The following is a 121,896-nucleotide window of genomic DNA, read 5'->3' on the forward strand; positions in this document are numbered from 1 at the left end:
TGTATATATATATATATATATATATATAAAATTTAATATTATATGAAACATAAACCACCCATCTAAACACAGTAATTAGATTAGTTATACTTACCTTAATTACTTCCAATAACTGGTTTGTGCAGTGTCCTGCACCTTCAGTTGCAATTAAATTCTATCTTATTCTTTTTAATTGATTTATATTATTTTTTTTTTAAATTATAAATATTTTCACAATTACATTTATGTACATAATATTATTTAAAATTTTACAATAGATAACATTATAAATTATAAGAGAAATCATTAAAAAAAAAGTTTTAATGTAATAAAAATAGAATTTAATACAGACTAAAGATGCAGGGTACTGCAAAAAACAGTCAGTGGAAATTAATATGGCAAATTTAACTTATCTAATTACTGTGTTTTGGTAGTTTATTCTGTGTGTTTTGTACAATTTGTAACTCTATTCCTAAAAATGAAACCGAATTAGAAGATTGAATTAGGGAAATATATGAACTAACCAGAAGATTTTTGTTTTATAATTTCAACAGAAAAATGTTATGGATATGAAGATGTTTATCCAAGAAGAACAAAACTAGGGGGGTTTATTTATAGTTTGGTCATACAAAAAGTTTAATGTAGATTTAATTCTTTTCGATATTGAAAATAGAAGATTTTTCAAAGGAATAAATTACTCAGAGAGTTTTCAGTCATAATGAATTTACTTCTGTTTTCCATTTCTTTTTTCCCCTTTTGTACTTGTGCAGATGCATGCATTACTATCCAGACTTCTTAATTACCCCTTTTAAGATAATCTTAAGAATGCATTTTCACAGCATAATATGGCCAATCCAAATTGGAATTAAAACCAAAAAAAGCTCTATAAATTGTACTATTGAAACAAAGATAAAGAAAAGTATGGTTGATGAAAATGATTTAAAATTTTTAAATGGAAATTTTGTAAATTGCAAGTCATTGATGAATAGCAAATGGAATCAAGTTGTGATCGATGACAATCCAAGTGAAAATGGGATATTAAATAACACAAATACTAAATGTAATATATTTAAGTTATCTTTATTTATAGGATTATAGAAAAGAATTATATCTTATTCTGTAATCCATAAAGAGGCCCTTTTCCATTGATATGAAATATAATTAGAAAGAAATTACATATGTGAACAGTGGGAGGTGTAGAATGATTAATGGCAGGTGACAGTACCGATTAAATGTCAAATTCTAATCTAGTATAATGAAAGAGAAGGTGCTCAATTTTGGTTTTATATTAATTGGGAAAATGATTTACATAACATATACATTTATAGAAATAAACTAATAATTACAGTGGATAACCAGCAAGCAAGATAGAACATATATCCTAGAAGAACAAAACCGGGGTTTTATATCTATAGTTTGGTCATACAAAAAGTTTAATGTAGTATATTTTTAGGTTTAATATTCCTGTAAAAGTTATCAATGGTAATAGTGATGGGCCTTTTAAATAGAACCGAATAATTACTGACAGATATACTGTAATAGTTCCTTGATATTTCTGGGCAGAAGACCAGTATATGTTCAAATACTGTGTGATGGTGTCAAGAATAGATTTATGTAATGTTAGATGGTTTTAAAATACTTGGGGCCAGATAGAAGATCTTCTTAAATGAAAGCTAAAAAAATCTGATGATGTGTTGTATCCTTAAATTTGTTTATATGTAGATAATCAAAGGAACATTTTGGTTTTAATTTTGTTGTTAAATATGATTTAATTAAGAAATTACTTCATATAATTATAAAAATAAAAGCAAATCCACAAAGAAAAATAAGACGAGAGGCTATTTTACATAAACAGATCAAATATGATTGAAAAAAAGCCAATGTTATGAATTAACAAATCACAAATTTCTATTTATTTTTTAACAAATTTCAATAATAAACTTAAAGTAAAGTTATGAAATTGTATAGACAGCCTGTTAATTACGTTATACCCTCTTCCTTAAAATCAATTATATTTTAATTTAACCTCTTTGAAGACACATTTCTAATTTAATACTTGATAATAGATTTATATTACATTTAAATATAGATACTTAACTCAAATACAGCAGAATGAATGATATACATAAAATACCCATCAACTAAACTTGATTTAGTGTTAGCAAGTTAGTCAAAATTAGTATAAAAATTGTTTATGATAAATCAGTTATTTCTAAGCTACATGAAAAGATCATGCAGTTACAAGCTACATAAAAAGAACATGCAATTACAACTACAAAACAAGTACATGCAGTTAAAAGCTACCCAATTATTCTATGTATATTATTAAAATGACTGTATATGAGCCAACAAAAGCATGTAAATGTAATTTGTATATGAAATATACATAATAAAAAGGTTTATGTTTCTCCAAAGATGTTAAAGTTAAATATTTAATTAAAAGGTTAGGAAAATAATGCCTATTAATATTTTTTTAAATTGTATTATTCACATTACATAAAAAAAAGAGAATTACATAAAGACAAAAATTACAGTGTAGTACTCATGATCTCTATTATCCTTTGTTATTATGAAAATGAATAGAACCTTTACAATATATGGTCATTTGACTACTTGCTTAAAGCAATGAATATAAACTGGAATTGTATGTTTCTTCCTGTATGAAGTTTTACATATGGTTATACATAATGAAATAAGTTCAATAAAATAATTGTCACTGAAGAGACAAAGTGGAGTGAAAAATTGTAAATGATTTCAATGAAGAAATTATTTGAAATAATTGGCTAGCTTTTTGATATGAATCTAGCAACAAGGGAGATATAGGATATAAGCACTTTAACTACCAAAGTAATTAACCTAACAAAGTTAAGAATTACCTAAAAAATATATTAAAGCATAGACTAAAATTCATTTAGAAGAAAAATGAATAATTAAAAAAAATTATGTGCTTATTTTTTTCTTTCTACCTAGTCACCTGTACAATCAGAAATAAATAAAAAATTTGCACTTGCTTGAAAATAATTAAAAAATATGATTTTTTAATCATATTTTTTAAAAAATACTTTTAAAAAAACTTTTCTGATAGTATTACAGTATTCAGAAATTTGTGTGCCTGTTGGTAATTCACTAAACATGGTAATGGATTAAAACAAGTTTTATTTGGATTTGAATATTCTGTTAGTGTTTATTAGTGAACTGAACAACATTAAAATAAATTTGGGCGAAATATGAAAAACAGGATCGGTTGATTATGCGATAAAACAGTTTTACAAAAGATATCTTTATCAGGTTACAATTGAGAGACCCAGAAATGAATGCAGTTAACTACAACTGACGTCCAGGAAAGGTTTAGAAAAATAAGAATCAAAAATAAATTTTAAATTATCTTTAATTAAAGTAAAAGATAATTTCTTATTATTATAAACTCTTGAGAAATAAATGAAGAATACATCTACAATAATGGAAATTTTCCTTTATTACTAAGGCTGCTGGGAATCATTAAATGCAGAGATCGTCTGTATCTGTTACATGCCAAGATCTACAATCAAAAATCACCGTAAAATTGATTAACCATTCTGTAGAATAACAACTGTACCTAGCAGATAGAGAGGTTGAAATGGTTTACAGCTGCTGTGACGTAAATGAATGTTTTTGTAACAGTACTTCTACATACACTGAAATCCTGGATATGACAAATACCTGAAAAAAAAATCTGCATTTTTATTGTACTTTTAAAACAAATTTGTTAAAAATTCAACCAATTTTTAATCAAAATGAAAAAGATACTTATATTTTTTAACACTGACTTTTCCAGGGACTTCCTAAAGTTTTTTACATTACAGATGCTCATAATGACAGTTATTTTAGTAATGCGTAAATGTTTTCAGTATAGTTATTGCTAATTATCAATAACCTTGTAATTAATGACAAATTTAAGTAAAAGAAACTTATTGTTCGCCTAAATTTCAGTGTTTGCTTATTAGTATCAGTAAATTAGTGTAATTTCAATATATACCAATGAAGTTAACTGAAATAATATTTACTTTTGTATTCAAAATTAAACTAAATAATTTAATGAAAAAAGAGCTAGCAAAAGTAATAACTGTTTTTTATTCAACTTTTCTTTTTTTTTTGTCTTCAGTCATTTGACTGGTTTGATGCAGCTCTCCAAGATTCCCTATCTAGTGCTAGTCGTTTCATTTCAGTACACCCTCTACATCCTACATCCCTAACAATTTGTTTTACATATTCCAAACGTGGCCTGCCTACACAATTTTTTCCTTCTACCTGTCCTTCCAATATTAAAGCTATTCCAGGATGCCTTAGTATGTGGCCTATAAGTCTGTCTCTTTTTTTAACTATGTTTTTCCAAATGCTTCTTTCTTCATCTATTTGCCGCAATACCTCTTCATTTGTCACTTTATCCACCCATCTGATTTTTAACATTCTTCTATAGCACCGCATTTCAAAAGCTTCTAATGTTTTCTTCTCAGATACTCCGATTGTCCAAGTTTCACTTCCATATAAAGCGACACTCCAAACATATACTTTCAAAAATCTTTTAAATTAATTTTTGATGTAAACAAATTATATTTCTTACTGAAGGCTCGTTTAGCTTGTGCTATTCGGCATTTTATATCGCTCCTGCTTCGTCCATCTTCAGTAATTCTACTTCCCAAATAACAAAATTCTTCTACCTCCATAATCTTTTCTCCTCCTATTTTCACATTCAGCGGTCCATCTTTGTTATTTCTACTACATTTCATTACTTTTGTTTTGTTCTTGTTTATTTTCATGCGATAGTTCTTGCGTAGGACTTCATCTATGCCGTTCATTGTTTCTTCTAAATCCTTTTTACTCTCGGCTAGAATTACTATATCATCAGCAAATCGTAGCATCTTTATCTTTTCACCTTGTACTGTTACTCCGAATCTAAATTGTTCTTTAACATCATTAACTGCTAGTTCCATGTAAAGATTAAAAAGTAACGGAGATAGGGAACATCCTTGTCGGACTCCCTTTCTTATTACGGCTTCTTTCTTATGTTCTTCAATTATTACTGTTGCTGTTTGGTTCCTGTACATGTTAGCAATTGTTCTTCTATCTCTGTATTTGAACCCTAATTTTTTTAAAATGCTGAACATTTTATTCCAGTCTACGTTATCGAATGCCTTTTCTAGGTCTATAATTTACGTTCTCTGCTCTTATTTCATTTCTATCTTCCATTCTTTGTATTCATCCTCTTAATTATAAAAATAAAATAAAAAATCATGTGTAAAAAACTTATATTTATTAATACCTTTTTTAAATGCTGATCAAATTTTCTCAGAAATTGCTGTGTACCCAGATAAAAGTTAACCTTGTTTAACTTCAACCTAATCAATCCTAAGGGAATATTTTCATTAAATAGGAAATGAAAATTGATTTTTTCATTATTAAAGTGCAGCGTAATTATTTGTTAATTGCATATCTTTCATTTGGTTTTAAATGAAATATATCAGAAAGATGTTAATAAAGTATGGGCATGTTAAATAAAACAATTTTACAATTATTAAACATCGAAAAACTTTTTTTTGATATGAGTGTTTACTGCTACTACTTGTGGTGTACTGTGACCATTTTTGAAATTAGTGGTAAAAAATTTTTAAAAGCTGGAATAGCATTTTTTAAAGCTGTAAAAGTTAACATAATCTGAATTTTTTAATGAAAAAATTGTTGTTTTTCAATGACCTTTAAAATATTGTCGCACCTTATCCTGTACTTTGGTCCTTCTGATGTATAATCAAGGTTGTTACCGTAACTCGAGTCTGCTTTAGTGTTTATTTAAACCGGTGTCAAGTGTTTACCTTCCCTCGGTTTTGAATTCTTACCGACTAAGGCTTTACCAGCATCTGTATGAAAAGCGAGAAGCGTTCATGATTTGTCCGTTTTCGCCGAGTTCCTTCTTGGTATCTGGCGTTTGATTTATTTATGCATCTACTTCAGAGAGGGGCCTTGTAAAGAGAACGAGTTTTTGTTTTACAAGGCACATGGTGAAGAAGTGGTAACGACTGCAGGTGTAAATACCCTGCAACGAGAGATGGTTCGCCAAGGCGGCGAGTTCTACCTAGGCTTACCCTAGGACTATCTGGACTAATCGCCTTAGCAGGACTAAAGCGAATAGTCCTGCATACGCTCTTTTCAGAGCGGAAACGGAAATCAGTGTTTTCGTAATTGCTTGCACTTGCGTAACTATTCAGCAGCGGCTAAGAGGTGCGAAATGTGACATGAGGACAATCAGGCCTCCAGCTGCTCGTATCTCGCTGCGGACAGTTGTCACATTTGTGCCTTGCCCGACAAAGTAGTAGATGTCAGAGAGTAAGTAGATAAACTAGTTTAGCTTACTCTATTTACTTAGGGAAGTATTGGCGAAGAGGTCGGTTTGTAGCAGCCAGAAGTCATATTCATAAACAGGAAGGAAAGCTCCACAAAAACAACTAAGGAAATTAGAAAGGAATTTTTGGTTACTCTTTAGGACAATTTGAAAATTAGAAACAAAAAGTATAGTAGGAAAAGTCTGGTTGTCGTAGCGGATGACAGAGACAGAGTCATTTCAGAATCTGTCGTTAGTAAAACGCTGGACGACATCAGAAACGTAAAAGTATGCCTCCAGTCATTGTCTACGATGAGGGATTGACCTCGCTCCCGAAAGCGAATCAGAGCAAAGAGAGAAGGGTATGTTTTTATTAGAGGCCTATTAAATTTGTAAATCTGTTTCTTGATTTTTAAGTAAATCAAGGGGACTTTGAGTAAATTGAATTGTAGGGCAAAATAGTCGTTGTTGCTGTCAACACTTGTTTTGTTGGCAGGAGGATAATATTTTTGGCGATTAAAGACAGTCAAAAATGATTTGAGTGCATAGTCTAATTGAAGTTAGATATAGGGAGAATTTTTGTGTGAAACCTTCGGTATTAAAGAAGACGAGGACCTAATATACTCCCTTTAATAAAAAATATTATGTCTGAAAATTAATTTATGACCAAATTCATTTTACATTTACCAAATTTCATGGATAATTTATGGAATTTATATTTAACAATTTTAACTGATATTAATTAACAAGTTAATACATTCTTCTGCCTCAGAGAATATAATATTACCAAATTTTTATTCTTACTTTTCATAACTGAAAAAATAAATTCCGGTGCAAAAAGCAAAAGTTCTGTAAATTATTATTCAAAATAATTTCTGTTAATTTTCAACTAGATCGGCAATTCTGATTACGTAATTTGTTTTTAATAAATAATATTTTAATACAGGTTAAAGTAAAAAAATCATTTTAAAATTAGTTCCTTCTTTTTATTTTGAATTCAAATATATATTTTAAAGCTATTATATATTGAAGATTACTAAATTACGCCAGGAGGGATTCATTAGAACGATTAAACAACGGTAATACTATTGACCAATCGGAAACACAGAAAAGTAATTAACTTGTTTTTCAATTCTTATAACAAAGTTCTTTGTCTATTCTTTTAACGTTGGACGGATTAAGATACGTCACGAGGGAGTCACTCTAGTCTGTAACGAGTAAACATCCGATATGACTGACAAATCAGAAACACAGAAAAGCAATGTAGTTGTTTTTTAATCTTGTAACGTCATAAGAAGTAAAAGACATCTCTCAGTCTCGCCGAAACCGTTTACCTGTGTGCTTTCGATATGTCGAAATTTTCCGGAAGTCGAATCATGGTACCCGTTATAATAGGTAGCTTTCTTATGAAGTCTACCTTACAGTAGATAGACGCGTCTGATTGATGAAAAATAAAACTTAAATTTAATGAATTATGAAAATTGTGAATGGGAAAAAATTAACATTAAAAAAGTCAAAACTAGGATAGAATCCTGGACAGTGCTAGCAACCTTTGAAATTAAACTAATTAAGTAAAAAAAAAAAATTAATATTTAAACTGTAAAAAATAATTAGGGTGGACACCCACCGAGGGAAAAGAAAATTCTCAAGATTTCATTTGACCAAGATCCAGCAACGGGATTGGCTATCGATTCCGTATTTCTATCTACGTAAGTAGTGGAGTTATGCCGTTACTGGAACAAGACAGTTGCCAAACCTAACCTAAGGCAAGGTTGCCAAACCTAACCTACGTTGTCAACAGTGTGAAACCCAACCTAAGGGTGAGATACGGCAACACTGCAATAGATTTGGCAACGTCTCGATACACTTGTCAACGTAGCATTAGGCTACATTTGGCAACATCAAAAGGATTTCTAAAATCCCCCCTTTTAAGCTGGTTTTCCTGCTCACAAGGTAAAATAATAATAATACGTTGTTTATTTTATTATTTTTATTGTTTTCCTGTATAGCAGGAAAAAATAAAAAATAATTGTTCTAATTTTATTTTATTCTTTATTTTCCTGTTTAGCAGGAAAAAGCTAATAATTTTAATTTTAATCATATCTTATCTTTTGTAGTACATAAAAATTTCTGTAATTCCCCTTTTCGGTTTTCCTGTTTACCAGAAAAAATATTATTATTAAAAAAAGATAACAATAATTTTAATTTTAAATAATAATAATATTTATTTTAATTTTAAATAATATGTTTAATCATATCTTATCTTTTGTAGTACATAAAAATTTCTGTAATTCCCCTTTTCAGTTTTCCTGTTTACCAAGAAAAATATTACTATTAAAAAATAATAATTATAGACGTTGTCAAACCTACTGCGACGGTGTCAAACCTAATGCAACAATGTGAAACCTAACCTAACGGTGAGATATGGCAACACCGCAGTAGATTTGGCAACGTGGCATGTCGTCTCATTGTTTTCATTTTTTATATAAAAGCAGTCAGCAATGTCATACATTCATAGCGTGTTGTTAGTGCTTACCAGTTACCTCTGTGTTATGATAAATTTCGTACATAGGTGAGCAAAATCCTTAAATGTAATAAGATTTTAATACTAATTAGTAATTAGAAAAGTAATACTATGTTTTTTCTATTCTATCAATAACTATATATATTCCAGTAATAATTATTTGCAATTTTATTATTTGTTCAATTTAATTTATTTCCAGAAAAAAAATTCGTTTTAACAGATGTCGCAAGATATATTTTCTTCAGATGAAGAATTAAATGATGCAGTCGACGAGGCTGCCAGCCTGACGCCTGCTCCGAGCCGTGATACTAATAGTCACTCATCCTTACCAACGACGGGACCTGATACGTCAGGACTTTATTTTGGACAAGTTAACAATAGTCATACAAATACGAATACTTACCGACCACGCTCGCCACAATACAGCGAGCCTGTTAACAGATCAGTTAGTAGTGACAATGATGCTAGAACCAGGTCGGTAACGAATGTGTCTCTTTTTGAATCGAGCGATAATGCTGAAGACCACCGGTTAGCAGGGGAATGGGAAAGGTTGTTGTATGTTGCGTCACAAGTAACTGAACATGAGCTATTATTTGCACCTTCTGCGTTAGAAGAAGAGAAAACTGCACTGCTTCTACTGAATTAAATTTCTCCCTCCCCGTCTTCCTCACAGAGGAGCACTATTACAACTGAATTTAGAGTTGAGAGCAACGTTGATAATTCGGTAACTATTCTTTCAATACAGTTTTTAAGATTTTATTCACTAGTAAAGTTTATTGAGACTGTGAAGTTTTTTTTTCAGAATGGAGATGACTTTAATACGTTTGTGTCTGTCGCACGTGAGCTAAATAAGAAAGTGAGCAATATTAGGAATGTATCGATGGAGTTGAACCGTTTTCCTGTAGATGTAAAATAAATAACAAAAATATTTTTTTGGAAATTTACAAGGAAATCTTGCTACATCATTTATTGGATATTATCCTTTTGCGATGAAAAAATCGTCGTTTATAGATCGAGTGATAAGTACCGGTTTCAGAAGTGATATTAAACAAATATCAATATTAAAAGGGATAGATTTGATGAGGTGCTTATCTTGTAGGATTAATTGCACAAAATTTATAACCTGTATTGGCGGTCATCCAATTTGCATGTCACGCAAGAAAAAAATAAAACCGCCAACCAAATGTTCGTTATGCGGTGACGGCGCAGTTTTATTTTTTAGTAAATTTTTTTATAACAAATATATAAAATATGTATCTACCAGTTTTCTTCTCTGTTTCTTTTCAGCATGATTGTGGAGTATGTAATGGAATATATAATATATATCCCATAATAAAAAAAGATGAACAAATTATTTTTTTCGTTAAGAATGAAACAATGACAGTAGAAAACGAAGATGATGATGATGAAAGTTTTGTAAATCTTACAGAACAACCGGTTAAGAAAAGAATATTATGTAAAATTTGTTTTGAAGATGAAATTAACATAGTATTTATGCCATGCGGTCATAATTCATGTAGGAAATGTGTTGTAAAGTTATTTGGAGATTTACCAAAGAAAGCGGAGGAAAATGGTTGCCCATTCTGTAGACAGACTGTTGTTTTAACAGACTTCATGAATAAAGGTAAACATACATCTTTTATGCGTTTTTATATTTTAAATAATATCCGCTCATTTATTTTAATTTTAAAACGTGGTTGTTTTGTTTCAGTTGCAATCGTTGTCGCAAACTGAAAAGGATGATTTAGTTAATGAATATTGTGAGAGATTGGCATCGTTTAAAAAACGAAGAGGAACTGGAAGACGATTTAGAAATCTATCAAATTAATAATTGCATCAAAAGAATTAACTTGACAAATGTTTGTCCCGTTTGCGGTACTGAGTCATAGAAACCAAACCATATCGAAATCTGATTTGAAGAAATGTCGTATTTATCAATACGCAGAACAATATTTATGCGTTGAGTGCGGTTTTGTGTTCAAATCAAGAACTATATTTCTTCACAGTTGTTTATGGCACTACCAACTCAATCCTGATTGCAATACCGCCAAAGAAGCTTATGATTGCTACAAATTCTTTAAAGTGAGCGATGTATTTGATATACTATTACGTAACACATTCAGGCACTGGCCGATAAAATCGCTTAAAATTGATGATATGTAAGAGACAGGGTTCTATTTTACTGGTTTGTTACATACTGTGGCATTATAGAGTGCGGCGTTGAATTATTCTGAGTGGATGGATGATGATGTTCCATTTGAGGAACATAAACGTGCGTCTCCAAACTGCGTACTGGTCAACGTCAAAGGGCGAAGAGATGAGTTGATGTTCGTTATATTCATGCGCGAATTAAGTCGTTTGATATATAACCAAATCTCTAATACTTTTCATGTTATTTGTTCTAGGAGCAAGCTGTAGTCAACAAGAAACAATGAGTTCGTCCTCATCACCGTCTGAGAGCGAGAAATATTTTTCTGCAAAGGAAAATGCAGAATCTACTTCATCACTGAGCGAGGAAAATGCCGAATCTGCTACTGACGAAGAGATTCCCTGCGAATCCGAGTCCGACATTTCCAGCGATTCGTGGATTATCGGTTTTTGTTCCAGGAGGACAAATAATATCATTACACCACTTAATATGTATTCTAAAAAAACACTTCTCGAAATCAATAATTGAAATAATAAAAAAGGAAAATACTTTGGTAACAAAACTGATGTAGTAAAACTAAATATTTCAGATGTTATCGAATATGAAACTTTGCGATATTGTTAGAATGGAATTTCTCTCTTGTATACTATTTGTAAATATCTTGTATAAAAAAATAGTTCAATAAATAATTGTAGCAGTGATACAATAAGTTTTGTCATTTTTCCTTATGTTTCTTTTAGTATATAGTGATGGACGCAATGTAATGACAGTTAATTCAACGCTAAACTATCAGTGTTTCGCAAGGTAATGCAAAAGAGCTTCATAAGCAAGCTCGTAGAAAATTCCCAACAAGACACGTTAACGTAAAGGATATTTGATTTGTATCAAGCTGATTTAGTTGAAATGATTGATTATTCTAGAGTTACCAGAGGATATAAATATATTCTTAATTAATAAATTGTTTTTTCAAATACGCTTTTGCTTTTCCTTTGCAGAGTAAAAAAGCGGATGATGTAAAAGTTCTCGGACCGATATTTCAAAATTATAAAATGAAACACTTTCAAACCGATGATGGTAGGGAATGGTTTAATTCAAAATTGAAATCTTTATTATTAAAATTTAATATCAATCATTATTCAACTTATTCGGATAAAAAGGCATCAATAGTTGAGCGATTCAATAGAACTCTCAAATCTAATATGTGGCGTAAATTTACCGAACAAGGAAACTACCGTTGGGTATATTAGATGAATTAATCAATAATTATAACAATAGTGTACACAGGACTACCGGTTTTAAACCGAAAGATGTTTCTTATAAAAACGAACGCGAAGTGCTGCTAAATATATTACAAGCTGTACGAAAAAACCGTCGCCATACGATTGCAAGTAAATTTAATGTAGGTGATCAGGTAAGGATAAGTAAGTATAAAAAGACATTTGCAAAAGGATATCTTCTGAATTGGACGAATGAAGTTTTTACAATCTTTAAGGTAAAAATGACACAACCTATAACGTACATTCTTAAAGATAGAAAGGGGGAAGTAGTAAAGGGAAGTTTTTATACGGAAGAACTTAGTAAAACGAAATATGGTAAGAATTTCTTGCTGGAAAATATATTAAAAAAGAGGTAATAAACTATTTGTTCGTTGGTTGGGGTTCGATAAGATAGAAGATTCGTGGATAGAGAAGAAGGCACTTATAAAATAAATTATTTTGTTCCAAGTATGTTAGTAGCAGAGATGGACGCTGAAGAGCAAGATCAGAGGTTAACGGTAATTAACTTTGATCGTTTAATACATGATATAATCGATTTCAATGCAAAAAAAGAGATATAGCCCTCTTTTTCCGAGCAATATAAGATGTTTAGTTGTAGGTCCTTCGAATTCTGGTAAAACAAATGCGGTTTGATCCTAGCGGATTAAAGTTTAATAATATATATGTCTTTTCTAAATCATTGTATCAACCTAAGTATTTATTTTTAAAAAGTTTGTTGACCTATGTTGAAGGAATAGGTTATTATTCTTACAGCAACAACGATATCATTGTAGCACCAGAAGACACAGAGCCAAATTCGATAATGATATTCGACGATATAATATGCGAAAATCAAAATAATATAACAAAATATTTCACAATGGGTCGCCAAAATAATATTGATGTAATTTATATGAGTCAGACGTATAGTAAAATCCCTAAGCAATTGGTTCATGATAATGCTAATTTCCGTATGGTTTTTCGTCAAGACGAACGAAACCTAAGACATATATATCACAATCACGTTACACCTTATATGTCTTTTGAAAAGTTTAAGGAAATATGCAACGAGGCATGGATCCGTACACAAAACGGATTCATGGTAATAGATAAGGAAAGAGGTATAGATAAAGGCCGATACAGGTTTAATTTCGACACTTTCATTAAAAAGCCTGCTGAAAAAAGCATGAAACCCCTTGCATGCTAGCGTACAGGCCGGCATACAAGCCTTTAAAAGCCTGAAAAAGCTTGTACGCTAACGTGCAGGCTTTTCATAGTGTACTTAAAGTAAATCCTCATATGTTTACATTCAGTATAAGGCTGAATGACTAGCCTGATGGAACGTGAGCGGATTACCGCAGAAATTATAGAAATCCGCAAAAATATTAAAAGGAAACATGCTGAATTGACAACAGGGAAGTTTGAATCTGACCTGAAGTTACGGAAAGATTTTAAACCGCTTACAGAACCCTTGATTAAACTTGCTGAACAAATCGCTGATTCTGAAGAGGTTAAAATAAAGCAGCCGAAGAAAGAAATATACCTGAAGGTGCGTCCACCACCGCGCCAGTACGTCGAAGAGTAAAAAAGAAAGAGGAGCAGGATTATTGTGAATTTGAGAAGAAGTTGGATATGAGTGCTATGTTTGATCAGTTGATTGAAGAAGATAGAATGAAGTATGGCAAACGTTTCTACGATGATGATGGATCGCCGAGCATGCGTTCTTTCGGTGAGGTTCGACAAGGGGAAAAACGGTTGTTTAGCGAGTTACATAAAAAAATGGATAGTACTGGTTTGCTTCCACTGGAAGTGCTCCCGCCGCCTGACACGGGTGACGATGAGATGAGGGGTTTAAGACGAAAGCAAAAAGTTAAGAGGTTTAATTTGTACATGGTACGACGTCGGATCGAAACGCCAGCAGTCGAAGAAACCGAACCGGCAACAAAGGACGAACACGAAGAGACGTTCGAGACAGAACCGACTATCGAAGAAGAGCTGCTGCGTACGCCCGACGGGAAGATGAGAGCGAACATGACTGTCAAAACCAGCCTTCGAGAAGGATTGGCGAGTAATGCTCGACGCCATCAGGGACACGGAAAAAACTTGGACGGTGTGTATGGTGTCCACTTTGACGGGAACAGTCTGAAGATCGGTGATGCGATCGTAGACTTTGAACGAGAAAGTAATATTCTCATAAGAGCAGTGACATACCCTGCCAGTCGCGGTCTGTTCGAATTGCTCTTTAAGAAGCGACCCATGTTGTATAAGGAAGAATATTTGGAAGAGTATAAACAAATTCTGATCGCGACGAACGCGCATAGAAGACATCATTCCGCTCTGGGACGTGTGAAGACAAACCCGGGACGCAAGTACATGGATATAATAAGCAAGCTGTTTCCATCCGGCTCTTCTAAAAAACGAGGAGAAGGTCTGATACCTTCCGTGATGACGTTGAACGAAAACCGTAAAATAGAATACGTTTAATTTGACGATCCTAACGTAATCTGCGAAAGGTTAAAACTATTGATTCCGTCATAGAAAGCTGGTAATACAGCTCATGATAATGAAATTATATCGATAATCGAAGAATTAAAAGAACGAGGCCTGATAAAAGTGAAAAGCGTACTGTAGTCGAGTCATTTGAGAACAAGCCGATCAACAGTTTGGGTCAGTCTGAACTCAGCTCAAGGATTCCTTTCGGGATCACCGATGAAGGAAATATCGACGCCCGCGAAAAAAGAATCTGTAATTTAGCGTATGCAGAAAATTACGATTATGCCGTCAATATGAGCGATTGCTTGAATATCATCCAGCAGTACGCTACAAATCGCGGTATCTTAATGTGCGAGGAACAGAGCTATCTTAAAGCTGTCGATTTCAAAGGTGGTCGCGCAAAAAACGCTACTAATCCAGAAGATAAAACGATCTAATAACGTTGAGTTACGCGCGGTTCCTCATCCAGAAAAAAATTCGACGAGGTCGTCAATATGATGAGGAAAAATGGAGAAAGCTCTTACGAGATCTGCAACATGGAGAAGAAAAATGAAGAAATCTCTTTGACTCGTAAAATCGCGAACGACCCTGGGGGAAACATAGGAACTAAGACTGAAAACGAATCTGATCCAAAAACGGAGGAATCACTTGAAGAATTTTAGTCGACTATAAAATGAGGAGAGCGAATAAGCGAATAACCAGTAAGAAAAGAGGACGCGGTTTGGTAAGTTCGATCGCGAAAAGTATCGTAAGCGACGTTGCAGGAACAGTACTCAATCGAGCGGCAGACTTGCTTCCTTTTAAAGCTCACATACCAGGTTACCAATACTGCGATCCTGGAACCAAATTAGAAAAAAGATTTTGGAGAGGAGATCCAGGGATAAACCCTGTAAAGTGCACGATATAGCGTATAACACTTACAGTGATTGTCTGCGGAGAGCTCAAGCCGATAAGGAATTAGCAGAAAGAGCCTGGCAGAGGATGACAGCACCTTATTCTAGTATTGGTGAGAAAGCTGCCGCGTGAGCGGTAACAAACGCTATGAAATTAAAAAGCAAGTTCGGCGGAAAACTAAAGAGACCATCGAGCAGCGGTGTGCCGAGAAAAACAATAAGAAAAAAAAGGGAAGGGTGTTTATCTGGAGCCAAATGGTCCAAAGACCGGATGTGGTGTAAAAAAACGACGTCGTCGACATCGTGGCAGACGAAGGCGCTAAAATTACTGCGCAACTTTCCAAATAAACCTTTGACTGACATAGCGCTTCTACAATTTGCACGCAAAGTGAATGTACCATATTTCAGAGGGGTTTTCATGCGCGATACTCTACCGGATAGAATAAAGAAATACGAATCGGGGGTAGTGAATTTAGACAGCGTCAACAATTCGGGTCCGCATTGGGTGTGTTATAAAAAATGAGGTGTATACACGGTTTACTTACATAGTTACGGAAACCTACGCCCACCTAAATTGTTAACGCGTTATCTCAGATCCGGTGACGGCGGAAACGACATTAACATCAACTATAATTTAGATCGCATACAGGGATTTGATTGAGTCATCTGCGGACATCTGTGTTTGAAGTTTTTAATATGTTCTGTCTCAGCGGAAAATCGTCCGTGTTGCCTACGGATTTCTTCCCACCGATAGAACTCGACGATGCCGCGTGGGAAATCGGTCTTGTCGATTTCATGTCTTACAACAACATTGCCAACGTAGAAAAAGGAAAAAAACAACATGTTTTATTACGGCGACGGTAAAACTATAACGCTACCTCGGGGGATGTATGAGATCGAAGATTTGCGTATGAAACTGAAACATGGGATCGCTGGTTGCGAGGCTGATGAAAACATTGCGAACACGGAATCTAATGTGATTAACAATGGTGAAGACCAGAATAATTCACGTCAACACAGTATGGGAAACTATCTGTTGTGTTTAATAAATTCGTAGGGCGATTGTAAATATGAACCCCAACATCGCAGTAAGAAAATCTCTCGGAAATGTGTTTTGAACATCACGGTTGATCCTACAACGATGCATTCGTAACTGTTTTGCTCTGAAATAGTCGATTTTACAAAACCCTATTCTATCCGTAATCTTTTAGGATTTGACACGAAACTCCTGCCCTCTAACACGTTGCACATATCTCAGAGTCCGATCTGTATTTCAACTGTAAACGCGATACGTATAACATGTAACATCATCCGAGGATCATACGTAGACGGAGAAGAAAGTCATATAATTCACGAATTCTTTCTTAGCGTCGGGCGTGGATATAAGATAATTGAAGTACCTCACAGCGTCATTTACCTGCCGGTGAACACCAAGTCTATACGAAATATAACCGTACGGGTGTGCAACCAGAAATCAGAGCTAATAAATTTTGGTGACGAAGAGGTGACCGTGAGGCTGCATTTGAGACGAAGGAACGATGGGGTTGATTTTTCTCGATGATGTAGAATATAAATCTCCTCCTGCAACCGCAACAACAGACGTCGGACTGTAAAGCTTAAACGATTAACACGAGAGAACGTGCGTTTTCTCGAATCTTTAGGTTTCACAGTCTTACGGCAATGAGCGGGCAGAAAATTAATGTCGTTTCAGTAAATGCGGTGTTCGATGACACAATTACGGGTAAGAAGTATCATACCCACTATCCTTACGCAGCTACAACATTTAATAACAACGATGAGATACGAATCCCCGTTCAGCAACAAGATGTGTATACGCTTCCATGCGATAGTTACTTACACATCTACGGGTCGTACTGTGACGCTAATGGAGCGACAGACCCGACGCTAAAATTATGTAACAAATTCGGCGCGTTTCTTTTCGATGAACTCCAATACGAAATAGCCGGACAAGAAGTCGACAGGGTCAGAAACGTAGGCATATTTTCTACAATGAAAAACGCTATTTCGCTCAGGAATTCGGAAAAAGACGAAATTTTCACAGCGGGTTGGACATTGTCTGGAGTAGACGATATCCAATCAGATAACGGCGTTTATATCAGCAAGGAATCTGGTAAGTTTAGTATTATGTTACCCCTAAGGATGCTCTTAGGTTTTCTCGAGGACTACAACCGAATATTGTTGAACGTAAAACAAGAATTATTCTTGCTTCGGGCTTCCATCGATAATAACGCAGTAGTTGTTCCTGCTGGAAAAACGGTCGCATTAAGAATCGTAAAAATCGTATGGAAAATACCGTACTTGAACGTATCTGATGAAAGGAGGTTATCGCTTCTCAGACTCGTCGATAGAGATGAACCCATTTCTATAGCTTTCCGCAAATGGAATTTGTACGAGTATCCGTGTTGAATTGAATTGAAATGAATTGAAAACAATTCATTGAGTTCATCACCAAGTACCATGTTTATCCTAAAAACAAAATTTAACTGATGATTTTTTTGTTCATATTATTCTGAGTATGTTATGATTGTAATACTTAAAAAATAAAAATAACATTCATAACTACCAGTGTGTTTTATTTATTTACTTTTAATTTTTTACCCATAAAGTGAATAGCCCATCCAATATTTTTTTAGGAAAATAATTGAGAAAGGAAAAAAAGACATCATTTTAACAAAAATTTTATTTAATATTTATATTTATTTCATTATATATATGGTATTTAGTTTTATTTAAATACATTTTTTAAAAAAAGAAACCAATATAACAAAGCGAATACAGTTTTAACTTCATTTTAAAACAATAAAATACATTTATATTTTTATTAAATACATTTAAATATTCATATTTAAATAAATACATTTTTTTAAAAATAAACCAATATAACAAAGCGAATATAGTTTAAACTATATTCGCTTCCATAATTTATAACAAAGTAATTAGTTATTTAAATTAACAATCAGTATATAATATAAAAAAGTAAAATATGTATTTTTTGAATGATCACAATTATAATTTTTTGATTTACGTCATAGATGACATTATTAATCGTTTAATTTGATCTGTTTTTAAATATTTTTTTGCAATTTCATAAACAATATCATAACAAATGATACATCATCTTTTTTTGAGGAAACGAGTAATCTATTTAAAATGTTAATAAATTTCGATCTTTCAAAAAGTTTGTTATTAATATTTAACCGCGCCTCTATAAACCAATCTACGTTTGGAAACACAATTTGACTAATATTAACAATTGTATCTTTGTTTTCAATTTTGATAAATTTTCCTTTTTTACAACTACACACATCATACATTGTAACGTTTTCTTTAAGAAAAAATTCTTTCATTTGAAAAAATTAAAAAATGACAATTAAAATATACAGATCAACCAAACGATTGCAAGATGAAAATTCATCCCGTAAAATTTTAATGCTTGTACTTGTTAAAAATTTAGTTATAAAAAACCAGTAAGAAAATTCAGTACACTCTTAAACAAGTGATCTTAGTTGTTTTCTATCTAAGAATATGGAAGGATTATTAATGCAGTAGGTTTCTACCTCTTCCAACTTTTCGGTTTCTAGCATCTTTGATATTATTTCCATAACTACACACAATTTTATACAATATATTTTGTTACAAAATTAACAAAAAATTTAGTAACTTATACAGTATTAATTATAAATTATATAATTAGACACATTCTATATAATGCCCAGTTTACAGGGTAGGAACATTTTTATATAGGCTGCATAATGGAAGAGTTTATCACCCCTTTTACGACAGGCAGGAGTTACCGTAGACGTATTCTACATAATGCTCCAGTCATTATGTCATTATGTAGAATGCGCCAGTCAATTCAATTACGATAAAGGGTTTAGTCAGATTACTCCCGGTCACTGTAATCCACTTCCCCGTTTTTACTTATTATGAATTAAATCTTAACATTAAATTATAAGATATTATTTAAATCTAATTATTATTAAGAAAGTATTTTGCTCGCCTATATAATGGTTTTTACGTACAGGTTCGCAGTAAGAACACACTATGAATGCATGAAAATTCTGCCTGCTTTTATATAAAACTGTCGGACTTGTTGACGTAAAAACAGATAAACAGCACAAAATAAAATATGGGAATTACAGATATTTTATATGCTACAAAAGATAAGATATGATTAAACATATTGTTTTAAATTAAAACTATTATTATTGTTATTATTATAATTATTATTATTTAATAGTAATAGTATTTTCTTGGTAAACAGGAAACCCGAAAAGGGAAATTACAGAAACTTTATGTACTACAAAATATAAGATATGATTAAAATTATTATTATTTAAAATTAAAATTATTATCTTTATCCTGCTAAACAAGAAAATAAAGAATAAAATAAAATTAGAACAATTTTTTTCCTGCTATATAGGAAAACAATGAAAATAAACGTATTATTATTATTTTACCTTGTGAGCAGGAAAACCGACGTAAAAAGTGAATTACAGAGATTCTTTTGATGTTGCCAAATGTAACCTAATGCTACGTTGACAAGTATATCGCAACGTTGTGAAATGCGACTTTGACAAATGCGACGGTGCCAAATCTATCGCAAGTTTTCAAACATACTTCTACGCGACGTTGCCACGTTTGTCAAATGCGACATTGCTAAATCTATAGCGACGTTGTCAAATTCGATGCTGCCACATTGTCAAAATTCGACGTTGCCAAATCTATTGCGGTGTTGCCCTAACTTACCCTTAGGTTAGATTTCATACTGTTGCAATAGGTTTGACAACGTAGGTTAGGTTTGGCAACATCTCCTTAGGTTAGGTTTGGCAACGTTGCTTGTCCAAGTAACGGAATAACTATACTACTTACGTAATCTTTTTACTGTGTTTCTGTCAAAATACTAAAAACTTTGGGCTAGATCAGTATGCACAACTGAAATTATCAATTACTTCATATGGATACCAGTAAAATCTGTACACTATATATTAAAATAATAATTCAAAGTAAATAAAATTAAAATTAAAGTAACAATAAAATTATTATAAATCCTGTTTCATAGCTACAGTTCAAAAAGTGTGACTAAAATAAAATTCATAAAGCAGAACACAAGTAACGATGTACAGTACATCCTCATGGCTTGACAATGGGTGGTTTGTGCCATGGAACCATGGCACATCAATGGACGGCTGAGCACCAGCTGAGAGACTGGTGCTCAGCCACCAGTGGGTGAACACTGAAACATCCTGCTTGTCACCCAATGGCGGGTGATAAGCAGGATGTTTCCAGTTGGGCGCCCTGACAAGCTGTTGTTTGCCAGCGGGTGGCTAGCAAAAGATAGAAAACCGCAATTCAGATAAGATAATTCTTCGATCACAGCGTATCACCAGTCCAACGCCGAGACACAGATTTTTACCTTTCACCGGTCACCCAGAGGCAATAAATAGCTTGTCAGTAACTGGTAATGTGCTGCTTGTCAATGTGTGACAGGCCTAAGATAAAAATGATTGGCGACGTATATTGTATTAAGTAAGATAATATGTTTAAAATGATTGGCGAAAAAATATCCAACCCTTGTCAGGGATTAAAATTAAGACCGGCTGATCTAGAAGCTACTACAATAATTTTGTGTGAACATTTTTCCTTATTTCATGCTGTAGAATCAGTTCCTAAATTATTTTTCCTTCCTCCTGAATCACTCTTTATATATAATCTCAATTTATAACCACTATGTGCATTGTAATGGTAGGTCTGTAATGAAACTTAAGCTAATGACAATCAACAAAGAAATATCTTAATAAAAATAGCAAGAACGGAAGAGAAAATTAAAGACGTGAATTTAAGGTTCAGACTTTTATTTAATGGCTTTATTGCAGTATAAAATTTCGAATAAATTCAGTTATAAAATTTATATAGTCCTTTATTTTAATTTGTGCCCTCAATTATACGATTATATACAAAATAAATAGTGGTGGGAGGGTCGAATCATTTTATTATTATTATTTCTAGGGCATTAGAGTATATTTTTGATTTACTACAGTTTGTTTTGTTATTATTTTTGTACAGCGAAAAGTAAATGCCTTGTGATATGATAAAATAATTTGGAATTGCAGACAGAGGTTTTATTTAAATTTTCTCAAGAGTTATGCATTTTTGACACAATTATATTGAATTGCGTTAAATATAAAGTAAATTTTCGTCGTTAAGTCAAGTCTTTGACAAGTATCCTTCATAACTGCTCACTTATACACTAATGTATAAATATTATACGTTAAATGTTGTATTTCTATATATGTAATTTTTACGGTGTTGCCAGCTCGTTTTTGGCAAATAGCATTATTCAAATTTTGGAAATAATATTAAAAATTACTTTCCCATAAGTACATCAGTAAAGAAAACTTATTTTTATTAAGTGCTTTTCTTAAAATTCCAGTGGTTCAACCGAGTTCTCAAATTTTGCAACGTTAATTAATTAAACTCATTTCCCAATGTGACATCGGTGACATTTTACGCAGCGGCATAAGTCGGGTTACAATACAACATTCCATTGTTAATTTCATATATTTTATACTAGCATTCCCGTCGTCCTTCGCACGCAGTATACGGTTACATAGAATTAATTGTGTGTCGACCAATATTTTGTCGTTTTTGACAAATATGAGGCAAATCGGGGATTATAAATACAATTTTTCGAAACATCTCGACCCCAGCGCTACCTAGCGGGTCCAAAATAATTCAGAAACCTTCGCGGGCATGCGCACAACTCACCAAAGTTTCATCGCAAGCCAATGAATGATATAGGAGTGCATATGGGACAATCAAACAAACATTCATTTTAGACAGAGTGATTCAGGAGGATAGGGCAATACTTTGACAACTCATTCTAGAGGCTAAAAATAAGAAAAAAGTTCATATAAACATAGGTCCGAAAACGCTTCGTTAGCGAGTTATACAGGGTGAAAGATTTCGCCCGAGTTTCAGTACCTCCGGGTAAATTAAGGCTTTCTGAAATTCTGGAAAGGTCAATTAAGGGGTAAATTCAATTGTTTCTTATGGTTTTTGAGCTGAGAAATCGAAAAAAATAGATCCCAGAACTGTGTCTCTCTTAGTTTCTAAGATATCCCATGTAAAACGCCAAAAATAGGGTCAAAAAACACATTTTTTACGTTTGACGTACAATAACGTTGTTAAATTAAAACATACATGTATAATATAATATGTATAAAACATACATTTTTTAAACATAAATTGTAGAGAATTTAATTATAGGAAGATTGATGTAAATAATGTCAACAGAAAACAAACAAAATTTTAAACATGTCGACTTTTATTTCGGGCTTCTGTGGCACGAGTGGTAGCGTCTCGGTCTTTCATTCAGAGGTCCCGGGTTCGGATCCGGTCAGGCATGAGATTTCTTTACACGCTGCAAAAATCACATTTCATATTCATACCCAAAATAAGAGTTTCTGTAGTGAATTTCATCAAGCAAAAAAAAAATTAGTTCAAAAACTATTTCAAACAGCTCAGTTTTGTAGGTGAAATAAAAAACGGAATAACTTATATATTTTTCGCCGATGTACTTGAAATATTTCGTAAACCATTTTTTTTTTCATTTTACTTATTGTATATGCTTTCGGCTCAAAATTTCTGGTTACCTAGTTACTATTATTCTATCTTTCGTAATTTGGTTTCTTTTTCACGTTTCTATTAAGCCTGACTAATTGAATTATTATTTATCAATATTATTTTTACAACCATGAGAGTAATGTACAGTGCGGTGTCCAGGGGTAATATACAGTGGTGCCGTCTGGATAGATGGGAATGGCGAGCGAAGCGTGCTCTGCGGCCATAAGGTAGATCCCGAGGAACCCCTGAGTTGGCTTCGGGCTGACCTGAATCCCGAGGGTTCAAATTCTGACTAGACGGCCCAGCTAGTTTAAAATAATTTTAAATCGTGTAATCTGTCAGGAAATTTTATTAAAATTCTATAATGAGATAAAAAGCTCATTAAAGACAGGATAATTATATTGAACAATTTTTTGGAATTTTTATAAATGGATATTGTAATTTTTTGGACATCCCAATCCCGTAAGGGAAGACATTCCCTATGGGAAATTAAAAAAAAAAAAACTTTTTTTTTTCCGCCTTGTTACGCTTCCGGGGCAATTCTTAGCCCTGATGGGCTTTAATGGGAGCATTTTTTGGACAGTATAGTTGTGACGATTTATACAATCAGGATGTCATTTTTAACCCAACCTGATTTACGTGCGGGAAAAAGGGAAAATAGGGGAAAAGATAAAAAGGGAAAAAGTGAAAAGTTAAAGTTTGTGAAGTTCCGTAATGTTCATTTTGTTCATGTTTTATTAAACTTTTAATTGTGTTCATTTAATCACTATATGTACTCAAATCTAGCAACAGCGAAGCATTGCCGGGTCTGCAAATATATTTATAAAATATCAATCAAACATTTACTATACAAAGTAATGAAAGTAGTGAAGTTTTTATTTCATTTACTTAATTAACCATCACAATTTTTGACAAACTTTTTTTGAGGATTTATAAAAGATTTCTCATTCGATTCATCTCTGATAATCTTGCATTATTGCAAGGTTTCCTTCCTGTGTTAATTTGGAGTTTTCCAATTCTTCGATCCTAAGTCCATCGAGAGATCTAACTTGGCTAAGGCTGACATTTACTTGACCTTCAGCAAAGAACTTTAGACCCAGATAAACAACTGCGTAATCTACAGTGCTTCTTTCTTTTTCTTGTTTAGCCTCCGGTAATTACCTTTCAGATACTACTTCAGAGGATGAATGAGGATGATATGTATGAGTGTAAATGAAGTGTTAGTCTTGTACAGTTTCAGTTCGACCATTTCTGAAATGTGTGGTTAATTGAAACCCAACCACCAAAGAACACCGATATCCACGATCTAGTATTCGAATCCGTGTAAAAATAACTGACTTTACTAGGACTTGAACGCTGGAACTCTCGATTTCCAAATCAGCTGATTTGGGAAGACGCGTTCATCACTAGACCAACCCGGTGGGTTAATTAACAGTGCTACCTTCCATTTCATGCACAGTTGATTTCCGTGATAAAATTAATGGTAGAATTCGACGTTCAGCAGTTCCGTAGAAGTACAGGGCAGGAAGTTCAAGAGCTTTTGGTTGTATTACACGATAGTCGTCTCTGCCAGAGTCTGTTCTTACTGAAATGTACTATTATATATATATATATATATATATATATATATATACTCTCGTGTGTGTATATATATATACACGAGGGTAAGTTAATTATTATCTGCAATGTAGTTATAAATTTTATTGCAATACAAATAGGAAACTTACATGTACATCATTTTTCAACATAGTCCCCTTACATTTCAACGCACTTGGTCCATCGTTGCACAAGCTTCCTAATGCACTCATAAAAGAAGGTTTTCGGTTGAGCTGTGAGCCAGGAATGCATCGTTTCTTTCACTGTTTCGTCCGAGGTAAATCGACGTCCCCTTAATGCCTCTTTGAGTGGACCAAACAAGTGGTAATCAGAAGGGGCAAGATCAGGACTATATATATACTAACTTAAGACACGTGCCATAGGCACGCCCTCCGCAGCTAGGCCATATGCGTGGGGGGGGGGGGGGGTTGCACTGGAAGGTGACATTTCCAAATGAGATTATTAGGTGTCAAAAATTGAATACTTCTTGTGTAAAAATGTTTTTTTTTTTTGACTGGTGAAAATTGATATAACGAATGTCAAATTAAGTATTTAAATGTAGAAATTGATACTAACGAATCAAGTTTTTCCATTAGTGATTGGTATGTTCTGGTGTTAAGCCAAGGGGGATGAACAGTCAATGGGTATTTTTTCTGCTTATTTACAGTTGGTACAGCCCTAGATATGGAACGTAGATGGTATGTTTTGGATGTGGAGATTATCTACCTCACTACATTTTTGTTATTACTGTTGCAAGGTGAAACCCTAGACTGCTTATAAGGGTCTGTCACTTGTTTCAAGACGATCGATTCTTCATCTGTAAAAGAAAATAGTTAGGCCATTGCTTGAATACTGTGCCCCAGTATGGAATTACAATAGAAACTACATTTCTAATTTAATTGAACTGTTTACAGACATCTTTTTTCATTTTGAATTGTAGAGGTTTTGGTGAAGCGTCTTCTGATAATAAGGCCAGTGTAGTTTTGGGGTTCTTAGTTCACTGAGAGATCAGTCATTATTTTAGGATTTATATTTGCTTCTAGTGCTCAAAAGAAGCATTCTCAATGATAAAACCAATATTGGTTTATGAGTGCCTTTTATTGTTAGATTCAAAAAGAATTCTTGTTTTCTTTGGCTGCAGCAGCCAGCTTCACTGATTCCTTTGTCAAGGTATTTAGAAAAAATTAATGTTTATCTTCCTGATTCTGTAGATGTTGTTGCTGATGTTATTTTAATAAGTAAAGCCACCTATCAAAAATAAAGTAACCCGTATTAAACTTTTTTTTGTAATTATTATGTCTTGTTTCAATAATTTGACCAAAGTCTTAGCTATGCATTTTTATCTTTTTATTTTTATCTTATTATCATTTTTATCTTAGTTATGCAATTTTTAATGACACAAGGATATCTGGAAGGCTGTCAGTTGCTTTTCAACTTGTCTACAGAGGAATCAATAAATCTATAAGCATAAATTTAAGAGTGTAGTGTCTACCCAAAGAGGGTAAATAACAGTGTTTAGATCCATTAAGGAAATATGTTATTTTGCAGGAAACCATAAATTTGGAGTCTGTTGTAGCAGTCTGTAGGTAAACATCAATAGAGTGATACTGCTGTTGAAAAAGTAGGTTCATTAAATTTTTTAACAGGGAAGTAAAAAAATAAAAATAAAGACTGCGAATGTAATGAATAAATCATATATAACTGCATGTAGTAAATACTTTGAGGTTAAAAGAACAGCACAGAGCAGAAAGGACTGAAGAATAGCTGACTTTGTAAGATGATTTATGAACAAAAAAACTCCATGCTTTAAGTGGCAAGAACCAACAAAAAATTAGAGTAAAACAGAGAAAAATCAACCGAAAATTCACAAAATTGTATTCGCGCTATGATAACGAAACAAAGTTATGAGTAATAACGAGACTCTTTGTTCCACACGGCAAAAATATTTTGCAATAACGGGTTTACTGTAAAGAAAAGAGTTTTTTAATTTTTATTCAGCGTTAAGTTAAAGTAGATTATATTTTACACTTTCAAATGAATAAAATTGTATATTACTCATTCATTATCGATCAGAGGGTATAGTTCGTCAAAATTAGGCAGATGGTATGTACACAATATACGAGGGAATTTTTTTTCTAAAGTGAATTTCAACTACGGTATCATTGCAAGTGACTCAGTTTCCAGTTGGGAGGAAAATTTCTTAGTTATCTGTGTAATTACCTTCGTCTGATTTTTTTATTTCGGCCTATTTGGATCTGGTATGATAACTTTTCATTTTAGTGATATTATGCTTGTAGTTCTAGCGTAGTAATTTTTCCGTTTAAAGGGTATTTTAGAGATTTTTATTTAGAGTTATATAGGTTAACAATATTTACATTGTTCTGTCTCCTTAACATTGACAGTAAGTTTAGTTAACCTATTTTACCGTAAGACATGTAAATCTGCGTTATTCATTCGTTAAATATTGCTATGTAGTGGAATTGCTGTTTAAGAGTACTAGTGGGTTATTTTTCTTCACTGAATCTGTATTTTGTGTATCTTAGTTGTTGCATACGGGCTAACACATGAATTAGTTGTGTCCATTCACGATGGTTGCGTGCACGTAACACTTAAAATTCGTGAGTTGTAGAATTTCTGTCGTTTTAAGTTATGATTGTCCTTAACAATTATTAAAATTGGTAATATTAAAAGGAAAATTATTGGTAAATATTTAGTCTGTCGGGTTGCTTTTTGTAGGCCTGTTGCACAATTTTGATAACTTGTGTCATCATTTGAAAGCATACTCGAACTAGTAATAAAAATATATCTTCAAAATAATATGCGAATCCTACCAAATTCTTTATTTTCATCTGCCTCATTAGTATTTCTTATTAAAGTAATTTTAAAACCAAAGTATGGTGATAAGTGCTTAGGTATTCTAAATACTGATTTTAGAATACTAAATCTTCTTGCTATAATATTAAAACTGATTGATTCAGTTTATTTTATTTTTGTAGTTTCACCTGTGTTTTTAAACAATTAAATATTAGGTGTATTATATATTACTATCTTAAGCAAAGAATATAAAAGCTGAAAATTTTGAATTGGTTGTTGTTGCTCATTCTTTATTTTTAAAAAAATCTTATTGTTATGACCTTGGATATATTTTGTACATTTTTTAACAAGAAAAATAAAATAAATGAAAAAATTGCAGATTCTTTGCAGGAATTGAACAGAATTCAGTTAACTCCTGTACCAACAGGTTATAGTACTGCTTAATGTAGTTGGTAAAAATTCTAGAATTGTAATTTGTGACCAAGATTTGTTTTAACAAATTAACCAGATTTGAATTTTATATGTGGTTGAAGACTATTAGAATGAATATTTTATACAATGTCATTTTTGGATCTCTGTGGTGTAGCAATATAATAATTTACATTAAATAATAATTTTCACTAAAGAAATTTAAAAAAAAAAGTGTTACCAAAAACTGACCTCCTTGGTTAAGTATTAGGTTACAATGCAAAATTAAAAGTTTGTTTTGATAGATAATTTCTCATTACATGTAGGATGATTTTGCACACTGACTGCATGCTTACCTGCACTGATCACTATACATTAATGTAGTGACCGTGAAAAATAACACACATAAAATATTGCAGCTTTTAAAATTAATCACATGGATAAAATAATCACAGTGGAATTTGTTATATCTATTTAAAACAGAAATATTAACCTCTAATTTAATCATTACTGGTGAGTAAGTGAAAAATCGTTGTTATTTGCTAGCAGTATTTAAAAATTTTTAAATATAAATCTACGTACAAATTATGAATAAAGATAAGATTGTTAAATCTGAAGTTCACTGTACCGCACCTTTACAGTTAGTTTTAGATTTTTCAATAGATCGTAGTTTTCGATTTTTCAATAGATAATTTTATACAGTTTAGAGCATTTTACATTTGGTATGATTATAGTTTTTGATATTAATTACATAACCAAAATGACCATTATTTTAAAGTAAAAGGAAATTTTGATTATATTAACAGCTAGTTTAATTTTTATCTTCATAACTGTATATAGTTTTCAGGTGTGTGCAATGAGGTCTACAGTGCATCACATTATCTACATCTATAATAATGTGGATGTTACAGCAGTTAATATAATTTAATTGCTATCATAACTGTTCAATTTATGTTTCTCATTGAAACAGAATTTGTAAGGTAATCAGAAAAAATGTATCATTTGTTTAAAAAAAACTAAGAAATTGTTGAACTTGGAAGGCTAAAGACTTAGGTAAACCAATTTTTTTTTTTTTTTTGAAAATTTGTTCCCAAAAATAATTTTGATTGAAATTTGAATGAAATAAATTACTTTTTTTTTGTGTGTACAGTTTAGAATTTTAGAGCTGTCAGAAAAAGGAAACCTGATATTCAATGACCAGCCAAGTTATACAAATCTTTATTAAATATTGAATTTTGTGCATCTACTAATGTACAAAATCTTGTTTTTTTCATAATAGAATTCTAATTTTGTTGCTTATTAACAATTAAAATTTTATCAGTTTGGAAGATTAAGCAATTGATCTTTTCGTGATAATATTTATTTGTCTCTTTTAATTTCATTTCATGTAATTGAAGAATTATGACCTTTAAAGTTTTTAAGGGATAGTTTTTAGAATATGCACACATCTTTAATTATAGTGACGAGCCCCCAATTTTATGAGTGGAATGTCTGGGTAGAGGATAGTGTCATGAAATCACATGAACAAGTGTTTGCCTACTTGAATAGTAAATCAGCTTTTATTGAACTAATTCTTTGCTGCGCCAGCCCATATATTTTATTTTTATTTACAGACGAGGAAGTACAGGTGATTGTACAGTTGATTCAATTTTAGTTACTGATATTTTTTTTTCATTTTAGCTGTTGATTTTTTTCTATCATAATCAGTAAAATTGTACCTGAATTCTTGAACCTGAGAAATTGCATATTAGTGTTTTTTGTTTTAAATTTGAGATTATATTTTATTTTTCAAGACTAGATAATTGTTTAAAATAATTAAAAAAAAACAATTTTCCTATATTTTTTCATCTATTTTCGACATGGTTAGGAATTTGTGTATTTCTAATTCGTCTTTTGCTTAATGAAAACTACTTTAATGTTTTAGCAAAAGATTTACCAACAGATTTCAATTTTTTCTTTAGCGGTAATTCAGAAGATCTCATTTCAGGGCATATTCATGATGCTTTGGAAGAAAGCAATCGTAAAAATTAAAACAAAAATTGAATCTCAATTGCCAGCTCTTTAACAGTAATTTGTGTAAACAAGATTTTTTAGATAGATTTTGAATTTTTGAACTTTTAGGAAAAGAGTTGACAGGAAAAGATAGGAACTTTTCATGTCATTAATACATTGGATAACATTTATATTATCTATTTAGTTCAAAAAAATAAATGTATGCCAGAAGCTGAAGCAAAGTTACTACCCAACAAGTCATTATTATTATTATTAAATTAGTATTTGCTAGTAGCAATACTAAATGATGATTATGACTAGTCGTAAATATACAGTTAGTTACTATTGATCTAACTTACATAGAAATTTATAAATATAATTACATTTTATTTGAATAAACTCGATAAAAAACATTAGTAGAACTGTGATACTAGCCGGCCTCCATGGCATGAATGGTAGCAGAAGTTGACTGCAATGAGATATAGAATGTTGAATACCTTGTACTCTTATAACCTTGGTTGGAATATACAGTTCTGTTTAACAACATATTTGAACACATGAGTACACTCAAAATCTATTTACAAAACATTTTATTTAAAAATCTAAAAGTAGATAACCATTTTATTTGTTAATCAATCATCACTTGAAACTGAGGAAATAAAAATATTAAATGATGGTAAAGGTAAAAAGCAAATAATAAATATTAATCATCAACAAACAGTACTTATTAATGACCAAAATTTCTGAACTATGTTTATCAGAAAAAAAGCAATTGTTGAAAACAGTTAAAAAAGTGAAGTGAGTTTTGAAACATTTATTCTGGTAAGTAATGTGAAGAATTTCTATAACTTTCCCTGTTCGCAAAAATAATCTTTATGCTGATGTAGAAAGAAGTATGTGGTTCATGATATTTTATAACTAGTCTTCCAATTTTTGTGGTAGTATTCATAAACTGGGTCTTTTCTTTTTCTACCCACAATGGTTTTTTAAGTATAACTATTTAATCTCGTTAAGAAAATCATAATTGTTATTTTTTAATAACTTGCCTACATTTAGACATTAAAAATTAGATGTAATAACCAAATTTAACTATGCTCGCTAACTTTGACTAGCGAGCGTAGGTTAAGTTTGGTTAGATTATATTTATAATTTCTCTGCAAATATCCACTGATTTGGAAGAAAAAAGGAAAAAAGTGGTTCCTGCTTACTGAAAAAGGTTCAAAATTGGAGAACAAAATAACCAAAGGAGGAAATTAAACAGCCAGCAATAATATTTTATATGGTATTACTGACTTGCTAAAACTATACAAAAAAGCAATTAGTTTAAACATGAGCAATTGCTAATATGTAACTTAAAAAAAAAACCATTGTGGGGAAAAACAGAAAAGGCCCCATTAACTTCCATGATGGGATTATGCACATGGCCTTTTGTGACTTGATTCACATCTAGGCAGTTAAGCTTTTTGTTGTATATGTGGACTAACATCTTGAAAAAAAGTTTCTAATATCAGTAATAATCCTGATTTTTAATGCTTTTAATATATATTACTGAAAGTAAGTTCACTGACTCTTTACATAACCCTAGAGAAGAAACCTAGTAAAGTTATGTCTGTTAAGCGGGCAGCCATCATGTTGACAAATTCCCCCATGTCCTGGATAGGTGCATTAGGGTAGCCTATCCCCAAGGTATCTTGGGAAGCTAATTTCTTATGCAGTTGAGCTCCCTCCTGATTAGAAATTATTGCCACTAGCCATTGTTCTGATTGAGTCACTAAAAACGTGGAGTATCTAACCAGATTTACAATGCATGTAGTGATGTGTTCAGCAAAAAGGAGTGATATGTTGTCTATTGTGCAATCACCAAATTAGATTCTTACCTCACTGCTGTTTCTGTTGGTCTTGGATATCACACTGAGATTGTGGAACTTGCATACAAATATTTTATTTGATCATATTATTGAGGTAAAATGCTACCATATCAGGGTAGCAAACAAGCTTCAAGTAATTATTAAATCATTTAAGAACGGGCTCTCCACTTCGAATTTGAGGTCATCTAGTTTAATTAGTCAACAGTTAGCAAGTAAATGCAACATTTGTTAACTGTAATTCTTAGAAGACACAGTGAACAGATTGCCTTAGACGATAAATAAATTCATTATCTTCACCATTTTTAAACAATTTGATGGACAACTAGAGGTGATTTTTGTTACCTTGAATTTATGAATCATTCTAATAGTTTTTGTGTCGGGCAATGCTCATATGCAATGGACCTCAAAGTTTGTTGTACTATTTTTTAGAGATTTTGTTTGATGTATAGTGTGCAGTTATTTTTTAATTTAAGATCATTAAGGATTGATATAGTTCCTCTTTCTTATTGAAAGTTAATGTCAATCTAGATCAAAGAAACCTTGTGAGTTAAGTTGTAAAATATCATTAATACCATTTCTCATCTACAATGTTAAAAAAAAAAAAATAAGAAAGATCACAGACATTTTGTTAATGTGAAAAGATGTACTGAACATTTTGAATATTTTTAACATTGGAATTGCTTTTAATTATAATATTATTGAATTTTGTAACATTTGTTTTTAAAATTTGGTTTTCAAACACTCTTATGTGGTAATGATGAATTCATATGAGTCTGTTTTTGATCTAGAAAAAATTCTATCTTTTTTTTGTTTCATTTAAATTTCTATTTATCCATTTACTCATGCTTAATTGAAATTAATTGTTTAGTAGCTGTTTCATGAAGATTTGTATAGAGTTATTATAGCACAAACAAGCATACCACTGAACCACATTGCCCTCTGTGTGCTGCTTACTTGGTTGAAAAGAACTTGAGAGTAATTTTATTTTTATATGTTATAGATCTATCGTGAAATAATTTACTAGCTACAAAACTAGTACTATCTTTCTTCAACGTGCTCTTTTGTTTTTGTAGGAAGGTTTCACTTTGTCTAAGAGTTTGGCAGTAGTACATAGCTTTCACAGTGTGATGTTCATGAGATAATGATGAGATGATTGTTCAAAAGATGATTGCAAGGACTTTTCCAGCTGATGGATATGTTTTCAAGTTTACAGGGCAAGGCTCTTCTCCACTTCTTTGCAAATTTTGACTTCAGAGTTTCATGATTTGACCTTTGTCTTATCACATGTTTCTATTTGATGTAAACAATGATTCAGGAAATTTTGGCATATTTTCTGTCTAGGCTATTCCTGATTTTAGGTAAAAAATCGTGGACTATCTCGGCCAGATTTTGCAGAACCCAATGTGCTTTGTTGACTAATGGGATGGATACAATTCTGATGTGCTGCTCAAAAATGAAGTGGGACTAGGCCACTCGTGTTTAGTGAGGTCATGTGTTGATTGAATATTATCATCAATCTCACTTGTCCCTGAATGCCTGTTTCCCTTTAAATACAACTATCCCAGTCATATACGTGGGTTTGTAATCATCATATCCCCCAAACTGCACTCGCAGTCTAAGTAGAATTTTGGAGGCCTTGATGCCCTTATTCTTGAGAAACTTCATGATAATTCATTGGGCAACTGATGATGTTATGACACTACTGCTATGTCATTACACTACTGCTATGTCATTACACTACTGACTGGAGAGACCCCTTTTCTGTAATTGCAGAGGTGGCTGAAACAACTATCCCTTCCCACTTTTACCATCAACAATATCCCTCAGCATATCGTGTTCTTAAGTGAGCTGTGAAGATAAAAGGAATATATTTCATTCACCCTTATACTTATTATGTGTACTGCTACTGCTGATTATTAAAATTTTTTTCATTAATTATAATTTAAGTTGGTTGTTTTTGTTTTCGTTTATTAATTTTTAGATGTTGCAATTTAATTTTTTCAGACTAAAGAATAGTTTTGTCTGTGGAAAGAAGTAGCCTCTGGGAGGCTTGCCTCCGACCACAAATGTCAAACTGGGGCCGACCATATTTTAATAGTCAAAATTTCTGCTATCGACCAAATGGGCCACCAGATCATCATCGTTGGCAACATTTTTCTCAGTCTGCAAATAATTCTCCAATGTCTGTTTATCCCCAGCAGAGCGGAACAAATGAGTTTTATAACTCTTCTCATAGTAGGGGACCTCCTGGTTTTCAAAATGCTGACTTCAATAATACTACTAGGCCAGCAGTAAGTTCTTCATCGCTTTATAATCCTGCGCCTGGTAATATTAATAGTGATATTTGGGCTAAAGCAGCTAATTCAACATTAGTACCAACAGCTGGTGAATTTGTTCCATCTGCATCTTATCATCAATCGTCTAACAATTTAGAACATCAAGGTCAGTAAATTTAATCTTACTTGGTTGTAATTTTTACCTAAAATTTTATTCTATTTCAGTATTTTTGAGTAAGTGATTACTTATTTTTTCATTCAATTTGATTGAGATTTATTTTAGAAAATATTTGTTTAAGAATTGAGTATTGCTTTATATTATATTTCTAGTATATTAATATTATCTTTGTTTTAATAAATTTTATCACGTTATTAAAATGAAGTTGGTTACTGTTTTAATTCATAAATATTTTTCATGTATTTCACATTTGTTTGTTAGAAATTTCTGTAAGATTTTTTTTCGTATTAATGTTCTCGGTTAATATGTTAATTAATTTGTTTCTAATGGTTCTTGATGAAAAGTGTGTAGAACTCAAGCTAAGACATTAGGTGACTCTCGTCGTGAGGAAGTGGTCCTCTGCCGGTTACGGTTGGGACATACGAGGATCACACACGAATACCTAATGTCAGGAGAAGACCCACCCCTGTGCACACGATGCAACTGCCGCATGACTGTGCACCACATTCTTGTGGACTGCATATGTTATGCGGCGATGCATCGTCAGTTTAATATACCCGGAAACATCCGTGATGTCTTGTACGACGATAGCAGGATTTTGGAACGGGTGTTTCTCTTTTTGCATAGTACCGGGTTACTGCAACGGATTTAATATGCTCATATATGTTTTTCTATAAGGACAGTTTTTTTTTAATAATTTTAACCTTCATTTTCAATTTGATTTTTGGTTCTATGTATTTAATTTTACTGTCCGGGGAGGGGATTTTTGCACAACCCATCGGAGTTAGGTAAGTTTTATATACTTTCTTTAATCTATTATTTTAACTTTTATATTTTATCAACCCTCCCCTATGAATCATGAGACCTTGCCGTTGGTGAGGGGGCTTGAGTGCTCAGTGATACAGAGTAGCTGGACCGAAGGTGCAACCATATCGGAGAGGTATCTGTTGAGAGCCAGACTAAGGAATGATTCCTGAAAGAGGGCAGCAGCTCTTTCAGTAGTTGTTAGGGGCGTGAGTCAGGACGACTTAAACGGCCGTATCAACATCACTCAGTCCTCTGAGTACTGCGCAGCTGAAAGCAATGGAAAACTACAGCTGTTTTTTTTTTCCAAGAAAATGTGGCTCTGCATTTTCAAAAGCAATAATGGAGGCGCCTTCCTTGGTAAAATATTCCGGAGGTAAAATAGTCCCCCGTTCGTGTTATTCCGGGTGGGGACTACTAAGGAAGGGGTCACCAGAAAAGTAAAAAATAACATTCTACGAGTCGGAGCGTGGAATGTTAGAAGCTTAAAAAAGGTTGGTAGGCTAGAGAATTTAAAAAGGGAAATGGATAGAGTAAACGTGGATATAGTAGGAATTAGTGAGGTTCGGTGGGAAGAGGAAGGCGACTTTTGGTCGGGTGACTTTAGAGTAATTAACTCAGCGTCAAATAATGGGCAGGCAGGAGTAGGTTTCGTGATGAACAAGAAAATAGGGAGGAGAGTGGAGTATTTCAAGACGCATAGCGATAGAGTCATTGTAATAAGGATAAATTCAAAACCTAAACCGACAACGATTGTTAACGTCTATATGCCTACAAGCGCCCATGATGATGATGAGGTAGAATGTGTATACGAAGAGATTGATGAAGCAATTAAACACGTAAAAGGAGATGAAAATTTAATAATAGTTGGAGATTGGAATGCAAGCATTGGAAAAGGCAAGGAAGGAAATATAGTGGGTGAATACGGGTTGGGCAAAAGGAATGAAAGAGGGGACTGACTTATAGAGTTTTGCACGAAGTATAATTTAGTAATTGCCAACACCCAATTTAAAAATCATAATAGAAGAATATACACTTGGAAAAAGCCAGGCGATACTGCAAGGTATCAGATAGATTATATCATGGTTAAGCAAAGATTTAGAAATCAACTCGTGGACTGCAAAACTTACCCTGGAGCAGACATTGATAGCGACCATAATTTGGTGATAATGAAATGTAGATTGGGGTTTAAAAACCTGAAGAAAAGGTGTCAGATGAATCGGTGGAATTTAGAGAAGCTTTAGGAAGAGGAGGTAAAGAAGATTTTTGAGGAGGACATCGCTAGAGGTCTGAGTAAAAAAGACAAGGTAGAAAATGTAGAAGAAGAAAGGGAGAATGTTAAAAAGGAAATTCTTAAATCAGCAGAAGCGAACTTAGGCGGAATAAAGAGAACTGGTAGAAAACCTTGGGTTTCAGACGATATATTGCAGCTGATGGATGAACGTAGAAAATATAAGAATGCTAGTGATGAAGAAAGTAAAAGGAACTATCGGCAATTAAGAAATGCTATAAACAGGAAGTGCAAACTGGCGAAAGAAGAGTGGATTAAAGAAAAGTGTTCAGAAGTGGAAAGAGAAATGAACATTGGTAAAATAGACGGAGCATACAGGAAAGTTAAGGAAAATTTTGGGGTACATAAATTAAAATCTAATAATGTGTTAAACAAAGATGGTACACCTATATATAATACGAAAGGTAAAGTCGATAGATGGGTGGAATATATTGAAGAGTTATACGGAGGAAATGAATTAGAAAATGGTTTTATAGAGGAAGAAGAGGAAGTTGAGGAGGATGAAATGGGAGAAACAATACTGAGATCTGAATTTAAGAGAGCATTAAAAGATTTAAATGGCAGAAAGGCTCCTGGAATAGACGGAATACCTGTAGAATTACTGCGCAGTGCAGGGGAGGAGGCGATTGATAGATTATACAAACTGGTGTGTAATATTTATGAAAAAGGGGAATTTCCGTCAGACTTCAAAAAAAGTGTTATAGTAATGATACCAAAGAAATCAGGGGCAGATAAATGTGAAGAATACAGAACAATTAGTTTAACTAGTCATGCATCAAAAATCTTAACTAGAATTCTATACAGAAGAATTGAGAGGAGAGTGGAGGAAGTGTTAGGAGAAGACCAATTTGGTTTCAGGAAAAGTATAGGGACAAGGGAAGCAATTTTAGGCCTCAGATTAATAGTAGAAGGAAGATTAAAGAAAAACAAACCAACATACTTGGCGTTTATAGACCTAGAAAAGGCATTCGATAACGTAGACTGGAATAAAATGTTCAGCATTTTAAAAAAATTAGGGTTCAAATACAGAGATAGAAGAACAATTGCTAACATGTACAGGAACCAAACAGCAACAGTAGAAATTGAAGAACATAAGAAAGAAGCCATAATAAGAAAGGGAGTCCGACAAGGATGTTCCCTATCTCCGTTACTTTTTAATCTTTACATGGAACTAGCAGTTAATGATGTTAAAGAACAATTTAGATTCGGAGTAACAGTACAAGGTGAAAAGATAAAGATGCTACGATTTGCTGATGATATAGTAATTCTAGCCGAGAATAAAAAGGATTTAGAAGAAACAATGAACGGCATAGATGAAGTCTTACGCAAGAACTATCGCATGAAAATAAACAAGAACAAAACAAAAGTAATGAAATGTAGTAGAAATAACAAAGATGGACCACTGAATGTGAAAATAGGAGGAGAAAAGATTATGGAGGTAGAAGAATTTTGTTATTTGGGAAGTAGAATTACTAAAGATGAACGAAGCAGGAGCGATATAAAATGCCGAATAGCACAAGCTAAATGAGCCTTCAGTAAGAAATATAAGTTGTTTACATCAAAAATTAATTTAAATGTCAGGAAAAGATTTTTGAAAGTGTATGTTTGGAGTGTCGCTTTATATGGAAGTGAAACTTGGACAATCGGATTATCTGAGAAGAAAAGGTTAGAAGCTTTTGAAATGTGGTGCTATAGGAGAATGTTAAAAATCAGATGGGTGGATAAAGTGACAAATGAGGAGGTATTGCGGCAAATAGATGAAGAAAGAAGCATTTGGAAAAATATAGTTAAAAGAAGAGACAGACTTATAGGCCACATACTAAGGCATCCTGGAATAGTCGCTTTAATTTTGGAAGGACAGGTAGAAGGGAAAAATTGTGTAGGCAGGCCACATTTGGAATATGTAAAACAAATTGTTAGGGATGTAGGATGTAGAGGGTATACTGAAATGAAACGACTAGCACTAGATAGGGAATCTTGGAGAGCTGCATCAAACCAGTCAAATGACTGAAGACAAAAAAAAAAAAATTTTATCAACTTCGTCTGCGGTATTAGTTTTTTGAGTTTTATTTTGCCTTCTTAGCTTGTTTTAGTAAATTTTTATTATATGGTTGGTATTACGTTTACGCCTTTTATAGTTCATTATTTCGGAGTTATTTTACCCTTTTCCTAATAGCTACCAGGCGATGATAACGCCCAGGCGTTTTTCGCCCACAAACACCAACAAAAAAAAATTAGATGACAAGCCCAAAGGTATCATGTAAGATTATTACATGGAAATGGTAAGTAATATTACCATTATTAACATATTATTAAAAGTTATAAAATCAGATTTTGTGCTGAAGTTAGTTTAATTTGAAATGTTAGTGGGCTGTGAAGTGCCTAATGATCTAGAGTGGATAACTAATTTTAAATTGTTTATAGTATTTTTTATTCACATTTTAATTTTGTGAACATCAGAATAATGTTCTAAACCTTGTCTCACAAAACCGTCCGGCAGATATAAATATGAATTCAGCATGTATTAATATCTCAGTAGTTTAGACCGAGTCATTCTGTCACTTCCACAAGCAAGCGCAGTTATTGGTTTATACATATAATAATGTACTTAATGTAAACTATCACTTATCTGGCGCCGCAGCATGCTCATCAATTAAAAATGCTGAGCAATTACAAATTTTGTTGAATCTTTGTGGTTGATATTTAATTATGATAACATTAATAATGCTTCACAAAATTATTAAGTTCGGTGAAAGAAAGTATTTCAATCTTATGTTATCGTATTACTCTGTATGGTACAACACAGTTTTATACTTCATTTTTATAACAGTTTTATTCGGTGCTATTCTCATTAATTTTAATTTATCTTGTGTTTTTGTACCAATCAGGTTTTAACATTGAGTGATTCTGTCATAAAACAAACTGGGAAAAACTTTAAGCAGCTAAGAAAAAAAAATACCAGCAACATTATATATATATATATATATACAAGATAACTCTGAAACTGAAGTCAAGAGATATTGCTTGGAAAACGAGTACTGCAGCAGTTGCTAGTGAAAGAACAATTTTATTTTTAATATAATAAAGAAACACAGAATTGATGTAAATATGTTTGTCCAAAAAAGACTCGAAAGTGTGTGAAAACAATTGAAAAGTTGGACAATTTTACGTTCATTGGTTTTATTTCAATAAGTTTCCTAACTTGAACAAATTATTAAATACAATGAATATAGATTCTTAACTACCCAATTTTTTTTTTAAGTACATTACATCTTGTTTTTAAATAAATGAATTTTCATTGCACGTCAGAAAAAAATAATTCTTTTATCGATTAAATGAAAACATATTATTTCATAGTATAGGAAATATTTAAAAGAAATTAAGTGATTTCATGAAGAGCGTAAGACAATTTATCTAGAAGAAATTTGGATTAACGCAGGACATGTACGGGAAATAGATAAAGAAATAAAGAGCGCAGAAGACACTTTTATGAAAAGGTTTGTCAACTGGGGTGAAAACCCTGGTTGGAAAAGGTAACTATTATTATTAACACTCATTGGAAAGGAAAATGAGTTTTTGAATGGTGGTTTATGGGTATTTGAATCCTGATCTTCCCAAGAGTATTACAATACAATGAAATGAATGATTATAATTTTATACACTGGTTTAAGAAAATTGCCAAAATTTTTGCTGAAGGATCTGTCATAGTAATGGATGTGCCATACCCTTGTCTGAAAAGTGAAAACATTCCAAATGTTTTTACCTGAAAATCAGAAATTGGAGAATGGTTAAAATCAAAGAAAATCGCATGTTCAAGACACGTTAAAAGTAGAATTCTTAAAAATAGTAATCAGTTAAACAAAAATATATTCATTATCAAGTAAATAAAATCACAAAATCAAAAAATTTTATCATGTGTTTTTTCCATATGGACACAAGTCAAATGCTACATTGGAAGTAAGAATAGAAAATTTAACGTAAATTTTCTATAAATAAATTGTTATAGATAAATTGTTTTTAATCGATAGAATATGTTAAGTACCAGTTAAATACAGTTAGAAAAGGTTGGTAGTTAATAGATTGGTTAAATACCTTGGAAGCACAATGAAGTTTGATGGAAGTTGCACTGAGGAAATAAGAAGCAAAATTGCAAATGGTAAAATGGGGTTCAGCAAGGTCAGAAATTTGCTTACAATAAAAAGTATATCTTTGATCTGAGAAAGAGATTTGCAGGATATTTTGTTTGGAGTATGGTATTGCATTGTGCAAAAACTTGGACTATAAAGAAAAAGAGATATTCAGTATCTGGAAAGTTTTGAAATGTGGCTATGGAGGAAATGCTAGGTATCAACTGGTAAGAGAGAATAACTAATGATCAGGTCTTGACAAATATAAATGAAAGTGGGAGTATGATTAAGACAATACAAAAAAGAAAAGCTACTTGGATCAGCCGTATTCTAAGACATGAATGTATTCAAAAAGTAGTAATTGAATGAAAGATTGTGTGTGTGAGGAAGAAGGACACAAAAAGTGGAAGAGGAAGAAGAAGGATGGGAATGTTGGATCAAAGGGAGACAAGGATATAAAATTTAAAAGAAAAAACTCAGGGGAGACCATCATAGAGAATGCTGTTTCTTGATACCTGTCAATAGACAGTTCCACTAAAGAATAGAAGAACAAGGTGTTAATAGACTAGAAGCAAATGCTTGGAAAAGTTGTATTCAACATGTAATTAAAGAAGAAAACACATAGGAGCCGAACCTTTTGTGTGAAAATATTATTGAAGATGCAGTAAATTTTGGGAACAATGACAATATAGTTCAACAGTCAGTAACTTATTGGGTATGAAGAGATATATTGAGGTACAAAGTATTTTTTTCTGTTTTACTTGAAATTTTAATATAGTGGTAACCTACTTTCTTAAAAATCTTTATTTTTAAGGAAATTATAATTTTATCACAATTTTCTAGTTTTGTAACACAAGTTATTTTTATGCTACAAGTAAATAGACATGTTCTTCTCAGATGGATTGTGCTAAATTAAATTAAAGTCATGATACTGTTATGTTTTGGTCTGCTGCCTGGTTTGATAGACAAGGTTTAGTGCATGCACAAAATATTTTAAATTAATTAAGGTAAGATTATATAAAATTATCTTAACAATTAAAGTAGGTTTAATGGTAAGAGTTTTAATGAAAATTTTAGATTTCCTTTTCTCTTTATTTCTGATGAAAAAGGAAAATACATTTTGTTATGTCTTTGCGTAACATAAAGTAACAGGTAACAGTATTATCTTTATTTTTAAACCTAATGCTTTCTCAGCATTAAAAATAAATTTTTTCACAACACTGGGCTATGAACTCTTTGATATCTTATAACACTTTGTAAGGATTTCTCCTCATTTCCAAAAAATATTCAGAATTTTTTTTTTAGAAATAAGAAAGTAAATTTTATGTTATCTGTAAATTGAAAATTAGTCCTATTCTAAAAAGTAGTGTTCTGTAACTTACTCTAAAATTTTGAAGTAATTTAATATAAAAATCTTTTTGAATTTGTAGCTCACTTTCTTTTGAAGGATTTTAAGCCACCTCTCCCATAAAATAAATAGCTTTTTAGCATTGTTGTATTATTTGTGTGATTCTGTAAATTATTGTTATTCCAATTTAATCAGTTGCATATAACTATCAAAAAATCTTCAGGTAATCCATGAAAGCTCACACAATAACATTTTTATTTTTAAAAACATAGGCAAATGGTGAGAGGCAAAATTAAGTTAGTAAATATAAAAGTTGAATAGTCCATGGTTTGTTTCTTGTTATTATTCTTACCTATTTTTATAAAAAAAATGTCAAATTTTATTTATATGTATTTTATATAACTTGGTTGGGAATTATTCTGCTTAACTTCTTTTTTTAATATTTTTTTTATTCATATTGTAACAACAGACTGCCCAATTATAGTTAGAAATATTTTTACTTCTTTCTAATAATGAATGAAAAATGGTTTTTGTAACATATAAGACTGTTAGTCTTGAGTTATATTCAAACTCTTAATTTTTGTTTTAGGTTCACAGGCAGAGATAGTTTCACTCTGCCATTTAATGGTAGTGTTATTATGTATGTTCATAATAATTGTTGTTAATTTGTTATCCAGCTGGGTCTAGAGGAGAACCACGTAGTAGCAACAGCAGTACTAATATCTATAATGGTGAAAGGAGGTTCCAAGATATACATTCTACTTCATGGTCTGATTCTTCTGGGTCACATTTTCAAAATAACAGCAGAAATGGGAATAATTATCATAATAGTAATCAAAATGGATACCCTGAACAGAGAAACTATAGCAAAAACAGTTACAGTAAAGAGTATAATCAGAAGGGTGCAAAATCTGGGTGGGATAAATATAACAGGTTAGACATTTATATTAAGAATTGTTTTTAATATAATTTTTATTTTTAATTATGTTTTTTTAAGACTTAGTTTTATGATAATATTTCATCTTGAAATCAGTGATAAAATGATTCTTTACTGTTTGTTATTAGTTAATGCAAGAATATTCTATTGTATAATTGGAGTTATTTAAGTTATATAACAAATCCTATAAGGTAAAATGTGTTAAAGTAAAAGCAGACATTTTTTTCTAATCTAAAACAAAAACTTGGTGAGGTCATTTACACCAGAAGCAGCTGTGCCTAAAAAATTAAATTTAACCACTTCCTCATATAGTCATAGACTGACCAGTGGTTTTAGACTTTGGGATTTACCAGAAATATTCCTGAAAGAATGTAAGTGATCATTTTACCTTGCTTTTAAATCATATGAACCCCAAATTAGTCTAATTATTTGGAGTAACCTCCAGATATTTAACTACCCTGGTACTTAATCCGATCCATTAATGGTAGTAATGTTTTTGATACTACTCACTTTCTTTAGAGAGTGAAGGATATTAACATTTGTTTTAAAAGACAGGGAACCTTCACCTTATATCACTCAAAAATAAACGAGGCTAAATTTTATGAAACATAAAATTTATTTATGTGTTTTATATGAGCAGTTTTTTACAATTTCAATATTTTTTCTGAATATCCAAATCTTAATTATCTTTTATGTATAGTAAGTAAATTTGACTTTGGTAACTTATTTTAGAGATCTGTTATGTTCTTTTTAGGTTTACTAGTTATGGCAATGTAGAGTTTATCACATCATTGATCCATATGTTACTTTATTTAGTTGTGAATGCATCTTTTGTATTTGTGGTAACATTTATTTTGTGATAATTTTTAATACTGCTTCAATTGCTTGCATGAAATATTTATTTTTTTGTTATAAAATGTTAATATGTGCAATATTTGTTTTGTTTATTTTAATGCATTTATTGTTTAAATAAATTGTGTGTTTTATTTTATAGGCATCATTTATTTTACATTCATTACTAACCAATTTATTACCATATGACAATATTGTTATTGCTATATATTTAATGCTAATGTTTTTATTAAGCAATGTGTCGTCATCTGTCTAATTAAAAGCTATTCTATAGACCATATTGTTATTTACATATGTACAATCATTTTTTTTTTATGTTGTGGAGAATGATGTTTTATTTGTTATTACACAACAGAAATACCATGTTTTAAATGAATATTGGGGTTTTAATGTTATGTAATATTTATTAAGTTTTACTTTCATTAATATATTATATATGAAATGAAAGAATAGCTCAGAATCGTTTTTCTTTGTGTTTTTTTGGTTGTTCTTTGTGAGCACCTTTTGTCACATGGCACACATCCAGCCGATAGGAGAGTTCATCCCATACTTTAATCAGCAAGTCTGTAGTAATTGATGCGAAAACTGCTTCTGTGTCTCAAATCGGGTGGGTCAGCTGGTAATCGCGGCAAATTCACTTGATCCTTTATAAACCCCTCAAAGAAAAACAATTGCATGGAGTCAAAGCAGGTGAACATGGAGACCATGGCAAACAAGCTCCGTCATCTTGTCTTCAGTGACCGATCCAGTGGTCAGGGAGAATATCATTCAACTAATCACAACAGTATGTTATGCCAGTGAGGAGTGAAAATAGTTCATTTATTTAATTATTTCATTCATTTTATCACGGTAGTTCATTCCAGATACACTTGCTTCCATGAAAAAGAATGGCCCATATACTTACCGTCAGGATATGGCACAAAAACATTAAGGTTTTAGGGAGTCTTGTTCACATTGCAGTATTTCATGAGGATTTTCTGATCCCCAGATATGCACATAGTGTTTACTTTTCCATTATATTGAAATCTTGTTGATTCGTCACTGAATATGACATATAAAAAAAGTTCATCGTCACAGTGAATCATTTAATTTGTGAAGTTAGCATGTAAATCATAATCTGTAGGCTTTAGAGCTTGTAACAGCTATAAACAATATGGATGCAGTCGTAAGCATTTCCTTAAAATCCTCCACACAGATGTCACTGGAATGCTAATTCGCGGCTAGCGTTCCTAACGGATTCCCTTATGTACTATGCACAAAAGACTTATACGTTCAACATTGTCTATTTACTTGGTTGTCCTGTACTCTTCCCTATACAAATACAGTCAGTGGTTTCAAATTGTTGTTTATATCATGTATGAATGTTATTGCCACTTGGGGGATCACAGCAGAACACACTTTGAACTGTAATTACAGATTCATACTTTGCAAACTGGAAAACACAGAATGCTTTCTGTTGGTGGGGTTGCCATCTTTGCTACTAGCGCTTTCAAGCAGAAATTACAGAAACAGTTTATGAGTTGCGCACAGCTAAAACTGTTTGGGTTACTCTTTAATTTCATGTGTAATTAATCATTGTACATGAAACTTGAGAACTATTATATAACTTTAAAACCCCTATATTAATTTTGAAACTATACGTGTGTGCGCGCGTGTATTGTTAACTTTTTTCACATTTTTCTACTTTTATATCCAAAATTGAATTATTGTTTCATTTTACTTTGTTGATGTGTCATGTTTTTATTAAAGGAATTAAAACATGTTCATTTAAATTTATTATATTAATATCTTATTTTATGTTCATATGTTTTTTCTTCATATGTTACTAAAATATCAATAAATTTTTACAGTAACTTTATTTTGTGTTCATTATGAAACATATATTTTTGTATTTTCTAAATATAGAATATATATATATTTTAGGCTTTATACTGCTAAGTGATCTCATTGTTAGTCTTATTTATTCAAGTGATACAGTATACAGTATTGGTATAAAAGTCAAAAACTGCTATATGTCATTAACATTTAATATTGGATTGAAAAATATGTTAAGAAAAAGTTAAAACAGTAAATATAAATATCAAGTAAAACAAAATTATTATTATTATTAATTACTTATCAATACAATTAATAATGATAAATTATAACTAAGCAAATTAACTTGTAGAAGATATACGATTATTATATCATTAATACATTAAGAACAACACAAAGACATCACAATACATTATATCATTATACATTAAGATGAAACTCGTTATTTTAAAATATATTTTATTTAATTGAACATGAAAGCTCTCAAATATGGGAACCGTAACCCAACTATGCTGAACTTAAAAGTTAATGGAAAGTTAGAAAAAACTGTAAACAATTTACAACTTTGTAATAATCAAGAAAAAATGTTATAAATTAATTAGCTTCATTTATGCAGATAAAATGATAAAAAGTAACAAATTTATTTATTTGTTTACATTAAATGAATTAATAAAATTTGAGGACTATTTATTTATTTAATACTACTGTTGCCATCTGTATTAAATAAAACAAGTTAGTATAAATACACTATCATATTTATATTATCAGTCTGTTAATATTTTATTGATTAAGAATACTCATCTTGCTTTTTTAAATATTATTTTAATTTAATATATGCTAAATAACTTGAAAAAGTGAATAATTACTTAATTAAAAATTAATAAAAAAAAAATAAGAAAATAACAATTAGCAAAATAAAAAAGTAAAGATTATTTGTTATCTATTTTATTTTGATTTATTATCTGCTGAAGTATACAATTTAATATCATTTTTTTCTTTATGGATTTCTTATATTTCATTGAAATCCATTGCTGTGTTTTTGTTATTAAGGAGTACCCTTTTTTTAAAATCATAAAGAGCTTTCATAATGTAGAGTAGCTGCTTACAGATTGAGAACATTGATTAAACTTAGATTACCTTCTAGTTTTCCAGTAGCGATTCACATTTAATTTTAAGCATTTAATGGTGATTCTAGTATTTTAAAAGAATTTTATTATTTTCATTATATATTTTTGTGAACAATTATTAATATTCTGTTTATTTTTTAATAGAAATAGTAATCGTCAAACAGGGTACGGTCGTTCATATGGTCGTGGACCTGGACCGGGTTCTGGAAATACAGCATCTGGTTCCGGAGTAGGGTCAGGCCCTAGTTTAGATGAAATGAAATCTGAAGGTCGGAGGAAGCTTCTGCAGGAAGTAGCTAGTTTATTACAGCCAACTACTACTGATCCTCCAGTATCAGCAGTTCCAACTAACGTATCACAGAGTAGTAAAGGTAAATTACTTTTTTTTTTATCTTTACACTTTCATCAAAGTCAGGTGTCATAGCGATTGAACTATTGCACAAATGATTGAAAAGTGCTTCTAATTGAGCAGAATAAATCTGTTTTTTATTCTCTCTTGTTTTACTCCTTGAATACATTGTAAGTTGTGGAACTTACTGCTTTGAGTGAAGAAAATGTGACTGTTGATTTTATCTATACAACTACCCAAAATAGTTCAGTTATTTTTTATACGTAACATAGTACATAAATCGCCTTGCAAATAGTTGAACCTTCTACAAGAAGGCCAATAAACACAAGACTTCTTGTGTATGCTGATCCTGTTATTCTTCCCTTTTCTGCCTGATTGTTTTTAAGTTGATTGTTATCTGTTGTAGGATATTTTTCTCACGTTAACCTTATGTAAAAAATAAATGAAGATTATAATAATAGTATATGATATGAATTCTCATTTTTATCTTAATAAAATAAAAGAATTCTGGAAATAATGTGCACAAGTTTGCTTTATCAGACTTATTATCAAACCTATTGCCACAAAACCTCACTTGCCTAAACTTGATTTGGTTGAAATTATATAAATTCTAAATTTCTTTAAAAAAAATTTTCTTTAAATTTCTTAAATTTCTTTTTAGCAATTGTTGGTACTTATAGAACATATAATCTGGTGGAGATTGCATATAAACCATATTCAAAACATATATGTACATGCATTTCTATTTATTTACATTATTCTTGTATATTTACTAAACTAGAGTTAATCTTTATAAGTAGTCATATCTACAATATTAAATAGTAAATACTTGAATTTTTTTTAAAATTTACTTACTTGTGCATTTCATTCTTTAAGTTGCACAGATAATGATTACATAAAAATTCTTGAAATAATATCAAGAATTATAAATTGAAAGTATACATTCAATATTAGAACTATATAAGAACTATAAATTATTGAAAAAATAAATTTTGAAATAAAATCTTGCATTATTATATAATATGTTTAGTAGTAGCTACTGTAAGATATTATTAATGGTATAGAAAACAAATTCTTTACATGCACACATACACCTGCAAAAGCACACTTTTTAATCTTATTTCATTAGTCTAAATTTATTATTTTTTTTAACATTTTTTATTTTTCAAAATAACATGTTCTGAAAGTCTATCATTTAGCAATGTAATTGCCTAAAGTTATTTCTTTAATATTGCTATTTCCATATAAAACAGTGTGTCTGTAAAATAATAGTGGGGTTTTAAATGGTTATAGCTTCAGAACAAAGCATTGTAGAGAGATGAACTCTATGTTAAATTGAAAAGAAACACTCCTAAGTTTCTTACTTGTTCAGTAGATTTTGATGTTTCCTCTTTGTTGCCCTGCAGACATCAAGACTATATTCAGTCTCTTGCCATACATGGCAGTGAACATCTGGCATGATGGAAGAAACAGCTTCAGTGATCCATTCTTTTAAATGGTAGATTTCAAACTTGAATGCAATACACCTGTGTTTTTATATAACCCCAAAAATAAAAATCCATGCGGGGTAAGGTCTGGAGACCATGGGCGCCAGGCGAGCCATCCATCTCGTCCGAATCATTGCTGAGGAAATGTTTTGTTAAGAAAATTCTGCACGATTGCAGCAAAATGTGAAGGAGCTCCATCTACCTGAAAAATGGAATTCTCTGGTATTTGGGCTGCATACCCTTCTAAAATACTCAGGAAGATGTTCTGTGTTCTTGTCTTTTCAGCAAAAAAAGAAGGGGCCAATGACACTATCTCAATTGTGCATCACACATTCACTTTTTCACTGATTTTTAATAACAGCTTGTGGAGGTTCAGTACCTCGTATATGAACATTATGCCAATGTACTTGTCCAGAAACATGAAATGTTGCTTCATCACTGAAAATGAACTTGTTTAAAAATATCATCATCTTGCTCTAACCTCTCTAGAATGTCTACAACAAAATCACATTGTTTCGCTTTGTCCTGTGGATAAAGTTGTTGCAACACCTGAATTTTATACACAATGTAATGTAACCATCGTTTTAAAATATGAACAGTTGTTTTAGGAATGCCCGCCTGACCAGAACACTGCACGGATTTCTTCAGGCTATCTAAAAAATTTGTTCTTACTGCTTCAGTCATTTCATAAGACATTATACTGGATGTGTTTGCTTCAGTAGGTTGCCTGTTTCTTTGTGTTTTTTGTCTGATCGCTGAATTTTCTTTTCATGCAGGGAAGTCTTCATTGTACACACTATGGTATTCATGCCTAACACATTTAACTGACTTAAATATGGCAAGCGACAACACATTAAATCTTCCTCTGCACCACTAACATGGTGACTAATGTATATGTGCTGTTTGTGTAAACTGTAAATACAGTGTGCATGTGGTAGCTTTTGCACATATAAACTTGGGAGTGTTCTTCTTTCATTTAATGTACAGTTCATGTCTTTACAATGTTTTGTTCTGAAGCTATAACTATTTAAAATCCCACTTATTTTACAGATAAACTGTATTTAATAACCAATCTTCCTATTTTTTTATTTTAATTTTTGTACTTATATTTTTATTTATTTAATTTATCTGAATTTCAGATTGTTTGTTCTCAAAGTATCAAATATCATCTGCAACTTGCCAATGTTTTTATAAAAAAACATTTAACAATTTTACATTACAGAAATGCGTTTTTCTTATTTTCTTGTAATTAAAAGCTGTGCCTTCTGATCCTGTCATACTTAGTACTACCTAAGTTGTTACACTTTCTTTAAAAAATTTGACATTTATACATTTTACTCTTTAAATTGCATCATCTTGCGTGAATGAAGTTTATAGAAAAAAAGTCTGGTTTCATTAGTATTACAAACTTATTATTTTTTGTAGTTCTAATGGCAGTTCTGACCTAAAATATTTTAACAGTAGTTATAATTTTTAAAATAATATTTTACGAGTCTTTTTATTCTTTTCTGAGACTGAAATTGGTCCACTTATGAGAATATCTTGAGGATGTTTTTATTTGAGTGACGTTAATAAAGCTAATAAATAAATAAGGCTTCTTTCAGATCATCAGTGTTCATTATTTTGTCATGACATACCACTTTCTTAAGTACTGAACATTTTTTAGATTCCCTCAACCTTTCTACCTACCTTAACATTAAGAATATTCATATTTTGCATGTTATTATTTTACAGGATCTTTGAGTCAGGAAGTAGACACAAAAAAACCAAATTCGTATTCAGGAAGTTCTAACATTCGACCTTTTATAGATTATAAAAAAAACAGAATGAGTGACAATCGATCTGATCGAGGGTAAGTAAGTAAAGATTTAGGTGTCTCTATGTACTAGTTACCTTTAATATTTTGTTTATGTTTAGAGCTACAGTTAGTTTTAGTCATACATTATTACTAGGGAAATAGTAATAACATTATATACAACTAACCAGTTGTTACTTGAATCTGCCCTAATTTGTAATAATTAATAAACTTTTATTAAATTTTTTTGCTCTCATTTTACTAATAATATTTTTTTCTTTTCAGAAGAGAAAATTGGTCTTCAACATATGAAAACAGAGTTTTTACTAATAGTAATGTTGTTCACAATAGTTCAGATAAACGTGATAAACAAAGAGATGGAACAGATATCTCTCATGATGGTAATATGATTCTTGATAATTTTGTTTTTACAAGACATTCGGGCAGTATGTGCAGTTTGTATAAAAAAATGTTAGTTTATAAAAATCATCTATTTTCCACATAGTCACTATTAACGTTGAGACATTTGTTTTATTTAGACAGGAACTCATAAATCTTGTCTACATAGTGGTCATTTGCCCATCAGTTAAGTGTTTCCTCTCTCGCTTTCATTTTTTCATTATGATCACAACTAGCCAGCCAGTTGGTGTAGGTATTAGCTAGCATTCTGTCTTCTACATTGGTTAAGGTGTGGCATTTATTTTACCTACCATTAATCCCTCATGAACTTTGTTCACCAAGTTAAAGTCGCCAAATTACATATCCTCTTCAAGAGAAGAAATATGTAATACATTGGTTCTGAGTCTATGCAATGAATCAGACATGTTTGTAGGATAATGTTTGATTTTATGACATTAAACAAGACATTTCCCTTCTTAATTTACCACCTTACCAATTTACTGTACTATGTTGACACGCTATATGGTACAGTTAGGCTAATATTTCTAGGTATCCATAGTTTTAGAGGTATTTATTAAGTACTTTTCGTTTTGTAATTATGATTATTAAATTGCCATGTACTTATCTCCAGAACTATTGCTGTGTCCTTATGATATCACTGATTGAAGTTTGAGTGTTGAAGTGCTTAACAGATAACAATATATCATTTGTATTGGTTCTAGGCTAAATAATGATCAATAAATAATTTCACAATTAAAGTAAAACCTAACAGATGATAGTTGGTTTGTGGGGGGGGGGGTACAAAATGACGTGAGTGAAGTGCAACTCTGCTGTTTTTATCTTGTTTTAGCTTGAAGACAGATGGTCAGGTGTATTTATAGCAAACTATTCAGAGTTCTTTATGTATTGAGGAAACTAAAATTAACTCTTTAATTGGGTATCCAAGTAGGACCCATCCTACTTGCAACAGCAAAATTTATCTCAAAACTTCTCGCTCATGATTAAAAGAAAAACAGACTGCAAGATGTGCTAACAGTGATCCTGATTTTATGAAAAAGATATTGGAGATAAAACAGGGGTCTATGGCTATGACCCTGACACAAAGACACAGTCAACCCATTGGAAAACTCCCAAGTTCTTTTTGCTGCAAAAAGAAGCCATGCAATCACAAGCATTGTGGTCATGCTGATAATTATCAGCATAAAAAAAAATTATAATCTTTTTTGATTATCAAGGCATGGTCATCACAAATATATTTCTCAAGGACAAATGTCTGTAAAAAGTACTACATAACTGTTCTTCGTTGACTATTAGATGCTGTTCAATGCAAAAGACTGCAGTTATTGGTAAATTCATGACAACACTCACTCCAGCCCGTGCATCACAACTTCAGTAAGCTCCTTTTCTCACCCAACATGGCCCTGTGATTTTTGGGTCTTTTCCTAAACTTAAAATTCTGCTTAAAGGAAATAGATTTGGAGAAGAGGTAAAAAAAAGAGATGCAATAAGAGGACTTAGTTATCATAAAATTGGTTATTGGAGGTCTTTTATGAATTGAATGTATTTAAACAAAAATTGATTTGTAAATTTTTAATTTTCTTATTTTGTACACTCTAGCCTTTTTTTAGATTGGTTATGTAATGTATTTGTATTTTTGTGTTTAATACATTTATATCTGTATTTTAAACATTTTATATAAGTTCTTATGTTATTCTATTTTAAATTAAACTTTTATCAGTGAATAACAGTTGTATTTTTATGAAGACATTATGATGTTCCTTATATATATATATTTTATTATCCTTTATCAAACATTCTAAACACTTTATATGATTTTTTGTGACATTGCTTCATATTATCTGAAAATGAATTTTACTTGACCTTTGTAGTATAGTTCTGGCATTCAATTGAACAGATCAAAGTTGAGAGGATGCTTAATTAAAACAAGTAACTTTGGAAATTGTAATATTAATATTTGGCGTCGAGTTATAGTCAGTGAATCTAGAAACATTATTGGATGTGTGTAAATCAAATTGTATTACCTGTGGAAGAGCTGTCTGTGACCAACACCTCATAGCTTCTGCTCTAAGGATCATATGTCGTAATCAATTTTTTTTACTTTTGAAGAACTTTACATTTTTTAAATAAGTAATTCTATGGTGCATTTAATTTTTATTTATCATGTTTAAGTTACTGTTTTATTAAAAGGTTGTGATATACAATTGTTAACTTTCCAGACAATTTCTTTCAATTATATGTTTTTGGTATTTAATTAGTCAGTCAAGTAATCTTAAAACAAAAAAATCTCTAGATAAACTTTTAAAGTTGTTCTAAAACAATTTTTTAAATATAACAGCTATTTAAAATTTTGATTGTTTTATCATGTGGAATAAATTCTTTTATATGAGTAGAATACCTTATAACTTAATTTTTGTGATTTCAGATAACACTGTGTCGCAGCGTGAACGTTTAACAGAACAGTTAGAAAGGGGAACATTAGAATGTCTTGTTTGTTATGATAGAGTCCGTCAAATGGATGCTGTTTGGAATTGTTCAAATTGTTACCATGTTTTGCATTTGCGTTGTATTATAAAATGGGCTAATTCATCACGTTCCGGTTTGTATGTTTTGTCGTATTATTCATGCGTAGTTTTAAAGTAATTTTATTATTACTTTTGAAAAGTTTTTATCTGATCAGCCAGTTTTTACTGAAAATTTAAGGGAGTTTATTTTTTAATACAGGCAGTAAAAAAGTCTGCTAATTTTGGTTGTATAAATGAAGAGGTTTCTCTTCTAAACTTCATAAAATTTGGCAGTAAAAAAGTCTGCTAATTTTGGTTGTATAAATGAAGAGGTTTCTCTTCTAAAATTCATAAAATTTGGCCCAGAGTTGGATTTTTTTCATATCTTGAGCTCATATTACCTTCTGATATAAATAATTTGTGTATTTTTAGTTATTAATTGGTGTGTGAGATACCTCATGGTATGTAGTTTGTTTCATTTAATGACATGTGGGAATTAGGTAACGCATTGAACAACATCCAGTTATATGAGCTGCCAGAATTTTAGTTGATTGTTATTTTTTTGAAAATGATAAATATGATTTTTTTTTCATAATGATGGAGTTTTGCTATCTTCTAGTAGATTGAAATACATTTGACACAAAATGTTAGTTCTCAAAAATAAAATTATTTTGTTGTATTGATTAAAATTTTTTGTAATTGTTAAATTATTAATTTACCATAAATTATGTCAAGTTTATATGAAAATATATGTTATTTTCGAGTAACTGTAAAAGTGAGTAAAACAGTCTCATTTTATTATATCTTTGTAATTGTATATATACATAAAGATTTCTCTGACATTGGCTCATTAGGTAGATTCTAATGTAAAAAAATAATCCTTTTGTTTTTCATTGTAGTTGCACAGGAACAAATGTGGATTTGATTGAATAACCAGTTGTTCCTGTACATGGCAATAATACACAGTAGACTTGACTACCCATCATGTGACTAGTTTGCTATTCATAAACTTGAAAGCAGTATGAGCTCCACAATCATTCTTTTAAAACTCTTGTCTGAAGAGTAGGTAGTATTTGTGTGTATATTTTTAAGTTTAATTCATGGCATAGCTAGTTTATTTTTGATCATCATAAGCATTGTCATTATTTTATAATCATTATACTGCTCAGATAATTACTTTTCTTTATTTGTGCAGCTGTTTCATATCATTTGTCTTCAAATGTGTTGAAAACTGTAGCTGTGTTATTGTTATATGCATTTTTAAATTCCTTATCAGAATTGTTGTGTTCTGTATGTATCGATGATGATTTTGAAGATTCACTTTTTTTTTTTAATTTTATTTACAGACAGTGGATGGAGATGCCCTGCTTGTCAAAATGTATCAAAATTAACACCACGTAATTATTATTGTTTCTGTGGTAAAGTTACCGATCCTGATTGGAATCGTAATGATACACCTCATTCATGTGGTGAAGTATGCAATAAACCAAAACCCAATCCATCATTGTATTTCAAGTGCAATCATCGCTGTACTGTGTTGTGCCATCCAGGGCCATGCCCTCCTTGCATTACTATGATACAAAGGTTTGTATGTGATGATATTTCATTTCAACAGGTTATCTATCTAGACTTTTAATATAATTAGACTGTAATTTATGACCATTATAAATTACAAATTTTGTTCAGGATAATAAGATAAGTAGCTGAAGAGTTAGATTTAAAGTAGTTTTACTTACGTTTTAAAAACAGCTTGAGTACATAGGAAGCAGTTTTAGTTCTTTAAAGATAATTAAATCATTTAGAAAATAACAAGTCATAGTCTGCTAACTTTATGCAAATATTGACATGGGACAATTCTTTATTTTGGTTGTGAAAGTATTTTAAAAAAGTTCTGAGCATAATAGTTTGATTATTAGGATTGTTTTCTTTTATTTAATGGAAATTACTGTTATAAGTGGAATTGTACAGCTTTGAATTTATAATTAAAAATAGTTTTTTAATTTATAATTTTTTATTTGATTTAATTTTATGATAAATCACAATCAAAATACTGATTGTATCTGTCTTAATTATCTTTATATAGTAATTTCCTTGCTTTCTTATTTTTAATAGTTTCATTCTGTTATTTTTTTTTTTTTCAGAAATTGTGGTTGTGGAAGAACTAGCCAAATGGTTCAATGTGGCCAAAATCCTCATACTATATCTTGTGGTGAAGTTTGTTGCAGACAGCTAAATTGTGGAGAACATTTTTGTAATGAAATATGTCATCTTGGTGATTGTAAACCCTGCCCTGCCAAAATCTCACAAGGTAAGCAGTAACAAACATTAACATTAGTAACACAACATTTAGTAACATGTGTTTGTAATAACACAATTAACATTTAGTAATCCAATTTTTGGTCTTGCTATTGCCTCACTCATATCCACTTTCTGTTTTGAATGATACTAGTCTCACTGTTCGTGGAAGAAGTGCATTAGCACAGCCACCAGGAATTGAAATTTTGATCTCATGTTATATTTATCTTCATGCTAATCAGGAGACATTTAATACTTTTTTAAACTTCTCTAAGTATTATGGAGTATTAAGAGAAAAGTAAATAAGTCGTTTTCAAAAGGTGGGTGATTCACTTTCTAATAACTTGTTACAGTATTTCAAAACATTGGCTTTTATTATATACTGGACACACGTAGCTCTCATGAGAGTGTAAGTTTTATATATTTGTGTTGGTAATTTTTCTGTAAAATTTTTATTAGACGTTAAGCTTGCATTAATTTAGATTAACAGCTTTTTCTCAGCATTTGTAGTAGTAGTAATATTATTCATATTACACAGATAATTTTTTCTGCTTTGTCAGATTTGTCAGTACTTATTACAAGTATTTTGAATACTTGCTGTATCCACAAATAAAAATTTTGTTTCCCAGTGGTAAATAAATTTTAAAAATGTTCTGTTTCAGATTTTGCCTAGATTTAAAAATTACTCGTACATTTATTCTTGTTAAAAATTGCCAAGAATGTTCTTTTGTTGATTGAATGAAATAAAAAAACTTGTGTTCAGGTACATAACTATGTAAGGTGTTCTATGTATAGGAAGAGGGGATCATTGTACTGTTGATTGATTGGTTGTGTTACAAAGAAAAACCTTATCTTTATGATCGCATAATCATCTTAACTTAATCATTTCATTATCTTTTTTATGGTAATGTCTTCTTGATTTCATATGAACTACTTCATTAAAATTTTCCTTTTCTTTTTAGTTTGCTATTGTGGTGAAATTATCAGAGAAGTGCCTTGTGACAAAAAAAATATTAAAGTTAAGAACTTTGAGTGTGGAAATCAGTGTCCAAAAAAATTAGACTGCGGACATCATCCTTGTTTGAAAAAATGTCACCAGGGTGCCTGTGGGCCTTGCCCGCTTGATGCTGCTGTTGTTACGCATTGCCCATGTGGTAAGATGCCTTTGGATTCTAATACAGTCCGAAAGTCTTGCCTTGATCCTGTGCCTACTTGTGGTGAGGTCTGTGGTAAATCACTTCTGTGCGGTCGGCTAGGTTTGTATTACGTATTCTATAAATATTATGTATAAGTTTCTGTATATTCTGTTGTAATGTAGTAAAGTTTGATGAAGTAATTCTACATAGTATTTTCTTACAAATTAATACTTCAAATTTTTTAATGTATATAAAAGAAACTTTACCATTAACTGGTAAAATTAGCTACAGAGTACTGTTTAGACTGTGTAAAGTGCAAGATGCAAAAGAAAACATTTCTGGAATGACATTTCTAATTTATCATAAGAGGTGAGCTAAACAAAGCTTACAAAAATAAAATAAGGTGTTTGCTTATAAGATTGATATTATAAAAGTAAATCTAAATGTAAAATTTATACATTTGATAATTATAGTTGGTTTGGGAAACAAATGTAACAAAAGTTCTCAGAAATCTGCTCTCTCTTTCATAATATGAAATGCTTACTGCCACCTAATATGTCTTTTTTATCAGGTTTGAAGAATTTGTTGTTAATTACATTAATTTTATGCTTGCTAGTTTAAAAAGTCAATAGTCATTAGCATCTGTTTTGGCATTTGTGTTGATTTATGTATTACATTTCTTCTAAAAATTATATAATGTAACAAAAGGCAAGCAGGATAACACTGGTCCAGTGGTGAACTCGACATCGCAAGTCAGCTGATTTTGAAGTCAAGGGTTCTAAGGTTCAAATCCTAGTAAAGGCGTTACTTTTATACAGATTTGAATACTAGATCATGGATACAGTTGTTCTTTGGTGGTTGGATTTCAATTAATCACACATCTCAGGAATGGTCAACCTGAAACTGTACAAGACTACACTACATTCCTTCATACACATTTATTCATACCTATCATCCACATTCATCCTCTGAAGAAATACCTTATGGTGGTTCTGGAGGCTAAAAAAAAAAAATAATAAAAAATAAAGCAGGGTAACTATGAATAGATTCAAAACTGTTGATGAATTAACATTTGTTGATAGATCTGAACAGCTTAGAAATTTACAGATCTTTTGTTAATAAAGTAATAATACTACTATCAGTAATGTAAAACATTTTCACTAATATTTTTTTCAAGAATATTTCATTTTTGATTGCAGCCAAATGCTCAGATATTAATTATTTTACTGTAGTATTGGTTACATTTTTAATTATTTTAGAGAATTAATTATATGCTAACAAAAAGAATGAACGGGTGATAAGTGCAGGTATGCAAATAATTCCAGGCATTTTTGAAACCTGTAGTGATGATTGTGAATGAAAAAGAAGGTGGTTTGAAAAAGTAAAAAGATGAGGTTCTTGAGCAATTAATACTTGTAAAAGTGTGAAAAGAAATTTTTTGTATTTCATGGTGTTACTATTTGAAGGAAGGCATATTATTGCTACTGCTCCTACTATCTAGAAGAAGTTCTCAAAGTTTATAAATTTTTGGAATCACAGATGAGCCATATAGAATGGCCAGTAAATAATGCACAATTGCACTTAATGGTAACATCTACACACATCACCATGTGCTGCTGATATCTTGTGCTGTATTTCCACACTACAAACATAATTAAATTTGTTTAATTCTGTTCACTCATTCGTAGATAGCTGTTGCCGTGGAATTGTGATTTCTACTATATCATATCATTCATTTAAAAAAGTGCTCGGTGACAATTTTTAACAACCACTAAAACGACATCTAAGAGATATTCATTGTTTATAAGCTGCTGGTAATGAAACTGTTCATTACACTACAGTGAATAGATGGACAATAATTTTCATACACCAGTAGCTGATAAAGTGAATGTTGAGGATGAATCTTCCACTGGTTAACCAGTTTCTGGATTGATGAGAAGCATCAAAGAAGGTGGATGAATTGTTAAATTTACAATTCATCCATCAGTAGTGTTATTATCCAACTGGTCACATCCAAAGGACAAGTGGGACACATTGTTGAGGAATTGGATTACCGTAAAATCTGTTGGTAATGGGCACTACAGTGGCTATTCTGAAGTTGAAATTTAAATCCATTATTCAGTCTCTATATTTACTGGGTAAAAAACACCCTTTTATTCTCATTTCCTGAATGTAAAGCGGGACCTTAAGGTTTCATTTCACCATGTTTGATGAGTTGAAGGCTACAGCAATATCGTAGATCAAAGAAAGACCAACTGAATACTTCATTGATAGGATGGGGAAACTTCCACCGTTGGGAAGTGTACATTTGTAAATTGTGATAGTGGTGAAAAGTAAAGATAAACCGTTATGGCCAATAATAAAATGTTGTTGTTTCCTGCCTTTTTTGTTAATATCTTTTACATTGCCTTAAGTATTTCATTCAAAAAGTTTTTCTATAATCATACTGAAAGAAACTTGATGAACAGAATCATTTGAAGTACCTTCCTTTACAAAATATAAACAAATTATAAAAATTGTAAATTCAGGTTTGTAAGAATTGATCAGTGCGAAAAGATACATTTGGGTCAAATTAAGAATATTATTTTTTAAAGTCTGTTTTGAAGACTAAATTAAGTTTTGATTACGTAACCGCATAGTTCTTAGTATTTGATATCTTTTTGTGGTATTTATTTTACAGACAGTCCTCATACTTGCAAATCTAGTTGCCATGAGAGTGCTTGTCCTCCGTGTGAACTTACAACTTTAGTTCGATGTCGCTGTGGTCATATGGATCAAGAGATTCCTTGTAAAGATTTACAAACCAAAGGATATGATGCTAGGTGTCAAAAAAAATGCACTAAGGTATGTTAGTGTATGTGTTAAATATATATAAGCGTGATTAAATCACTTTAAAAATTAAGTATGATCACTTTTAGTTTTTATATCAGTAATATGAAACACTTGATCCATGGTTCTCGCAGGCAGGAAAAGTCAGGAATTTTTAGAAAAGATCAGGGAAAATTGCAAAGAACTCCAGAGAATTCTATTTTCAGAGGTGGCTTTTCCATTAACAAATGTCTTATGGAGAATTTACACAAAGAAATAATAATTTATCAACAAAAGGTTTTTATGCAATTGTGGTTGCTTTATAGGCAAGGAAAATGTTTTCATTACAGAAAAATGCTCATTACAATTATAAGCTCTAGCAGATGATATGAAGAATGTCTTAGAAAAAGAGAAAACTTCTCTCAAAAAGAAATGAATAGGGCTCTGAAAAGAAAAATGTAAGCAGAAATTAAAAAACTGGAAGAAGAAAGGAAAAACTAAAGAGTTACAATGTTGCCAGAAGAACAGATAGGTGCCAAAATTAAACTTTTAGAAAAGGGCAAACCATTAGGAAATTCAAGAAAAGTTATCCTAGGTTTTATACATACTGTTACCTCATATATGCCTAATTTAATATCAGTTGGTGATAACAGTAGCAGTGATCTTAGCGGGGTGCACAGTTTATGGACGCATTGGTAGAAGCGTCACTTCCACTGCGCAGATGACCGTGCAGTTCTCCCACCATAGCAGCACTGCAGCCTCCACTCTCAGGCTCCAATAAAAGAGCATGCACGAGAGTGAATTTCCAATTCATAGTCAACCACCACCTGCAGAAGACAAGAAGAAGATGTTTACTGGCCGGCTCAAAGTGGGACCTCCCGGCAGATGCCAGCATCTCCACCGGAGCAGCAGGCCTGGCTGGCCTGCTGAGGGAGTCACTGAACGCGGACGCTACCATCCAGCTCTAGCCTAGCTTACCAGGTTTCAATCACCCTGGTCGGCAGACTCGGCAGTATTAGCCGGCCCAGCATGGGATTGCTCGGGGAGAACCGCTTTGGCTGCGCCGTTGAAGGACAACTGACGCCGACCTGACACTGCAGGGTTCTGGGGGCCACGCTGTAGTGGGGACCCAACTGCCACTGAGGGAAAGCCCGATTGGACTTCAATAGATGAGCTGCAACTCGCCGACTTTGCCGGAGACCAGCTATCAGACCCAACAGCTCTTCTCAGAGCTAACGCAAAAAACAGCCCTTTTCAGGGCCACCACAAGGTTATGGATTATGAACTGTCGAAGCCATTCGACGACAACAGCCCTTCTCAGGGCTACCCTAAGGTAAGCAATTACAACGAGCTGTCAAAGCCAATCGACAACAAAGACTGCCCTTTTCAGCGACACCATAAGGTTATTAAGTGCCACATGCCGTTGAAGCCATACATGTATAATGAGATCTCATATTGTTATCATTTTATTTTTATTTTTTAATGCACATTAGAATAATAATGACAAAATATTTTTCAAGTAAATGCTAATAATGTTTGTTTTCTGTACATAAGGTGTTCTGTTATAGTTTTCTTATCGGTATTACTTTTAGATTTTAGTTTTCCTTTGTTGTGATCATACATATATTTATTCTTTTTTTAAATTGAAATCTGAGTTTCTTAACATTTTTATGCAAACCACAAAAATTTTGTTTACTTTGCAAAATAATGTAGGCTAGTTTCTATGGAAAATTTTTAAGCAATCTTAGGTGCGAGCCAATTATTTTTAAAAATTGCTTTAGTTAGTCATATTTCTTATCTGTGTTACTTTTAGTTACCATTATGTTCATTTATATGAAAGAAACTTCTTAATTTTTTTTTTTTACTTTGCAATGCAATTACTGAAATAATTTATCATAAAAAATAGCCTAATTTTAAATGCATATAAAAAAAAATTATTAAACAATAAACTTTAAAAATGAATGTAATAATAAAAAAAAGGCGAGAGTTTGACAGCACTCAAATAAAAATAACACTGTTCAGGCAGCACAGATGTCTGGCACCATATGATGTTAAATATTAGTTTTTCCTTCTTTTCAAAGTAATTTGTTTGTATTTTATTAAACATGTGTTTTTATTCATTAATTTTTAGTGCATAACACACAACCGTACAATACAGGTTAGTCGCCAAGCTTGTTGGATTAAATCTTATTATATTATCATAAGATGTGTTAAATTATGGTAGGCAGTATGTTGAGACACAGCTCCTGATGATTCACTCAGCTTCATATCGCACACAGGTCTGGCGATTCATTCAGCTTCATCTACATTATATAAGTCGGCTCAGCACTAGAATTTAGCCAGTTTAGTCTCTTGTTTGCAGTCTCGATCTATCATTTGAAGACTGATATTTTACACACCATACAGTAGACATGTACATACATGAAATTATATATATTTTTTTCAACAATGTAATACAGATTAAATTAAATCATGAACATGTTAATATACGATTGTTAATTCGAATCAGTATTTGTTTTATTTACAGTCCACTTAAGATACACGAAACATAATTTGGTCCTCCGGGCCGGATATTTGGAATTTATTACATAGTGAAATCAACTAAATTTATAAATGTGAGTGTAATGTAACATTGTTAAAGCATCATGGCGTCAAGAGCAATCAAATGTATGCAATTCTACTTACTCATAGAACAAAACCGAAATGTGTAAACATGAAAATGTGTTTAATTAATTGGTACTGCCTACGTGATAGTTTGTATGCTAACAATTAATTGACTGTATGCTGGCTGAAATTCGTAAGTAAAATAGTACCTTTATCATCGTTAGACATCTTGGATTCCAATGTGGTAAGCTAACTGCCTATCTAAAGCAATAATACTAATACTCTTAATGCCTGTTTTTCTCTGTAAATATTTTGTCCTTAATTACCCAATTATTGACCTGTGTCCCATACCCAGATTTATCATTTTGTAATTCAAGCCTAATATTGTAACCTAGATTGTGTTTCTTTCACTCATATTGTCTTTCAACTTTGTTGTTTGAAACACGTCCTTTATGAAAATCTTATCTTAATTAATTCTTTTATTTTTATAATTATACAAAATGCCTGATACAGATGAGGGAGCTAGTGAAGGCAAGTGTGCAACAAATGTGCTTCAAGCCCAAATAAAATATAAAAATCATCAAAGGGGTACGCATAAGGGTTCCATCACGTGAATAAAAAAGTTTATGAAATCATTTAGTATGAAAATCAAGATATTGAACTATTACAAGTCAAATTCAATCATTTAATCTTGCCCTGGCATAAGTACGGTGAGGAGGTCCAAACAGTTTTAGAATATAATGCTCAAAATGAAGATGCAGACAGAAGAAATGGAAGACATATTCCATAATCTTCATGTGAAAATGCAAAAAATATTAAATTCTAATTGTAAAGGGTCATTACCCTCATAAGTGTCTTATTTGCTTAAAAACAGTAATATTTGTTCAAAAAAGGATCAATCGATCACTGTTCCTCAGATTGACCTACAGTAATTTAATGGTTCTTATGAGAATTTGTTAACCTTTAGTGAGTTTTTCTGTGCAATTGTTCATAACAATAAGTTAACATTAGTCCAAAAATTTCAGTATTTAGCATCATCCTTGACAGATTCTGCTCAGGAGTTAATTAAAAATCTATCACATACAGCCAACAGTTATATGAGTGCATGGAGCTTACTCGAAGCTAGATATGCAAACATTTGTCTCATAGCATCAAAACATGCTCGCAAAATATTGAATATAGAGAGTATTCCCAAAAAATCTGCCACCGGCTTGGCTAATTTTGACACAATTTCTAGTAATGCAAAGTGCTTTAAACGCCCGATATGAATTATGCAGAATTTATATTAATTCAATTATTTGCATAATGCTTAGATCAATCAACTGTACATTCTTGGGAATGAACTTTGACAGCCGATTCTTTTCCATCTATCAATGAATTTACTGTTTTTCAAGAAAAACAGAGTCAAATGTTAGAAACCTCTGCCTAAGTACCTCAAAGAAATCCACAGCAGAAATACTTGGATCTTCATCTTCATTGAAACATTCTAATCAATCCAAGCGGGATAAAAATAATTCTTATCAGGCGCATGCTTACTAATTTGCAATGCCCGTATTGCGAACAATCTCACCTATTGTGTAAAAGTGTTAATCTTCTAAAGTTACCTACTGGCAGTAAAATATAATATATATAATTTGTCAAAAAGCACAAGCTATGCTTTAATTGCCTTAATAGCAATCACAATGATAAGAATTGTTGTAATTCTCATTATTGTAAGTATTGTAAGCAAACACAACATTCAATTTTACATTATAAATGAAATTAGAAATTGAGTCTAATCATAATTCTGTTGAAAATAATTCAAAGGGCAGAAATGAAATTGACAATAGATGTACTGTTGAAAATGACGCTCTTAATTTTAATGCAAATGCAAGTAGCAATTATTGTACTTTAAAAATTCAAAGTGTAACTCAGATTTTTACTTGCTACGGTTGTTGTGAGGGTTAAAGATACAGACAATTGATTGCAATCCTGCCATGTGTTACTTGATGCCGGCTCTCAGGTCAATTTTATTACTGAAAATATGGTGCAACGCATAAGAATAAAACTACAGTGAGTACATTTACCAATCTCTGAAATAAATAATGTTTCTGCAATGACAAAATATAGTGTAAATATTGAATTGTACTCCAACTATGAGTATTATTCTACTTCTTTTAAATGTTTTGTTCCACTGCGTATTACAAATTCGATGCCCACTGAATGTATAAATACAAATATGTGGAAATTTCCAAAGTTTGTAACACTTGCTGATAGTAATTTTAATACACCCGGTAATGTAGACATGTTAGTTGGATCTGAATTATAATTGCATTTAATTAAAAAGGGTTAAATCAAGAAAGGTGAAAATTTTCCAGTTAGTCAAGAAACTAAATTAGGTGGATAATTGCTAGAAGGTTACCATTCGCAAATACAGAAGAAAAACCTCCTTGCGTAACATTATTAGTCAATTCTGAAATGAATAATCAAAATCAGTTGAAGAAGTTTTGGAAATTAGAAGAGATAGTCACTAAAACCCACACCAAAGAAGAAAACTTATGTGAACAGCACTTTCGAAAACTTGAAGAGAGATGAAGGTAGAAGATATAATGTACGATTACCAAGAATTCTGAACCATGTTCCTCTAGGCAACTCTCTTAACAATGCCCAACATAGATTCCTGGTGTTAGAGAGAAAACTTAACAAAGCCAATACTCTATGAACTGATTACAACAATTTTATGTGAATACCTTCAACTTGGTCATATGCAGATGATTCAACCATCAATTCAACATGTAGCAGCAATATCGAGAATCCATACTATCTACCACATCGGTAGATAAAAAAAAATATTATGCGGTGTTTAAAAAAAATATTATTGTAACAAAAACATGAGTAGTCTTTGACGTGTCTGCCTAGGCAGAAAATGGAATATCCCTCAATGATACTGATGAGAAGACCTGTTGTCCAACAAGACTTGATAACAATTGTTTTACGATTTAGAACACATGTTTATGCAATGACTGCAGATGTTGCGAAGATGTACCGACAAGTACTTGTTGACCAGAAAGACTATGACTTGCTTCAGATTTTGTGGCGAAGCTCAAGTGGTGAAGAAATCACACTATCAATTGACCACTTTCACGTACGGAACTGCATCTGCTTCATTCCTTGCAACAAGATGTATAATTCAATTAGATAATGAAAAAATTTCCCAAGGCTTCGGAAATGGTCTCCAGAGATTTTTATGTGAATGACGTACAAACTGGTTGTGATAATTTAAATGAAGCAATACGATTACAAGGTGAAATAATTTCAATCCTTAAGCTGGATTTGATTTACGCAAATGGTGTTCAAATGAGTCTGCGCTTCTAAATTCTGCGGCTGAATTCGACAATGCCAATCACACATTTAATTTCTCTAATCATGGTATTAATACTTTAGGTTTAATCTGGGATTATCAGAAGGATATGTTGCGTTTTCAAATAAACTATAAAAATCACAGTGATCCATTCACTAAAAGAATAGTTGTTTTAGTGATAATATAGTTGATATTTGATCCATTAGGCCTATTAGGTCCAATTGTTATGTTATACAAGATATTTATAAAAATTATGGCTTCAGAAACTGGAGTGGGATGATATACTTTCAGGTAATCTCCTTCATGTTTGGTCTGATCTCTATGAAAAGCTTCTATATAAAGCAAATTTGTATTCCAAGATTAATCAAAGGGTTAGAGAAAACAGTAGATTTACAATTACATGGATTTGCTGATGCTTTGAAGATGGCTATGGTGTTTGTATATACCTACATTCTGTTGATGATCAGGAAAATCTCACAGTCAATCTCCTTTGCTCAAAATCAAGAGTGTCCCCAATAAAATAGATTTCCATATCAAGATTAGAATTATGCGGTGCATTTTTATTATCAAAATTATTCAAAAATGTTGCTCTTATACTTTGTTTAAATATAAATAATAATTATTTATGGACAGACTACAATTGTACTTTCTTGGATAGCAGCCTCACCAAAAAAATTGAACCTTTGTAGCTAACACAGTGTCATAGATTCAAGAACTTACGGGTAACTGTAAATGGGGACATGTTTATTCTAAAGAAAATCATTCTGATATACTTTCTCAAGGAATGAGTACAATCAAATTACAAAATAATCACTTATGGTGGAAAGGTCCTTTTTGGTTAGACGAGCAAATGGAAAATTGGAATGAGAAATCTGCTAAAATAATTAATTAATTAGTAATTAATTTTAAATCACCAGATTGTTTAAATGAATTTCATAATGAATCCACATCACTAATTATAAATACTAGCTTGACAGATTTATCTGATTTGTTTTCCTCATTGCCAAAAATGATAAATACATTATGTTGTATGAGATTTATTAAAAATTTTAAAAATAAGCAAAATTATAAATATATTTTTTATCTGTTCAAGAGAAAGAATTTATTTTAATGCGATCTATTACTCAGACTATTCATTTTCAAATGGAAATTAAATAATTACACACTAATTCATTTGTATCTCAAGTAAGCAAACTATATTCTATCCATCCATTCATAGATGGAAATAGTTATCTAAAAGTGGGAGGTAGATTGCAATTATCTGATTTGAACTTTGATAATAAGTATCCTATCATTCTTCCACCTTAATCTAATTTAACTAAGTTAATAATTAAAAATGAACGTGTTAGGCTCTTGCATGCAGGACCTCAGTTAACTTCATTGTCAACTTCGTGAGAAATATTAGATAACACTGATTAACATAATTTTTATTTCCTAACATGTGATACATGATTTTAATCTGTTTTTTGATGCTGAAAATGAATATGAACTCAGATTCTATACCCATCATTTTTGAAAAATGTTTAAATTTTAATTAAAGGGTTTTTTTTTCATCTATCAAAGTATAGTTAGCATTTTACTCCTATATAATATTTTGTTAGCTCATTTTTTATCGCTTAACTTTGTTAACATAATTTGTAAGCTATAAATAAACAATATTAGACAAAAAAATTAAATCATATCATAGTCACATATTATATCATATCTAATACTGACGAGTGAGCCTTCATGGACAAGATTAATCATATCTATGCAGGTCAAACATCTAGCTGCAAACACAGCTGTGTTTGTATTAAGCACTGGATTTAGGAATGAATTAATTTTGTTCAGTTGTATTGCTGTCTTAAGTTTGCTAACAGTGCAGTATCATAATGCCTTGAAATTATGTAAATGATGTGGATGCCTTTTGTTATTATGTGGTAAGTTTACGGTAAAATCATTACAATCATTAATAGTAAAAACATTTCACCTTTAAATAAAAAACCATATCATTTGTACTCTCAATGAAATTGGTGATCACAATAAGACGTGGGCTTCTCATACAGTATACACTAATTGTTCTGTATATTTAAGAGAGGATGACTGAAAGGTACACGGAAGGCTTTGCCATTTGGTGTACCTATGGTTTGGCGTGAACCAAAAGATCATGTAACTGATTGTAACTTTTGTTTAACAAGTGTGTTTGGAATTTCTAAAAAATCTAAACATACTGTAAAATATCCTTCATTGTAATCAGGCCTGTTTCATCTCACAGTGAAATTATTCCAGTTCCTGAGCCACTTATGAATGTATGTTTTGAAAGCAACGATGAAGAATCGGGCACTACTGAAGAAGACAACAATGATTTTGATTTTGAATTATCTTCCAATAAGCCACATCTTATATCACAAAGTGAATTAAATGACTTGGTTAGGGATTTAAATTTATCAATAAATCAAACTGAACTGTTAGGATCAAGACTGCAAGGTTGGAATTTACTTCAATAAAATACAAAAATTTTGGGCTTTTGAAGCCGACAAAGAGAACTTTCTCAGTACTTTATTGATGAAAGTAATTTGGTTTATTGCACAAATATTGATGAGCTTATTTTGCACTTAAGACAAGTTCATAAACCTGAGAACTGGCACCTTTTCATAGATTCGTCCAAGTATAGTTTAAAAGTGGTTCTACTACACAATGGTAACAAATATCCTTTGATACCAATCGCTTATGGTATTAATTTGAAAGAGACATACAATGTGATGAAAGATATTCTTGAAAAAAATAAATTATAAAACACATAGCTGGAACATATGTGGTGATTTGAAAGTTATTTGTTAAACTTGAAAGCTATTTTGTTAGGCATGCATTTAGGCTGTACTAAGCACATGTGCTTTTTTGTGAATGGGACAGCCGAGCTAGGGATAAACATTATGTTACCAAAGAGTGCAAGAAATGAGACAACTTAACTCCAAATACGAAAAATATTATTCATGAGCCCTTAGTTAAACCCAAAAAAATATTTTTACTCCCTCCATATCAAGCTAGGACTAATGAAAAATTTCGTAAAAGCAATGAAGAAGGAGAGTCCTGTATTTTTGTACATCAGGCAGAAATTTCCAAATGTAAGTGAAGGAAAAATTAAAGAAGGAATATTTGTTGGTCCTCAAATAAGAGAGTTATTTGTTTGCCTGTCTACCAAAGCTATGGATTTAGAATTACTTAGCAATTTATCAGAAAATTTGTCTCAAAAAGAAGTCTGTGTTCTAACCTACACAGTGATAATGGGGTTAATTTCATCGGAACCAATAATTCACCTTGCTCGTATAAATTTTTAAATAATGAGAATGTAAGAAGAAAAATAGCAAACATTTTTCGAAAAGGGGATTCAATGACACTTTATTCCACCAAATTCACCACATTTCGGAGGCTTATGGTAAACCACGGTAAAATCAGTGAAATATCATTTAAGACATGTGGTAGGAAATTTAGCTTTAATCTTTGAGGAGCTCATTACTATATTTACCCAAATAGAAGCTTGTCTTAATTCCCACTCCCTTTGTACATTATCTTCAAATTCCTCTGATCCCACTTCTAATTCAGGACATTTCTTAATTGATAGTCCTCTTATTTCTCTACCTAATCCTAATGTAACTGACCTACCTTTAAACGGGCTTAACTGATGGCAGTTAGTTCAGCGAAGTAGTCAGACCATCTGACACCAGTGATCTTTCGATAACCTATCTCGACTTCAACAACGTTCCAAATGGAGAACTAAGCATCCATCGCATCAACCTGAAACTCTAGTTTTATTAAAAGAGAATAACAACATGCCACCACTGCAATGGAAATTAGGTGTTATTGATGACATACATCCTGGACCATACAACCTTGTTCAAGTAGCTACAATTTGAACACCAACAGGGATTTGTAAAAGATACGTGACCAAGATATGTCCATTACCCACCAGTGACCGAGACATTTTATATTATTGTTTAATTTATTAATTATTCTTGTTTGTTGTTTTATATATTCAGTTTCATGTTTTTGAACTTTAAGAAACCATACCGACTTCTGGTGAATGGTATGTTCAGGCAGCACTGCTGTCTGGCACCATGTGATGTTAAATATTAGTTTTTCCTGTTTTTAACATAATTTGCTTGTATTTTATTAAACATGTGTTTTTATTCATTAATTTTTAGTGCATAACACACAACCGTACAATACAGGTTAGTCGCTAAGCTTGTTGGATTCAATCTTATTACATTATCATAAGATGTGTTAAATTATAGTGGGCAGTATGTTGAGACAAAGCGCCTGACAACTCTCTCGGCTCCGTACCGCACACAGCTTCTGGCGGTCCACTGAACTCCATCTACATTATATAAGCCGGCTCAGCACTAGACTAGGCTATATAAGCCGGCTCCAGTCGCTCTAGTCTTGTCTCGTCTCGGTCTCATCTCATTTGAACTAGTTTATCATTTGAACTCATATTTTACACATCATACAGTAGACATGTACTGTACATACATAAAATTATATATATTTTTTTCAACGATGTAATACAAATTAAATTAAATCATGAACATGTTAATATAGAATTGTTAATTCAAATCAGTATTTGTTTTATTACTTAACATAAATGAAACAAACACAAAAACTAAATGAGATACCAACAATCCATGAATATATGGTTACAGCGGAGGTTATATGGAAAACAACGCTGCCAATCGTATAATTAAAAATGTTCAGTCTTATATGCATGTAATTATTCTTATTAATCAATTCTTATTATATTTAATTCTTAACCACACGTAATGAATTCTTACTACATTTAGGCATGTAATTAAAAATGTTCGGTTATTTTCTGAACAGACCTCGTGTATACTTTTATTCTATTAAGTCATCTAGAACAGAATATTGAGATAAGACATAAATATTTTTTTAAACATGTTGTCCTTTGTGTCGGATTACAATTAATTATTTGTTTAAAAATCACCATATACATACATAAAAAATAAGATTGATCTCAACTTTATGTGTTAAAATCTTTTCTTATTCAAGAAGGCCTTTTCAGACCCACAGGATCCATCATCAGTTGTTAAGATAACACAATTATTAAATCATTAGGTCACTAGGTCACATTTGGTCACTAAAGTAAAACTAATTAAAATTGTAATAAGACGTTAAAAACAGATGTCAAAGTGCAGATGTTATAGCCAACTTAAATTGATCGTGGTGTTCGAATTGTGTTTTTTGATGGTTCACTAAACTGAAGTTCTTATATTAGCCTGGAACATCCAACACATCACATGTTATTTAAAAACACTTTCTAATCTATGTTGTGCCATTCAAAACCGTTGACAGGGAATGTTGAGATCAGGAATTGTTCTTTATGATATGCAATTCACATATGGCTCCATGCACAACAGAAACAATTCAAAAATTTGAGTGGAAAATTTGTTATATCCCCTTTACAGTCCTGATCTTGCAACCAGGGACTAACATCTCTTCCTACACCTGGAAAATTGGCTTGTGTCTCAACGATTCAAGGAACATAAAGAGTTGAAATCTTGGTGCAAAAGTCACTACAATTTCAGGTGGCAGAATTTTATGCAATGGATCTTTAGAAGCTTGTTTCACAATGTCAAAATGATTGGAATGAAATGTTAATTGCATAAAAAAATAAAGTAAATGTAAGTACTTGAAACCATTATTAAATTTTTCCTTTTTTCAACTATTCTCATTTGGTTATTGATCTGCACCTCCTTTTGAACCACACATCAAAAGTCCTTTTGTTTTTAATATTTTAATTTACCATTTATAGTTGTTGGATTGACTTATACCCAATAATATTCCAATAACCATTTTCTGTGTATGAAATTTATATGTTTAATTATCATTATAAATATTAATTATGATTATTTAATTTAAACTTTTAATGAAAAGTTTTTTTTTATGTTTCAGAAACGAAGTTGTGGAAAACACAAGTGTAACCAGTTATGCTGTATTGAAGTTGATCATGTTTGCCCTATACCGTGCAATCATATACTTAGCTGCGGACAACACCGTTGTGAAGAACTGTGCCACAAAGGTCACTGTAAACCCTGCTGGAGAACTAGTGAGTCACATATGTAATATTTATGAAGACTATTCAGAAAGTATAAAAAGTATGGTTATTACAAATAGATAAGGTTAAAAGTTAAAACGACATTTTTTTCATAGTCAACAGTGTTGCAATATCTATCTGAAAGGGTCCACATGTAATGTAGAGCTAAATAACCTTCAGTTTCAGCAATGTTATACTTCAGAATATGTTAAAAATTGCTCTATCATTCCACATCAGAATGTGAGGTTCATTTAGTGTTGTTTTTTCTCAAACGAAGAAACTGGCTAAAACTCTCGTCATCTTGTTTCTGTTTATAAGAAGAGGTAAGATAGAGGCTTACTTTTAAAGAAAGGTCTCTTTTGAAATAAAAACAAAGCTGAAAAGTATGAACAAACTCTACGTTTACGCATAAAAACTACTTTTCTATCCAGCTGCCTTTAACTTCAACATATTTTTCATAGCATTTCACTAACTTCATTCCCTCTTTAAGCAATTGCTCCACCTGTGACTTACAATAACGCCCAGTAATGCCATTTTTCAATTCGTTGTTATTGTCAAACCTTTTTGATTCAAGCTACTATTTAGGCGAAAAAAAAGTAATTGCTGGGAGCTAAGTTAGGTCTATAAAGTGGATGATGGAAGAACTCCAAAAATCTTTTCAGTTGTCTCGCTGTCTGATTCGTCATGTGTGATCAGCCATTGACAAGCAAAAAAATCCTGTGGGGTAGCATTCTACATCGTTTGTTTTTTATAGCTATTCTAAAATATTTTAATATTTCTCAATATGTATTGGCATTCACTGTAGTTCTGCGATCATTAAATTCAACAAGCTAGACGCGTTTTTCCTCAAAAAGAAGCAGCCATAAGTTTCTTTACCAAATGTTCTTGTTTGAACTTCTTCAGTTTAGGAGATGAATGCTGCCATTGCATTGACTGCTGCTGCTGCTTTGTCTTAATGTTCGAATAAGAAATCCCTGTTTCATCTCTGGGAACAATATGATTAAACCTTCATCACCTTCATTTTCATAATGCTGTAAAAATTCATGTGCTACAACAAGATGTTTTACGTTGCATACGTGCCTTAACATTTCTGGCACCCATTTGAAACACAATTTTTTTTAGTCCAATTTTTCACCCAAAACCTCATAAATCAAAGATTGTGAAAGATTAGGAATTATTAAAAACAATTTTGACATGGTTAATTGCCAGTTTTCAGATTTTTTCATAAATTTTTTCCATTAAATCATCTGTTATCACCAATGACGGCCAGCTGCTACATTCTTCATGTTCATTCTCTGCCTCACGATGAATGGCACCACTGTCTTACTTTAGCATCACTAATAATTTTTAGTCCATAAACCTCACAAATTTGTTTGGAATTTCAGTCACTGAATTGTTTTTTCCATCAAAAATCTGATTACTCCCTCATACTTCACACTAGGCAGGATAAGAATTACACCTCTTATAAATGAACAAATAGAAACAATTAACAAGAAAATGACTAAAGTATTGTTATTAGCAGATGACTATTGATGACAAAGCTACACAAATGCCATCTGTTTACATTATGTGACAAATCCTAAATGGAAACCCTACTTTAAAAACACGCCGTGTAAATAGATAAAGTGGTGACATAAGTTGAAAGTAGAAAGAAGTGATATTCATTATGAAGAAGGCCATCTGTTGTCACTGATGACATTGTGCAGTAAAATTAATAAAATTTTATGTTGATGGGTTTTTAACAATCATTAAGTTTCATGAATAACATCCCAGAGTATTAACTATTCTTCATGAAATGGTTAGAGAAAGATTATGGTATCAGAAAGTATATTCATCTTGATCGATAATCATTAAAAATAATGTGCTAGTATTGTGAAGATGTATTAAATTTAAATTGTTTATATCTAATTTTAATTTGTTAAATTGTTCATTTTATTATTTTGATGTTTTTTTTATTAAATTGAATGTAACAGTTGCTTTTTTTTACTGGTACAGTATCTAAATTGATTTTCAAATGTTTATAGGTTTTGAAGAATTGTATTGTGAATGTCGCAGCAGTGTATTATACCCACCTGTTGCATGTGGTACTAAGCCACCAGAATGTTCAAAGCCATGTACACGCTCCCACAATTGTGATCATCCAGCACTACATAACTGCCATAGTGAGCCAGATTGCCCTCCGTGTACAGTTTTGACTGCCAAATATTGTCATGGCATGCATGAGGTTGTTATTTAAGTATCATTTTAACAACTTTTTAATTTAAAATTTTATACTTACCTACATAAAGTATTTAATTTTTACTATTACTATAAAGTAATTTTTTAAAGGAGTTGGGTTCAGAAAGAAAAAATTAGTTTATTTGAAATAATGATATTTAATAATAAGCATTATATGCAACTTTTATAACTTAAACATTTTAAGTTAATAATTAGTTATAAGTTTAGTTATTTAAAACTTCTGTACTTTAAAGTGGTGATGGTTTCATATAAAAATAAAGAATTAAGTTCCCATAAACAAATGTCCAAAAATTTTAAGATTTCCATTTTACTGTTAGTAATTTTTCTTTTTTCTTTTACTAGAAATTCATAAACAAACAAATTAAGATACTTCAATAAAATTTGTTATACAAGTCATTCTTTATTAATTGCCATTCTTTTTTTTTTTTTAAAAAAACAAATATATTATGTGTTATAATTTCAAGTTGTGAGATCTTATAATTAAAATGTTTGTCCTTGTTCTTTTTATTAACATTCAAAAATCTTTGGTGTTATTCTCTTCAGTACTTAAATAATCTATTGATACCTGTTTCCTCAAATGTAGGTTGCATAGTGTTTTATTAAAGCCATTTCAGTTTTGTCAGTGGCGTTTTCAGATGTTGTTGATAAAGAGTTCTTTGTTTCTCTTTCTTAACCCCATCACTGCCAGCAAAAAATAAAGCTATTTTTACTCCAGCCTAGCAAAAAAGAAAAAAATAACATGATTTAAAAATTTTTCTAATTCACTTTATAATAATTTTTTCAACTCTAAAAAACATTTATAAATGAAAAATAATTTTTAAAACTTTTTGTTAGTGTGGAAGCCTTCAAAACATGGGGTAACATATAGTGCAACTTCATACAATTTGCATTGATAATGTGATTCTTTTTGCTTCCCTTGTTTTTTTTTTTTTTTCATTTTACACAACACTTCATGGCATCCTTTCTTTTTTCAGTAGAAGGAATTGCTGACTAGAAACATCTGAATTGCAACCAAAGTGGTGTTGGTTCATTTGATCTCCTGCCTCTGTTATGAGATAATGAAAGTCAATGGTGCACTTCTAGCAAGCCATAAATGAAGGACTCCCGTATTTTCAGATAGCTACATTTTTTTGAATTCAAGCAATTATAAATAACCATAGTATTGTACTGGGTATGTCTATATTTTTTGTACTATTTCAAGTTCTTTCTCATGGAAGGGTAGGCAGTGATAACTTGGTTTATGAGAGCTACTTTGCCCATTTTGTTATTACGGTCTACTACTAAATTTGGCTTTTTTATATTCTGGTTAGTAATTCTATCTACTTCTCGAAGTTACAACCAAGGCAGGGTATGAAATGTTCTTATTGTTTGTTCTGGCTTTTTATCCTTGCATGCACAAAATGCCATAGTGCAGTTATAGCATACAACCATCTCACCTTTCCTCAGTGTTTTGAATTTCTTTGTAACTTTTTTTTTTGTATAAGTTTTCTTTTCACATTATATTGTCATCTGTTTGTGGCTCAATCAGGGTATCAAGAGATTTGCAATTTAAGAATGTTTATAATTATATTTTTTTAGTTTAAGAAGTAAGTAAAATAAGACAATTCAATGATAATAAAAATAACAATAGTTACAATATTAATTAACGACAATAACAATAACTGTATAATAATAGTAATAAAATAGTAGTAATAACAGTGTATAATAACAATAAATGTCAATAATAATAATAATTAGCAATGATTACATACAAAATAGAAATTAAAGTAAGGTCACAATTTATTTACAAGTAGTTAAATTGTAAAAACCAGAATTTAGTTCAGTTGACAAAAGGCATAAGGCATTATAATGACCGATAACATTTATACTTTTAACAGCTAATATACAGTAAGTCTAAAGTTCTTTTACTGCAAATACCTTTCCTTTTTAACAAATAAAACTACCCTGTTGTATGAATGAACTAACACTTTATCCCATTCTGTAATTGTCTATAGTAACTCACCAGACAACCTCCTGTAGTCGCCCACTGTCCTCACCAGAATTACTTGTGACATCACTTTACATGTTGTACAAACATGCACAATGGTTGTTTTAGACTCCTCACGTAATACTCGGTTCATCAAAAACTGAACTCAGTTTGTCTTCCTTGGAGTAGCTATACTCCTATTCACTTTACCTGGAGAACCAGACCCAAGTTGAGGTATGAGAATGATCTTCAGAGACATTTTCCCATACATTATTACCCTGATATGATTAGCCTTAGCAAAATATTCCTTTTAGTCCCCCTTCTGGATTCCTTTCGTTTGTTATTTTCTACTACTTTCTTGGCAGAAATCCATTACTCAGGTCTGTTGTACCAGTCTTGTTACAATATTAATAGTGCCAGAGACATTGGTTTCACTACTTTTGTAACTTAAACAGATTACCATGCAGTACAAGTTTCAGAACCATCATCATCATTTATAAAGTACACTTGCTCATGGACAGTCATGTGTGTCTGCATCAAAGCTCCTTATTGCAACTAATCCTTTTGTCATGTTTACAGGGTACCTATTATGTAATTGAACCTTCTATGCCACTATATTCCACAAATAATTAATGTTAGATTACAACAGTGTGATGTTATCTTAAATTTAAAATCACTTCAAAATTAAATGAGCCATTATATTAAGTTATGACTTTTTTGATATAAGTTTTTTTTTTATTCACTTGATCAAAAATTTGACTTTTTCAACTGATTATTGCTTTCTTAATTATGGTGATGTCTGCATTTGATTTCACCAAACTAAAAAATTATTATTCTGATTCAGACTTATAGGAAAGTAGTAGAGTGACAAGATTGTTTGACAATTACCACCACTTGAAAAGATTTGTGTCAAAAAAGTAAAAATACTACACGTGCTGTACAAATAAAATATACATATATTTGCACACATAAAAGTATGAAATACTTTTTTCTTTTACTTCATGAATTGGGTTTTTGTAAATATATATGTGTGACCCCTGTTACGAAAAGTGACTTCTTGTTGGGAAGCATAAAATGTTGGTATAATGAAAAATCATGTTACTTACAGATAAAAAATGTCAGTTTTCTATTTTTAGCTGAATCAGATACTGTGTGATTGTTTCTGTATCATTTAAAGTAGGTTTTAGTTCCAGATCATTTCGCTAGGTTGAGAAAATGTTTAATATTTTAACCAGTGTCATGTTTGTGAAAAGGGACCTCTGGTCAGCAATACTAAATCACTGTAACAGGTCCCTTTTTGCTTGACATTGTAGTCTAGTAAAACTGTAAAAACGGTTTATAATTTCATTTTTAAAAACGGTGAAATGGTTTTAATGATGTTTTTTACAAACTATTTAATATAAAAAGTAATATAAAAGTAGTGCTGTTAAACCATTGCACTGTATTGGGATATAGGCTTCCATCTATCAGGTGATTCTAGAAATTGGCATTTTTTTAATTTCAGATTAATGGTTGGTTTTAAAATGAGTGACAATAGGATTTTAAAAGTTTTTAATGACTGGTGTGTATTACAATATACCTGAAGATGATTACAGCGTCATTGATAAATATTTTTCGAGAGAGTGTGGTAGTGATGATACTAGTTCAGATAAATCAACCCCTAAATTATTAGATGATAGTGAAATATGTGTTCCTGTTGAAAATATTGACCAGTCGATCAAAAATCTTGTTTGTTAAGTAGAATTGTTAAGTGGAAGCTGAAGAACCAGTTTCTGTGATTGATGAAAATGATGGAGGAGGTAATTTAATGTTAGGAGATTTTAATTTGCTGAAAACAGGCCAACCTTCATCAGAACAAAACCCCCAATTAGTAGTAAGCATTTTTTTTTTACAAAAAGGTCGCGGGTCCAAAACTTATTTTGGGTCCAAATAATTATTTTTGTATTAAACAGCTTGCTGTCCCAAGAAAAGTAACTGAGATGAGAAATGAATGTGATTAGTTAGATTATTATGAAAAGGATGTCAATAGGTTAGATCAGTTAATAATTAGAACATCTTATGCCTTTCAAATGACAGGGAAGTGACTGCTTATACTCACAAAATTCAAAATGCGCATACATTTTTCAGAACAAAATTTTTATTAAATTGCTAAATGTTTGCAAAGAATTGTTCTTGTTTGCTTGTCACATAAAAATTAAAAGATTTAAGAAATTGACAAAAAATTACAATGACTGACCTTATAGGTAAAAGCCATGGAAGTGCTGGTAGTTGTCAATCAAGTAGAACATTTTTTAGATTTATAGAGCTTGTTAAGTTCATTGAAAATTATGCCGAACAACATGCACTTTTTATACCCGGTAAGATCCCAGGCACTTAAAACTGCATTTGCCAAAATTTTATCAACAAGTGATACAAAAAAAAAAGTAATAAATACTGTGATTCACTGTTAGCACTCTGTGAAAAACCTATATCAATTCATGTGTTTAGTTTCACTTGGAGGCAGACTTGCAGTGATATTATAATCATGAAACCTAAATATGATTTATGTAAAAAATGTCAGTCGAGTTACGCAAGCTTTAATAAACAAGAAAAATTGGAAAATGTATCTGCTATGAGAAGTCATTTAGAATTTGTAGCTAAAGAAAGAGATAATTATTGCACTGTTATTAGAGATTCAAAAGATGTATTGCAACTTCATAGTAGTAATACACCAAATTCATGTTCTTTAAATACTTCAGTTTATTACAGTTTCAATTCAGCTCAGCAAATGCACTTACCTTTAAACCCATTACAACCAGGCCAACTGTATTTTTAACTCCATTTAAAGTAGGAATTTTTGCTATTATGTATGAAACTATAAATAAGCAGTACAAATATTTAATTCCTGAGAGCAAAAGTGGTAGTAAAGGGGCAAATTTAATAGTAAGTTTGTCTGACAATTATTTAAAAAATTATAGTCATGGTGAGAAAGGAATGTACACCCATATAGACAATTGCATGGTTCAGAATAAGATCAATATTCTTTTATGACATATCTTGCTTGGCGTGTTGAAATGAAATTAAACAAGAAAATAATTTTATCATTTTTGCCAGTGGGGCATACTAAGTTTTCACGTGACTGGGTCTTTGGTTTATTAAAAAAATAAGTTCAAGAATATCTTTGTATCATCAATTTCAGAGTTAGCTGAAGTTGTTGGAGAATCTACTGCAACATCTAAAATAAATTCTGCTGTTCTTGTGGACAATGAAAAGGGAGAGGTGAATATTAAGGTGGTGATTGGCAAGATTATTTCCAAAATCAAGGATGGAAAAGAGTTCCAAATCTTACCAAATACTTTCATTTTGAATTTAATGAAGAATGTATAGGAAAGATATCTTGTAAAACTGAATTAAATGGAGTAGAAATCTTGCATGCCATAGCTATCGAAGGAAAAATCACAGATAATAGAGAAATGACTCCCACTGGTTTGAGCAAAGAATGTAAAAAGTATTTGTACGAAAATATCAGACCATACTGTAAAGACAATTTAAAGACCAACTATATGGACCAGTAGAAGAAGAGGAGTAAAATGAAAATTTCCAAGAGCAAATTTTCTGTGTCTGCGACTCAGACATGGAAGTGAAGAAAGATGCAGGAAAAGTAATTTTCTGGTTGTGGTTTATTAAAAAATGTATTATTAGTTATCTTAAATATAAAAAAAGGGGAAAAAAGTGTTCAAAATATAAAAAACTTATGTGAACTGCCATGATAAAAGTGGTTATTGAACTTATGTTTATGTAAGACGGACAATTAATTATCATAAAAACTTTTAATTAGTTTATTACTCATTTTTTACTCTTTTTTATTATTATTATTTCACAATGCTATTAGTGTCTATAGCAAGACAAGCAATTAAATATTCTAAAAAAGTTAACAATATCATCGTAGAATCATCTGTAAGGTAAGAAAACTGTTATTAAACTTTGATTGCTTTTTTCTCTCTCAAAATGAAGGGTTTTTAATGCCTGAATAAATTTAATGCAAGTTAACAACTAATTGATGTGGTATTATAAATTTGGTATCAAATTATTCAGAATTTTATCCTCTTTTGATTAAGCGTGATTTCAAAAATTGCTCAGTTTGAGATAAGAGGTCCCTTTTCACGTGTGTGTGTGTGTCTGTTTTCTAACATGTAGCATTATTTGTAGTTGTTATATAAACAAAAATGCTGTAAGAATGATTTATTTTTGCAGTAAAATATCTTGAATTTTTAATCTGTAATTTTTTTATTTATTATGTTAATTGTTCTAGCTCAGAAAAACCGTGCCTTGTCATCTAGAAGAGTTTTCATGTGGTTTACCTTGTGGTAAAGAACTCCCTTGTGGACGTCATAAATGTATTTTACCATGTCATAAAGGTGAATGTTTAAAATCTGGTCAATCCTGTGTTCAGCCTTGTACAAAAACTAGGTTCGTTTTTTTTTTTTAAATACAGTTTAAAAAAATATTTTTGATAACTTTTTTATTACCTTCTTTTACTTTTATATATTACTTTTAATTAATGCTAATTTAAGTTAAAGGAGCTGCCATAAAAAAATTAATTTCAATGTAACTATTTTGATTATAATACTATGCATTCAGTTAGCGTTACATTTTTAAAGGATTAAAATAAATAACTGTAAAAAAATTAAATTCATTCAACTGGAGTAACACAGAATTGTTCATATATAGTTAGGTTGTTGTAATTACTTACTTAGCCGGGCGTACAAACCGTAGTCGATTCACAGCCTCACTCGTCAGCTTATTCCCCCCATCCTGTCCTCTGCCAGCTCCTACCTATACCCCAAGCAGTCCAGATGCTTCCTGGCACCATCACACCATCTTTTCTTGGGTTTTCCAAATGGTCTGGTTGTATCAACTCCATCCGACATCACCCTCTTTATCTCCTTTCTTACAACATGTCCAAATCATCCCAAATATCAACTTCTAATCTGTGCTACAACATCTTTTCCAGCAAACAGCATTCTGAATGATTCTCCAGGTGTCTCCTTTCCTAATTGGGCCAAATATTTTCATGAGCACCTTCCTTTCAGAAGCCATCAACCTTGCTTCCATTTTTCTTGTCAAGTTCCATGTTTAGGACCCATGCAGTAAATCAGGTTTAATCATCATTTGATACGACTGCAGCTTTGTGTTAAAAGATAGCAGTTTTGTCTTCAGTATGCTATTCTAACCATACATGCACTGATTCACTGTATTTATCCTAGTTGTGATTTCTTTTTCCATATCATTTTTGTTGTTCACAACTGATCCAAGGTATTTAAAAATGTCAACTCACTCAATATGTTTGTCTTCCCTTGTATGAGATTCAGCTGCTCTCTCCTAGATTACATGATATATTGTCTCTTTTTACTACTTAAAGTGAGACCCACTGCCTATATAAGTACTCTCATCATTTCACTGCTTGTGGCTCCAAACAGGACTATATCATTCGCCTTTGCCAAAACATTGAATTTTTTAGCTTTAACTCTCATACTTATGTCCAAGATTAGTAATACTTTCCTAAATACTTAGTCACGTGCCAGATTGAACATAATGAGTGATATAATGTTTCCCTGCCTCACCCCAGTAGTTACTTTAAATTTCTCAGTTTTTGATTTTTTGAACTTTACTTCATATTCTGGATTCTGTATGCTTATTTTTACAGATGGACCTATTTGCCAGTTATGAACGCATTTTCCATAATCCTTTAAAATTCTCATTTATTCAGACTGTCGTAAGCCCTACTGAAAATCCACAAACTTGTAGTGCATATCAACGCTGTACTCCCAACATTTGCTCAATATTTGGCTTGTGAAAATCTGATCCACAGTAAACTTCCCCTTCTTAAAACCAGTGTGGTATTTTTGATAGATTTTGTATGTGGTAACAAGTAGGGAGATACCTCTATAATTGCTACATTCAGTCTTATCCTCTTTCTTGTGGATTGGGTAGACATTTTCTTCTACCTCCACACTTTCAGTATCATTGCACGTACCAGTTTCATAGCTCATTCACTCCCATACTTCATCAGTTCAGCTTTAATCTCATCTTTTACTGGGGCTTTACCCAGTTTAAATGTTTTAATTATCTCTATCACTTCATCTTACTACGGCTCCTCCACCAAATTTTCAACTATCAAATGTGACTTCTATCCCAAAGATCCCACTTCAATGTGTATGTTCAATAGCTTCTCAAAATATTCTTTCCAAATTATAAAACTCTCCGCATAATTCACAACTATGTCTTTTCTTGCATTCTTGACTAAACTTATAGGCAGCAAGTACCCCCTTCCTAAAAAATCATATTGTCCAAAAAAAGTCCTTTACATTACTTGCATGTTTGTCCTGTTCAACTCTTGTAACCATTTCCTTCAAGAACCCCTGTTTTTTCTTCTAATAACTCTCCTAGTTTCTCTGCTAATTTCCTATATTTTTCCATATGCTCACCCACCATTGCCTTCCAACATCCTTCCCTTTGCCAACCTTCTGTCCTCCACACTTCTCTTACATTCCTCTTTTAATTGTCCTCTCAGCTTAATTCATTATATTTTTGATTTCCACCATGTATCTTCCATGCTTATCCTGGAAATAGTTGTGGACACACCCTTCAGATTCCAGTGCCCTGAAACGATTCCATATCTCCACCTGGTACTCCAGCTTTTCCTATTACCCTTTAAAAAATATTTTTATTATACATTGTCTAGAGGGCTTTTTACTACTTATTGCACCCTAACTAGTACTGGTAACATTATTATTGCACTTTGATATTCTCTGTTTCAGCTTGATCAATACCAGGTGGTGATCTGACCCAATTTCCGCACTCTTTAGGGATCAGATCTTACATATATCACACAGCTCTTGCTTCTCTTGTCCACCAGCACATGATATACCTATTTTCTTGTCTTCTGATCTGGGGATGCCCATGCTTGTTTAAAGATAGCTTTTTAGAGGGAAAAAAAGATCTCCATAATTCTTCAGTCTTTTCCAGCTGCAAAGCCTTCCAAGTTTACCTCACCACCTCATTGGTAACGTCATGCAAGTTATGATCACCAACATGCAGCTTCTGTACCTTTTCTTGACCTATCCTTTCATTTACATCATCCAGTAATAGCTTAATTCCATACCGTGGCATTTTATCATAGACATACTCTATCAGATTATAGAAGTCATCCTTAACTTCCCCAACCTTAGCCTTTCTTGGAGCATGGTAACATATCACAGAGAAATGACTTTTAATTCTCGAGCAGCAAATCTGCTCACTTACATCCACAAACGTCATTATACTTGGCTTAAAAACCTGTGCCAAACTGGTGGGTATTCCTCACCCTTTATACAGGATTGTGAACCTCCTTCCCTGCATCATACCCTCTCCTTGCCATTTATTCTTTGTGTTTCTTGCTGCGCCACAAGGTCCATTCTAAATAAAGCAAGCTCATCCAGCAACTTCTGTGCCCCTGGGAGCATAAACCAATCTTACATTCCATGTTCCAAATCTTAAGTATTTATTCATTATTCATTTCTTAATCCCATAAGTTCCTGTTTTATCAGAGCCTTGCTGATTGTGATTTTTACAAGGTGGGATATCAACCCAACGCTCAACTCCCAACCTGGAGGACCAGTTCCAGGTTGTCTGGCTCTAGCCTCCTCATTAGTGATAAGCTCACTGAAAAGGCATTTCCCATCCTACAGTATAAGGAAGTACCAATGCATAATTCTTGCTGTCAGCGACGGTTTATGGTGGTGAATGTCACGCGGGACTCTGCGATGGAGCTAAGTGGGAGTAGGTGATCAATCCGCCTCTCCCTGTTGGACCAGACCGGAATCCATAATTAACCTAAGTCAGGGGTTTATTTAAAGCGTAAGTTGAGTTTCACTAAGGGAACTAGGTCTAAATTTCGTTGTTGTGATCAACATGTTTGGTGGTATGTTGTGTTGGTTTTGCCTCGAATTACAAGACATTCACAAAATTGGCTCATAGTAAGTAGAACTAGGTATGGGGTTCGCACTTCCGTGAGCTCGGTTAGCTAGTTCAGAGGGAGACAATGTAGGACACTCAAGATGTTTGGATGAACCCTACAGTGAAAGCAATGAGTTATTAAATCACCGAGGCATCTGCATCGGGTGGCATCCCAATGAGGCCAGGCTTATTACTATGAGATGTAAAAAGTCAGAGTGTGATAGACGACACTCATTAAAGCCCAGCAGGACAAGGAACAGGGGGAGGGTGTGGCAACCGGAATGTCACTAGGCGGGTGTCTTCCCCTACGGGGTTGGGATGTCACCTTCACTTCTCCCCCTACTGGAACTACCAGTATAAAGGGATCCAGTATTAAACACTGAAAGTGGCTCTGTTTAGTTATAGCCATTAGCAGGACAGTTGTAATTATCATTAATAATTAGTATTAACTGATAGAACAATCATAAAGAATTTAATTCCTTAAAACCTATGTTATTAGTTTATATAATGATCCCCCTTACATATTGTTTATTTCATTTTAGCAATTCTACCTTTTTGTTGTTGAAGAAAACCTGATTTAATAATTTATATTAATTGTTTTATAGAAATTTACTGAGAATTAAAAAAAAAAACTGTTAACTAAACCACATTTTTTTAACATTTAAGAATAAAATATATTCTCCAAAGTTTTGTTAAAAAATAATGCTAATTTTATTATTAAAGTTATTCCAAAATTAAGTATGATTCAATTATCTATGAAAAAACAAAAAAAAAGTTAAATTATAAACACAATCTAACTACATTTCTACTCAGGATAAAAATATTACTATAAAATAAAAAAATAATACAATTAAATATAGTATGTAATATCAAAATACATAATATTTTTAAATTATTTAATATAATAATAATTATTATTATTATTTGAAATTATTTAAAATTTATATATCTTCACATAGGTCTGTGAAATCAAACAATCAAATAAGTACAGCTTCAGATAAATAGTTGCATATTGTTGGAAAATAGTGGTTGATAGCCATAGTATGTACAAGGTTTGATAAAAAAAAAAACGCAGAATTTTTTAATTTCCCACTATAAGTCCAGTTGTCACAGTTTATTTTTTCTTATGTTTGTATACTTATCCTTAGCGTATGTTTACATTGATAGCCATATTGAACGCTTAGTTTATTGTTGGTCATCAAAACATTTACACATGTTTTGATATAGTTGGAAATTTTTAACTTGTGGAAAAATGGAACAAAGAATTTGCATTAAAATTTGCTTTAATAGTGGAATAAAATGCAGCACCACATGGAAATGTTGAGTGTTGCTTTTGGCGAATCTTCTAAAACATTCGATTCTTCTGAATAAAACAAGTATTACGAGTGGTACAAATGTTTCCAAGAGGGCCGTGAAGACATTAAAGTTAATGAGCACCCTGGGTGTCCCAGCACATCAACAACTGATTACAAAGTCAGAAAAGTGAAAAAAATGGTTATGGATAATCGCTGAATCACTGTCAAAGAGTCAATAAGGATTACTACCTGGAAGTTCTGGGCCATTTGCATGAAGCAATCCGAAAAAACACTCGGATTTGTGGTAAAACAATTCATGGCAATTGTATCGGCTCACGCTAAACTGCTTGTTCGTGAATTTTTGACCAAATACAACACTGTTATCTTGCCATAGCCTCTGTATTCACCAGACTTGGCCTCCTGTGACTTCTTCCTACTCCCCAAGCTGAAAAGAACCATGATAAACAATGTTTTGCCAAAATTGAGTAGATAAAAGGCAAAATCTCTGAAGGAGCTAAATTCCATACTGGAAATTGTGTTCCAGAGGTACTTAAAAGATTGGAAAAAGCACTGGTAGAAATGTATTATATCTGAAAACGAGTACTTTGAAGGTGTCAAAATCAATATTGATGAATAAAGATTTTTTGAGAAAAACTAAAATTCTGCCTATTTTTTTTTATCAAACCTTATATCTTACATAGTAGCCTTAGGGAAAAAGTATTTTAAAAATTACACTTTTAAAAAAATATTATATTTTGAAATGTAGTTGCTATAAATAAATTTCATGCTGATGTTAACCAGCTTTGGACCATTGTCATCGCCAACATCAATAAATGAAAAAAAACAAAAATTATCAACCTGCATTGTTTTATGAAAAAAATTCTCATCTGTTGGCTAATACCTTTTCTTCTGAGTGTGATTTTACACTTTGTAATTAATTTAATTGATTTACTTTTGGAATATTTGTGCTATCAAGTGTTGGAATTTTATTATTGATGTTAATGATAATGGTGTTGATTGTAATATATATGATCTTTTCGAAAGTAATGAGAACTTTTATATAAAAACAATCTCAAAACTGTTCTCCCCCTTCGGTGTAATTCCTTGAAAACACACACAACGCTTCCAACACATCTGTCATTGTTCATAGCAAGCAGTGCTTGATTGAAGTCTTCTCTTACTTGTTTTTGCATGTTCACTGGTGTGCCAAAGTGGTATTTTTTCAGTTGAGTTTTTAATTTGGAAAACAAAAAATAATCGTTACGTTTTTAATTGGCACTGTAGGGTGAATATGGAAGGACTGCAGTGGATTTTTTGGCAGGAACTCTCACAGCTATGGATGATTGGCTTCATGTATTGCTGTGGTCGAGGGTCGTATTTTTATCATTTAAATCATTTTTGATACACTTTTGGTAAGCTTTATACAGAATTTGATGGTATTTGTTCAAATTCGCTCATATTTTTTCACTATTAAAAGACAAAAAAAGACATGAAAAAATTATTGCATACCCATTGAAGGTCAATACACTACTAAGAAGAGTTCTTTTGTACATCTGAAATCCCATTTAAACAACTGAACAGCTACTTTCCTGACTTCATCTTAGAATCATATTTATTCATTCAAAATACTTGCTGGATAGACCTCCATATTAAATAATATTAAAATTTCTAGGATTTCTAATGTGCAAAATAATCCTTTTTTCAGATCTTTATGCGGTCATCCTTGTGGGGCATCATGCCATGAAGATGAATGTCCTGATACTCCTTGCAAAGAAACTGTAAGAATATTATTTATATATTTAGAATGACTATTTTTTTCATTAAAGTGTTTTTAATATAATATGTTATAAGATTGCTCAAAAAAATTCATGTGATTTAAAAAGTTATGAATTTTAATGTACAAATTGATTAGTTGCACAATTTTAAAAATGTATGTGTTTCATTATAAATGTTTTATATGACTTGCCTTTGATATAAGCACACATCAAGGTGAAAGAATTCTTCCTATTATACTATTTTCAACAAGTCCACTATCACTGATACTCCTCAGGAGAAAGTCCAATTTTTTAATTCATCTAAATAGAATTGTAGCAGTGGTGGTGTGTGCGCATGTTTACATGCCACATCAGAAATTACACTTATAATCTCCTCAGAAGATTAACAAAACTGAATATCCAATGAACTAGGAGGTCATTTGATGAGTACTTAGTTTTTATTGAATTCTGTACTGAAGGTATGAATGATTACATGTGAATTCCAAATTTCTTGCTTGTAAAATTCTCTTCCTTCATTTCTATTGAATGAAAAATGTTATAACAGTTTATTGTAATTGCTTGTCGTGAAAGGATAATGCATAAATTCACTTAGTTGAAGTTCAATGAAGAATATATCTAAATATTACAGAATGTATCTGTATTTATTCACGTAATCTACCCTTAAGTAAAAGTGCACTAAATTTCTTTGCTAAGATTTAAAAAATCGTAGGCAAGGTAGTAAACTACATTCCTCACAATTTTGTAGTTCCTTAGCACCAGAGCTTTTGTACAAGTAACTTTCTGGAAAATAAAGTGAGGATGTAATAGCTGGCATCTGATCTCATGTTAAATAAATCATTTCTCATAGATCGGTAAAGTTACATAATACTAGATACAATTGGCCTTTGAATCTATTCCATATTACATTTCTGTCTATTCTTCTGTGTTGTATTTTTATAGATTTTAAAAACATCTATTTTTACCCGTAGAAAATGTAACATATTTTTCTTGCCTAAATTTTGTTCAGTCAAAAAGAATTTGAAATAAACACTTTAATATTAAAATGTTAAAAAAATAAATAATATTCAAATCCATCAAAATTAAATAAGAAACGCAGAAAAGAAAAATCTAAATATTTTAGGTTTTTTTGTTTTATTGTTTCTCGTTTTTTTAAATAGTAGTAAAACACTTTTAATTATACCTTGGTATTTTATTATTGTAGTCTTTTTTATTTGTAATATAGGTAAAAGTAACTTGTGAATGTGGAAATCGAAGTACTACAAGACCATGCTGTGAAAATAATAAGGAGTATCAGCGAATTGCTACCTCATTACTTGCTTCAAAAATGGCTGATGTTCAGCTTGGTAGATCAATTGATCTTCAGGATATGCAAGGCGCTCGTAATAAAATGAGTTTAAAAACGTAAAAATGATTTAAGTATTTATCTAGCAATAAGTGAAAATTTGATCTTTATGATAACTTAATTTTTATCTTGGAATTATTAACTTTTTTCAAATTAACTTCATTACTCATCAGAAAAATAAAAAGACTGATTTATGATCAGTTTATAGTAAACTTATAATTTAAAATGACAATTGCATGGGAAACTGGTTTTGTTTCTGAATCTTACATTTATATCATTTTTTAAATAAATTGTCGTTAAAGATCATGTCTTTTACTGACTACCAAATCTGATTATTCCCATTTCTACGCTGTTTAGTTATAAATAGCTGTGTGTTATGATAAGCTTATCTTTTTATGTGTTATGAAGATTTACTCATTTCATATGAATAAATGATCTTTAATTTTCATTTTAAAGTCAATGAATTGTTTAGTCCAAATCCTGTTTTTAAACCATTTAATTCATAAGATACATGTAGTTCTAAGATAGAGATATTTCTTAATATAATAAACTAATGAAATTTAAGTTGGCTACTTACTTTTATTTTTAAGTAGATTGAAATGAAATATCACTGTTTTTGTGTAGGCACTTTGTTTTATATGTAAAACATTACTTTGGTTGTTAACAGTTAAAACACAATAGGTAATCTGAAGTGGGTTGCAGTGGTATGTGATAAGAGACAACATGATGATACAAAACGTCTTGTTTTTAGATAATATCCATCTCAGAAATGATATTGATATTTTGTAAAAATGCAGTATACATTCTGTTTACTATTTATTTCTGTCAGAGAAATGACAAGGTGTAATTTTTATTAATCTACTTGGGATGTTGAAAAAATAATATTTTATATGTTGGTGTTGATATACTAATATATTATTACAGAATGAGAATCATTTTTTCATTTCAAGCAGTATTTGAATTATTTGTAATTATATATTTGCGATTTTTTTTTTAGAAAGCAATTATAAAACATAGCAAAAATAAGAATTTAATTTGAAAAAGATTAATGGCTGGAAAATCATTTTTTCATCAGCATATTAGAAATAAAATATAAAATAAAGAATTAATACAAACATTATAAAAATAAAACATAACTTATTGATAAAATAAAGTATGTTAAAAAAAATCATAGAATTTATGAAAAAGTAATAAAAGCATTCAAATTTTTTGTGATATACTCTAAAATATTTACCCACGCCAGTAGAGTTGATCTGCCTACTACTAAACTGAAGGATTCAACATATATAACATTATGCTTTATTTATGATGTTTTCTTTTCAGGCAAACAACAAAAAGTTAACCTTCTCCATAGCATCATGAATTTGTCAATACAAGGTCGGTGATGATTTTGTCCATTGTTCTGTGATATGTATATATCAATTACTGGCTTTTATTTTAAAGTCAGTGTTATGATTATGATTGTTTGGTTTCCAGGTTATGTATGAACTGTAAAGACTATAAAAAATTGCAGAACCTAATTTCAGTTTAATAAACAGTGAGAAATTTAAATATTTAAAAGTACAACTGTATTCCAATATCCAAGAAGTGTGTTAAGTTTAATTGTCTCATGAGAAAAAAGAAGCCTCAGCTACATAAGAAACCACTTAAATGTCCCTACCTTTCACTTCTTCATTCTTGCCATTGGAGTGTTACTGACATCCCATAATAAAAAATTCCAAACTGTCTTTGTCATCAATAACTTCCTTATACATGATAATTTCAAAGTTAATGGTTTTATTTTTGATAATTTAAGTGCCAGTCCAGATCGGTTGGTAAAAAGTAAGCAACACAAATTCTTTGCTCTTGTTCTAAATTCCTTTAGAAGATGAGTATTCAGAATTTCTTTGAAATGTCACCGTAATGAATGACTGCTAATAATGTCTTCATTAAGAAGAGGTTCATCATGTACACCACTATCCCCCTGGTGAGCCTTCATAAAAAATGAGAAATACGGCTCCTTTACTTTCTTCTAACATTCTTTATAGCTCCAATAATTTCCTAATTTTATAGTAAAGTATATCAGCTAAAAGTGCAGTGGATCTGAAAAAGAGATTATTATACGTGAAAAATTATATTCATTAGAAGCTTATCGGGATAACAAACTGATTAAATATTATAAAATATTTCATGTTAATAATCGTTAGGTAAATAGCTTTATGTAATAATACCTAGCTATCTACCTTGACTCACTGGAATTTTGTGCTTTAATTTATGTTGTTCAGACAAAGACACTTGACAAAATTGTTTATCTGAGGTTAAATAAAACCAACTGCTGACTATTTATAACATGTAAGAAGTTTTTGTACATTTTTGTAATATTTGAGACACCAGTCCGTCTAGAAATGTAGTGATGCTTTCTTTAGCTTTTTGTAATTTATAAAGCTTAATGAGTTCTTCAGCCTTTTTAAGAAGGTTAAATCCCTTGTGGTTAAGTTTGGGCTTATAGAGCAGATGATCTAAAACTTCCTGTTCGAGACATACAAGGAAAGAGTTATGTTTGTCTGGCAAACAGAGTTTGACCAGAAGTTGCAATAGAGAAGAAAGTCATGCCAGCAGTCAATAGGTGTCTGGCAATTCTGAATTCCGCACTGATTGATTGAAAATTTCACAGTATCGATTTGGTATTTGTTATCTTTTTTTTACTCTTAACTTATTATGAAATGAACTTTTTGATCCCAGAAGATATACCATTTCTTTTTAGTTGAAGCGCTTCTGTTGAAATATTTTAAGTTTGGAAAACTAATGAAGGTAATTGGAAATGTGGGAAAACATTGTACAGGTATAAACAGGTCATCAATATCATGAAGTATGGACACAACAAATTATTGGAATAAAATTAGCTGGATGCTGATTTCATTCATCATCATGAATGTTCTCCCTCCCTCTTTGTTTTATTTTTCCACCAATTTTCTCTGCAAATTCAACCATTATTTTACCATGGACGCTTTTATTATCTTTTTCAGTCTGTTGCAAACTATTTACATAAAGAAATCTAGTTAAACAGATTTCACTTTTGTACCATGGGCTTTGGATTTTTTTTAATTTAAAAAAGGCACAGGAACAGCATCAATATTTCTAAAGTGATGGAACTCATCTGGATTATGACAATTTATCAAGGCTGGCTGATCTTGAATAGCACAGATAATTGACCTGTGTGGTATCAGTATGGGATCAGATACTATCATTTCTTCAACCTTTGTACATAATAAATTTTGATTAAGCAGGTTTTTTTTATTTTCAAATTCCAGCATGATGATCAACTTATTGAAAAAAAAAATTACCATTATAAATTTTCCTTCTGCAAACAAAGTCATGTAAGTAAAATTCTAAATGCCACACTAAACTGTTTTTTTTGTATAAAATCAATTAATTTTTATTCTTTGAATTTTAGGTTGGAATGTAATGATGAATGTCGTATTATTGAGCGTAATCGTCGTTTGAGTATTGGATTACAAATAAGGAACCCAGACCTTTCTGCTAAATTAACGCCTCGTTATTCCGATTTCATGCGTAATTGGGCTAAAAAAGATCCTAAATTTTGCCAAGCTATTCACGATAAACTTACTGAGCTGGTGCAGTTAGCTAAACAGGTTTGCATTAAAAATATTTCATTATATATTTAATTATTTATCAATTATAAGTTTTTGTTCTTCTTTTAAATTTTTGCCGGTCTTTGGTGCTTCTTTACTTATTTAATTATAATGAGCTTTTCTTCAATCCTCTTATTTTCCTTCCACTTGATCCTTAGGAATCTTTCTCCAATCTTCCGTGTCAAAGACTTCAGTTTTTTGTCCCTTAATTCTTTGTTTTAGATCTTTAAATCAGGAGAGTCCATATATTCAGTCAGTATTTTTCACCAACTTTGTTCTTCTTTTTGCTAAAAAAATTTTCAGTTCTTATTCGTACTTCTTTTTCATTGTTACAGTTCTCAGTTAACATAATTCCTAGATAATATTACTTTGTTACATATTTAAATTTTTTACTGTAGAATATCATTTCCGAATTTCAATTGATTTACTCTTATAAGCATATTTTCATTCATCTCAAGACAGAATTCCATTCATTCCTTTTCCATTCTCTTTAGTTTATTCCAACTAGTGATGCTAAATATATCCATTCTTCTATCATACGCATCTTTGTAACTGAACCTAACTGTGCCAGTAAGCTTGTCTTTATTATAGATATTAAAAGGAAGTTATTGTTCTCTGACTTCATCCCTAGATTTGTATAAAGTTAATTATTCAAGTTTATCGGTTGTGTGTTCCATTCACTACAATGTGCCTCATTTAATTATCCTTTTCTTGGGATACCTTTTTATCTCACATATTTAAAAATATTGTGTAATGAATTTCAGCAGGATTTATTTTTTATTTTGATTTATAAAAATAATTTTTTACATGTAATATTTTCAATGACAGCTTTCATATACACTATTATCAACTGTTTGTGAATTACCATGTGCTATTTTTCACAATGCACAGCTGTGTTCAGTTCACTTGTACACCAGAATAGGTTTTTACTGGAATTAAGTTTTGTTTTTTTAGAGTTATCAAAATACTAACCGATCACAGTATATTTATCCATTTTTCATGAATTACCAATTTTATTAAAAATTTAATATAGAATAACTTTTTTTTAGTATTATACTGTTTTACTGTATCTGTTTATTTTATTTTTAAATATTACAAATGGTAAGATAAAGTTTGGGAAGGGAATACGAATCATGAAAAACTATGAAAAAAACCGGTTTAGTTTAGCGAGGTGAATAATATAATGCTAATTTATTTGTTCTTTCCAACTATATACAACAAAGATATTGGTACTTGTATAACAGAAAGATTGGTTCTGTATTAAATTAATATTATTCACTGCAGTTCACAGAAATAAAGCCTGGCTATTACTAAGGTTCAATACAGATTGGAAACACTATCACTTAGAGACCATTTCTTCAGTTGATTATTTCACTATAGAGTAAAAAAAAAAATATTTACAGATTAATTATACATCACACAATAAACCCGTCATACATACAAATTTTCATAAATTTTAATAATATTCACAACATAATATCTTTAATGCATTCTACTAACATATTCTACTAAACACTAAGTACACTTCAAGTAGAAGTAAGTAGCTAACTACAAACATGTGGCAAATCTTTGGAAACATGATAACTAATGTTTTATTAATCGTGTGTTTACATTCATTCAGTATAGGACTTCATGTTTCTAGCACTATTCATGTTTCACTGTTCTATATCTCTAAAATATCTTTTAATATCTAAAATAAAATATAAAAAAATAAAAATAAAATATCTTAATATCTAAAATATATCTTAAAACATTTCTGAATAATCTGTTAATGCATTTTGTGATTCGTGCATTTCTAGATCTGTTTAAAGTTGACATTTCAAAACGAAAAAGGTAAACATATTTTCTGGCTGTTACAAATTAATTCAATACAGTTTACATTGACATCTCCTTGCTAAAATAAAAAGTTAACGACGTTTCTCATTCTACTTGAAGCTAGTTGAAAAAAACTTTGCTTTATAATTAATTTTCTTATATTAGTAAGATAATATTCACCAGCTCCAAGACCACATAACCTGAACTAATTTCTGTATAGAATTTATATTATTTTCACAATCTTCATGCAGAGACTTGAACCTAGGACCTTCAACTATTTTTTTGTATTTCACTTTTCATACCGTCAGTATTGTCAGCTCAGTTTCATGGTATTTGTTACACTGTCCAAAATATTCTGCATGGAGATCTCTTAGCATCTCTTGCAACCGCAATTAAAACTTCTCACCCTGGCTGTACTATCGAGATCCATCAATCTATTTAAAGAAAATACCTAGAATATGTTTTTGGGGAAATGATATTCCTTGCATTTTCTTGACCTTAACAAACTGCTAAGTGTAACAAACTGCTAAGTACATGCAGTATGATTTGGTGTAATAGGTAGATGGATCAGCTTCTTGAAAATCTATATCTACATAATGTCAATGTTTGAGATCTTCATTCAGCATTATACATCAACAAAACTTCTCACTAATTACAAAGTCAATCTTGTATCCCGTGCATCAGATCATGACTTCATAAATATGCTCCGTATTTTAAAATTGGCTAGTGATGCTTTTGAAATTATCTGTTGCTCCTTTGAATCTGCCCAGTGCACTGATTACACTATACCGAAATGCTTTCCTAACTCTGTTGTGTTTCCTCTGTATGTGAATGAACAGAACTTTTTCTGATTTGGAAGTCGGTGGTATGCTATGATTTTTGTTTTTTTACATTTACAGTTAAATCATACTCTTCACAAAATTAACTGAAAGTGTTTAATTACTTATTTTCATCTGTCCTCAAATCAGACCAGATTATTATGTCTTCAACATACAGAAGTATCATTAAATCTTTAACACTATCAATCCTAATTCTGTTTAGACCTTTTTCTCAAAAAATGCTTACAATACTTTTAATAAGAGATCCAAAACAGTCTTCTTTAAGCACTCCTTGTATGTAAATTTCATTAGGCAACTATTCAGTGTTATGATCACTTCTGAGCCTTATACCATTAACCCTTTGTTGTATGTTAATAGAAATTTCAATATTTTTTTTCATACTCTTAGTAATTTTATATTCTTAAGATCTAAAATAAACTTAATAAATGATTTTTAATTATTTTTTTTTGGTGGGATCATGGTGATAACACAATGCAATAAGGTCATATGAGAATATATGTACAAGTTTCATTAAAAACATTTTTATTTCCAAAAATACAAAAAGAACAATATTAGACAAAGTAAAACAAGCGAGTAAAAACATCTCAATTATATCTTAGGAACAAATATTTTTAATTATTAAAACTTTACTTTTTGTGGGAAGATTCAAAACAGTTCTTTTTGTCATTCAGACAAAGTCCTGCATTGCATGTTGTGTATTTCCACCTTCAGCAGCGGTCTTGTTCTTTCATGGAGCACATCTCACTGGTAAATATGCGCATTCAAAATACCCTATTTCCTACAATACAATAGGTTTGAATTTGTTTACTGGTTGCAGTGAGGCCTTTCTTCTTTATCCCTTCTTAGAACTCCAATGAGAGACCTTACAATACTCAGTTGACATTCTTCTAGGCATAAAGACTTCTCCAAACCGATGCTGTTAGATATAAAGATATATAAGAGTTTACAATTGTTGTCTCCAAGAAATGGAAAATTATTCTATGCTACCACTTTTTTTGCTTTTTGGTCAATAGCATAGGTAGTTTTCATCATATCAGCCTTATCTACGTAACCCATGTGAGTATTGTATTCCTTCACCAGTAAAGGGCACGGGCAACTTCTATTGATCCATCTTGTTGTTTCCTTTTGACATTAGTCAGTTCATTTGGATCATGATAATTTGAAACAAAGTTAATTTCTCTCTTATCCCTCCATCTGACAGCGACAATTCTGTCCTTGTAGACATGTGTATGATGATCCTCCGTGCGCCATATCTTTACAATCTGGAAAACATTCATTTTGAAAAAATTTTCTCTCATATCGCATTGTACCGCAAGCTTGAATTCAGTTTTACTACAAGTAAATCATCAGAAAAGGGATTTTAGTTAAAAAAATTATCAAAGTATACTTCTCCGTAATGTTTTTCTACCAGGTCAACACTTGGCAATAAATAGTGTAAGTCTCCTTATTAATGGATGATGTGTAATCTAAAAAACAAGTTACCACCTCAGAAGTCAATAAATTCCCCAATTCTTGAAGATAAAATTCCAATTCTTTTGTATAAATAAAATTTGTATATTCACCGCCAAGGTTAACATGCCAATAAATATTTTTTTTTTTTGTCTTCAGTCATTTGACTGGTTTGATGCAGCTCTCCAAGATTCCCTATCTAGTGCTAGTCGTTTCATTTCAGGATACCCTCTACATCCTACATCCCTAACAATTTGTTTTACGTATTCCAAACGTGGCCTGCCTACACAATTTTTCCCTTCTACCTGTCCTTCCAATATTAAAGCGACTATTCCAGGATGCCTTAGTATGTGGCCTATAAGTCTGTCTCTTCTTTTAACTATATTTTTCCAAATGCTTCTTTCTTCATCTATTTGACGCAATACCTCTTCATTTGTCACTTTATCCACCCGTCTGATTTTTAACATTCTCCTATAGCACCGCATTTCAAAAGCTTCTAATCTTTTCTTCTCAGATACTCCGATCGTCCACGTTTCACTTCCATATAAAGCGACACTCCAAACATACACTTTCAAAAATCTTTTCCTGACATTTAAATTAATTTTTGATGTAAACAAATTATATTTCTGACTGATGGCTCGTTTAGCTTGTGCTATTCGGCATTTTATATCGCTCCTGCTTCGTCCATCTTTAGTAATTCTTCTTCCCAAATAACACAATTCTTCTACCTCCTTAATCTTTTCTCCTCCTATTTTCACATTCAGTGGTCCATCTTTGTTATTTCTACTACATTTCATTACTTTTGTTATTGTTTATTTTCATGCGATAGTTCTTGCGTAGGACTTCATCTATGCTGTTCATTGTTTCTTCTAAATCCTTTTTACTCTCGGCTAGAATTACTATAGCATCAGCAAATCGTAGCATCTTTATCTTTTCACCTTGTACTGTTACTCCGAATCTAAATTGTTCTTTAACATCATCAACTGCTAGTTCCATGTAAAGATTAAAAAGTAACGGTGATAGGGAACATCCTTGTCAGACTCCCTTTCTTATTACGGCTTTTTTCATATGTTCTTCAATTGTTACTGCTGCTGTTTGGTTCCTGTACATGTTAGCAATTGTTCTTCTATCTCTGTATTTGAACCCTAATTTTTTTAAAATGCTGAACATTTTATTCCAGTCTACGTTATCGAATGCATTTTCTAGGTCTGTAAACGCCAAGTATGTTGGTTTGTTTTTCTTTAATCTTCCTTCTACTATTAATCTGAGGCCTAAAATTGCTTCCCTTGTCCCTATACTTTTCCTGAAACCAAATTGGTCTTCTAACACTTCCTCCACTCTCCTCTCAATTCTTCTGTATAGAATTCTAGTTAAGATTTTTGATGCATGACTAGTTAAACTAATTGTTCTGTATTCTTCACATTTATCTGCCCCTGCTTTCTTTGGTATCATTACTATAACACTTTTTTTGAAGTCTGACGGAAATTCCCCTTTTTCATAAATATTACACACCAGTTTGTATAATCTATCAATCGCTTCCTCACCTGCACTGCGCAGTAATTCCACAGGTATTCCGTCTATTCCAGGAGCCTTTCTGCCATTTAAATCTTCTAATGCTCTCTTAAATTCAGATCTCAGTATTGTTTCTCCCATTTCATCCTCCTCAACTTCCTCTTCTTTCTCTATAACACCATTTTCTAATTCATTTCCTCCGTATAACTCTTCAATATATTCCACCCATCTATTGACTTTACCTTTCGTATTATATATTGGTGTACCATCTTTGTTTAACACATTATTAGATTTTAATTTATGTACCCCAAAATTTTCCGTAACTTTCCTGTATGCTCCGTCTATTTTACCAATGTTCATTTCTCTTTCTACCTCTGAACACTTTTCTTAAATCCACTCTTCTTTCGCCAGTTTGCACTTCCTGTTTATAGCATTTCTTAATTGCCGATAGTTCCTTTTACTTTCTTCATCACTATCATTCTTATATTTTCTACGTTCATCCATCAGCTGCAATATATCGTCTGAAACCCAAGGTTTTCTACCAGTTCTCTTTATTCCGCCTAAGTTTGCTTCTGCTGATTTAAGAATTTCCTTTTTAACATTCTCCCTTTCTTCTTCTACATTTTGTACCTTATCTTTTTTACTCAGACCTCTTGCGATGTCCTCCTCAAAAATCTTCTTTACCTCCTCTTCCTCAAGCTTCTCTAAATTCCACCGACTCATCTGACACCTTTTCTTCAGATTTTTAAACCCCAATTTACATTTCATTATCACCAAATTATGGTCGCTATCAATGTCTGCTCCAGGGTAAGTTTTGCAGTCAACGAGTTGATTTCTAAATCTTTGCTTTACCGTGATATAATCTATCTGATACCTTGCAGTATTGCCTGGCTTTTTTCAAGTGTATATTCTTCTATTATGATTTTTAAATTGGGTATTGGCAATTACTAAATTATACTTCGTGCAAAACTCTATAAGTCGGTCCCCTCTTTCATTCCTTTTGCCCAGCCCATATTCACCCACTATATTTCCTTCCTTGCCTTTTCCAATGCTTGCATTCCAATCTCCAACTATTATTAAATTTTCATCTCCTTTTACGTGTTTAATTGCTTCATCAATCTCTTCGTATACACACACTACCTCATCATCATCATGGGCGCTTGTAGGCATATAGACGTTAACAATTGTTGTTGGTTTAGGTTATGATTTTATCCTTATTACAATGATTCTATCGCTATGCGTCTTGAAATACTCCACTCTCCTCCCTATCTTCTTGTTCATCCAATAAATATATTATTTTCAATATTTACCTTAAGATTTATAACTTTGTAGATAATTAAAATAAAATGATAGATTATTCTTATTTTTGTAAGACTATTTATGAAGTTATCTTAAAATACAGTGGGTGCAAGAGTTAAAAATGGTTCATCTGATTTCAAATGATTGCATATTTCAGTTTACAACAGCTTTATATTTGAGAGTGATTTGTGGTACTTTTATAGTCAAATTTCTGTGATATTTAACTCTAATATGCTTGATTCATTAACTTCATGGCAGGAAAATGTAATAGCTGGGGAGCACTTCACTAAGTTAGCAGCAAATACCTGCCAATCATGTGGTTCTTGATCTTATTAAAAAATGTGGTGTATGAAATTTTTGTTTTATTGTGAAAATAACCATTTCTGTAGTCAATAGTATATGTAGATAAAAGTCATTGTTTTCCAGAAAAGAAGTTGCGTAAACCTTCACATGAATAATAACTAAGATGACTTGGGTGAGTCATCCTTATGCCTAATTGGTTTTATAGACAACTATTTTGATCCTTCACATCAGCTTTCAAACTCAAGCGTAATGTAGTAGCATTGAAGTCTTTTAGTGTTTTGTATGAAATGGAAAAATTCCTTTTTTTTTCTTACACTTGGCGCTAAGCTTTCTAGTGGCTAGTTACAGGATTTAACATAAACATCTGATGTTTTTAAAATGAAATAGAAGTATCGCTTTGTAATAATATCTTTGTTGGTATACTAATTATCCATAAACAAAAAAATTTTTATCGATTAGAATATCTGTCTTTCTTTTTAATTATCCGTATTTGAGTCCATTCTATAAGTAGCTGGTTTTGTCAGATATATGCGTTTGACCCCAAAAATGTAGAACAGGATTTACAAACCCTGGAGAAATGGCAGAACAGGATGTCCAATTTACTTTTCCTTGGCATGACATAACCTGCTTAGATAAGATTGTACAACAGAAATACTCATTTGCACTGTGTGTAGGGCTTTGTGAAACTGGTAGGCAGTCTTTTTCTTTCATTTAAATGTGTCATTGATCTTTGAAATAAAGAAGTTGTCTATAAAACAATTGCCATTCATTTGTTAATGTATAATTATGTTCTTTTAGTGAAACATGGCTATACAGAAACAAAACATAGTGCACTGAGTTCAGTGTGGATAGTTATCCACACTAACTGTCTATCAAACTGTACAAAGGATCCCTGCTCCCAAGGATTCTAAGTATGCAGTTTCATTTGTTAACACTAGCATCAAGGTGAATAATAATTTAAGTAATTTCCATTTCAAAATAGACTTCAGTTTTTTATAATAAAACTTAAAACTGCTATAAATTGGAGAAAATTAAGAATTAAAATGAGGCTGTTGGTTTTTGTTAAGTGCAACCAAGAGTTATTCAGCTGTTAACATATTTTCAAAGTTATAAAGATATTCGTATTTATGCAATCAAAAGCAGAGAAATGTGTACCTCATACTTTGTTCAGTATTATGCACGATAATGATAATCTCATTCTGCTGAAAGAGTTGCCTTTATTAATGTGACATATTATAACAGTCACATTGACATATGTCAAATAAACTCAAGTGAACTACTCATAATTCCTGCAAAAAGTAGCAGTCTAGAGCAAAAAAGATTCAACAGAAAATTCCTTAGAAAGAAATGTAAAATTTGGTCAAAAAATATCTCACTTGGAAATTACAAGATTCTATTTTACATTTCTGTAATTAAGAACACTTAGATATTGAGAGTATCACAAATTTTTGGAAAAGATTTCTTTTCTCATCATATCCATTATTAAAGTGTAAATAGGAAGAATTAAAATTGGTTTAATGCAAAAAAAATTAATGGTCTTTTAAGGTCAAAAAATTCTGTGAAAAATTTACAAGAATTGGTTGGTTTCATATTTTTCTGCAGTTAAAAGAATATGATAAAATAATATTATCCATAGAAATTAAGTTGGCTATAGGATGATTATTATTCCCATAACTATAATTCCCATTACTCTATCCTGTTATAGTGTATTTTGATTTGAAATACTTTTTTAGTTTTAGTATTGAGATGTTTTTCATTTATTTATTTTATTATTTAATGACATGTTTGAGAAAAATTCATGTGCTTTTAATTGCAGTCAAAACAGAAGAGTCGCAGTTTTTCATTTGAGACTATGAACAGAGAAAAGAGGCAGTTTGTCCATGAATATTGTGAACATTTTGGTTGTGAATCTGTAGCTTATGATGCCGAACCTAAAAGAAATGTTGTTGCTACTGCTCAGCGTGATAAGGTATAGTATTTTAATTATTAATTATTTATAAACAGGTAATAAGTTAAATGAAATTATTTTTATTGGATCCATTAAAAGAGATATTTTTAAAATATTTTGTATTTTAAGACAATACTTTTTAAAATCTGAAATGAGAAGATAATTTATTGGTTATTAATGACATTATTAATTTTTTTTCATCCTTTGTTTTTTGGTGTATTGAATTCATAAGATAACTGTTGTGTAGCACTATCGGAATAGGTAGATTATATTATTAGATGTTTTTTCAGGAAAAAATGGATAAAGGAGAAGGAAAATAGGAAGCAGATGATTAACTCATGTGGTACTGTGAGATCCTTTTTGGAACAGAGTTTAAAAAAATAAAAATAATTTCAGCTGGTTTCTAATTCATAAATAACAATCTGTTAAACCAGTGTCAACTTTCAGTACAACTGATGACTGTAATTTATAAACTGTTCTGATAAAGTTTAATGTATGGTGAATGAAATCTAGATTGCCATTCAAAAAATTATATTGCAATGTTTAAAAATTTAAAAACAGTATTTTTAGAATTGATATAAAAAAAATTTTTTAATGTTATTTCTTAGAAACTTTAAAATTTTCTTTATAGATAATTTTCCTTTCACCTTCTGCTATTTATAATGTTGAAAATTTCAAAATTATTGAATCTTTTCTTGATTATTTCTATTATTGAATATATAAACAGTATTAAGCATTGTGTTAAGATAAACAAAACAAAAGACAATAAACAAAATGGTTACAGTTTTACAGAAAACTACATTCATGTTGTTTAATATTCGTAATAATATATAGGAACATGACTTCAGTTGTGGATATCCTTGCCACATACTCTTCCATTTTTAGGATATTACTTTCTGAGACATCAGGTTGTAAGGATTGTAGTTTGCAGTCATGGTTAGAAACCTTTTAAAGTTTTTCTGTGTAATAAGTAACTTTTACCTGCAATCTATTCTTGTTTATATAATTTAATCAGAAAATTGTTATGGTTTTGATCATTTACATTTATTAAGAGTTTTTAATTAATAAAATTATTACATTTATTTTACAATTTTTCTAGGCTTGGCTTCCCAGTTATAGTCTATTGGAGGTACTTCAAAGAGAAATGGGTCAACGTAAAGTTCCTGTGCCTACTCTGAATAGTGCAAAAAAACCACCTTCAAAGTAAGTAGAGAATAATAATTAATTTTAATCAGCACAATGTATAAAATGAGTGCTAAAAGTTTGAAAGTTCAAATTGGTATACCGTCTTTTTATATTTATTTTTCATGTAAATTAATAAACATAAATTATTAGAATTTCTTATTAATATTAATCAAAGTGTTGGGCACAAAGTTTGTGTATTGGTTGCACTTGTTTAGTATCCTAGCTTTATCAAACCAATCCATTGTTAATTAAAGGTAACAAATGATTTCTGGGAAACTGAATAAAGGAGTTACAATAAAAAAGTGAGCTTTAGTGTTTTTAATTTTTAGTAAATATAATTAAAAAAACAAGAAAAGCTAGATATATTTCATACAGCATGAAATCTGTATCCAAATTAACACTTAAAGAAATGAAAATGTTCATTAAATTTTATTATTAATTAACCTCACTTTCCCACGTCAGGAAATGATAAAACACATCTCCCAGCACATTGCTATTATGTGCTTCAAGCAGCCGTTAACATGTTCTGTTCTTACGAACATACCCCAATTATTCTTTTATATTAAAGGAGGAGTATTCCAAACTGCAGTTAATTTTTTCACTGGTGAAATTTTAACAAAAAATTAACATTAAAAATTTAAACATTGTTCTCTCAAACCACCATGAATTTTACTTTGTATTTTGGTAATTAATTGCTTTTAAATGGTATCTAAAAATAGTGTTTAATTACCAGTGGTTAGATATAAACTTCCACCCAGAATTCAGTTAGTTGAGAAAGGTAGAGATGTGTATTACGCATTTCGTGATATGTGTAAAAAACATTTTGGACTGGGCAATATGGGATGAAAGGCAGTGACATCGCACAATAAAGAAAAGCAGCATAATGAAATAATTAAGATAAGGAATTCTCAGCCTTCACTTAAAACCTTTTTATCTCCCAGTTGTATTTCAATTCAGCAGACGAAAACTTTGATCAACAACTGCAAGAACAGTGATCATGATGCATCTCTTTGTTCTTTGCCTTAATCTTCTGATCAGAGTAATACCATTTCAGCAGCAAATGATACATTTAATCCTCGATCTCATTTATGAAAAATAACAGCACAATTACTTCTTTTTATTATAAAGATGATGTTTCTAAGGCAGAGATTACGTGGGTTCTCAATGTTGTACAAAATATGTTATCCTTAAATTCATATAAAGATATTGGTTCAACTTTTAAAATTATGTTTCGCGGTAGTTGTGTAGTGTCAAAATTCCAGCCTGTAGCTACTAAATGCTCCTATGTCATTAATCATGGCTTTGCACCATACTTTGATGGCATTCTGCAAATATGCTAGAATAATGGCAAAATATTTTTCAAGTCAATGATAATGTTTGTTTTCTTTATAAAATAAGGTGTTCTGCTCTAGTTTTCTTATCTGCATTACTTTTAGTTACCATGATGTTCATTTTTATCCAAGATACTTGGTAAATTTTTTTTTTTGTTTAATTTACTTGTTATTTCAAAAAATAGTGTAATTTTAAATTTATTGTAAAAACATTAAAAAATTAATATAATTTTAAACTTTTAAAATTAATATAATAATAAATAAAAAAAAGATGTGTTGGGCTACTATGGAGATAGTGGAGGCTGCAAAAAAATAAAATATCTATATATTTTGCAGAGTAAATGGCAGTAGCATAACATTATGAGCGTCAGGAAAGTTTTAATAAATTGGTCAGTAAAAGTCAGGAAAAACAAATCTTAAAAATAAGAAGAATATAAACTTATTTTTATTAAGTTCTTTATTTATTAATGATGATGAAACTAATACTACATTTAAGCACTTGTGTCATCTTCCTGTGAGCTTTCTTATTCCAGTAATAAAAAAATGTTTACCTGTTTGTCGAGCCATTCTTAACCACTCATTGTTTAAGTTGGTGCCATATAAAAATTCTTTGAGAAGATCAAACAATAAAAATGTGATAGTGTGGGATCAGGACTATAAGGTACAGTAACATCTCCCAACCTGACTTTTAAATAGCTTCCCATGCCTTTTGAGCAGTATGGGGACAGGCTTACTTTGCATAAGAATTACACATTTTGAGAAAGAACCTGGACATTTCCTCCTTGTGCAGGTTTCATTTTATTTTGTAGCACAGTATAATAGTACGCATTGTTTATATTAAACCTCATTCTTCCAAATAACTGCAATAAATTGGGCCTTTCTAATCCTAAAACACCATTAGCATCACTTTACTGGCTGCTGTGTAGGTTTTTGAATTTTTTACTGTTGGGGAATTAGAATGGAAACATTCTCTATCACAAAATATTCATTGCAAAATATTATGCTCTACTCTGATGTTTGACTTCTTACACTAAATGATGCATCTAAGTTTCATCACAAAATTTTATGCTATCTAAAAAATTACCTTTCATTAAAAACTGTTGTTTAACTTCCAATAAATTTGAATTCGACTGTCTTTGTGATTTTGTCACCATGTCACAATCAACCTCAAACTGTTTCATGGTAATTCAGCTTATTCACACTTTAAATTTTCTGCAATTACTTAAATTTTTATGCATCTGAATTTGCAAATAAGATTTTTAATGCAATATTGTAATGTATCGGTCAAAACTTACACCAATCTTCCGCAAATGAAAATCTGTGATACTTCTGCCTGATCTAAACTCTCTATACACTTATAAAATTTAAATGGTTAATACATGTTTTACCACACAGTTTTAACATCCACGAGTGAATTTTGGCCATGATTGACTCTTCACAAATTAAAACCTTATCACGCTGTAGTATTCTTCTGTGGTACATGTTTTAAGCAGAGGTAACATTTTGAAATAAACAAAAGAGTCTGTAATAAGAATTCTTTTCAAACAGCTGATATTTTCTATATCAGAGGTACCAACCTGAACTTCAGATTATTCAGATCAGACAGTTTTCAGATTATTCTATTTAAGTTTGTCCACTATCCCATTTGTCTGTAATTTTTTAATGACCCTGTTCAGGTAGAACATATACAGTTACAATAAGTTATATAAGAAGAAAATTTAATGTTGTATAAAATATAAACCACCAAAACACAATAATTAGATAAGTTAAACTAACCATATTAATTTCCAATAATCAATTTTTACAGTATCCCACATCTTCAGTTGCTATTCAATTACAATAATAATAATAAGTACATTAAAATATTTTCTTTTAATAATTTTTCATTTTGAATAAAATGGCAAGTTATTAAAGGAATATATTTTAATGTAGTCACAGAATTCAATTCAATTCAAACTGAAGATGTGGGATACTGGGAAGATCAATAATTGAAAATTAATATGGTAAGTTTAGCTTATCTAATTACTTTGTTTTGGTGGTTTGTATGTATGTTAAGATTCATACTTTTCCCCTTTTATGTTGTAAAAATAAAATAAAACTATAACTGTCTAGTTCCTCTTACACTATAAATTAATTGAATTTTCTATATTCAGTTGCCTCTGTTAACAGCTGGTATTTTATATGACTATTGTAACGATACATCTAATTCTCTATCGTTCAGTCTTAAGGTAGAGCTCATACTATCAACATGTACTTTGATTAACATATATTTTTTCAACAATGTAATGTAAATATTATATTTTATATTTAAGTGTTAACATGTAAAAGATTTTAAATAAGTAAAATTAATATTTAATCATCGACTGGACAATATCTTTTATTTATTACAAAATATGAACCAGCAAGTTATTATAGAATAATTAAACCTAAACAAGGTGTTGTACCATGGCGCCAGTTATTCAACATGTCATACAATATTAAATTTTATTATTAACACAGTGGTCAATATGTTAATGAATTACTTATATTTTCAACAAAAAAAAATTACATGAAACTTTCATGTAAACATATAAGAAAAACTGTAACATATAATTTGTAACCGTAGAACACATAAACTATTACATGAAACAACAAATGAGCACTGCAACACTGATCAGTGATTAGTGGAACAACAGTTACATTTTTTTAAGTTACAATAATCAGTTTTATTTTTAATTAATCAAACTAACATTTTTCATCTTTATTAATTTGAAAAACTCCAAGTAATAATAGTTTAAATTCTTAAATGTAAAGTATAACCAATTTGTTGTTACATGCTCAATCTTGTAACTTTACAATCAGGCATAAATAGTAGTGTTGTTTCATCTAATTTCTATGTTCTCCTGGATGCCCGTGTTTGTATTTATGAAATTAATTTTGATATTAACAAAAAATAACTGAAAATTATTTTGGGTAATTTTTTTAAATAATATAATTTGATATTATATTCTATATGTTAGAAAGTATAACAAATTTTTTACTTAATTCTTTTTCACTATTGTTTTTATCTAGTATCTTATGGTACCACCTTATGGTTTCATAGCAGCTTGATTAAAGTAAAAATTGAAGTTTTAGTGAAAAAAATAAATTGATTTTCATGTTTTCTGTTTATTTTTTATTCTGGTTAGTACAATAATTTTTTAACTGTGCTTTAGTTAGTAAAAATAAAAAAAAATCGACTGCAAAGAAATATAATTATGGGTTTTATTTTATTATTAAGATTCTGGAGAGTCCAGCAAAAAGTAGTCTAAAGACTGTCTTATTTAGATAAAGTGGAATTTTTTGCATTCATCCAAATTACTGATTTTACTAAAAAAAAAAAAACAGTTATCAGATCTTCAAAGCGTATCATGTTTCTTGTTATTTAGGTATCATGTTTTACTTTTTGTGATAAAAATGAGAGATTTGAAATTTACATTTTTAATTTTAACTTAACTTTTTTACACTTAAAAAGTAATGTAAATTTGAAAGCTTATGTTTGTATTTTCCAAGAGTTTTATTTTGATATAACATACACCATTGATTAGCTTGGAAAATTCCCATTGCTAAATATTTATCTTTATTTTGTAAAAATCATAAGTAGCCTCTAAAATCAGAAAATATTGAACACATTTTATTTCAGAATTCTGATACCACATCAGAATGTGTCATTGCAGCTATTGCTCCAAATGTTAAATATCAGTTTGAATGTTATACTAATATAAAAATCGTGCTTCCAATAGAAAAAAATGAGTTAATGGTTATACTTTAATGTATCAATTAAACAGTTATACAACAGCTATTCACTTAACTGCCTATTTTTACTGTATTAAGTGTTATTTAAAAAAACATGTTTGTGTTTGGTATTGCAACTATTAAAGAAAAGTACCAAAATAAAAACCACCAGACGTAAATCTTATGTAAAAAATTTTCTCTGAAACAAAATCAAATGAGACTATTTGGAACGCTTAGTATACAGTCCCAAGTCACATTTTACACCTTTAATCCAAACTTGTAAAGAAGAGTTTTCTGTTTCTTATTACCATTTTGATCTCTAGGGGCTTTTGAATTACCAAACATACCATTTGATCTAACCGGTTCAATTCATCAGATACTTGCTTTCTCATAGGACTTAATTTAAAAAGTAATTTGTTGTATTTTTTCTAAAGTTTTGACAATAGTTTGCTAAAATTATTTTGTGCTTTTGATTGTAATTGTGATCTAAAATTACTAGTTTAGTTAGAAAATATTTATTTGACTCGCAGTACAGAAAAATAAAGTACAATGTGTTTAGGGGCTTAGGAATTACCAAACATACCATTTGATCTAACCGGATCAATTCATCAGACACTTGCTTTCTCATAGGACTTAATTTAAAAAGTAATTTGTTGTATTTTTTCTAAAGTTTTGACAATAGTTTGCTAAAATTATTTTGTGCTTTTGATTGTAATTGTGATCTCTAAAATTACTAGTTTTGTTAGAAAATATTTATTTGACTCGCAGTACAGAAAAATAAAGTACAATGTGTTTACTATATACCTGGAGATTATGTTCTGTTTATCACATATTCAATATGACAACCATCACATATAGCAACTTCTTCAACATGCTCCTATTTTGTTAATAACTCTACAGCATATATCCTCCTCAGTTATCTTGTTGCATGCCTCGATGATCAGCACTCGCAGTTCTATCACTGTTTGAGGATGGTTAAGGAAAATCTTTTCCTTTAGAAATCCCTAAAGAAAATAATCACATGGATTCAAATCAAATCAGCACTGTTCGAGGTCCAGTTCCGTCCACGTGCAAAATGATAGGGGATCAGTTTGAAATTAGATTTGTGTTAAAAGTTTCGTGGAGAAGGTCTAAATCAACATTAGCTTTGTACAGTCTTGTTCCATCCTGCATGAACCACTCGTTTTTTAATTAAAACCCTTTTGCAAGAAGTTGAGGAACAAAATTATTATGTAGCATGTTTAGGTAATGTTCCCTGTTTACTGTCTGTTCAAAAAAGAACGACCCTATTATGCCATGACTTGAGATAGCAGCTCATACTGTAATTCTTGGAGCATGATGCACCTTTTCATGAAGCATGTATGGATTTTCAGAAACCCAAAAATGCACATTTTTTCTTTTTAACAACCCCCATCTAGGTGAAAATGTGCTTCATCTGAAAACCAATCATCGTTCAACAATATGTCTTGGTTCACAGCCCATTCACGAATGCCGTTCTTTAATTGTTTGTTGTTGACTGTTAATTTAGGCAAAATTTTTATTTTGTATGGATACAAATGCAAATCAGTTTTAAAATTCACTGCACAGATCGCCTAGAAATCCCAAGTTTTACTGCTGCTTTTCTTGTTGATTTGCTTGAGCTCTTCAGCAACACTGCTCTGACAGCTTTGACATTCTATGGAGAATAAACATTGGCAATATTTTTTCATTAAAAAATAACTAAGTCGTGTTATGTGCTGTTCAAGTCAGGTTTCCTTTGTCAACTATCTTGGAACGGTACACAAGCAATGCACTTTGGAAAGAGAAGAAACTACTGTTCCTGTACTGCTGTCACTTCTGGCAACATAAAGCACATTAATAATTAATTATTAATCTAAACAATTATTGCCAAAACAAATGTTGGGTCATTTTGTGCATGTCCCTTTATGTTGCTAATATTATTGTGTTCACGTATCACTTTTGGTCTGTTAGTTCAGACAATTTTTTTTTCTTATTCCTGGAGTATTTTTTTATTTGTTAGATCAGTGCCATATAAATTTGATGTTACATTCAGATTGACAACCATTCAAAAAGGTAGCTGCTACTTTAGTTGAAGTAATTTCTTTCCCGTAAAAAAAATTGGTTAGTTTACTTTTAAATTTTATTTAGTAATGAAATCTGTTGATCAAATATTAAAAGAGTATAGTTCCGTAAAAAGAAATTACCATAGGAAGACTAATCTAATAAATGTTTATAAATAAGGTTTCTATACAAATATTTAAATTTTGGTGCAGCATAGATTATATTAGATAATTACACATTTTTTCATTGGTTATTTATTCAGAGTGGATCTCTTTTGGTAGTTGCACTCCCTATAATGTAGGGTTAACTGAAGTTAAATGCCCAGAAAAAAGTTGCAGTCCTCTGCAATAGAAATAATGGGTTTATTATGTTTACTTAAAGAGCTGGTGGAGATGCTCATCAGAAGAATTTGAAACTATAGGATATTCAAAATTATGTAATATACAGTGGTACCATATAGAGTATTTCTCATTATTAATGGGTTAAACAGGTTATGGAGTACAGTTAAAGAAATATATAACTAATAATGTGCTTTTATTTTACTCATTTTGACTAAACATCTTATCTCTCCAGTTATTTATCTTTTCAAAGAAACAGAATTGTACAGGGTGTCTATAAAGTGTTTCCGTGATTACAAAAACTTTTTACAAAAAAACTATTGCAGTTGCAGCTGTGCGGTTTATGGCAAAAGAAAGAAAAAATTATCACGTTTTTTTTTACCTTGTCAATAAACTTCTACATGTGCACATTTTGTCACTCGTAGAATGTCCAACCGATAATCAATTTCATGAGTTGGTCAACATCTCTTCGGTAACACTAGCAACAGCTTTAGTTATTTGCCATCTCAATGTGTCCAGATCAGGTATGGGTGTTGCATAGACCTGTTCCTTAACATAACCTGGAGAGGAAAAAGTCTAAGAGAGTTATGTCTGTGATCGTGGTGGCCAGGGAGTGGGGACTGTCACACCCAAACCATCTACCGTGAAATGATTCATTCAGAAGATTTCAAACTAGTAATCACCAAGGATTATAGGGTTCTGGAAAACCACCCTGGGTTGCAAGTCATTTAGTTGAGATATAGGAAAGTGTTGCAGCATATCCAGGTAAATAATAATAAATATTCATTGTTGTTATCAATCCATGGCAAAGGCAGCATGACGAGGGTCATCATCTGGCCATAGATGTTGCAATATCTGAACTTTATACGCGTGCAACCTTAGTTTCTTGTGTGAAATTTTGTGCACTGTTAACCGGGGAATCCCTAGTTCACGAGATTCACGATGGGTAGACTTTAAAGAACTATGTAGAAATGCTTGCTGGTTAATCTCAAACTTCCTGTTCACAGAAGGTCAACTACACTTCTGCCCACCTTAAACTTTGCATACCACGCAACGATACTCTTGCTATCAGGTGCTGGTCATCCATATTCCCTTCTAAAATTTTGCTACACTGTAATCTGTGATTTCGACTTGTGATACCATAATACACATTGCGCTTTCTCCTGGATTAACACCATTTTATTAAAAAATTGATCACAGTGCCCTCTACCTGCTACAAACCAGTATAAAAACACTTTATAATTTTTTCTTTCTTTTGCCACAAAGCACACAGCTGTAACTGTAATAGTTTTTTTTGTAATCCTGGAAAGACTTTATGGACTGTATAAGTAGACTTAACATATAACATTTTACAATAATCAAGGAATACTTTTTAGTCTTTATTTTGCAGTATATAATTTACTTCTGTTTTAACTCCACTTATGTTTAAATTATTCTTGATTAGTGTCCATAAATGTTGTGTATTGATATTGTTACTTTTTTATACTTGTTTTAATTTAAATTTAATCATTTACTGTCACCACCAAGTAACAACAAGCTTAGAGTGGCAACGATTACTATTCATTATAAAAACATTGTTCCTCTCTTGGTTATCCCTGTACAAAATAATTGTTCTATTTTTAACAAACGAATACAATAATTTTGAAGTGAAATACAGTCAGCTAATTCTGTACTGTACATTGTAAAATCTAATAACAAATGACAAAATATTATCTATTACTAATTTCATGTTAAATATTGCAATAGATGGTTATTACTGTAACTTTAATTACTTATTAGAAAATAAATTAATTATCCATTTAATTCCTCAGCTGGAATGTTGTCATCACTATTTTCAGTGTAATTGTCACTATTATCACTGCCACTATATAAAGACAATGAAAGTTTCTGTCAGAGAATCTATTAATGATTCTTGGTACAAATATTCACCTTCAATTTTTTTAACCTTTTCACACTAAGATTTCTAGTGTTTGTACCTCATTGAATTCATTTTATCCTCGCAAAATTCTGCACTTCTGACATGTTAAATGTTGTATTATGTCTTGCAACATGTCATTTTACCTATGACCATACCATCTCGATTGGATTTAAATCAGGATGGTAAGATGAAAGCTGCAATACTTGATATCCACTTCTTTTCAATAATTTGTAAATCTGTATAGTTCTGTTACTTTTGTTCAACTTAATTAGTTAATACAATTGTGGTTTAAGCATTTGTAATTCTTAATTGTGGTTTAAGCAAAACGAAAATGGAATGTGATGTTTTTGTAGCCAAATGGCTTTCAACTAATTTTGTAACCATTATAAATTTTGACCTAAATTAAGTTCATAAGGCCTAATTAAGTTGGTTAATTTATTTGTATTTTGTACATTTTATTTTATAAATTTCTTAATATGTCAACGGTCAATTCTTAAATGCAAAAGTTAAATTGATTTATTCAAAGACAGATTGTGGATAATCGCAGCATGATTCATTACATCACAAATTCTTTCTTAAAATAAAATTTTATTGTCGTATGACATCATGCTTGCAAATAAAAAAAAAAACATTTCCCACAGAAAGCGTTACATTAGTGTGCGTATACATACTCACACAGACTGTATAACTCAGAAATGGTGTGGTTAGACCATCGGAAAGACGCAGTTATGTATTGGAATTTGTCGTGGTGAGTTGACTGCAGTGACTATGTTAAAGAAAAACTGTTTTTCAAATTTACAATCTTATGTTTTATATGGTATACAGGTATGAGAAACTAATATTAAAGGCCTCTCCATAAGAACATTTTGTGGATTCATTAGAAAATTGCTTATCCGTTGACTATTTAAAAAATTTTTTTTTTTTTAATTTTTAAAAATGTAACATGTTATAATGACAAATTATGTTCAAAATTATAATTAGAATTAATTTTAGATTGGCTGATTCCTTAGTACTGTATTTTAATAAGATATTTTGTAAAATTCTGATATGTACAAATAGATAAGTAATAGTGGTTCGATGAATTCAAGTAGACTAATTATGGGTGTTCTAAGTCTAATGTGTTTATTGTTTGTAATTTTTTATATTTTTTTTTTTATAAATAGTGTATATTTCATTGCTGTTAGTAATATTTTTTGATGTATTAAGTTATTGTAACTATCTTTTTTGTTAAACTCCAGAGAGCAACCTAAGCAGCATAGTTAGTAGTCAATTTGTATTTTTATTTGAAAATCTTTACCTACCGATTGATGTTTTTCCCATATGTTAGGGGTGATGAGGGAAGCTTAACTCCAGATTTTTAACATCCCCCTCCCATAGATTTTTGAAAAACACAAAAAGTTTTTGAAATGCGATTTTCTCTGAATCTATGCATTTTAGAGAAAAGATTTTCAAATAAAAAATGTAGAGGACATTCTCCTCTACAATTAGTGTTTTTGAAGTTATGCCGTATAATTTGAAATTGAAATACTAGGTGGCACTGAAGTTGTAAAAAACATGTTTTTTCACCGGAAAAAATTGTTTTTCATCTGTATTGCATTTGGAAAAGTTGTTAATCTCAAAAAAAAGACAACTTTTATTTAAACAATTTTCTTCTACAACTTATCGTTTTGGAGCTGTAGCTTGTGAAAGAGTGAAAATGTTGTGAATTGGGCACGTGTTCGAAAACCGGTCTAGTCGTTTACGTTTTTTACAACTTCAGTGCCACCTAGTATTTCAATTTCAAATTATACGGCATAACTTCAAAAACATTAATTGTAGAGGAGAATGTCCTCTACATATTTTGTTTGAAAAACTTTTCTCTAAAATGCATAGATTCAGAGAAAAATGTATTTCAAAAACTTTTTGAGTTTTTCAAAAATCTATAGGAGGGGATGTTAAAAATCTGGAGTTAAGCTTCCCTCATCACCCGTAACGCATGGACAAAAGATCAATCGGTAGGTAAGGATTTTCAAATGCAGCCTATTTTGATGACAAATTGCCTGTACTAAGAATTAGTACATTGTTTCGCAAATCCCAACAATAGTAAGTTCATTTTTTTATTGATTAAAAATTAAAAATTTTATTTTTGTGTATAATTTAAATTTGGTGTTGTATATATTATCATTCAAAATGGTGTCCAAATTGGGACCAGAAGCTTATAATTTTTATTATTTATGCTATCATAGTAATCGCCACTTTTTGATTTGGCTGTCCAAGTTAATTTGGAATATAGCCAGTTTCACTTACGGCGTGAATTATAATTAAGCTTTCACCTTTATTTATTGGTAAATGAAGCCCTGCACCGCTATCATCAACCCATGATTTTGACAGTGAATGAGGTAATAACACATAGTATTCATCTCAAAGTATATGATCACCTGGTTAAATTTTCTAAAATCACTGGTTGCCCACAAATATAAAATCTTTTTCCGCCTAATATCATGTTTTCCAATTAGAATTTTCCATTCATTTTCAGTGTGCACCACTTAAAAATTAATTATTTTAAAATTCTTCATAAACTAGTTTCACTGCCATTAAAATTTATTTTCAATTCTTTGTAGTTTGTTAACTGTTGGCAGCTCCCCTAACTTTTGATAGGGGAGTGAAATTCATTCACAGTTCGTCTAACCACACCTTCATCAAAATCATTTAATCTTGTAACTGGTTTAGAATGTTTCTTTTTTGGGGTGATGAACGAACATTCTGGTCCCTCAAAGAAGTCTATTTTTTCTTTTCTTATGCTTGGAACCTGGGTCCTGGAAATGCCACAGACAGCTGCAGTTCTCTCTTTACACTTCTGCATAGCAATTAAATGCTTGTCATTTTTTAATTTTCTTAAAGCTAAAAAGATTTTTTCTTCATGAAATCATACATGTTGTTTACAATTTCATGTGCCTGAACCTAAAATTCAACCATTAACTATTTATACGTGAAAGAACTACTTCAAAAAGTTTGAACCATAAACCACGAAACAAATTTTTTACAAAATATTATATCTTACATTAATTGACTATGTAACAAAATACTCGACACATGCCCAAAAAAACTGTACTGAGAGGCAGGACCATAGATCTGAACTTTATATGGAAAATCAAAAGAAAAACAAAATTAAATTAAACAAAAATACATTGCTTTGAAAACAACAGTTGTATCATATTTATGTCATTAAGCAATGAGTTGACATCGTGTGCCAATGTTTCAGAGTACAATAGTATAGCATCAATGTGTGGGCAGATCATCCAAGCTCACTATTACGTGGCTGCTACTGTATGTTGAATCTAACTCTATAAATAATCTTTTTTTGCAGACCTGTTGTAACTGGTGGACTCCGTTCAAATCAAAATTATGCGCTAGCATCTACTGTTCTTGGCTCCACGTCTTCCAGTCAAACACAAGTGACAAATAATAGTAATAATAGCAATAAAATAGATTATTTTAATTACAACGGATAATAATCTACATTTATGTTGTGCTATTAACCTGTTCTATCCTTTCTTTCATCTTGTTGCTGTGGTCCTAAATAAAAATGCAAGTGTTGTAATTTATACTAATATTATTTTATATTATTATAGTTTTACATTTTAATTGTATTATATTATTGTTTATATTTAATAGAAAAGTTTACATGTTCATGAATAAATGTTTGAATAAATAAATAATATTTATCTATCCTGTTTTGATTAAATAATTGAAACTAATATAATTATTACAAGTAAGATTTTTAGGTGTAACACATAATTAAATATATATATATGTTCACATTACTATGTAACTTAACACTTTAGAATTTTAATTACTTTTCTATATGGATGTAAACAATGTAGATTGTGTTGTAAATGAATGTTTATGAATCAATTTAGTAAATCAAAGATATTTGTTTACATCATTGCATAGTAATCGTATCTTCATTTATCCATCATTAAGCTGTTAATTTATTTAAAATTTTTGTTCTATTCATAATTAAGCAAAAAATTTTTTTTTGTTCAGAATATTAAGAATATATATTTAGCAAAATGTTTCTTTTCGTAGAGCTTCATACTGAATATCTGAATGTTAGTTCTTGTTATCATTTTTGTTTCCTTTCATGATCACATTGAAAAGTGATGTAGATAATTCTTGAAGTTGTAATAAATTTAAATTAGATTGCTCCTAAATTATAATTATTCAAAAAATATTTATATTTAAGTTTAAATTGTAAAATGAACATGTATTATCTAAAACTATTTTTATTTATTTGGCTTGTATTACTAAATATATTAAAATGAAGGGTAAAAAATAGTTTTTTATTAGGCCACAGCAATTTTAATTTTAATCATGGAAATAAAACTTAATAAGGAAAACAATTAATTTGTCATGAAAATAAGATAAATTGAGGATCTCTATTTGTGTAATATTTATATCACAGGGTTAAAATCATAATTGATTAAAAGGGTATCAATCAGTTTGGCATATTTTAATTTTTAAAGCTACTCTTATGTAATTTTAATTTTTTTAAAGTTAAAGATCAATATTACATGTATATTTTAAGTGTAACCATTTTTTTTTTGCATTAGAATTTCTGTCATTTTGTGACCACTTAAGGTTTTTTCTATTTTAATTTTATTCTCTTTTCTTCTCTGTTAGATACAGTTTGTTAATTTGAATGGTTTGTTTGATTACTGGAGTTAGAATAATACATTTTCCAAAGGATAATAGCCCCTGTTTGAAAAATAAAATGTAGTGAAATGATTTTTTGTAATAATAAGATAGTGTATGGATTCTGTTCGGAAAATGAGTGAAATACCCAGTTACAAGCTCATCTTAGTCAAATGCTAAAGATTGATAAACATTTTTTCTTTCTTTTTACAGTACATCATGAATTTAGATTATTTCACTCTAAATTATGAGTATAGTTTGCGTGTTGTGTGAATTGTTTACAAGTAATTTTTTTTTATGAGAATACTATCTCACAATGATTGTAAGCCCGAACAGTATAGTGTAAAACATTGATAAAACTGCTTTAAAACATTGATATAACACCAAATGAGCTAATTTTCATTTTAAAATAATTAATCATTCCATTACTTATTTTATAGAATTTTTTTTTATACTGAAGAAAAACTTTCAGTAAGGAATCAGAGCATACTTGAAAAAGTTATTTTAAGAACATTTCCAAAAAGTTAATTATAAAATTTTTTTATTAGGTAATATATAGTAACTAACTTACTGTATAATATCACTTCATTTATGTCTAGCTAGGTTTTACGTATACTTTTTTTAAATTTATGTAATGTTTACATCTATCCTCAGCCCTACACATTCCTCAAGATTTATGAAGGAGAATTATTTTTATCCCATTTTTTAAATCAACATTTACCTGCTTACAAGATTCTATTCTTTATCGGGTTGATTTATTTCTGATGTTTAGAGATGCATTTATGCTACCTATTAAATCAATTATACTTTTCCAAAGTTTTCATTTCAGTCTCAAGATATGGTATGAATTAGAGTAATTTTTGATAGGCTGTTATTAATTTTATATCATATTTCATTCAGTATATATGTATGGGCTATGTATTCAGTATATATGTATTTTTGATAGGCTGTTATTAATCTTATATCATATTTCATTCACATGCTGATAAAGATAATTTTGTTTTACTTTTAAATATTTAGTTTATTTCTTTTCATATATTACACTATTATTTTAAGATATCCATTACATTTTATCATTCATTTAGAAATTTTCACGTAATTATAAAAAATAGAGAGCCTCAAAAAATATATAAGAATTTATTTCTTTGAAAAGCATTGTGCTATATCAAGAGACAATTTTATAATGAGGGTTGAAAGAGAAATATACAGTGTTAGTAATACATTTGTTATTATAATTAATATTGTGTAAAGAATATCTATGTTTCATATTCAATAAAGGGATTTGGTTTTTTTGTGGATTCGATTTAATTTTTGTTTTTCTTTTTTCTCATATTTCAGCAATATTTATGGTTTGAAATATAGTGTTTTTTTTAATTATAGTTTTTATTTGTCTTTTTTTTTTAAATGTTTGTATAGATTGTACATTATAAGTTTTTTTATTTTCCATTACAGAATATTTTTACAGATCAAGACTACCAATTTTTTATTGGTGATTTAGTAAAATATGATTTTTTTTCTTGTAGACTTTAAGTGTATATATTTATTCATAAGATTGTTTATGAGGGTGTCTGCAGAATTCATTTAGTCACAAAATATAATCTTCTGTTATAAAAGTAGGTTCTTAATTTAAAATAAATCATTTGTTAGAAAATATGCAAGTAATGATTAGTTTTTGGTACTAAAGTATTTTTAATGGACAATTGTAATGCTTGCTGTTCAGTTTATTCTGTATAGTATTGAAAATAATTTATGTTTTTGAATTCTGTTAGCAGCATTTGTTTTTTGCCACTTATTTTTGTGTTCTGCTGGTAAAGTATTAGTACTACTATCGGCTTGTTTTGTCATGTTTTACTTTCATCCAGCCACATCAAATATACTTCCTATCACTTTATCAGTCTTTCTCAGATTAGAAACAATTTCTTCATGTTCATAAAACCACATCTTCTAATTTTTTGTTAAAAAAGAAACAGATTTTCTTCATTCTCAAAAAATAAAAATTCATTCCTGTACAACAATGTCTATAACATTTTAATTGTTTTTTCCTAATTTGATTTCCAATAGATGTATAGAACTGATTAAGCTTATTTATTATAGCATTTATTCTAAAGAAAGTTATGTTATATTCCAATTAATTAGAATGTTTTCTAGTTCTTATCTAGTGTCCATTAATGATTTACTTTACGAGATGTTTAATTATAACTATTTAAAATTGTTGTAATGAAATTATAGACATCCCTAAATTTTATTCACAATTGTATAACATTTTACATGCTAATTTGTAATATAACTAGATTTCAAACCCCGTGAGAATTTAATTTAATAACCTTGAGAATAATCACTTAATGATGTTTTTATAATTTGATTGATTCATCATTTTATCATTTCATTGAATATCATATATATATATATATATATATATGATGTTAATGATATTAAATTTTCAGGGCGTTATTAAATTAAATTCTCAAGGAATTTGAAATCTAGTTATATTACAAATTAGCATGTAAAATGTTAACCAATTTTGAATACAATTAAGATTTATATCTATAATTTCATTACAACAATTTTAAGTAGTTATAATTAAATATCTCATTGTAAAGTAAATCATTAATGGACACTTGATAAGAATTATATATAAACTAATAACAATATATGTATATATATATATATTATATTCATGAGGTGCTGCTGAAATGTTATGCAAACTTTAACGTAACGGAATAAGAAAATGTTGCACAAAAAAAAGGTGCTACCATCTTGTAGTTTCATTCCCATACTACTAACATTCCAAAACTCATTGATCCATCTGTCACTTTGTTGATTGCCATTGTTATAGAGGAGAGTGTATATGGTAAGGCAACGCACATCTAAAACAACATGTAATAATTGAATTTTTAACAGTGGAAAAAGTGACCACTAATGGCAATTCATCTTTATCTAAAATCTGCTTATGATGAAATTTGATTAACCCATTGGTGATTGAATTTCTAGATTTTTTAGCTCTCAGGACTGAATATTTTTACACTTAACAACTATTCTCTTAATGCTATATATATTACTAAAATAATGGAATGAAAATGTAAAAAAATGTAATCTCATACTAAATGAGATTTTTAATCCTAAAATTTATGTTTTTTTATGATACATAGTTATAATAATCTAATTCAGTGTGGTACCTTTTGAAACAATTGTCCAAATGTAGCGGTACACAACACGTTTTATACCGATACTCTGTTTCAGAGCATTTATTGTGGGCTGCGCAATCTCTACATTTTCTTCTATATTGCCACTGTTTTGTTGTAGCTTGGATTTTTTAATAAAATGATCCCATTGTTTGACCTGTAAGTATTATGGGTTGTCACCTGATGTGGACGGTCTTCCAAAAGCTGTTCCACTACATTTTGGCAAAAATCAGAGAAGTTTTGCTTTTTACCAATAGCTAGAATGTGAATGACACTGGCATTGTATAATTGAAGATCAAATAAATAAATAAAAAATTTTTTATACCTGTTTGCTAGTGCTATGCAGCACTGCTTTACAGAGGAAGCACAGAATTTCTGGTCTTTCCTGTCTATATCACATGTAGATTGGGTGTAATTAGTTACATTTGGTTTTAATCCTACCTTGGGGTTTGGTTTTCACTTTTCACTTTGTCGAACCACTTCCACAAAATCTGGACAATAATGGAGGGAAGAAAGCATTACTACATTTTTCTGCCTTTCCATAAGGCACACAACAATATATTGTATGTTGAAAATGTGATTTCACTTTTTTTTCAATTTGGTCTTCAACATTTCCTTGCATAAATCTTTCCTATTTTTCTTTGCAGTACCAACAGAAAATGTACCACGTCTTAGAAGTTCAACAAAAAGATTCAGAGAAGAACACCAATTGTCCATGTTCAGAACCGACCTTCATTGAATAAATCAATATGTAATTGTAAAACTACTGATTCACTACCACTAAAATTTCCTTACAGCAGGTTCTGGATTTTCTCTACCTACATATGTTTTAAAATTAGAACAGTATCCATTTTCTGCATCACTCACTTTATAAATCTATACCAAAACAGGCTAATTGGGAAGGATTGAACTGATTGTAAGAAAGCCCCCCACAAAATGGGAGGCATTTCTTTTTACAACCATTACCTTCTTTAGCCCTTAGCTGAATGTCACTAGTCATCATTTTATGTTGTGACAATAACACGAGCACATCTCTTGCAGCTCTCCATTTTGTACATAGTAAATGGTTTCTTTGCATATAATTTTTTATTTTTTTAGTTTCTTTTTTATTACATTTTCCTTTGGCAGTTCTTTCTGATTTAGCATACATGTACCAACTACTTTTGTTTTATTCTGCCATAAGAAATCAAATACTGCGGAAGAAGAGTAAAACCTATCCGTGAAAACATTGTGGTCTTTACCTAAGTAATCATTCAACAGCCTCTGTTAGACAGCGATTACAGTATTACTTTCATTGTCTTTACCTGTATACACTTTAAGGCGAATAATATAAGCAGTTTTAGAATTACAAACAATATTTAATTTTATACCATATTTATCTGACTTGTTTTTATTGTACACACAATAACATATTCAGCCCCTAAAATCACAAATGCCCTCGCCAACTATCAAAAAACTTTCAACGTTTGAATTACCCACTAAACAGGACACCATACTCCATTATAGTTCATTTCATCCTTTGAATAAAAAAATGTTGACATTTAATTCTTTAATATACAGGCTATAAAATATTTAAAATATAACATTATAATTAAACATTGAATTAAATAATATCAAATATATAGTTATAACTAATGGATACAATGAAAACCTAATAAATAAATTATATACTAAAATAAAAAATAAAATTTATGTAAAAGATAATATAAAACTAACAAATAATAATAACTGATACAAATATGATATAACTGAATACAATATAAAATTCAATAAAGTATTTAAAATTTTTGAACTAAAAACTGCATACATAATGAATAACAAAATAATTAACTGTATAAATATCATAGATCCTATTAGAATAATAAAACACAACAATAAATCTAGATAAACAAGGAGTATTTAGTTTAAAATGACTAACTGATCTTTTTTGATTAGAATTAATGAACACATTAATTGTGTAAATAAAGGAAATAAAGAACGATCCAATTTTGTTAGACTTATATTAGAAAATAATCATAATTACAACCCAGAATAAACAAAATTTGAAAATGATGTATTATTCAAACAAATATTAAACAATAATTTGATTTTTAGGTTGGTAATACTGCATCATTACTAATAAACATAACAGCTGATACCATACTCGCACAGATAACGTTAACTTTATTTTACCTTTTAACTTTCAGTTATTATATTTATATGTTTATAAAATTCAGTTTAATATAATTAATGGTAAGTGAAGTAAATAATTTTATGTATAACACATCATCGTCTCTGAGGCTGAATTAATAATTCAAAGGAGCTCAAACATTACTATTAAAGATTGTTGATAAGTGGAAACTATTATATAAATAATTTATTTATTAATACCAATGGGCCATGCTTAATAAAATTCAAAAAACTTTCATATGGTCAAAAAGATTCAGGAAATTTTTCAAGCGTATCATTTAGCAGTGGCCTTATTTTATGCATTGGATAATGACCAGGTTGATTTTTTGAAAAACATATGTTTTAT

General features: G+C 30.8%; 1 protein-coding gene across 1 annotated transcript; it reads left to right on the plus strand.

Moving 5' to 3' along the window:
• Nucleotides 1-27,020: 27,020 nt before the first annotated feature.
• stc (nuclear transcription factor, X-box binding stc) lies at nt 27,021-117,502 on the plus strand. Its single transcript, XM_075357282.1, has 20 exons — nt 27,021-27,147; nt 33,976-34,413; nt 42,673-42,928; nt 46,871-47,097; nt 50,297-50,414; nt 50,643-50,758; nt 53,200-53,373; nt 54,625-54,862; nt 55,420-55,586; nt 56,536-56,829; nt 59,390-59,553; nt 71,408-71,561; nt 73,574-73,773; nt 80,045-80,202; nt 86,731-86,803; nt 88,023-88,201; nt 91,576-91,774; nt 100,808-100,960; nt 102,039-102,142; nt 114,872-117,502. The coding sequence occupies exons 2-20, from the start codon at nt 34,038-34,040 to the stop codon at nt 115,014-115,016; spliced, it is 3,495 nt and encodes a 1,164-aa protein (XP_075213397.1). The 5' UTR covers nt 27,021-27,147; nt 33,976-34,037; the 3' UTR covers nt 115,017-117,502.
• Nucleotides 117,503-121,896: the final 4,394 nt, after the last annotated feature.

This window comes from Lycorma delicatula, chromosome 2, assembly GCF_047948215.1.
Source record: "Lycorma delicatula isolate Av1 chromosome 2, ASM4794821v1, whole genome shotgun sequence".
Classification (NCBI taxonomy): domain Eukaryota; kingdom Metazoa; phylum Arthropoda; class Insecta; order Hemiptera; family Fulgoridae; genus Lycorma; species Lycorma delicatula.

What these genes read in the sequence shown, in the direction of transcription:
- stc (XM_075357282.1), top strand. Translation starts at nt 34,038, where the DNA reads ATGTCAAACTGGGGCCGACCATATTTTAATAGTCAAAATTTCTGCTAT. An exon ending in GTCAAAAAAAATGCACTAAG is followed by an intron (nt 59,554 to 71,407) that starts GTATGTTAGTGT and finishes TTTATGTTTCAG; the next exon opens with AAACGAAGTTGTGGAAAACA. An exon ending in ATTGTCATGGCATGCATGAG is followed by an intron (nt 73,774 to 80,044) that starts GTTGTTATTTAA and finishes TAATTGTTCTAG; the next exon opens with CTCAGAAAAACCGTGCCTTG.